The sequence below is a fragment of the Sorex araneus genome, chromosome 11 (assembly GCF_027595985.1).
Source record: "Sorex araneus isolate mSorAra2 chromosome 11, mSorAra2.pri, whole genome shotgun sequence".
Lineage (NCBI taxonomy): Eukaryota > Metazoa > Chordata > Mammalia > Eulipotyphla > Soricidae > Sorex > Sorex araneus.
This window is the reverse complement of record NC_073312.1, coordinates 7,876,165-8,018,861: the sequence shown is the minus strand read 5'-3', so window position 1 is coordinate 8,018,861 and position 142,697 is coordinate 7,876,165. Positions and strand designations below refer to the sequence as shown.

Here is a 142,697-nt window from a genome sequence, read left to right as displayed (position 1 = left end):
GTCCCGCACGTTGGCTCTCTGGGCACCGGAAGTAGGACTCCGCCCGTAGTCCTGTTCCCTCGTGGGTCCCACAGACTCCTGTGTGCCGTGCCTCTCATTCCCCAGACCCTGAACAAGGACGATCGCGACAGTCCACCTGTGGTGCCCATCTCAGCGTCAGCTGCAGAACAGGAAGTTGGACAGGTGTACGGGTCTCCCTGTTCTTCCCTCTGGAGAGAGTCTTCTCTCCGTCCAGGGAACAGGAGGCTTGTTCAGAGCCGGCCCCTGCGCTTCCGAAGACAGTTCCTCTAACGACAAACGCTGTCGCCAGCACTGGGGATGGGGAAGTGCACATTTTGTCATGGATAAGACACAAAGTGTTATAAATAGATTCTGTGGGACAATGAGTTTCAGGTTGGAGGATCGTGACTCTTGGAGTCAGGGAGAAAGTTCTAGAGAGCTTATGTAGAATGAGATCCTGAGCTGTTTGCTTCGAGAGTCAAGATTTTCGGTGATTTTGGGCGAATTTACCATAGGGTAGCAATGCACAGTTCTGTGGGTTGGTTGCTTGGTTGGTTTTAGGCCACATCCAGTGCTTAGTCCTGGCTCTGCACTCAGGGATAATCCTGACGGGCTCACGGGTCAGCTGTGTGCAAATCAAGCCCACCCTCTGTACTACCTCTCCAGCCTCTACGCTGCTCTGTGATTTTTCGGAGTTTTGGGGGGTTGATGGGTGGGAGAGATGCACCCAACCGTAGGACCATGCAGTGCCTGGGGTTGAACCCACGACATGCACTCGGCCCTCTAAGCGATGCCCCCAGCCCAGCCATACTCTGTTCTTCAACTGACTGTTGGGGCCGAATTGTTTCCCCCTCAAAGGTATGTTCAAGTCCTCACCCCTGGCGCCTGCAAATGTGACCCTATTTGGAAACGGGCTCTTTGCAGATGTAACGGGGCAGAGGGCACGTTGGAGCCTCATCCACCAGCTGGTGCCTTTCTAAGAAGAGGGGAAATTGGGCGCAGAGCCGCGACTCGCAGGCTGGCGGGAGAACACTGTGAGATGGAACGAGGTCGGCGCGATACCTCTGCCAGCCCAGGAACGCCGAGGGTCACTGGCAACCGCCACGGGGGAGGGTTTCCCTCTAGAAACTTCCTTCCGAGGGAGCCAGCCCTGCTGACATCTGCCTTTGGACTTCAAGCCTTGAGAACAGTGAGGCAATAAAGTGTGTGTGTGCGTGTCTGTGTGCGTGTCTGTGTCTGTGTGCGTGTCTGTGTGCGTGTCTGTGTCTGTGTGCGTGTGTGTGTGCGTGTCTGTGTCTGTGTGCGTGTGTGTGTGCGTGTCTGTGTCTGTGTGCGTGTGTGTGTGCGTGTCTGTGTCTGTGTGCGTGTGTGTGTGCGTGTCTGTGTCTGTGTGCGTGTGTGTGCGTGTGTGTCTGTGTGCGTGTGTGTCTGTGTGTGCATGTGTGTGTCTGTGTGTGCGTGTGTGTGTCTGTGTGCGTGTGTGTGTGCGCATGCGTGTCTATGTGTGTGTGTCTGTGTGTGCATGTGTGTGTCTGTGTGCGTGTGTGTGCGCATGCGTGTCTATGTGTGTGTGTGTCTGTGTGTGCATGTGTGTGTCTGTGTGTGCGTGTCTGTGTCTGTGTGCGTGTGTGTGTGCGCATGCGTGTCTATGTGTGTGTGTGTCTGTGTGTGCATGTGTGTGTTTGTGTGTGCGTGTCTGTGTCTGTGTGCGTGTGTGTGTGCGCGTGCGTGTCTATGTGTGTGCGTGTGTGTGTCTGTTTGTGTGCGTGTGTGTCTGTGTGCGTGTGTGTGTCTGTGTGTGTGTCTGTGTGTGTCTCTGTGTGTGCGTGTGTGTGTGTGTGTGTGTGTGTGTGTGTGTGTGTGTGTTCCCCTCAGTGCCCTCTGCCTTTAAAGAATTTATTTTTTATATATTTTGGGCCATAGCTGGCTGTGCTCATATCTGGTTGGACCACAGCTGGCTTACTCCTGGCTTTGTGCTCAGACATCACCTCCTGACAGGGCTCGGGGGACCATATGGAGTGCTGGACATCGAACCCAGTTTGGCCATGTGCAAGGCCAGCGCCCAGCCCTCTGTCCTAGCTCTCCAGCCCCGTAAATCTCCTCGATGTTGCAGTGAGTGACCAGGGGTCAAACAGAACTTGACTGGGGTGCTTGCAGGCAGACACACGCTAGGTTTGGGGCTTGCCTACTCTTAGTTGTGCGATTCCAGGGCATCATTCACTTTGTCACGGCACGGGGGGTGGGGTGGGGATCCCGAACAGCAGCGCCACCAGGATCAAGCTTGGCACAGGGAGGGATCCTACTCGAAGCCTCGTGACTGCACGAAGCCTTCCCCAAGCAGCTCAGCCCCTCAGAACTCTCATTGGAAGCCCCCCGAGGGGTCATTTGTCACACTCACACACGTCCAGTGATCCCCACTCTCTGTCACCTTTTTTTTTTTTTTTGGGTCACATACGGCTATGCTCAGAGGTCACTCCTGGCTCTGTACTCAGGAATTACTCCTGGCGGTGCTCAGGGGACCATATGGGATGCTGGGAATCGAACCCGGGTCAGCCGCGTGCAAGGCAAACGCCCTCCCCACTGTGCTATTGCTCCAGCCCCTCTGTCACCTCTCTTAATTTGTAGAATAACACTAGTCATTCTGGCGCAGGGGCTTTGAAAGTTTCAACTCAAACTTCTCTTACGTCGGATTTTCTCCCCTCCTTTGCCCTTGGCGGTTGCTCTTGCACTGGCCTGGCTTGTGGCAGGGTCCCGCATGCTGTGGGCAGCGTCGGGGTCAAGCTCAGCAATGGTGGCCTGTGCTGGACAGTGAACGTGGTCTCTCATGCAGAGCAGGTGCTCCACCACGGAGCCATATCCTGAGGCCCCAGGACGTAACATCTTCAATTAAAATAATACATATGTGCTTATGGTTTGGGGGGAGGCTCACCCAACAGTGCTCAGGGGCTACTCCCAACTCTGGGATCTGGGGTTGTACAGTACTGGGGATGAAACTCAGCACGCCCACTTGCAGAGCCCATGTTCCATCCCATTGATCTGTTTCTCTAGCCCCCAACATGATGTACTTTTTTTGGTTTGTTTTTCTTTGTTTGTTTTTTGGGGGGTCACACCCAGCGATGCACAGGGGTTACTCCTGGCTCATGCATTCAGGAATCACTCCTGGCAGTGCTCGGGGGACCATATGGGATGCTGGGAATTGAACCGGGGTCGGCCACGTGGGGAAGCCACGTGGGGAAGCAAACGCCCTCCCCACTGTGCTATCACTCCAGCCCCCCAACACACGTACTTTTTTTTTTTTTTTTTTTTTTTGCTTTTTGGGTCACAGCCAGTGATGCACAGGGTTTACTCCCGGCTCATGCATTCAGGAATCACTCCTGGCTGTGCTTGGGGAACCATATAGGATGCTGGGAATCGAATCGAGGTCGGCCGCGTGCAAGGCAAACGCCCTACCCGCTGTGCTATCGCTCCAGCCCCATGATGTCCTTTTTTTTTTTGGGGGGGGTCACACCCAGCGATGCTTAGAGGTTACTCCTGGCTCTACACTCAGGAATTACTCCTGGCAGTGCTTGGGGGACCATATGGGATGCCGGGGATCGAACCCGGGTCGGCCGCGTGCAAGGCAAACGCCCTACTCGCTGTGCTATCACTCCAGCCCCATGACGTACTTTTGACTGGGAAAACTTTCTGACGCTGACCCGAAGAGTCTCTAGGAAAATAGCTCCTTATCCTCGAGTCCTGTGCCAGTGGCCCTCACCCAGGGCTGAGCGGCCAGGGAGACTGAGGCTCGGCCAGCGCGGCCTGTGCACACTGACAGTGACTTCCCTGCCTCGTGCGGCAGCACGGAGACCCCTCGTTGCAGCGCGCTGAGATTGCTGAAGGCTGCTGTGAAAATCAGAGGCGGCGTTGTTATTTTCTTTCTTCCTTCTCCGCAACCGGCATTGTCTTCTCGGATCTGGCTGTGCGTGACCTTTTTCTCCAGCCCGTTTTTGCTGCACCGGGCAATCCGTTCTGCCCTGACGTCACCCGTGATCCCACACGGGCAAAGGTGCCTCTTCCCACTTTCACAAGGACAGAGCTTGTTTATTTCAATCCATTCATGGGATATTTTGGTGGAACATATTCCCTTGTGAGGTTGTGAAGATAAGTGCAAATGGAATGCGTCCCTGGCACCGTGTCGTTTTTGTTCAATGTGTGAAATTGATACAGACCCCCCCACTGACCTCATCCATTTTTATATCTCTCACGACAACAGTGAGTCACACAGACCCTGGAACTGACACTGAGCCGATGACCCGGGAAAGGATCCCGGCCTAATTACAGCATCATTAGCGATAAGCTCTCTGCTCTCAGCTCTGCCGTCTCCAAAAAAGGGTTTGTTTTGCTTGTTGAGAGAGAGAGGAATCCTTTGCCCTGATGCTAGGGATATTTTTGTGTTTTCTCTCTGCCTTTTGACCTTCCCTTAGCATATTGCCAATATTCCTGTTCCTGGCATCCTAAAGAAAAACAGGAACAGGGGTTGGAGCTATAGTACAGTGGTTAGGGCACTTGCCTTATACACAGCAGCCAACCTGGGTTTGATCCCCAGGGTCCCATATGGTTCCCTGCCAGGAGTCAACCCTGAGCACGGAGCCAGGAGTAAGCCCTGGGCACAGTCAAGTGTGATTCCAAAAATAAACAAACCAAACCAAAAACCAGAAACAGGTATTTAGTCATTAAGAAACAAACAAACAAACAAAAAACCCCATACAGCCCATTGGTTCCCATCCTGTCAAAAATGTACGTATTTTTGTTACCACCTTTTATGTGCTTTAAGAAGAGTTGCAGGGGGCTGGAATAGAGTAAGTAGGGCATTTGCCTTGCACGCGACCGACCTGGGTTTGATTCCCAGCATCCCATATGGTCCTCTGACCACCGCCAGGGGTGATTCCTGAGTGCAGAGCCAGGAGTAACCCCTGTGCATTGCCAGGTGTGACCCAAAAATTAAAAAAATAAAAAAAAAAGAAGAGTTGCAGGCCTGGAAAGGTAGCACAGGACTTAAGCTGATTGCTTTGTAGGCAACCAAGCCTGCTCTGTCCCCTGAGGACGTCCAGGAGTGACCCCCAGGAGTGACCCCAAGTGCAGAATCAGAAGCAACCCTTAAACATTGCTGGGTATGGTCCCAAAGCCCACCTCCCCCCCGCACCCCTCCCCCCACCCAAAATACAGAAGGCTGCATTATGTGTTGGTAACGATGGAAGTTTTTAAGATTTAAAAATAAATCAAACCCATGATTATTCCAGTCCTCTTGCTCACCCAGACACCTGGGGCTATTTTTAGCTCTCAGCAAACCTGTTGTTTTAGGTTAGATTAATAATGAAACAGAATTTCTCATCTCGGTGTTTTTCCACTTTCTGTTTACAAATTATTTGCAGCGTTTCTGAGATGGTCGTTTTCAGCCACTGCCAGGCACTCGAGAACTCCGCAGTCTATCAATCAGGGGCGACCGTGACAAGCGTTTGGCTTATCTGTGTGCATACTATCCCTATACTCGGAATTGTACAGAGAGAGGAGGTTCTGATCTTAGGCGCAGGCTGGATGCACCCCAAAGACGGGAAGAAGAGAAAAGAGTAGGGAAGGGGCTGGAGCAATAGCACAGCGGGTAGGGCCTTTGCCTTGCATGCGGCTGACCCGGGTTCGATTCCCAGCATCCCATATGCCCCCCTGAGCAACACCAGGGGTGATTCCTGAGTGCAGAGCCAGGAGTAACCCCGGTATATCGCCAAGTGTGACCCAAAAAGAAAAATAAAAAAGAGTAGGGAAGCTTCCCCTGAGATCTCGGACTGCTATTGAAGGCCGAGTGATGGGTGGAGAGATAGTACAGTGGGTAGGGCATGTGCCTTGCAGGCGGTTGACCTGAGTTCAGTTCCCAGCACCTTCTGCAGTCCTCTGAGCCCCGAGGGGAGTGGTCCCTAAGCTCAGAGCACAGCTGGGCATGGCCCCTCAAAACAAACAAAGGCTGAGTTGTGTTCCCCTACCCCAAATGTCCTTGTGGGGGGAGCCCGCCCAGCAATGCAGGGGCCACTCTGCAGGCCACCGTGCAGTGCTGGTGCTGGGGACCAAACTCGGGGTCTCCTGTGTGCAAACCACACTCGCACATCCTTCGTGCTGTCTCCTCAGCTGCCCCATTCACCCTCCCCCCACCCTAACGCTTTATGTGGAATCCCAACCTCCGGCACCCCAGTCCATCACTGTGTTTGGAGAAAGGCTGGTAGGGAGGTGATGTGGGGCCCGGTGACAGCTCGGTGGCCGAAAGTGCCTGCCCTGCACGCACGGGACCTGTGTGAGATCCTCGGGGCCACCTCACCCCGTGACTCCGCTGACTGAGACCCCCAGTTCTGCAATGCTGTGGGCTGTCTCTGGAGCACCGGAGCTGAGGTGTGTGAGCACCTCAGCCAGGGGTGCACCCCCTGCTGAGTGTCGCAGCTGGAAAGACCCACAAGTCCCCGGCCAGAAAGGTGACCCCGGGTGGGCACGACAACCTGAAGGTTTGCGAGCCTGACCAGGCGGAGCGCAAGCCCAGTGAATAAGCATGCGGCTCTGCCGCTCAGGGTGCAGCCCAGCACCACAGCACGCGTGGCCCCCACCCCACCCCAGCACCACAGCATGCATGGCCCCACCCCACCCCAGCACAACAACGAGTGTGAAAGCACCATAAGCCAACACGTGTGACCCTCAGGCCATCAACACAGTAACAAAAGAAGGAGAAAAAAGGGGTAAGAGAATGAGAGGGGGAGAGGGGAGGGAGAGAGAGAGAGAGAGAGAGAGAGAGAGAGAGAGAGAGAAAGAGAGAGAGAGAGAGAAAGAAAGAGGGGGAGAGAGAGAAAGAGAGAGAAAGAGGGGAAGAGAGAGAGAAAGAGAGGGAGAGAGAGAAAGAGAGGGAGAGAGAAAGAGAGGGAGGGGAGAGAGAGAAAGGGAGAGAGGGAGAGAGAGAGAAAGAGAGGGGGAGAGAGAGAGAAAGGAGAGGGAGAGAGAGAAAGAGAGAGAGAAAGAGAGGGAGAGAGAGAAAGAGAGGGAGAGAGAGAGAAAGAGAGGGAGAGAGAGAGAAAGGGAGAGAGAGAGGGAGAGAGGGAGAGAGGGAGAGACGGAGAGAGGGAGAGAGAGAGAGGGAGAGAGAGAGGGAGGGAGAGAGAGAGAGAGGGAGAGAGAGAGAGAGAGGGAGAGAGAGAGGGAGGGAGAGAGAGAGAGAGAGGGAGAGGGAGAGGGAGAGAGAGGGCCAGAGCCACAGTACGGTGATAAGGTGTTTACCTTTCACAAGGTTGACCTGGGTTCCATCCCTGAAACCCCATATGGTCCCTCAACCCTGCCAGGAGTGAGCACAGACTCGGGAGTAAGCCCTGCACACCCCTGGGTGTGGCGTCCCACCAATTGGAAAGAGAGGTCCCATGGGCTGATGTCTCGGCAGGAGGGCCTTGGGGGCTGGAGAGATCATCCCGGGGCTAGGGCGCTTGCCTCGTGTGCAACTGACCCCGTGATCCTCAGGCACCTCCAGGAGCACCTGGGAGCACAGAGCTGAGAGGACCCCAAACACTGCCAGGTTTTGGCCCAACTACCCCCCCCCCAAAAAAAAAAAACTACCCGACAGAGAAGACTTTAGGAGTCCCAGGTAAACCAACGAGACAGCGTGCGGGAAGAGCACGAGATGGCCACCCGCGGCCCGCCAAGGAGAGAGGCTTCCAAGGAATCACGCCCGCGGCAGCCCCGCGAGGAACCCTGTGGGTGTTGGAGTCAGCTGATCGGTGACACTTGGCTCCCGCCAGCGCATCTCCACAAGCCCTGCGCCGCAGAGCAGCCCTGGAGGCTGAGGCCGGGAGGGACAGGCTGGCAGGGCCACCAGTCTGGAGACCTACTCAGCGCACTTGTGGGATCAAACAGGGGCTGCGGGCAGAGCAGGAAGTCTTCCTGAGGGAAGGGGCGTGCTGGGTCAGCACTGGCCCACACTCGCCTCCTGAAGTGGCCTTTGCTTCACCCTGAAGGCTCTGAAGAGGGAGGGAAACAGTCAAGTTGTACAGACTTCCAGAATTCCTACATGTTTTTTCTTTTTTTTCCCCCTTTGGTAGAGACCGGGGAACCGATATATTGAAAGAACACCAAGCCTTCTTCCCATCCCATCCTGAGGTGATTAAGTCAGGAAGCGACAGACAATGCCCGGATTTTCACTCAGAGGTGGAATATGAATAGCTCAGCAGGCAGCAACAAAACAGAGTCTCAGACAGAGTGAAAATGAGGGCCCCCCCCCCCCCCCCCGGGGTGGGGGGGACTGGGGTGGGAGAAACAAAGACAGGGTGTTTCTCGAGAGGGGAGTGGTGATAATTACACGCAGAGCCGAGACCCGCCAACCGCCTGCAATTCTAGACCACTGGGAACCAGTGATAAGAAAGTGGAAAGAGAAGAAGAAAACCAAGCCACCCGAAGAAAAGTCCAGAAGCTGGGCCAAAGGATTGGAGTGCAGGATTTGCATGTCGGAGGCCCTGGCTTGATCTCCGGCACCACGTAGGCTCCTGAGTACTGCAAGGTACATGCCTGCACCCCTGCATGCCCCCCGCCCCACCTACACACACACACACACACACACACACACACACACACACACACACACACGGAAAAGACTCCTATAGGTATTTCTTGGGTTTTTTTTTTTGCTTTTTGGGTCACACCCGGTGATGCACAGGGGTCACTCCTGGCTCTGCACTCAGGAATTACTCCTGGCGGTGCTCAGGGGACCATATGGGATGCTGGGAATCGAACCCGGGTTGGCCACGTGCAAGGCAAACGTACTATTGCTCCAGCCCCACTATAGGTATTTCTTGGACAAGTGTGTTTGGTCGAATAGTGTCTGCTGTCAAAACTTTATGTACACAGAGAACCTGTGAATGTGTCCTTATATGGAAATACAATTGTGTGTGTGTGTGTGTGTGTGTGTGTGTGTGTGTGTGTGTGTGTGTCAGACTTGGCAGTGCTTGGGGTCTATTCCCAGTGCATTGCTCAGAGCATCACTCCTGGCAGTGCTCAGGGGACCGTGCAGTGCTGGGGGCTCAAGCCCGACCTCCTCCATCCAAAGCGTGTGGTCCATCCCTTTGAACTCTTGCCGTGGCCCTGCAAACAGGGCTTTCTGCAGACGTACATAGTCGTTAGTTTCGTGTCATACTGGAATGGAGTGAGCCCTAAATCCAGTACGGCTGGAGACCTAATAAAGGGAAGTGAACTCAGACACACAGACGGGGTGGGGTGGGGGCCGGGGGGGGGGAACACGTGGCCATTGAGGCAGATTGGAGGGAGCAGCTGCAAGCCCAGAAATACCAAGGATTGCAGGGAAGGGATGAGCATGGAAGGCCTCCCCGTCTGAGTGGACAGGCCCGGCCAAACTCCTGAGTGCAGACTCAGCGTCCAGAATCGTGAGAAAATGTATTTACGGGACATTAAGCTACCTAGTCGGCAGGACCTGCTTCCAGCCGTCCCAGGAAACGGATACAGGAAGGCAGCAGGACAGGAAGAAACCCAGAGCTTTGCACTGTGTGATAGCTTCTAGAAGCATCTGGTAGCTTCAGGGCCTGTTGAGTTGTGGGGTGTGTAACCTATAAGCAGTCAGGATTTCTGTCACACGCACCGCATGGCAAATAGACATATCTCAGGAGACCCAGCACAGAGATGTCTACGGTTTCCGTTGTCTCAAATGAGAGAACAGCTGTCCTGTGCTTCGGAACCAGAGGCCGCCTCCGGATTAGGGTCTGGTCACCGGCCCTGCAGGGCAAGGAGTCCTCTACCCTCCGGGGCATCTGAGCCGCTGTCCGGGCTAGGCCCTGAGCAAGACTTTGTGCCAGCACCCTGGCCTTGTGATTTTGGCATCCAGAAAGTGAACATCCATTTCTGCTTTAACTTTTGCATGTGTGTGGGGTTTTTTTCTTTTTTTTTGATGGGGGTCTCCCAAACAGTACTTAGGGGGCCTGGGGGCTACTTCTGGAGATCCTTGCTAACAGGCTGATGGGTTCCATGAGAGGGCCCAGGGATATGATGCAGCCCAGGCCCTGTAGTGCTAGGGACCACCGGGTAGTGTCCAAGGGACTCCTGGGATTAACCCTGTGATGCTTGGACAGGGGGTGGGGTAGAGGTGGGGACATGGAATCCTGGAGATCAAACTGGTTTCATGTACCCCTGACCCCTACACTGTCTTCCTTGCCCTAATGCCTGTTGGTTTAAGTCACTGAGTTTGTGGCACTTTGTATGGTGGCCCCAGGAAACAAAGCCAGTCCCTTGGGGCTCGGAAGAGCCCAGGACCCTAGTAACCAGTCAGCCTCCGTCTCTACCTCTGGTGAGCAGACGCTCCGGCTGCCCTTCCAGGCCAGACCCAGCATGGTCAAATGCAGATGGGGGTTGTGTTAGTGCCCCTCAGGGCCTTACAATGACACACATTTTGTTCTCTCTGAAGCTAAGAGGTGCAAACGAGAGTCGTGAGATCCAAGCCAAGGTGTCAGCGGAGGCAGCTCTCTGCAGAGACTGGGGCAAAACCAGGCCCTTCGCATCTGGCTCTGGGCCCGGCTACTGTGATCTGAACCCACATGTCCTGCTCCAAAACCAATGAATTACTCAACAGACACGAGCTAGTAGGAAAAAAGTAAAGGTCATTTACTTGCTAGCAACCTGAGAAGATGTTGGCCCTGTTGCCCCCCAAATCCTGACTATTTCTAGGTTTTTGGGTGCTGGTTGTTTTGTTTGGTTGGTTGTTTAGGGGAAACTCAGTTCTGTTGCCAGAGTCCCAGGGTTTGTTTTCACTGTCCATCTCCCTTCCTTCCTTCCTTCCTTCCTTCCTTCCTTCCTTCCTTCCTTCCTTCCTTCCTTCCTTCCTTCCTTCCTTCCTTCCTTCCTCCCTCCCTTCCTTCCTTCCTTCCTCCCTCCCTCTCTTCCTTCCTCCCACCCTCCCTCTCCTCCCTCCCTCCCCCTCCCTCCCTCCCTCCATCCGTCCCTCCGTTCCTTCTTTTCTTCCTCTCTTCCTTCCTCTCTTCCTTCCTTCCTTCCTTCCTTCCTTCCTTCCTTCCTTCCTTCCTTCCTTCCTTCCTTCCTTCCTTCCTTCCTTCCTCTCTTCCTTCCTTCCTTCCTTCCTTCCTTCCTTCCTTCCTTCCTTCCTTCCTTCCTTCCTTCCTTCCTTCCTCCTTCCTTCCTCTCTCTCTCTCTCTCTCTCTCTCTCTCTCTCTCTCTCTAATCCTACAATTGAGACCATCCAACATTTGCCTTCTCCATCTGACACCCTACTATAGCTCCACCCAAGATTCCTTCTCCTTGAATAGCTGAGTCGGTGTCTAGAGACCACCGCTTCTTTATCTACTCACCTGTCATTGTCCATTTGGGTTGTTTCCAGATCTTAGCTATAACAAAACACCTGCAGATTCATCTCTGTGCCTTGCCAGGTATGACCAAAATAAAGCTATAAAGAACATGAGTGTACGTATGTTTTCTCCAATTAATGATTTTGTGTTCTTGGCAGACACCAAGAAGAGGAATCACTGGGTCATACAAAGGAGCTCTCATCTTAATTTTTTGAGCTATGGCCATACTGTTTCCATAGAGATTGAGCCAGGCCATCCGTGGATGAGTATTCCTTATTTATCATAACCTGCCAACACTGTTCTTTCTGGTCTTTTTGTGTGGGTCGTTCTCACTGGTGTAAGGCGGGATCTCATTGCTCTTTTGATCTGCATCTACCTGATAATCAGAGATGTTAAATATCTTTTTTCATATGTCTGTTAAACATTCGTACGACGTGTTCTTTGAAAAAAGTCATTTCCGCTCTCAAGTCTCTGATACAGCTGTTGGTTATAGTTGTTGACTTTTGTGAGTGTTTTGCTCTCTTAGGTGTTAGCTGTTTGTCAGATGTACGATGCACAAACATTTGCTCCTCTCCAGTAGGTGCCTTTTAATTTTGGCCGACTTTTTTTTCACAGTGCAGACAGAGTTCTTACTTTGGTGTAGTCCCATCTGTTTGTTTTCTCTTCTGTTTTCATTGCCAATGGCTTAGACTCATGGAAGACTCCTCAGAGAAGATTGTGAATATCTCAATTCTATCTCATCCATTTTTTTCCATGACTCCTGCCCTCCCGTAATCCCTCTTCAATTCTCTTCCCTGTATGATATCCCTCAACCTCTACCTTGAAAATTCCAGCTCTCCTTACCAGCTAGACTTGCTCTTTAGCTCCCCAAGTATTTACCACCTCAGGCTTTTATCTGGGGTACCTGAGGCCTCTGTTGACTCTGGAGGAAGAAGAGGGAGGCAGGGAGAACTTTGGGGTTCCTGTGAACTGGGGAAGAACTGTGGTACCTGGCTTACTTCCAGGGACTTTTTGACCAGGAATGGCTTTGGAAAGGTTCCTTCTGAATTAGCCAGGCACACTTCACCTCAGTGAGTGGTCCATTTCTCTCTAAGACAACCTCTTCTGATATAATGAAACATGATGAGAAGACTTGGCTCCTATTAATAGCACTTCTGAATCCATGCCTGGAAAATCTATAACCCTAGCATTAGGAAAGCAAAGAATTCTTTGTAGCTCAATTTTCACTATAAGGCTCCGCTGTGACTGGGAATAGCTCTCTCTGAGTCATTTGGGATGAATGGTGCTATCCTTGAACACGCTGCTTCCGATCTCTAAATTTATCTCTAGATGGAAGCACGCACGTGTGTGTGTGTGTGTGTGTGTGTGTGTGTGTGTGTGTGTGTGTTCACCCAGCTGCAAGTCTTTAGGGATTAGGGAGAGTCACAGTTGGTAAGCACTTCTGCTAGCTAGGGCTAGGTTCAGGGGCTTCATTCCAACCATCTGCTCCCCCCCCCCCCCCCATACACACATTCACACTTCAAAGTGTTTGGATCCAAGTGGGAGGGTAGAACAGTGAGCACTCCAGTAGGCCCGGTTAGCCTGCTCTGGGCTGGGCCTTCAGATCCAGAACTTGTCTCCCTTGGCAGGTGGACCCCTATCCTGAAGCTTGTTGTCCAGTTCTGGGCCAGACATGGCAGTTCCCATGATAAGATGTCAAGCAAGAAAAGTCCAGATAACTCAGCCCCTCCAAAAAATGTGGGGAAAAGGGGCTGGAGCGATAGCACAGCAGGTAGGGCATTTGCTTAGCACGCGGCCGACCCGGGTTCGATTCTCAGCATCCCATATGCTCCCCCAAGCACCACCAGGAGTAATTCCTGAGTGCAGAGCCAGGAATAACCCCTGTGCATTGCCGGGTGTGACCCAAAAAGCAATAAATAAATAAATAAATAAATAAATAAAAGGGAAAAAAGATGATTGGCAGGCCCCAGTGATCCCAGTGTGAAAGAAAGTTCACTTTTTGGGGCCATAGATGTTTTGTCAGCTTGAGAACTATAATAAAGGGAATCCTTTGCTTTGTGCAGGGAAGAGTCCAGTCTGCTCCCTGACCCCAGTGCCCAGCTGTCCTGGGGGCAGCGGGGGGGGGGGGGGGGCTGCCAGAGCAGCTGCAGAGCCTGTCCCGTCCCGCGGGACTTGTTCAACGTGGGTAACCGGGAGAGGGTGCGAGAGTGAAAAGGAGACAGACGCAAGGAGAAAGAGACACAGACAGACACAAGAATGGGAGCAAGCTCCAACTTTATTCCTCCTAAGCTAGTCTTTTATAGTTGATTATCTGAGGAAGTGGGCAGAATGGGAGAGTAGCAAAGAATGCAAACGTTTAACGGAACTGGATGTGGGCCCCGATGGCAGTTTCCCTGGGCATTGTTCTGCAGCCTTTCCCGAGAAGCGGTTGTTCCTAGTTACAGGTCAGTTTGTACTGACATATTGGTGCCCAGGCAAGGTTTCTGGCCGTTCCCAGGCATGGGTTTCTGGCCGTCCTAGGCATTGGTTCTCGGCAAGAGCCAAGTCCCATTCAGAAACCAACTTCTTAGGATGGATTTGTTGCCTTCTAATATGCATGTCTTCACACCTAGAATAGAAAATAACAAAGTGTTTGTCAGCAACAAATGCTATGTTATTTTAATGAAAGTAATTTTCTCCACTTGCAGGTAGCTTGGCACCTGGCAGCAGCGGACGGGAACTCTCTCTGGGTTAGTTGTGTTCCTCTGGGCCGCCCTCAGTTTTTTAAATTGTTGTTGTTGTTGTTGTTGTTTCTTTCTGGCTCACACCTAGTGATGCTCAGGGATTGCTCCTGGCTCTGCGCTCAGGAATCACTCCTGGTGGTTCCCAGGGGTGGTTGAGGGGGAGGGAGGGGAATGACCACAGGAGATGCCGGAGATCACACCCGGGTCAGCCGTGTGCGAGGCAAACGCCTTCCCTGCGGTCCTCTTGCTCCAGCCCTGCTGCTCTCAGTCCTAACTGGGACAGTTAAATTCTTCTTTTCCTCCTTCCAGTGGTGATTATTTTTCTTCGCTCAACAAAAATGGCACGAGTCTGACTCCCCAGAGAGAAGTGGCTTCTGAAGCAAGGGGCTGGCTTGACTGCTGTTCCCCTGGCCCCCCTCTGGGGCCTGCTCCCAGCCGGGTCTCCTGCCAGAGCTTCTCTCTCCCCCCCTCCTGGAGGGCCAGGCCCCCCGCTGGGGAAAGAGCCACGTGGTCTGGCCCCCCTTCACAGCAAAGAGCAGGGAGGAGAGAGAGAGAGAGCACTGCAAAGAGAGCCTCCTGGGGGTTCCAGGAGGTGCTGGGCTGGACAAGGTCGGCGTGAGAGGAAATCCAGAAACCAGATCCAAACTAAACCAATGGCGACGGCGGGGCCATGGGGGGGCGGGGGGTGACTCACGGCCTGAGCAATAGCACGGTAGGTAGGGCACTTGCCTTACATACGGCTGACCCAGGGTATCCCCAGCATCCTGTCTGGTGGCCTCCTAACAAAGCCAGGAGTAGTTCTCAATTGCTGATTCTCCACTGACTTTTTTTTTTTTTTTGCTTTTTGGGTCACACTCAGCAATGCTCAGGGGTCACTCCTGGCTCTGCACTCAGAAATTACCCCTGGCAGTGCTCAAGGGACCATATGGGATGCTGGGAATCGAACCCGGGTCGGCCGCGTGCAAGGCAAACGCCCTACCCGCTGTGCTATCACTCCAGCCCCTCCACTGACTTTTTTTGTTTGTTTTGGAGCTAAACAAAGTCCTAGAGGTGCTCAGGGTTTACTCCCGGCTCTGTGCTCAGGGCTTATTCCTGGCTCTGTGTTCAGGGCTTACTCCTGCCTCTGTGCTCAGGGCTTACTCCTGGCTCTGTGCTCAGGGCTTACTCCTGGCTCTGTGCTCAGAGCTTACTCCTGGCTCTGTGCTCAGGGCTTACTCCTGGCTCTGTGCTCAGGGCTTACTCCTGGCTCTGTGCTCAGGGCTTACTCCTGGCTCTGTGCTCAGGGCTTACTCCTGACTCTGTGCTCAGGGCTTACTCCTGGCTCTGTGCTCAGGGCTTACTCCTGGCTCTGTGCTCAGGGCTTACTACTCCTGGCTCTGTGCTCAAGGCTTACTCCTGTTGGGACTCAGGGGACCATAGGGACTACCAGGGTCAGCCACATTGCAAGGCAAGTGCCTTACCTGCTGTCCTATCACTCCAGCCCACTGTGGAGCGATTTTCCATGGGGTGGGAGAGCTTGCTTTGGAACTTCAGTGCTGCCTAGATTCACCGATGACAGCAGTCGAGGACTGTGGCTTTGTAAGCATCACCCCTACACTTAGAAACCCTAGTTGATGAAATTGGAGAACAGCAGAGAAAAATCTACTAGAATACCATACTGCAACTTCAACATTAGAGTCTCACTGAAATTGAGCTACGGCGGCACACTAATCCTGAAATCCAAGTGTGGGCCAATTTTTGAGAACATATTTGCCACATTTGCCGCTGGCAATGTGGTTACCCATTCATCAGAGCCCTCCTTCCAGAGTGATGGTACAGCGGGGAGGGCGTTCGCCTTGCATACGGCCGACTTGGGTTTGATCCCTGGCATCCCATATGGTCCCTCGAGAAACGCCGGGAGTAATTCCTGAGTGCAGAGCCAGGAGTTAGCCCTGAGCATCGCAGGGTGTGACCCAAAAAGGAAAAGAAAAAAACCCAAAGAACCAAAAACATCATCTGGGAGACTCAGCAAGACCTACTCTGCTCCATATACCCAGACCCCCCCACCCTCCCATAGCCCCTCAGGCAGGGACAGGCCAAATGTTTCCTCACTCCCCAGCCACCACCACCCCCACCCCCCCAAGCTTTCACTGGATTGCTTCGGGCTCAAAACATTGTGATCTAATCAAGGTGACTGGAAGACACGGTCTTAGGAAAGCCCAAGCCCTCTCCTTGCTTGTCCCAAAGTGCACCTCCTGAGATGCTACAGCAATGTGAGGCGCTATTATTTTTCTGTGACCAGGAGAAGCAAATAGGTCCAAAATTCACCGGGCATCTTTCCCAAGGATACTTACAAAACCAGTTTCTACAGGAATAATCCCATTGCCCACTGTTGCCTGCTTTCTTCCCAAAAACCTCTAACTTGATTATCTAGCATGAGACTCTTTTCTGCCAAGGACCATTTGGCTTTTTATAACATATTTCACAGACCTTAACAACACAGGCAGAATGGCCACAGGTAGCCTCACACATGTGTCTATCTTGTCATGTACCAGGGCCAGACCCCGTAAGTGTGTGGACCTTATATGACCCACCAGTTGGACATTCCTTATTCCTGATCTAACAGTATGTTTTGATAATTGGTATTGACTGACAACAATACAGGCCCTGGTGGGCCTCAGTTTTAGAATTACAAATCAGCAGGACGAATAAGTTACAGGACTCCAGCAAAGATGCTTAAGAGAGGGGCTGGAGCGATAGCACAGTAGGTAGGGCATTTGCCTTATATGCGGCCATTCTGGACTTTGATCCCCGATGTCCCAGGTGGTCCTCCAAGCACCACCAGAAGTAATTCCTGAGTGCAGAGTCAGAAGTAACTGCTGAGCATCTCTGGATATGGTCTAAAAGCCAAAAAAATATTTTTTTTTAATGCTTAAGAAAAAAACTTCTACTCCATTTAGAAGAGTACCCACTTCCAAAATGGGGCTTATATACTTAGCTAGACTTTGTTTTGACAGAATTTTGGGTATTAGGAAGAGAGGTCAAATATATGAGTAGTGTATAGAGAATAAATAAAGTCTGCCTTAGGGGCTGGAACTATAGCACAGCGGGTAGGGCGTTTGCCTTGCACGTGGCTGACCTGGGTTCGATTCCCAGCATCCCATATGGTCCCTTGAGCACTGCCAGGAGTAATTTCGGAGTGCAAAGCCAGGAGTAACCACTGTGCATCGCTGGGTGTGACCCAAAAAGCAAAAAATAAAACTAAAAAAATGTCTGCCGTAGCCTCCAGCTTGTCAAAGTGGAAATTCATAAAATATCTACACAGGTTTTCTGTGCCTGGGGTGGAGAAATTCGTTGTATACACATAATCATATTTGACTAGTGTTTTATTATAAATCGAAAGCATGAAAAACACATAGTTAAAAAAAATCTGCAAGGATACAAAATGAGAAGGAAAAATTTCTCCCTTCTTTCACAACTGACCCTTGCCATTTTTATTACCCAGAAGTAAACACACTTTATTTTAATGTTCTGTTTCACAGATGTTCTAGGCTTATTAACACAACATTTCTCCTTAAAAAATTTCTTTTGAGGATGTTCTGGGGATCAAATTCAGGACCTCACACATGCAAGGCATCTGCCACACCGCTGAGTTCCATTCCTGGCTTCCATTTTTCCCCTTTACAAACCTAAGGGGGGGCGGTGGGGAGACAGAGAGATAGTACAGCAGGTAAGGCGCTGCTTGCCTTGCATGTGACCAACCTCGGTTCTATCCCTGGCATCCCATATGGTCCCCTAAGAACCCCCAGGAATAATTCCCAAGTGCAGAAGTAAGCCCTAAGAATCCCCAAAAGAATTACATAAGGGGCAGGGGAGGAGGGGAGAGAGTCTAGTGGGTAGAGTGCTTGCTGAGACTCAACTGATCCAAGTTCAGTCCATGGCATCCCATATGGTCCCCCAAGCTCCACCAGGAATAATCCGTGGGCACAGAGCTCTGAGCACTGCCAGATGGGGCCTAAAACCCAAAAAATAAAATCAAAATAATAAAAACCAATGAAGTACCTTAAAATACTATTCTGCTACTTGGACTTTTTTTATTTAATGATACACCTTGGACATATTTTTTATTATTAGCTGATAACATAGCGGGTAGGGTGTTTGCCTTGCACGCGGCTGGCCTGGGTTTGATTCCTCCGTCCCTCTCGGAGAGCCCGTCAAGCTACCGGGAGTATCCCGCCCGCACGGCAGAGCCTGGCAAGCTACCCATGGCGTATTCGAGATGCCAAAAATAGCAACAAGTCTGGGGCTGGAGAGATAGCACAGCGGGTAGGGCGTTTGCCTTGCACGCGGCCGACCCAGGTTCAAATCCCAGCGTCCCGTATGGTCCCCTGAGCACGGCCAGGGGTAATTCCTGAGTGCAGAGCCAGGAGTAACCCCTGTGCATCGCCAGGCGTGACCCAAAAAGCAAAAAAAAAAAAAAAATTAGCAACAAGTCTCACAATGGAGACGTTACTGGTGCCTGCTTGAGCAAATCGATGAGCAACGGGATGACAGTGATACAGTGACAGCTGATTCAGAATGAGTTAATTATTAATAACTATCTCTTTTAGGTGGCAGGGCTTTGCTGGGGATATGATGGTGGGGATCTGACTGGGAATGCCCACGGCAAAACATGAGCTCCAGCCTTTCAGCTATTTTCCAGACCTCATAGCTATCTTTTTTTTTTTTTCAAATAGAAAAGTAAATGTGTAACAGAAAGGAAGTGAGAGATAGTTGGTTTTGACAAATAGGAAATGATCACTGTAAAAGGCTGACTAGACTCTCTAGAAGGAGAAAAATTAGAAACAGAAAAACAAATTTCACTCTCTAACACACACACTCCTACACACGCACAAAGTAACTATTCCTGTGGCTTTCAACAATAACTTGAATTTCTGACAATTTTATCCATCCATACAATTACAAAGCTACCCCTTACAACCCCCCTGCCTTCAAAGCACAGATGTAAAGAGCACAGGATTTTCTCTGGTGAACAAAATGCCCTTTGTCTTTGAGACCAATGCGACAGCCTCAAGAGGGATGGTCCCCTTTTTTGTCCTATGTTACTTCTCAAGTGAACAATTTTTCATCCATGCAATAAAATAGTCATTACAAAATCCAGCTGTCTGTGGGTGAAGGGTGTGTGTTGGAAGCAGAGACTCACTGCAGATAAACCCAGGAGAAAATGGTTGATGGATGATTCAATCAGACACACTGGCAAGTGACTAGGATCTTTAACCCAGAGCTTGACCATTTGACTGCTCATCTGATAAATTAATTAGTAACTTTCTGGCAGGTGAAATATACTTTTTATTTATTTATTTTTGGTTTTTGGGTCACACCCGGCGATGCACAGGGGTTACTCCTGGCTCTGCACTCAGGAGTCACCCCGGGGGCGGTGCTCAGGGGACCATATGGGATGCTGGGAATTGAACCCGGGTCGGCCACGTGCAAGGCAAACGCCCTACCCCGCTGTGCTATTGCTCCAGCCCCTATACTTTAAAAAACAACAACAAAAAAAACTCGCCTTTGGGAGATTTCTCATATGCAAACAAGAATAAAGAAGTTCTCATAGACTAACAATAAATAAGATATGAACAAGTAAGTAGGGGACCACTCTGTCATTCTGCTTCCCCAGACCCCCTACTTAGGATCTAATCAGAAACCCCCAATATCAGCTTGACATTGAAGGTCAAATCGATAGTCAGCTACTTAGAAGATGACAGCCTTTTTTTTTCTTTTTCAAGCAGGTTTCACTATGTGGACACAGTTCCTCACAGTCATTGCTTTGGTGACTGTGGGTTTTAATAAGGAAATAAGGGGAGGTTGAATTGCTTGAAATCAGACAGAACTGGCTGGAACTGAACTTCCTGGTGTAGACAAATACTTGTAAAAGAAGATCTGTAACTACCTGAGGGCCATCAGTGTTTTGAAAACAGAAGCCCTGAGGCCAGAAAGATAGTAGAACCTATAAGGCATTTGCCTTGCGTGAGACTCACTGGGGTTTCATCCTTGTCACCCCCAGAACCTGCAAGGAGTGATCACAGAGCCAGGAGTAAGCTCTGAGCACAGCTAGGTACAACCCCAAACAAAACGACAACAGAAGAGCTTCAGATCAACTTTTCACCACGTGACTCCTTTAGGGGCAGGAGGAAACTGACAGAAAGTGAGGAGCTTGACAGGTACCCCTAGGCTAAAGATAGGGAGCCCAGCCGCGGAGCAAAGAACTTTGCCTCTGGCAAGCAGGGGCGAAGGTTCAGGAAATCACAGAGGAGCCTGGCAGGGCAACCGCAGCAGCAGACTGGGAACTGGATGGGTTCCAGGGATGAGGAACTGACTCTTCACTCATTTGGTTGAGCCGGATCAGAAGCTCTCCGGACACCAAAGCCAGCCAGGCATTTATGTAGCTAGAGGGAGGGAGAGTGTCCATCTGGGTCAGACAAACACCAGGAACATCTTCCCTATGGGGTTTCTCTTTCCTAAAGACTCTGCTCACTGACCCGGGATTTTGAGGTTACCAGCCGGCATAACAGCACTAGTTAATGACTGACAGCTATCCCCTGCTAAACTGCCACTGGGCAGATTCTTCTAATTTTATTTAAAACAGTAGGACTCAACTCTGATGGCTTAGCGAATTCCTCTGGGGTCGAGGGGAGGGTTAGAAAACACTTGATGCCAATTCCCCCCCCCCCCATTAAATTCTGGCTTGATGGGTCTTAAGTCCATGCGTGGATATGGTTAAAAACTTCCCTTGAGGATTTGAAGAGTCAGCCAGAGATGGAATCATTCATAGGAAATAAGACCTTGATAGAAATGGATAGAAAATAATAGAAGAGGGTCTGGAGCAATAGCACAGCCGGGTAGGGCATTTGCCTTGCACGCAGCCGACCCGGGATTCCCAGCATCCCATATGGTCCCCTGAGCACTGCCAGGAGTAATTCCTGGGTGCAGAACCAGGAGTAACCCCTGTGCATCGCCAGGTGTGACCCAAAAAGAAAAAAAAATAATAGAAGGGGAGATCTTCAATTGCCTAGGTTACAGTGATAGCATTTATTTTTCACATCTGGCAGTGTCATTAAAAAATAATGAAATAGGGGCTGGAGCAATAGCACAGTGGGTAGGGCGTTTGCCTTGCACGCGGCCGACCCGGGTTCGATTCCCAGCATCCCATATGGTCCCCTAGCATCGCCAGGAGTAATTCCTGAGTGCAGAGCCAGGAGTAACCCCTGTGCATTGCTGGGTGTGACCCAAAAAGAAAAAAAAAATAGAAATAATTTGCATAACATACTGTCTTTGTCAAACTTTCTTATTACTGATTCATTCTTGCTAAGAAAAGTCAATATACAGCTAAATCCAACAGTAAATTGGAAACTGATGTCTTTTCATTTTTAAATCTCCATTTTCTTCTTTATCCAAGTCACACCCAACAATTACTATTGGAGGCTAAGAAGATGGATCAAGCAGTAGAGCACTGGTTGGAAATGGCCTTTATAAAAATTTCCATTATAGGGTAGGGGGCTGGAGCCGTAGTACAGTGGGTAGGGCGTTTGTCTTGCATGCGGCCGACCTGGGTTTGATTCCCACCATCCCAAATGGTCCCCTGAGCACCACCAGGAGTAATTCCTGAGTGCAAAGCCAGGAGTAACCCCTGTGCATCACCAGGTGTGACTCCCCCAAAATTTTCCATTATAGGGGCCAGAGAGATAGTACAGTGGGTAGGGTGCTTGCCTTGCACACGGCTGACATGGATTTGAATCCCGGCATTCCACGTGGTCCCATGAGCACCACAGGAATTCCTCAGCTCAGAGTCAGGAGTAACTACTCAGCATTGCAGGTGTGGCCACAAAACAAAACAAATTACCATTATAATAATTTCTCTTTACCCTTATGTTTTGGGGATACATCTGGTGGTGCTCAGGGATCACTCCTGGCAGTATACAGGGAACCATATGCATGCTACGCTGGGGATCGAACACAGGTCTCTGGGTGCAAGGTAAGTGCCTTCCCTGCCTGCTGTTCTCTCCAGTTCCTTCCTAGACCTTTATGTTGAAATGTCTGGGTGGCCCAGAAGGCAGGTCTCTTTGCCAGGCACGCCAGGACATTCTGTCATTATGAAGTTTCTGTGCTTTGGAAATCCAGAAGAAACATCTGTGTGGGCTGGAATCTTAACTCCTTCCTTCTTCTTAGCCCTTTTCACTTTGATCTAAACAGGAGACTGAAAGTATTGCTTGCTTTCCGTATTGCCTACCTCTTGTCTTTTTCCTTCTTCCCTTTGGTGTTAGAGATGAGTAGAAAGACTCACTGATTTAGGAAACTACCGAGTGTAATGGAAGTTCATTAACTTCAGTTATCATCTGAGCCATCATGCCCGACACGGAGGACCTGCTTCCAAGCACCATCCTGTTCAAGATATGTATGGGCCCAAGCAGACCCCTTCTACTTCATTAAAACCAACTTTTTTTTTTTTGTGGGGGGGAGCACACTTCACAATACTCAGGATTTACTCCTGGCTCTGTGCTTAAGAGACATGGGGTCGAACCTGAATCTGCTGCATGCAAGGCAATGCCCTACCCGCTGTGCTATTGCTCTGGCCCCCAAACTGACTTCTTTTGTAATGTCTCTTGAGGCTCATGATGCTGAACTGGGAACATCAAAGCCTCTGAACTTTGCTCCCATCTCCACAGTGCTAGGGCTAGAGGATGGTCAACCGGTGTTTTCAGTGGTCACAACACAGGCACTTCTTATGCACATACACACACGCACAGAGCTGCGTATTTTTGACTGTTGTATGTACCTGGTTGACATACACATACACCCAGCTGTGTATTTTCCATTGTTACAGGCAGCTAGTTGAGGTACACACCCACACCCACACACACACCCACACACACGATCCACCAGCAGTATACACACACACACACGCACGCACGCACGCACACGCACAGAGGCCTGGGTGGCACTTCCTTTTCTCAAGGCGGTGAAAAATGCAAAGAATGGTAATGCCCGGCATGGGAGGGGAGGCCCCAGGAGTGTTTCGACGGCCCCCTGCCAAGGGAAGGAGGCCAGGCTGACTCAGCCCTGCCCGGGTCTCGCCGAGGTCACCACGGCCCGGAAAGGAGGGCCGGCGGGGCGGGGGAGGAGCCAGGGGCTGAGCGAGGAGGAGGAGGAGGAGGAGGAAGGGGAGGAGGAGGAGCAGGTGGAGGGAGGAGGAGGAGGAGGAGGGAGCTGGCGGAGGGGCGGAGAACAGGAGGAGCCGGGAGAAGGCGGCGGGAAAGGGCGGGAAGGGGCAGGGATGGGAGGGCGGAGGGGAGGAGCCAGGGAAGGGGCGGGACCGAGAGGGCGGGGCCCTGCGGGGGCGTGGCCGGCGCCGGGGGCGGAGTCGGGCCCGGGGCGGCGCCGGGCGCGGGCGGGGGAGGCCTCGGAGGCCGCCGCCGCCGCCTCAGCGCCTGCCGCCGCCGCCGCCGCCGCGCTCGGGCCGCCCGGCGCTCCCTCGGGGCCGCCCTCCCGCCCCGTTCCGGCGCTGCTGAGGCGCGCGGGCCCCGGCGGGCTCCGGCGGGCGCGGCGCGGCGCGGGGCCGGCATGGAGCTCTTCCAAGCCAAGGACCACTACATCCTGCAGCGGGGCGAGCGCGCGCTGTGGTGCAGCCGGCGCGACGGCGGCCTGCAGCTGCGGCCGGGTGAGGCGCGGCGGGGCGGCGCGGGCGCGCTGACAGGGCCCGCGCGGGCTCCGGGGCTGGCGACCCCGCGCGGGCTCGGGGCGGGGCCTGGGCTGGGGGGCGAGCGCGCGGGCCGGGCCGGGGCGGGGCCCCCCGCTGGACACTCGGGCGTCCCCCCTCGGTCCCCCTGCGGCCGGCGCGCCCGGAGTCGGGACCCCCGCGGCGCCCCCCGGGGGCAGCCTCGAGTCCGGCCGGACTGTGGAGGCTCCGACTCGCCGGCGCGGGCGCGGGCGCGGGACGGAGGGGCCCTGCGGGCCGTCCCGGGGGCGCGGCGGGGCCCGCGGGGGCCACGAGGCGGCGGGCGCTGCCCGGGTGGGTGGGTCGGTGGGTGGGGGGCTCGGGACCCGCCCTCCCCCCTCCCCTCTCCCCCTCCCCCCCGAGACCGGTTCCGGACCGCGCGGGGCGGCGGGGCGGGGCGGGGTGGTCGCGCCGTGCCCCCCTTGGTCCCGAGCCCCCCCCCCGCTGTCGTCGGCGCGAGGCCGGGTGCGGGTCCAAGGCGCGGCCCCTCGCCCGGGTCAGGGCGCGGGGGTGGAGGGCGGGGGGCAGCCCAGCCGCCGGCGCTCTCGGGCAGGTGCACGTCCCCGCGCGGGCCGGGAAACTTTGTCGCTCAGGCTCCGGCCGCGTTGCTCGCGCCTCCGCCGCCTCTTTCCCAGCGAGGTCGAGTGCGGTGTAGACGAATCAACTTCGGGAGGTGTCAGAGTTGGGGCCCGAGCCACAGCTGGGCAGGGAGGGAGTGCGGCTGCCGGGCACGGACCCGGGTTCGATCCCCACCCCCCCCCCCAGGAGTAACCCCTGAGCGTCGCTGGGTGTGGCCCCCAAAGCAAAAGCAAACGATAATGGTAATAAAGAAATGCGGTGGGAGAGTTCAGAGGGCGGGGGCCGAGGGGGCGCCCCCGGGTCGGGACGGGCTCCTGCGGCTCGGGTTCGAGACCTTCATCCTCGGGGGGAGATGCCCGCGTGGACGGAGCTGCCCCGCCGTCGGGCCCAGACGTTGTGACTCCAGCCCGCTCCTCTCCCAGCTCCTCCTGGCCCCCCGCGCCCCTCCCGGCCGCCTCCCCGTTTGGGTCAGGCCTGGGTCCCCTGCTTGGGAGTCTGCAGGCCGGGACTCGAGACCCCCCTCCAGCTCAGCAGCCCCCTCGGTGGGGAGGACCCGGCTTTCCAGCGCTTGCACACGCTTTTGAACGCGCGCTGGTCTGCCCTGCGTCTTCCGTCTCTGGTCCAGAAGACGAGGATCGCCCCGTTTGGAAGGGAGGTCGAGTCTGGTGGGCAGTGCCGGGGGGCAGGTGTCAGTCATGTGGACCCAGCCTTTCCCAGGGCTCTCTCTGAGGGGCCCGGGACGGACAGGGACCCCCGGTGGGTCGAGGCCCTGGCGGGGGTCTGGGTGCCTTGCCTGCCGGCCTTGGGGGTCTGTGTCTGTGTCCCGTGCACAAGGGGGTTCTCCTGTTCTTGTGGCCGAGTTTTCCCTCCAGGCGGAGGGAAAACCAAAAATACTTTATTGGGGGCTAGGAGTAGAGCACTTGGGGCTGAGCCCAGGGTTCAGTCCTGCCCTGGGAAGCAGCGGGCGACTGAGCTTTCAGGGGAAAGGCCTTCCTGGCCGCTCCGAGGTTTGTGCCTCTAAGCAGTGCTCACGCAGTGACCGAGGCCTCGGTTTGGGACTAACCAGCGGGTTTGCATGACTGCTTATATGCCCGAGTACCATATCCGAAGGCAAAGTTTCGTGTTTTTGTTTTGTTTTGTTTTTTTTGCTTTTTGGGTCACACCCGGCGATGCACAGGGGTTACTCCTGGCTCTGCACTCAGGGGACCATATGGGGTGCTGGGAATCGAACCCAGGTCAGCCTCGTGCAAGGCAAACGCCCTCCCGGCTGTGCTATTGCTCCAGCCCCAAGTCTACAATGAGGTTTACCTCACTTGTTAGAATATAGCAGACCACGGACTGAAGTAGACCAAACATCTAGAGGAACGAAGAAACACTATGTTTCAGAAGTTACGGACTGTTTTGATCTTCGAGGGTTTAGGGATAGGCAGTAAATAAATAAATAATGCACTTGACTTTCCACAAATAGTTGATCCTATTCAGGCTCAAGATCCTTTCTGAAGAGTGGTAGCAGCATTTTAAGTGCTTTTCAGAACTTTCTATGTATGGAATCATTTAACATTCTCTTAATACAGCCTGGGAACTCTGAATTCATACATTTATTGGATGTTTTCCCTCTGGTTTCATGACCAATTTTGTTATTGTTTATATAATTTAAAATATTTAAAATGATTTAAAATTGCAACATTTTAAATATTTTAATTTTAAATAAAATTTTAAATATTTTAATTTTTTTCTTTTTGGGTCACACCCAGCGATGCACAGGATTACTCCTGGCTATACACTCAGGAATTACTCCTGGTGGTACTCAGGGGACCATATGGGATGCTGGGACTCAAACCCGGGATGGCCACGTGCAAGGCAAATGCCCTATCTGCTGTGCTACTGCTCCAGCCCCATAAATATTTAAAATATTTTATGGAAATAAAATAAAATATTTTATGGGGGGTGCCTGGAGAGATTAATTATAGTATGTAGGCCGCTCTTCTCGCTCCTGGGTTTTATCTCTACTACCGCATATGGTTCCCCAAGTCTGCCAGGAGTATTCCCTGAACATGGAGTCAGGGGTAAGCCCTGAGCACCACTTGGTGTGGACAAAAAAACCCAAAAAGCAAAAAGCATAAAATATACTTTATTGGGGGCTAGGAGTAGAGCACATGGCGCTGAGCTCAGGGTTCAGTCCTGCCCCCTGTAGTTCCTCACTGCAGTTATTTTCTAAAGGGCAGTACTATAAGTCTTTGGGTGGTGTTGTTTTTCTGGTTTTGACAGAAGAAAAAGATAGTATAATAATAGCGTTAAAAATGATCAATCTCTTAAGCTGGAATATTCGATACTGTTTGTCTCTTTTCCTGCCTAGTTTATTCTGTTAATAAATACTCTGTTATTCTGGCACCAGCTAGGGAGCCATCCCCCCTCTACACTCTAGCCTCTGGGGCAGAATCACTGGCCACACCTCTTGTTTCTAGGTGTTGTGTCCTTTCAGCGTATTCTGTGAGTATCATGGAATCAAGAGTTTGCTTTCTTCTCCCCTGGACAGTGACCGCGATCGCCAGGGCCAGGACCATGTTTCACTCATGTGGGTGCTCCCGGGCATCCCAGTGCTTAAGATGCAGCACATGACTTTTTAACCAAAATTAGCCTTTCAACTCACACCAGAATTGAGTTGCGTCATATGTCTCACGTTTTCTCTCAGTAACAGAACTATAAAAAAAAAATGGGATGTTGTGTTATGCTTATTACTCAGCTTGTGCCTTGTTTTGAATATCTTTCTAACTGGGGCAAGAGAGCTCTGTTGAGCTGGATGGAGAGATAAATATGGGGAAAGGTGCATTTCCACTTGTGTTTTCTTTTTTTAGTCTAGCATCACACTTTTCCCAAATCTTTATAGGAATGTTCCTTATTTTCTTCAGTACTTCATTTTATATATATATATATAAATATGTATAAAAGTATATTTTTAGCTCAGCGGTTGGATATTGTTTTGTTGTTGTTATTTCCCTTTTGTCCCAAGGAGACCGAGAGCTCTGTATGTCTACATAGTACTGCTTTGTGGTGGGTGCGGATGTCTATTTCAAGGTAATGACCAGAGTTTCATTTTACGGTCTACCAGGGAGTGATTAAACTTTGTGTAAATGTCTGGTGGTCTCTTATGTGGCTCATTCTACCAGCTGAGAATAAGAATCATAATTTAAAAGACTTAACAAGGGATGTAGCCCACTTCACTTTTGGTGAGTGGTGATAGAATCTTTATCTCTTAATTTTTTAAGTTATTTCCTTCATGAGGCAGGGGAGATAGCACAGAACACTGGAGTTCATGTCTTATAGGCGCAGTGCCCACACTCTATGCCTGGTACCCCTGATTTTGCCCTTAACACTGTTGGGATGGCTCCGGTGACCCCCCACTCTGCTAAGCCAGAGCAGCACCACTTAGCAGGCTCGAGCACTGGATAGTCCAGCTCAGCTGGGCGTCCCAGGAGTGCTCCCTCCATCCCACCAAAGGGAAAAAAAAATTCCTTCCACTAATCTTTGTGGCTCTATGACATAATGATGTTACATAATTCACCTTCATTCTATTTGAGTGACGACAAAAAGAATGTGTCCTACATATATAACATTCATAGGCCTATAAAAGTGACTATAGAGTTGGTTTTTTTTTTTCTTTTTTGGTCACACCCAGTGATGCTCAGGGGTCACTCCTGGCTCTGCACTCAGGAATTACCCCTGGCCATGCTCAGGAGACCATATGGGATACTGGGAATCGAACCTGGGTCGGCCGTGTGCAAGGCAAAAGCCCTCCCCGCTGTGCTATCACTCCAGCCCCCTTAAATTTTTTTTTTAAATAAAATTATTTTTAGTATGTCATATGAGAAAGTTTAGTTACGAAATTAAAGTCCATATAGAATTTATATCTTTTGGGGAATAATATTTGTCACTGTATTCAGTTATTTAGAGTTTGGTGTCACTTGCTATGTGCTCTGCAAAGAGTCTGAATTTTATCTCTCTAAGATTAATAGCAACTGATAGCGATAGCTTTTATTTGGACATTTTTCTGAACTACACACTGTTCTACATCCTGTCTACGCGTTAGTTTAGTTCCTTCTCACAATAAACCTTAGGAGGGGGGATTTACTCTTTTTCATCCCTTCCCTTTTGCTGTAGTTATTGCAGTGACCAAGGTTCATGCACACTCAGCTGAGGGCTTGCTGGGGGGGAGGGCAGGATTGGGGTGTTGTCACACATCTTTTATGCTTTTTTTTTTTGGGGGGGTCACACCTGGCGGTGCACAGGGGTTACTCCTGGCTCTGCACTCAGGAATCACTCCCTGGCGGTGCTCAGGGGACCATATGGGATGCTGGGAATCGAACCCGGGTCGGCCGCGTGCAAGGCAAACGCCCTACCCGCTGTGCTATCGCTCCAGCCCCCACACATCTTTTAATTGTGAGACTTGCATATACACTCCAGTGGGTCGGGGGAGTTTTATTTCTTTTTTTTTTTTGCTTTTTTGGGTCACACCCAGCATTGCTCAGGGGTCACTCCTGGCTCTGCACTCAGGAATTACTCCTGGCAGTGCTCGGGGGACCATACGGGATGCTGGGAATCGAACCCGGGTCAGCCGTGTGCAAGGCAAACGCCCTACCTATTGTGCTATCACACCAGCCCCAGGGGGAGTTTTATTTCTATCCTTATTTCCAGTCAGGGAAACTGGAGCACTTGAGAATTCGTCAAAGATTACAGAGGAAGAGAGCAAGCCTGTGTGTGACTCCAGATCCAGGCTTGCCTCACTACTGACAAAAGTGTCACTAGTAGTCTGGATCAAAATGCCAGTAATGGGATTATTTGTTCTTTGCTCCTACACTGGCCCTCACTACTTCCTTAAGAAACTATTCAGTTAGGGGAAATGTTTTCTACCATTGGCTAGTGGTTTTTCCAGTTAGTTTATCAGGTTTCTCTTCTTAAGTTTTTATACCATCTTCAGTTTGGAAGGAATAGATATAGGGGAGATCTTTGAACAGGAACACTGATATGGACTGGATGAGAACTATTTCAGTCACTGATGAGCAACCTGAATCCTTTCCAGTCTAGTTTTGCCAGAGTTCTAGATCCGATTTCACAGATACCTTCTCAGAGCACACAGGTTGGGGGGTGGGGGGAGGGTATCGGGGGATGGAGGAGAGAAGAATCTTTCTTGGAAGGCGGGGCCGTACCCGGCAGTATTCAGCGCTGACTCTAGACACTGCACTCAGGGATCACTTCTGGTGTGCTCTGGGGACCTTACGGGGTTTGAATCCGTGTTGGTCACAAGTAAAGCAAGTGCTGTACCTGCCGCACTATCACTCTGGTCCTGAGAAAAGAGTCTGTAGGGAAATCGTCCTCAAAAACGGGGTGAGGCTGGAGAGATAGTAGTAGGGTTAGGATTTTGCCATGCATGCAGCTGAGCTCGGTTCAGTCCCCAGCACCGTATATATTTCCCCCCCCCCCCAGCCCCACCAGGAGTAGCTCTTGAGCACCGCTAGATGTGACCCTCAAAGCCAAACAAACAAAAAAGAGGTATTAGAGTCACTGGTTACTAGATACTGTTGTTCTGACTGGGCCATGGCTAGCAGAAGCCAGGACCGGCCAAAACTGATTGGAGAGAAAAGACAGAATCAAGGCTTCGAGGTTAGAAACGGGGCTGCTCAGTGTCTGGGTCATTGGGGAGCCTGATTGCATTGTGCTGCTGCAGGCATCCCCCGTCCTATCTGCCCAGCTTGCAGATTCAGTGCACAACACATGGCCGCAACGGGACAAGTTCCGTTGATGAATGGAGGTAATTCTAGCCTAGGGAGGTGGCAGAGAGGGCTGGAGTTATGCTTTAAAATTTTTTTTAATTAAATTTTTGTTTTGTTTCTTGGGCCACACCTGGCTGTGCTCAGGGCTTGGCTTACTCCTGGCTCTGCGCTCAGGGATCTCTCCTGATGGGGCTCGGAGGACCATAAGGGGTACTGGAGTGCCAGGGATTGAAATCAGGTTGGCCATGTGCAAGGCAAACACCCTTCCCGCTGTACTGTGACTCTGGTCCCTGGAGTGATACTTTTCACGCAAGAACCCGGGGTTCCATCCCTGGCAGCACATGCTCAGTCCCCTGAGTACTGCACTAGGAGTGCACTTCAAGTGTGGCCAATAATAGCTCCAAATAATAATAGCAATAGTAACTTTAATCTTTGGTCAACTCTGCCTTGAGCAGCCACAGGTTTGTTGAATTAATTGGAGATCTTTAGAATTAAAGATTAAGTTGCCTCTCTGCAGCGAAAAAGTAATAATTCATTTCTCACAGTCAGTTTTTCAGGTAAGGTGGAAATCTTTTTGGTATGTGGGATCAATAAGTTTGTTCTCTTTTTGAATAAAAATAAACGGCACCCACAGATATTTCCCCACTCCCACCCAGCTGGACCTTCTTTTGTGGGGGGTGAACCGCACCAGCGATATTCAGGGCTTACTCCTGGATCTGTGTTCAGGAATTATCTGTATTCAGGGATCATATGGATGCTGTGGATAGAATCTGGGTCGGCCACGTGCAAGGCAAGTGCCTGATGCCCTATCTGCTGGCTTCAACATCTCCAACTGGTCCTCCTCCTTTTTTTTTTGTTTTGTTTTGTTTTGGGCCACATCTGGAGATGCCCAGGAATCACTCCTGGAAGTGCTCAGTGGACCACACGTGATGTCAGTGATCAAAGCTGGGTTGGCCCAGTTCAAGGCAAGAGCCTTACCTGCTGTACTATCTCTCAGGCCACACCATCTGGTCCTCCTGCAAATAATGACAGGTTGCTTGTTGCTGACTTCATTGTCTGATTTATTACAAAATCAATGAATGTATTTGCACGTAGATATTAGAAAGTGAAACTAGATTGACGACTATCGACTTAATCCATTCTTTTAAAAAATATGATTTTTTTAGTTACTGTCAAATTATAAAGTTATTTATGGTTGTTTCAGGAATGTAATTTTACAACACTGACCCCTTCACCAGTGTTCACTTCCCTTGACAGTGCCCCACCCCCACTCTATTCGCCTCCCTCCCATTTTGCCTTCCTCCCACCAGTCTTCGAGGCTAGATATGTTTTTTGTGCAAAAACATATACGTACATATGTATATAATGTATATACACACACACACATTTGCACTGTTACTGATAGGGTTTCAGACAAAGCTTTACCATCTTTCAGCACTACTTCCTCCTTCTAGTCTAATGCTCCCCTCCCTGTCCTGTCCCTCAGCCCCCCCCCCGCCCAAGAGGCATGTTTCCTCCTGAATACCAGTTCTCATGTCTTTGTTTTCGTTGTCTTTGGGTATTTGTTATTCCAGCATTATGTTCCTTTACATTCCGCATATGAGAGAGATTATTCTGTGTCCCTCTCTCTCTCCCTCTGACTAACTTCACTAAGCAAGATACTCTCTAGGCCTTCCATGTGGCAGCAAATTTCATAATTTTTTTATGGCCGAGTAATATTTCATTATGTATATGTACCATAATTTCTTTATCCAGTCATCCATTCTTAAAACCATATTCTATTTGTATGTGTATATTTCAATTTAAGCATTAGATTTTTACAAGTTGGTTTTTTTTTTGAGATGTTTGTACGAGACTTTTTGCCATTTCTGTGTATCTTTGTAAATTATTATTTTGTTCCTGTTAACATTTGTTGTAAAAGCAGCCGTTAAAAGTATAGCCTTGCAAACTGAAGTCTGAGAACAATGTCACAGAACCTCTAGCAAATAAGTACTTGTTAATTAGTCTAAGTTATAATCATGTGTGAACTAATGGTGGTCTAAGTTATGTGTAAACTAACAATGATTGATTGGACTAAGGATATTGGTATTGGAATGTGTTTAGCAAAATAAGGAAGCAGCACACTTTCATAGGCTCATACCTTTCAGTGCTTGGGGGTGCCCAGGCCCGGGGTGACCAGGCCTAGCGGTGCACCAAACATTCTTCTGGGGGCCGTGCAGTGCCAGGGATCAAATTCCAGGCCTCACATGTTAAGCATATGTTCCAGTGCTTCTGCTTCTCCTGGCCCCCACGGTTTCCTTTTATTATACAGTGGCTAATACATTAAGAAATCATGTATGAGGAGTATTTTTATTTTTTATTTATAGTTTTTGGGTTTTGGGGGGCCATATTCAGTGATGCCCAGGGGTTTCTCCTGGCTCTGCACTCAGGGATCACTCCTGGTGGTGCTTGGGTGACCATATGGGGTGCTGGGAATCGAACCCAGGTCAGCTGTGCAAGGCAAACACCCTCCCCGTTATACTGTCTCTCCAGCCCCTGAATAGTATTTTTAAAGTGAGGGTAAATACTGAACAACGCATGTTGGTAGTACCTTAATTAAGCCCTCGTACTATTAGGATGACTCATATTTGGGTTGCTGTGAGCCCCTTGAGGGAACTGGGCTCATTCACAGAACAGCCTGCTCGAATGCTCGCTTTCTTCCACAGGGCTAGTTGAGTGAAATGCAGGTTGATTTTAGGTCACATTCCTTCATTTTCCTTTATTATTTTTTACCTTAATTTTAGGTCCTTTTTTTGGCGTGTGGTGGGGCTTCTGCTGGCTTGGTGCTTGGGGAACTGCTTTTGGCCCTGCTTCGGGGACTGTATGGTGCTGGCACCTGGCCCACCTGTAAGGCCTCAGAGCTGCCTCCCTGGCCCCAAATGTTCCTTCATTTTAACTTCAGGTTCTTTCACATTTAACCCTGCATTTGTGAAAAAAACTTAATAGTGGGGTTTTCATAAGGGCGTTTACTTTCTTTTTGATCCTTATTTGAAGCAGCTTTTCACTTAAACTCAAACTAGAGATTTCATAGTAATATCTAAGTATCTACGGAATCTTATACATGCCGTAATGCTTTTAAGTGTAGTTGTTTGCGCATGCAGTATCAGTGCTGCTTCACAATGTCAGACACAGATGTTCCCCCCTTTCAGCGTCCTATCTCAGTCCCCGCCAGGAACAGCTGTGGTGGGCAGAGCAGAGTTTCAGAGTAACAGTAGTTGGCTAGTTTCACTCGCTTCGGGTTACTTGGACTTTGGACTTCGGGGCTTTGGTTTTTAATACCCCTCAGCCTTTCTCAGAAGCAGCCTGTCTCCCTTCTAGCCTAATGTTACACAGTTTCCCCTCCAAATTATATTAAGTCTAAAATTCCAGCCAGTGTTTACTGAAGGCCTATCTGCTGGGCATTTAAAGAAAGAGTAGGTGCTTCTCTTCTAGTAGGTGGAGAGGAGAAACATTCCAGAAGCACAGACTCGCAGATTTGCAGCCAGAAGCTTGAGAGTCCTTTGAGATAGTTCCGGGCGCAGGGATGAGGCTCAGTGGTAAAGCCGCGTGTGAAACCTTGGGTCTGATCCCTGGCACCACAAGGGAACAAGACACTTCTGTGGGAGATTTGAACTGGGTCTTGAAGTCTGAAGTCTGGTTTGTTTCCTCCCCAGCCTGGTGAAAATCCACTTTTCTAATTTGAAAAAAAAAAAAAATGGGAAGAAAGGTGCTCTTGTATTTGATTGTACGAAAATCTTCCAACTGTAGATGTTTCTGTCATTGTGGGAAGCCCAGAAAGAAATTTATCAACTAGTGGGCTTTTTTTTTTTTTGTATCAACAGATATGTATTACATGACAATAACATGTACTAGTGGACTTCTATGGGCGGAGACGGGGGTTGTTCCTGGTGCAGTCCAGCTGCCACCAGTGCTACACGTGGTGGTGCTCTGAGCACCTTACTGGAAATCAGACTCAGGCTTCAAGCATGCCACATGTGTGCATTACCACCTGAACTTTTGTCCTGACCCCTGGACCTGATTTTGTCTTAGAAATAACTCTGAAATTTTATTTCTGTCTTATTTCTAAGGAGAAATCTTATTTCTAAGGAGAAATAACTCCTTAGAAAGAAAAAGAACTCTTTGGGTGCATGAAGACTTTGTTTATAATTGGAACAAATAGTGCCTCTGACCAGACTGAAGTAGTCTGCATTGCCTTGTCACCTGTGGCCAAGGGACAGAGGACTGATGTTTGGTCTGGAAGCGGATTTTCACTGGAAGCCAATTAAAATGGCAAATTACCTAGACCTGTGGGTAGATTTGAAGGCAGAACTTTCTGGTGGCAGAACGGCTATCGAATATTCCTAGATGGGGACAGTACAAAAGTTTTGAACAGTTTCCAGGGGATTATTTCAATACCAGCTGGAAGAAGGGTTGCACTGTTCAACAGTGCTAATTTTATGCATCCCTGTTAAGAGACCTAAAAAAGACAAATGTTAGCTTACCTGTGCTTTGATATGGCCCTCAGTATGCCCTTTCTGAAAGTTATATCGAAAGGCAGTTTGGGGGAAAGCAGAAGGAAGGGTATATCCTAGCACATTGGTAAGTTTCTTGAAGGATCTATTAGGAACTTATTAGCCAAGGGTTTATTCAGTCCTTGTTTGAACTGGTTATATTTTTAGCTGCTTCTGTGTTTGGAAAGTTGTAATTTAAACTGGTCTATGTATATTTATTCACAACCCATGTCTTTCTAGTGCACCTTTCCTGCTAGTATACTGAATTTACTGTAAAATTCACAGCTCTTAGCTTCATACATTTCCATAAGGTCCTCTCAGGACCTAATTCTGTTGTCTGAACTCTCAGCTAAGTCTTTCTCCTTAACTGCCCTCTTCTGGGAGTTGCACTGGATATTCCTCCAGACGTGACAGGACTTTACAGTTCAGAGCGAGAATCCTAGCGGTCTTTAGTTTGGATATTGTGGGGATTTTTAAGTCATGAGCATGAAATATATTAGAAATTGCTTGCGGTGTGTAATGTCACATCTGGCAGTACTTGGGATCACACTGGTCATGAGGGGTGGTGCGGGAAATCCAACTGTCAGCCTCATGTATGCAAGCTGCAATCCTAGGGTCGATTATTTTTTTCTTTTTGGGTCACACCCAGCGTTGCACAGGGGTTACTCCTGGCTCATGCACTCAGGAATTACTCCTGGCAGTGCTCAGGGGACCGTATGGGACACTGGGAATCGAACTCGGGTTGGCCGCGTGCAAAGCAAATGCCCTACCCGCTGTGCTATCGCTCCAGCTCCCCCCCGTCGATTTTTAACATACGTCTCTTTAACTAACTTAGACTAGTTTTATGCCAGCCCACTATGAGACCTTTTTGGTACTTTAGAGTTTCAAGTTGTACGCAGCTCAGCACGTTGTCTGAATCAGACTGCGAAACTATAATGAAGTTGCGTATGCAGGTCTCACCCATAACCTATAATCACCGAGTCCCATAATTCTCAGCCTGGCTGAACACCAGAGTCATCTGGGAGACATTTTCAGAATAGCTGTGCTAGGACCCCACCCTAATTGAGTCACACTCTGAGGTGTAGGGCCCAGTCCTGGTATTTTATAAAGCTCTCGTGTGCTGAAAATAAGCACTGATTGAGTTGGTGTTGCCCCTGGGAAACCACCTACTGCTAGCACTTCTACATTATATTAGCTCTTTTTTTTCCCTTTTTGGTTTTTGGTCCAGTGCCTGGGGGCTTCTCCCAGCAGAACTTGGGGTTGGGGGGGGAAAGAGTTTGGGATACGATACTTGTGCCAGGGATTGAATGGGAGGCACTAGCTTGCAAATTATGCAGCCCTGCCTTTTGAACTATCTCCCTGCCCCTATATTAGCTCTTCAATTTTCAGATCCTGGAAAATAATTACCTTTAGAGAGTTTTCAAAGTGAAGTATATCGAAATATATCTTTGCAATTCCAAGATCACACCCTGTAAATCAAATTATTTTGTTTTCTCTTTTTCTGGCCTAATTAAAGTTTGAATGGGAGCTAGATAAGCTAATACCCAAAACTTTTTCTCATTTTATAACCCCCTCCTCATCTGTTTGACCTTGATGCTGGTCTTTCAGAACAATGATATCCTTCGCTTTTAGCAAGAAATGAAACATGGGTCCAATTATGTGTGCATACCCTGGCACAGCTTTTTAAATTCTTTCCAGGACATAAGTCAAACTACCTTTAAACTTAGGAAGTTGTGCAAAACCCAGGCTGCTTCTTGGGCTGAGGGAGTGCCATCACTCGGAGCCTTGGAATGAATGACTCATGCTCTTCGCACACGCAGTACTTAATCGCTTGTTTTCGTGTACCAGGAAGGGAGGGCTTATGAAAATAGAAGCCGCACACTGCCAAATGGATCTGAAATCATAGTGTTTACCTACTGGGCTAAACAACTGGGCTCCTGACAAAATACTTCTGCTTTTGTATGTGTGTTAATTTGATTACCTCATTTGTGGTGGCATTTCTAAAATGCTACATATCCTTTTGTAATTCATTATCAGATTTTTTTTTTTATGAAGTGGCTTTTAGGGTCTTAAACTTTTAAAACATACTTGCAAATCTTTAAAACTTCTCTTTGAATTTGTTTGCTCTATTGGCATAAGCCTTTTGAATAAAGGATTAGAAAGCAGTACATGTGTTGCAAATAAATTACATGGCTGTTCCTTCTGGAAGGATGCTAAAAAGCTCTCTGGCCGTTTTCTCTGTCATCGCCCTGCCTGTCTGCCTCCAGGGAGCCATTAATACAGTGTCAGTGTCTAGTTCATTGCTACATGCGCTGAGGCCTTCCAGTGGCATCTGTGCATGTCCTCTACGGTAGGGACTCTCGGAGTTGTTATTTCCCCCTTTCTGGTTTTTTTTTTTTTTTTTGGCGGGGGTGCTACTCCTGGCTGAGTGCATGAGAATCGGTCTCAGGGGTGCTAGGGGGACCTTGTGGTGTGGCGTCAAACCCAGGTCTCCAGCACGCCGAGTGTGCGTCCAGCCCTTTGAGCTGTCTCCCCAGAGAGTGGGGTGTCGCTGGTGTCGCTGGTCCCCAGCTCTGAGGATTCTGAAAGCAAAGGATGCCAGCCTGGACTCTGCACACACGGCCGCTCATTTCAACACCGATGAATTCCTTCATGAAAAGTAATGGGTTAAAAATTAGACGCAACATTTAAAAGTGTTTCACGTGTACCAGACTGCACAGGCAGCAACGTCAGCAGTTTGTAAAGCCACAGAGGCCTCCCCCCACCCCCCGCCTGTGCCAGTGACATCACCTGCTTTGCTTCAGGGAGTGCCTGCTGCCCGCCTTCCTCTGCCACCTGTCCTTCGTTTCCTTGCTTTGCCACTTTCACTGGAGAAGCCCAGGCCATTTGCTACAGGTTTCAAGCTAACTTAGTTTCCCAGAATTGTCCTTGTCTTTCATTGTGAGGAGTCACCTCTTCACCCTTTATTTTGTCATGGGTAGATGAGATGCTTTTATTACTCAAAGTGCCACTACAGGCGCTGGAGGGAGAATGCAGGGGTTAAGGCTCTTACTGGTCTTGCTGTGGCTCACCTGCTGGGTGTATGGTGCCAGGGGTCACTCCTGAGCACCACAGGGTGTGACCAAACCACCCTTCTCCCTCCCTGCCATAAAAAAATAAAGTGCCAAATAGCAAAGGCTGGTATTTGGAGATTTTTTTTTTTTTTTTTTTTTGCTTTTTGGGTCACACCCAGCGATGCTCAGAGGCTACTCCTGGCTTTTCACTCAGGAATTACTCCTGGCGGTGCTCAGGGGACCATATGGGATGCCCGGAATCGAACACCGGGTCGGCCGCGTGCAAGGCAAACGCCCTACCCGCTGTGCTATCGCTCTGGCCCCTGGAGATTTCTTTTTAAAACACAAAAAATTTAAGATGTTAGGTTTACTAAAAGTAAGTGAAAATAAACAAAAGGCAAAATACATTTTTCCAACTCACTTCTTTAATGCTCACTTTCACTTTGTTTGTTTTTGGCTCCAGGAAGCTATGCTGAAAAAATAAGAGTTTGAGGGCTTGAGAGTTAGCATAGTGGGCAGGGCACTTGCCTTGCATGAGGCTGATCCAGGTTGGATCCTGAACACCCTATAGTTCCCCTGAGCCCACCAGGAGTTATTTCAGAATGCAGACCCAAGAGTAAGTCCTGAGTGTCAGGTGTGGCCCCAAAACAAACCAAAAACATAGAGGAAAGGTTGAGATTTTACTAGTCTTCCTTTTAATTGGTTAGTTGAAACTTTGCATTTATTGTATTATTAGGAGTTATTATTTCTGTCTTCCATTTGTGCTTCTATTTATTGTGATTCCCACTCCTCATCTTTCATTGAATATTTAGAAGGTTTTTTAAATTAGTTTTGGTTAGGCGTCTTTCTAATTAAAAATCAACACATTTATATTCTATAAATTCTCAAAAAGTGGGATGTAGTTTGTATTTTCTCGAATGTAACTAAAATCTACTGATATAATCTGTGTTTTAAACCCCAAACCCCAGCATATTTTTCATCTCCCTGTAGGATTGACCTCTTTTAGATTTCCCTCTCTCCTGTGTTGGGGACTGAGGGCTGGGGAGGAAGCTGGCAGTCATGCTTGGTTTGCCATTTGGACCTGAACGAGGCTCCTGGAACAGACTAGTGCATCATGTTGATCTACAGATATGTTTATATGTTTCCTGAGGAAACAGAATTCTTGGGGCATAGCTAGGCATTGAGTTATTTTTATGAGATATTTATTAATCTGACAATATACTCAGGAAACAAGATCCTGCAATAGATTTAATAAGTAAAAAGCATACTGAAATTGTTCTTTTTTTTTTTTTCTTTTTATTCTTTCTGGGTCACATCCAGCGATGCACAGGGGTTACTCCTGGCTCATGCACTCAGGAATTACTCCTGGCAGTACTCGGGGGACCATTTGGGATGCTGGGAATTGAACCCGGATCGGCAAATGCCCTACCCGCTGTGCTATTGCTCCAGCCCCAAAATTGTTCTTTTTTTAATCTTCTATTTTATTTAGTAAATTAAAATTTAGTGCTAGCACAGTGGATAGGATGTTTGTCTTGCACATGGCCAATCTGGATTTAATCCCCAGCATCATATATGGTCCCCCAAGCACCCCCCAGGAATGGTCCCTGAGCACTACTGGGTGGAATCCCAAAATTAAAACAAAACTTTTGGGGGGGTTTGTTTGGGAGGGTTTTGGGCCACACTTGGCAGTGCTCAGGCTACTACTGTCCCCGCCCCCACCCCATTTATTGACCTACCTTTGGTTTACAGAACTGTGTGAGTTTCAAGTCACAGTTTAAGCTCTGCATTTGTGTCTGTGCTTCACCTCCTCTGCTGCAAGGGTTCTAGAATCACCTCTCACCATATGAGTCTTCCAGTTCCTCCCACCCACCTTTCTCTGTCCCTCTGGTAACCACAATATTTTTTCAGCCTGAGTTATTTTTGTTTTGCCAGTTTGCTTTATTTATATCCCACATATGAGTGAAATCATCTGGTAATTGTCTTTTAAGCTTCTGACTCCTTTGACTTTATATAATCACCTCAAGTTCCATCCCTGTTGTCAGAAAAAGCCGGGCTTGACCTTTTTGAATGGCTGAATAGTACTCCATGGAGTATATATTCCTCACCACTTCTTTCTCCATCGTTTCTAGATGGACTCTTAGGTGATTCTTTGCTTAGGCAGTTGTGCATAATGCTTTTCCAAACAGAGAAGTGCAAATATGCTTTCAGATTAGTGTTTCCATATTTTTCAGATAAGTGCTGGGAGTGGTATTTCTGGATCACATGGATTTCTGTTTTAAATTTTTTGATATGTATTTTTTTAAAGCTGAATGTAGATCCTTAAGATTTAAAAAGTGGTGGAGAAATTTCTTAAGTGGTTGGACCCTGGAATTTAAAATGCATATACATTTCCTAACTTGAACTAAAAGTTGTCGAATATTTCCATGTTGTGCTAGGTGCTTTCACATTCTGCCTTGTAATTTGGATGGAATCCCATTAAGAGAAGAGGAAATTGAAGAGGGGCTTAGAGACCAATGAGTGAGGTAACTGTGTTCACTTGGGATGTGATTGTCAGGCCGGGGCAACATCCGCCCTTGCTCCTCAGCAACATCCAGCTTTCCAGACCCAGAGGCAGCCCTGGGCCTCCCTGTACACACATGTGTCTCTTGGATCCCTGCCTCTGGACTGCCTCTCGTGTCCATCCTCCATACACGCACCTTAAGGTTAAGCTCAAATTCTGTCATATATGTTCTGGAGAAAATGGCTTCTGGATTTGTTGTCTCCTGAGTTTCGTTCCAAAGATTTTCTTCACATCTCTCTCACAATTCCCTGCCTTTTGTCTTAAGGACCTGCAGTTTCAACCTGTCTGGCATTCTCATTGCATTCAATAAATATTTGAGTGCCTGTTATGTGCTAAGTGGCCACTATATATGGGATAGACAAGCATTTTTACAAATAGTCCAGAGGGTCAGGAATGTAGCTCAAGTGGTGGAGCATTTGCCGTGTGTGTGTGTGTGTGTGTGTGTGTGTGTGTGTGTGTGTGTGTGTGTGTGTGTGGCCCTGGGCCTCAAACACTGGAAAATAAATAGAAAATAGAAATCCAGGTGGAAAAGGTATTTATGGAGATGGAAAGAAACGAAACATTTGTCAGACACTGAGGAGATGGAATCAGTAGGACTTCTTTGTGGTCAGTACACGTTTTGGCCGTCTCCTAATATCTGGCATGTATAGCTGCAGTGGAGGCCATGAGCTGAAAGCCCCATGCAAATCTGTTCTATTTATTTATTTACTTATAGTTTGGGGACCATACTCAGCAATGCTCAGGGCTTACTCCTGTCTCTGCACTCAGGAATCACTCCTGGCAGTGCTCAGGGAACCATATGGGATGCCTGGGACCAAACCCAGGTCAGCCTTGCTCAAGGCAAGCATCCTACCCACTGTACTGTCTCTCTGTCCCCAAGCCCCCTGCAGATATAAAATAAGTTATATCTGAGAACATTTGCAAGAGAAATGCGTGCAGTTCCAGGCATGTTAGAGCCCCAGACTGAGAGTGGAAAAGTGATGTGGGTTTTAAGAGGCTGTGTAAGATGGGGTAATCGTGTGACCGTAGCCCATCCTCAAGCCTGTATCTGAAATGGACCAGATGGTTGCACCTTTGCTGATGTATGTGGTGAACCCTTCAAAGATGATTCAGTGCAGTTACCTGACTTCCACTTCCATCCTGTGACATAGGCTCCTCATCCATTTAGCTCTTAATGTTTTTGTGCTACATCTGTCGGTGCTAGGGGTTACTCCTGGCTCTGTTACTCTGCAGGTTTGCTCTGGGAGGGGACCTTTCGATGCTGATGATTGAGCCCAAGCCTGGTATGCCTGCACGCTGCTTGTTGAGCACTTTCTCCTGACTCTTTGTTAGACCTTGGCATCTAATCTTGGCATTAGACCAGCCGTGCCCCACGGTTACAAAACTAAATGAGACTAGGTTTCCGTGAGCTTTCTGTTTGGTCAGGGAAACAGACAGTCGAGCCAGAGAAAGGTGTCATGCCAGAAATAGGAGCTGGGACCAGGGGACCCTGAACCTGATGGGTTCTGGTGGGCGGGTGTGGGGGGAATGTGCTGGGGAGCACCAGTGACCTTTGTTCCGAGTCAGGAATGAAGAGCGGGCAGCAGTGGGCGGGGAGCAGCATTTCAGGCCCGTCCTGCACACTCTGGCAGGACTGAAGGGACCCGGATGCGGGGGACGGGAGTCAGGAAGGTAGAACAACCAGCCCAGGGGCCGGCAACCTTTACATGAAATTTGCTCTTTGCTCCCACAGTTGTGGAGGGCAGGAGAAATCCTGTTGGATTAGCGTTGTTCAATTTTGTCTTGCTTTATGCCAGATATATTTCTATTAGATAGTAGAAATATTATAAACTGTACTTCAGGGCTAAGAATATTACCATGAGGAATAACCCCCGAGCAACCCAGATGTGACCCCAAAACGAAAGAACATTATTTGAAATAAAGATAGTTATTACATCTGATCACCAAGAAGATATAAAATTCCACATCTTAGGGGCTGAAGAGAACACAGAGGTTCGGGTTCTTGCCTTGCATACAACCTGCCCAGGTTCGATCCCCAACATCCCATCTGGTCCCCCAAGCCTGCTAGGATGATCTCTGAGTGCGGAGCCAGGAGTAAGCCCTGAGCACCACTGGGTGTGTCCCCAAAACCAAATAAATGAATGAATAAAATAAAAATCATAATCAGGGGGCCAAGAGATAGCATTGTGAGGTACAGTCCTGGAAGTCCCCTGGCACTGCCAAGGTGGCCTGGGTATCCCTGGCACTGCAGTGCCCAAACAGCATCCTTGAGCCCTTCTGAGGAACAGTGGCCAGAGTTGAGAGTTGCTGGTTGTTCTGATCGCCCTTTGGGAGGCCCCCCACCAAAAAATCATGAGTAGGGACACACACATGCAAGTTAATGGTGACTCATACAAATTATTTCATGCTTCAAAAATGGACTAACACCCTTTGTCTGGGAAACACAGAGCTAATACATATATATATATATATACATATATATATATGCTTTTCAATCATATATGCAACTTCTACAGATTGGTTTTCTGGATTTTTCTCACTGTACCTGACTTCTGCTACTCCTCTTTTCTTCCTGCTAAAGCAAAAATGGTTGCCTTCCCTCTTTTGAAAGAGGTTTGGGTTTCTGGAACCTAACACCAGCAGTTTTGGGGCTGCTCCTGGCTTAGTGCTTGGGGGACTGTGCAGTAGTAGGAGCAGAACTCGAGGCTCTGGCATGCAGAGCATTTGCACTAGCCCTTTGAGCTAACTCCTTGGTCCTTGACTCCCACTTTTATTTACTTTTGGGTTGTTTTTTTTTGGGGGGGGGTCACACTTAGCAGCACTCAGGACTTACTCCTTGCTCTGCACTCAGGATCACTCCTGGTGGGGCTTGGGGACTACATGGGGTTCCACATCAAATCTGGGTCTGCCATGTACAAAGCTAGTACCCTGCCCGCTGTCCTATCTCTCCAGCCCCACATGGCCCACTTTTTTTTTTAATTTTAATTTTTATTTATTTAATTTTTTTTGCTTTTTGGGTCACACCCAGCAATGCTCAGGGGTTACTCCTGGCTCTGAACTCAGAAATTACTCGTAGTGGTGCTCAGGGGACCATATGGGATGCTGGAAATCGAACCCGGGTCAGCCGTGTGCAAGACAAAATGCCCTACCCGCTATGCTATCACTCCAGCCCCAACATGTCCCACTTTTAAAAGAGTCAAGGCCATCTGATTCTTTCTTCTCCGTGTCATACTTCACCATTCATCTTTGCCTCCAGACTTAGAAAAAAGAGTGATGTCCTTACTTTCAATCCTATATGTGGAAACTGTATCCTTCCTTTTATGCCTATATTTAAATTTTTTATTTGTTTTTAGCAAAACAAAATAGTCCTTTTTTTTTCTTCTTTTCTTTTTGGGTCACATCTGGCAATGCTCAGGGGTTACTCCTTGCTCTGCACTCAGGAATCACCCCTGGCAGTGCTTGGGGGACCATATGGGATGCTGGGAATCGAACCTGGGTTGGCCGCGTGCAAGGCAAATGCCCTACCCGCTGTGCTATTGCTCCAGCCCCGCAAAACAGTCTTTTAATTGAACAAAACTTACTTGGAAAGTTCTGAGGGGAGAGAGGAAGTATGTATTCAAGAGAGAACACAGGCTTGAAGAGAGAGAGCCTGATTTCATCTATTTTAATATTTCTATGTTTTCATGCTAGATATTTCTCCTTAATAATCCCATCATGAACTCAGTCTTAATCGGTTTAATGCTTCTTTCTCTGCAACTCCAAAGTTATTATCAGTGGGTATTATTTTTAGTCCTTAGACCGCAAAACCTGGTCATTTTTGTAGTTTTCCTTAGTTTTCTTTTTCTTGGCATTAACGATTTATTCTCCTGACTGGCTGCTGTAATTACATGGTTCTAAATGCCAAAAGCATAAAAGGATATTGTTAGGAAATTCTGCCTATGCTTTCCTCGCTGCTGTTCTGCCCCGTTCTCTCTGCCTTGCTCCTTATTCCTGTCCACGTCATTATCCTGTGCCCCTCAGGAGAAGGATGTTTCCACGCCAGCCTGAAGAATCTCCCGATGTCCTCTGCAGCGCCTCCCAGAGGTGTTTCCCTGTGCCTGCGTCTGACTCGAGCCAGCCCTCTCACAGGAGCCTTGGAGACCCTTCCCTCCTCTCTCCCTCCCCCGCTCCCCCAAGGGTGTCAGCTCACCTGGGGCAGCAGTCTTGTTTTATGTGTGTCATTACCTGCCTGCCTTGGAAGTCCAGGCTCATTAGCCTTTTAGTCACGTCTCCACCGCGGCATCAGTTTACTCTTTCCATGCTTATCAGTTCAGATCCCCAGCGAACCATTGATCTGTTGAGAACTTTTCCCCTCCTTTATGTTTCTGGCTCTTTGAGTGGGACATGGTGCCTGGCGAGTACTCGTTGAGTGTGTCTTCAGTCAAGGGGGCAATTGCAACTCAAACCTCGTGCTTTCTTTCCTCGGCATTATTTCCCTTACTGCTGCTCCCCATCTGCTTGGAGTCCCGCGTCTGTGTCACTGTCCCTGGTCGCTGTAGCTCTCACGCTTTCTCCTTCCTCCTCCTTATTTCTATTGTGCCTTTGGTTCTCAAGGTGGGTAGTCTTTTTAGACTCTAAAAGAGGAAGATGAGAGGACAGGGGCCATACCTGGCAGTGCTCAGGGATTCTCCTGGCAGTGTTCAAGGGATTGAATCAGGGTCAGCCCCATGCCGAGCAAGCACCTCAACCCTGTGTTATCTCTCTGGCTCTTTAATGAAAGAATCATAGAACTCTGGGTTCTGTCCTCCTCAGGTAAAGGTGGGAGAGTTCTGGGAGCTGTCTCCTTTGCAGCAGCCTCATATATAAATGTGAAGTATTTGAAAGATAATATAGGTAGGGCTGGAGTGATAGCATAGCGGGTAGGGCATTTGCCTTGCATGCAGCCAACCTGGGTTTGATTCCTCCGTCCCTCTCGGAGAGCCCTGCAAGCTACCGAGAGTATCCTGCCCGCACAGCAGAGCCTGGCAAGCTCCCCGTGGCATATTCAATATGCCAAAAACAGTAACAACAAGTCTAAAAATGGAGACATTACTGGTGCCTGCTCGAGCAAATCGATGAGCAGTGAGATGACAGTGATACAGTGATACTGATGAAAATTTAACCCCCCCCCCCCAATTAAGAACCAAGGACATTTGCAACTAATGTCAATTAGTATCCTTACTATAAGAACTCGGTCAACAAGGAATATAAATACCCAATAGGAGATGTGAAGAAGAAATGATAGAAAAAGAAAGCAGCCAGTCTGATCACTGTTTCTTACCAGAATGAGAAGAAAATAAGCAGAATGTTGGGTAAGGAAGACCATCAAGTTAGGAAACATAAAGAAATCCCAGGAGCCCGTGCTGTGACTCGGGGGTGGAGCGCCATGCGTGTGGTGCCGCTGTGCTAGGGTGGTCCTCGGCACCGCAGCCAGTGCTCGGCCTGGCACGCTGCAGGCCTGTGTGTGCAAGCACTGCCCCCAGCCAGCAGGCCGAGAGGATAGGCCTCCTCCTCCCGTCCCGGCCGCAGCAGCATCGGGAAGGGGAAGGAAAGGGAAAGGCGTTCTGAATGCTGGCGGGCGCACTCTCAGGGCTTTCACGCGCCCTGGTGGAAGTCAGCTTGGTTTATAGCCTTCGTAGAAAGCGGCTGGCGGTGATAGAGCCAGGTGCTTGCCTTGCATGCAGACAACCTAGTTTCAGTCCCCGCATAGCGTAGAGCCCCCCAAAGCCTGCCTGGAGTGATCCCTGAGCACCACGGAGTGGGGCCTGCAAACAAATAGGGCGCACCTGGGGAGAGGTGGTGGGTGTGGGACAGCTCAGAGGCAAAAACATGTATTGTAAAGGAATAACGGGAAACACTTGTGAAAGGGGTGCCTTGATAACTCTTGACCCCAGTGTTTAGAAGGAGAAGGAAAGAAGGGGGGAAGAAGAGGATGGGAAGTAATGGGCGAGCAGGCATCAGGGCTATGGGTGCGTGGGATCGCCAGATACCCCAAACACAGCCTCAGCAGCACTGAAAACAGATCTGAGCGGCAGCCACTGGAACTTCGTAATGTGCCTGTCAAGGTGACAGACAGGGATGGGATGGGGGTGAGGAGGGAAAAAAGGAACAGTAGTTGAGGGAAGTTGACGCTGGCGGTGGGATTGCTGTTGAAATACTACATGCTTGAAACACAACTGTCAGTAACTTTGTAAATCCCAGTTATTTAATTTAAAAAAATCCAAAAGGTATTCAGCTGAAGAAAGCAGACAAAAGAGTGCTGTATAAAATTGGAAAATTTTTGCAAGTGTGCAACTGGGCACTTGATCGCGAGGCGACTCCCGTGCAGCAGGCCTGAGCCCAGCGGCCCTGCTGTCCCGGCTCCCGGCTGCACCAAGAGTGCGCGGTGTGTGGTGCGCAGCCTCAGCTAAGGGGTGGGAGCCCTGGCAGGCACCGCAAGGACGAGGGGCCAGCACAGGAGCTGGGAGTGCGAGCCCACAGAACCCCTGGGGGGCACTCACCATAGAGCAAGTAGGGCCCCAGCCGAGTCCGACCCCAGCAGGCACAGACTGTAAGTGTGCGAGCTTGACCAGCACTGCAGTGGAGTGTGCAACCCCTGCCGTCCCACACCAGCAAAGGGCGGGGCGGGAGGCGCGACTCAAAGGATTCTTTTTCTTCCTCTCACTGGGCTCCCAGACCACAAGGCTGTTGGGGCTTTCTCCATGTAGGCACCGGGGTTTCTCACGGCCTTACATCGGCCCTGCGCCCTTTGAGGCCACCCAGAAATCTCCCGGGCCCTGTCTCTCAGAGGGTTCGAGCAGCTCTGCTCCCTTCCCTCCTGCGGCTGGACAGCACCAGCCTTTGAACTTGCAGCCTGGCCCTTGCTGGACCAGCGCTTCCAACCACTGAGTCATCTCCCAGGGCCCCGATTTGGTAATGGTTGCAGGCTTGAAATACATCTTCGCTTGCTGATTTCATTCCTAGGACTTAGTCTGAAAGCTATTACTAATCAGGGAGGCAAATAAAATACCTCAGATGTTTGCGCAGTGCTCATCGTTTTTCTTAGTACTTTTTTATACTGGGGAAACCAGAAGTCATAAATAACCAAGAGCTAGGAAATGCTTCCTTGGTGGAAACCCGTAAAGTTCATTTTGAAGACTATCTTCCTAAAAACTGTATTTTATTCATAAGATGGAATCCAGCAGTAATGGGGGGGCCATTGTGTTACACCCAGCCGTGCTTGGGGGCTCTTTCTGGCTCTGTCAGTGTAGGATAACATGGGGTTTGTCCTTTTAGCCTTGCCTTAGGGAACATAGTTTACCTTAAAGCATGTCCTTTCTGTATGGACACAGGAAGACAATATTGTGCTTGTAACTTGGGAGTTGATTGACTCCAATAATATTTACTCCTGGGCATCTGCTTTCTTAACTCAAGTTGCTCTCAGTTCCTAGCACCCCAAAAGCAGGATCCCGATGAGGGACAGGACGGATCCAGGGCAAGTGGTGAGTTATATGCTACCCTGGCATCGAGATAGGCCAGGCCAAAGTGCCACAATACTCAACTATAAGTTGAGAGCATGATCATGGACAATGCTGTCATGATCCAAAAGTAACGATGAGATTAGGATCCTGCTGAGGTTAGGAAGATTAACCTGGCCTGAGGACTGTGGTCTGGAGATGCCCTCAGGAAAAACCAAACTTTATATCGCTTACTGTGCTCGTACAGAATGACATTGCTAGAAATATTAGAAGTAGATTTACTATAACTATTTAAGTAGATTACTACCTCACACTCTGACACATCCTTGCTTGGACCCCCACCCTTGAGTGGATCTCCTTAGATGAGATTTTGTTAATCTCCTCAAGAAATGGTCTTACCCTTCTTTGTTGATTTGTTGATGTTAAACCCACCTTTGTGTCACCACCCTATGTAATTTGCTATATAAACTAAGACTGTGGGGCACTGAGGGGAGATAGAAGAGACGGGGATAGGAGAAAGAAGACAAGAGAGACAGAAGAAGAAGGAGACAGAAAAGGGAGACAGAGAAAGAAGACACAAGACACAGAGAGACAGGCGCAGAGAGATAGGCGCAGAGAGACAGGCACAGAGAGACAGACGCAGAGAGACAGACGCAGAGAGACAAGCATAGAGGAAGATGCAGAGAGAGATTGAGAACCGGGAGTTAAGCAGAGAGAGAGAATGAAATAAACTGATCGAGCAACCAGTTTGGCCTTCTTCCTTCCTTCACCTGCCTCATCATCACCATCAGCCTCCCCGGGGTGGGGGAAGTGGCTGGAGACTACCGAACGCCTGCAGCGGGAGAGATAGAGCCCCGCTGGGCCCCCTCTTCCCCTTTGTGTTTTTACACAGTCAGTCCTGGCGTGGGTTTGGGGGACCGTGTGGTGCTCGAGACCAACCAGGGACCAGCCACCTTAGCTCCTGTACTAGCTCTCGATCCCTAAATTTTAAAGAGTATCTTAGAGGCCTGAGAAAACGCTAATGTTAGAAGAGGCAACCAGCATTTATATTTGTCTCACTGTCACTTGGTATGCACATAGGACCTGAAGTGTAGCAGAATAATGAGTTATCTCAGTGGTGGGCTGAGAGTGATAATTTTTCAATTTTATGCTGTATAACTTTAGAATACATGATTAAAATGTAAATATCGGGAGCCCACATAGATAGCATAGCGGGTAGGGAGCTTGCCTTGCACGCACCCGATCCAGTGCCATGTTTGGCCCCCTGAGCATCTTGCCGGTTAATTGCAGAGGGAGGCTCTCTGCTTGCTGGTTTGGAGCGCGGGCCCCAAATCACGGCCTGGCTTTGGGGAGCGTTACTCTCAGCCTTGCTCTGAGTAACTGTCCTAGCATTCTTGTTGTTGTTTTGGGGTCTCACCCCAAGATGCTCAAGAGTTACTCCTGGCTCTTCAGGGATCAAACCTGTGCTGGGTGTGTGCAGGGCCAGCTTGCCTTAACTGCTATACACCTTAACTCCAGTCCCTCCTAAAGTTCTTTTTCCTTATCTTTAACAGGTTCCTCATTTCTCACTCATTTGTCATGATTGGAAATGGTCATGTGTAAAAATTCAGAGTTTAAAAATTCCTTTTTTTTTACTTTAATTCTTGCAATAAAAACAAAGTCGACTTTTTAAATGTTTTAAACCTCCCATTGACTATGCTATTAACACAGACATTCAGGATGTAATAGTACAGACTTAAACAGACTCGGAGCCCACGATTACCCTGTGAATTACAGATTGATCATGAATTTCACTAAATTTAAATGGCAATAATTAAAATATAATTTTGACTTCCAAAATAAATGGTTTTGCTCTTGCTAATCTTTCTAGTTATTGAACCCCAGTGCATCTATCTCCACTGATGTGGAGCCTGGGTTCCAAAAGATACTTCAGGTTTCATTTCTTCAGGTGTGGCTAGTGTTACGAGTTAATTGTCCTCCTGTGTGTCTAGAGTAGCACCAGGTATATACGTGCCGCCCTGAAGAGAATTAAGGAAACAGCCTCCTAGATTATTGTTCTGCGATTCAGATGAGGAACCCAATATAAACAGCCTGGTTTTTTGCTGGGGAAATCACGGGAAAGAATAGTAGCCTTCCGAATCGCTTAGCTTGGTGTAACTTCCCTTGAGAAATGGTGTTTTCCAGAGTGCCCACTGCCCCGTGGCCCTCTCTGCAGCCGAACAGGGCCAGCGCATGCCCCCTCTTGGGATGTAGTAGCCTCTTCTCTCCACTGCAGGGCGCCAGAGTACTGCCTCCCAACTGAGCACCTCAAATATCACTTGTCACTTCATTACTGTTCTGTATCAGACGACTTATGTAGGCGTTCCTGCTTTTTCAAGTTACTTCTTTTTAAAAATATATTTTTTAATCGAATCACTGTGAGATACAGTACAAAGCTTTCATGATTGAGTTTCAGTCATACAATGTTCGAACACTCATCTCTCCACCAGTGTACATTTTTCCACCACCAATGTCCCCCGTATTCCTCCTGCCACCCCTCCCCACTCTCTGCCTCTATGGCAGGCACTTTCCTTCTTACTCTCTCTCTACTTTTGGGCATTATGGTTTATAATACAGATACTGAGAGGCCATCACGCTTGGTCCTTTGTCTTCCAGCACGCCTCTCCCATCCCGAGCGACTCCTCCAACCACCACTGACTTAGTGACCCCTTCTGCATCCCAGCTGCCTTCTGCCCCGCTCATGAGGCAGTTTCCCAACTTCACGTATCTTCTACTGATATATTCAGCTCTGGGCATTTATAACTGCTTTTGGTGGGGGGGGGTACAAATCATTTTAAAATAGACTGTAAAGATATTTTACTATGTTTCCTAATGTATATTTTCTCATGCAATGCTTCTTTCTTTCTTTTAGCTACGGATCTGCTTCTTGCCTGGAATCCCATTTGCTTGGGGTTGGTGGAAGGTGTTATTGGGAAAATTCAGCTTCACTCAGGTATGTTTTTAGTCTTTAAAATTGTCAAGTTTACTATGGTGTTCTTTGACTTTCTTCCTTTAAGGATAAGTGTAGATTCTGTCATGACTTTGATTCCTCTGTTTTAATTTTGTTTTTATTTTGCCTGCCCAATGTGGGTGTATTTTCATGTAAGTATGAGAAGTGAAAATAAAACTTCAGGGTGGGAGGTAGGTCACATGACAGCACCTGTCTGGCCTGTGCGGGGCCCTGACTTGGATCTCTGGTACTACCAGACCCCCTGGGTACCATTAGGTTGTGGCCTCTGTGAAAGACAAAGCTGTGAAGAAAAAGAGGCAGATGTTACCATCCTTTCTTCCTCCTTCAAAAAGAAGGAAAATGAGACTGCGCAGGACAGGCGAGGTGACAGTGGGGACACGTGGCTTCACCCCATCTGAACAGTGCTCAGAGACGAGGAAAACTAAACTTGCCAAGGTCAGACTTGTGGGAGGTCAGGAGAGAGGCTTTGGGGGTCAGTAGAGTCTGGGGTCTTTGGGGATGCTGGTTGCTTGGTACACGGGGGCTTACTCTGTAGCAACTGCATAACGTGTATATGCAGCGTATACATTCTTCTTGGCATTTATTTCACACAAAAGAGTCTGAAGAGCACTGTTTATGAGTTTTAAATTTATGCAGCATAAATCATATATTGATCTTGGAGCCAGAGCGATAGAACAGTGGATAGGGTGTTTGCCTTGTATATGGCCAACGCGGGTTCAATCTCCAGCATCCCATATGGTCCCCCAAACATCGCCAGGAGTAACCCCTGAGCATTGCCTGGTGTGACTCAAAAAGCAAAAAAAAAAAAGTAATAAATAAATAAATCATATATGTATATATATATATTTTTTTAAATGAAAGAGAACAAAACTTCCCACATTGTGAACACATAACAGTTTCTGTGTGTTGGGAATAGCTGGGCAGTGAGTGTGAACTGGCCCATTACTGCCCTCACGGAGCTTACAGAGAGACCAGTGAGTCACCACTGCCCGTAGGTGTGCATGTATGTGATCACTGGAGGATGTGCTCCACGGGCGGCGGGCAGTGATTGCAGGGCAGAGGGTTGTAACAAGGCAGGCCACAGGCCAGGACCCGCTGCTCTGGGTCAGCTGGCTGTTCCTGATGCATTTGACACTGGCCTGGGGGAGGGAGGGTGTCTCTGAGCGTGCAGGTACCTTCTTGGAGCCCTGTCCACAACAGCCAGTGATTGGTAAGTAAGGGCCGTTCACCAGACCCTTGCTTGGAAGGGTCAGCACCTGTGTATTGTTTCTTTATGGGCAGGACCAAGTTTCTGCCCTCCCATGAACCCGCAAACCAGCCCGTCCCTTTCAGTCCCTCCAGCCACTGAGGGAGAGCCACCCTTTAGGGACTGAGCCTGAGTCTGTCGGCTGTGGGGGAGCCTGGCCCAGGGTTGTCCCATTCCCAGAGATTAGACAGCTCCCAGGGGCCGCCCTAGAGAGGGGCCTTCCGAGCAGGAGGGCTGGCGGAGGACCAGTCCCTTTCTCTAAGCAGAGGGTTAGTGGCATTACTGGGCTGGTCTGTGGGGCAGAGAGGAGTCCCCAAGAGGTGACAGAGGTGTGGCCGGCTCCTTGACCAGCCCCCGCTTACATGCACAGCTCCACCCTTTCTTTGTAGTCCAGAGCCTAGCGGTTGGTTAGGGGAGGTGTTTCGGGAATATTTTGGAAAGGGAGAGGTAGGGAATAGCACGAACTGGAGGAAGAAAATAGCGAAAGAGAAGCAGGACAGGAGAAGGCTTTGCTCCCCCTCCTCATCTTGTCCCTTCTTCCCTGTCACATCACTTCCAAGGTTTGGCTCTTCAGAGAGGGCGTGGGAGGACACAAAGGAACGTCTTTGCTGCCCCCCACTGTTCTTCCTGTCCCCCTGGGAGAGCGGCAGCCCCACCCGCTGCCAGTCAGTCCCCCCAAGCCGCCTCTGAGCACCAGCCCCCCTCCTCTCCCCTGCTCACCCGAGCCTGCCGCAGCCCTGCCCCCTTGCCTGGCTGATGTACTCCTGGCACCTCTCAGCACGGAGAGACGCTTGGGGTGCGCTTTGCCATGGGAACGCCTTACCTCTGGCGGGCAGAGATTGAGGGGAATCAAATGTCTGCTCTTCACCGCTTTCTCACTCCGATTTCCCCTCCTACTTCTCTACATACTAATGCGTGAAGATTGCTCTTGCCTGGTGAGGCAGGAACAGAAATTCGCTGGAGCACATTTGTCACTGAGTGTGAATGCCCGTGGGGGCGGCAAGCTGCTGCTCCACCTGGCGCTGCCCGCTGGGCTCCCTCCATGGTGTGGGGGCCAGTTCCTTGCGCTTTGCAATGTCCCATATTTTTTTTCTTTTTCTCCCTTTTTTTAATTTTGTTTTTGTCTTGGGGCCACACCCAGCAGTGCTCAGGGATGGCTCCTAGTTCTGAGCTCAGGGATCAGTCCTGGCGGGCTCAGGGGACCTTTTGGGTTGCTGGGGATCAAATCCAAGTCGTCTGTGTGCAAGGCCAGCACCCTACCCACTGTACTGTCGCTCATCGTCTCAAATTTTTCTTTAGAAGTTCAAGTCATCACACTCTGTCACTGGGTCATTAACATCTAACCCTGGGGTTTGATTCTCAGCTCCTGAAAGCTTTGAGATCTCTCTGCCCCACAGGCCCCGACACTGAGTCTGCGCCCTGTAAACAATGGTGGATAAGTATTTCCTCACGGGGGCTGGGTGACAGTGCAGCAGGGAGGGTGCGAGAAAAGATTGTCCCACGCTAAAGACTTGAATTGATCACAGAAGTTCCTTAAAGTCAGGTCTGTTTTGAAGTTTGAGAGAATAAACTCAGGAGAAGAAGTAGTCGAAAAGGCAAGAGCATTTAGTTCACAACATGTGCAGAAGTAGTTGGAGGAGGAACTTGTCAGGGATCTTGTTTGATTTGTCAATAGAGGCTCCTGCTTTCACAATTGAGTCGATTCCTCATAATGTTGAATAGCGCCAGAATGCAGTTCACTCCAGCACTCATTCATTAAAATAGTATCGCCATCTGTCGTTTCTTCACTTCTCAAGGGCTGAAGATGTTTCAGTCATTGAAATAGTAAAATCTATTATGTGTGTGAAATTCTTTTTTTTTTTTTTTCAGTTTGGGGTCACGCTTGGCTCAGTGCTTGGGAGCTATTTCTGGCTTATTGCTCGGGGTCACTGCTGAGCAGTAATGTTCAGGGTACCCCGCAGTTCTGGGGAGTAAACCCAGGGCTCCTGCATGCAAAGCCTGTCCTCCAGACCACTGGGCTATCACCCTGGTCCTGGATACGATTTGTTTTGTTTTGCTTTTAGGCCATACCCGGCAATGCTCAAGGGTTACTCCTGGCTCTGTGCTCAGGGATCACTCCTGGTGGTACTCAGGGGACCACATGGGGTGGTGAAGATTGAACCCGGGCAAGCCGTGCTCAGCTAAGTCGTTGGGGTGAGGGGTCACTCCTGATGGTGCTTAAGGTACCAGGTGGTGCTGGGAATCGAATATGGGTCTCTTGTAAGCAAAGGATGGGATCAGCCCATTGAACTCTCTCACCCTCAGGCTCCTGAGAGATAGTTTTTAAGACTCATAGATACAAAGTACCTTATGTTTTTCATGGAGCATAATAGATAATTTCATTTCACAATTAAGGGTTTTTCATTTTTCCTGTGCTGGGGATTGAACCCAGGTCTCATGCCTGCAAGGCAAGGCAGGCGCTTGACTGTTGACCCACGTCCCCAGCCCATTAAAATTTTAAATTCATCCTAAGATCCATAGACTAAACTGAAAATGACTCTAATTGCTCCATCTGCTACTTTTGAAACGGAGCATATTAAAAGTGCCTCTTGCCCTAGATGTTCTTATGAGTCATTGTCAATTTCTATAAACCCTGATGAGCAAACTTCAGTAGACAGCAGAGCAGCCCGTCGAGACCACTGGAGGATGAATAGGTTAATCATCAGCTCTTTGGTCACTGAGAACCTGGAAATGACGGTGCTTTCAGACACCAGGTGCCTGACACTGAAACACACAGCCGTGTTTTCGCTGCCACTGCTATGCCGATAGTATTACTTGTAATTTTGCTTATTTGATGTATGATGTTCCCTGGATATACTCAGGGGTATGTTATACTCTGTTTACATCGGGGCTCGGGGAGAAGCACTTCTCTTAGTGTGTCCCGCATGCAGTGAGCACAGGGAGGCAGCTCTGCGGTGGCCGTCCAGGGCACTTTCAAGCACTGTCCCACTACACCGCTCAGGTTAAAACGCCTGGCAAGCACTGCAGCCATGACTTGTGTCCATCAGAGTGTGCACCCCGAAACCAAAGGCATGGAGACCTCAGCACTGCAACTTACCATGTGACCCCGGGCGAGCATCACAGATGAAATCATGTGCATACGCCTGGCCTTTGCACACTGTGAATCATCATGGCAGCATCAACAACAGTAAAGGAAAGTGGAGGGAGGGGTCGATAGAAGAGAAGAGGAGGAAAGACGGTACATTTGATTAAGTCCATTCCGTAAAGTATCTGGGTGGTGGGAGTTTGAGCCGAGTCCAGCTGTGTTCAGAGGACACTCCTGGCCGTGCTGGGAGATCATATGCGGTACCAGAAACTGAACCAGTGTTGGCCAAGTGCAAGGTCTGTGCCTTAGTGCTGTGCTATCTCTCTGGTCCCTGCTGTAATTTATTAAATTATAAACCCTAGAGCTATTCTAAAATGAACCCCAAGTAAACTGGCAGGTACAAATGAACTAGGAAGGGGGCTTCCTAATGTTAGCTTCTCTGCCAAGCTGCAGTTCTCTAAATTGTTCAGTCTGAGGTAGAAATAATTCCTAGGAGCTTAGGAGACCTATAAGAAGAGGCCAGAGTGATAGTACAAATAATAGGGAGCTTGCCTTGCAAGAGGCAGACCCAGGTTCCATCCTGGGCACGACATATGGTCCCCTGAGCGTGCCAGAAATCATCCCTGAGCACAGAGCCAGGAGTAAGCTCTGAGTACCACTGGGTGTGATCCAAAATAACAACAGAAAGAGACTTGTAGTAAGGATTTCTTTTTACTTAGCAAAGTGAATTGATATTAACAGTTCATTGTGTGTTATGTGCTTTATTTATCATGCATTGGGTTTATTATGTGTTCAGTGCTGTCAACCGTGACCCATGCGTGACATATCTTTCATCACATGGTAGATCCTTGCTTAATGATTAATGATGATGATGAAGAGTGAAGTGGCCAGTAAAAGCCCGGAAAATTTGGAGTAAAATTCCACTCCTACTTTATGCAAAAAACTCTGAAAGCCTTAAAACCGTTTTCATTTATGACTTATAAAACATCTTCAAAACAATATTTCTTTACTGAGAATTGACTGATTTCTGCAGGAAAGCAAATACTATGCATCTCTTTTTAAAAAATGTTATTAATTAAAAAAAATTGAATCACAGTGAGATATACAGTTACAAAGTTGTTCATGATTGGATTTCAGTTTCCATCCTTAACCCCTTCCACCTCCATCTCGAGACCTTCCCCCTGCCTCTCTCTCTCTCTCTCTCTCTCTCTCTCTCTCTCTCTCTCTCTCTCTCTCTCCTCCCCGTCTCTCACTCCCCCCCTCACCCCTTTTGGGGATTATGGTTTGCAATACAGATACTGAAAGGTTATCATGTATATCCCTTTACCTACTTCCAACACTCAGTTCTTGTCCATAGTGATTATTTCCAAGTATTATTGTCATACTGGTTCCTTTTCTATCCTAACTGCTCTCCGCTCTACACATACACACTTCTGGTAGCTTCCAGCCATTCTTTTCTCCTATTTTCCCTGGCCTTGGATATTAGTCTCATGCTATCTTTTTTATATCCCACAAATGAATGCAATCATTCTATGTATGTCTGTCCTTCTCCTGACTCATTTCACTCAGCATGGTACTCTCCATGTTCATCCATTTATAAGCAAATTTCATTACTTCATTTTTCCTAACAGCTACACGTCTCTTTTAAAAATAATTTTTCTTGACTGGAGTGATAGTGCAACAGGTAGGCACTTGCCTTGCCCATGGTAGACCTGGGTTCATCCCTTGGCTTCCCCTATGGTCCCCAGAGAGAACTCAACAGGCTAATTAATTGGTTGCTCTGCATATAAGAGGTCTAGGTTCCATCCTTGGCACTGCATCGTCTCCTGGGCACACAACCACCACTAGGTATAATTTCAAACTTGAAATATATAATTTTTCTTGTCAAGGCCAAGGAGATAGCTTAGCAGGTTGAAATGATGGCTTTGTGTGCAGGTATCCTGACTTCAGTCCCCGGAACCCCATGGTTCCCCGAGCACCACTGGAGCTTCAACAGTGCCTTATATGGCCCCAAAATACAAACAGATTTTTCAGGGGTGGGGAGAGGACTCAGAGCACTGCAGCTCAGGCTTTGCATACAGGAGACTCAGTCTGGGCACTGCGTGGCCTCCCTGGCACTGCCGGGAGTAGCTCTCGCGCACAGCACACCTGACTAGTTGTGGCACAAGAACAAAATAAAACATTTTTCATATGAGGTAGATAAATACTTTTTTTAAAATTCCATTATTTTAAACACTTTTTATATAATGAGGAATTCCTAAAACAGTTTCAGTCATTTAAATTTTGATGCTTAAGTTTTAATGATATGAACTTAAACTGAAAAGTTGCTTTGCATGCTGCCTTTCCTGGATAGATATTCTCTCTCTCTCTCTCTCTCTCTCTCTCTCAGGGTAAGGGGGTGCACACCATATGATTCTCAGGGCTTACTCTTGACTGCACTCAGGGATCACTCCCAGCGGGGTTCAGGGAACCATATGGGATGCTGGGGATTGAACCTGGGTAGGCCACATGGTCGTGAGCAAGCACCCTACCTACCTACTATACCATCCATCGCTCCAGCTTCTCATTTAAGTAAAAATCTTTTGAAAGAAGGAGAAATTAGGGGCCGGAGCCCAAATACAGCAGGTAGGGAGTTTGCCTTGACTGTAGCCAACCTGAATTCAATCCCAGGCTTCCAGCATGGCATTCCCTGAGACTGCCAGGAGTGATTCCTGAGTACTGAGTGAGGAATAACCCCTGAGCACCGCCGGGTAAGGCCCAAAAACCAAAAAAAGAAAAAAAAAGGATCTGAAAGATAACTGGAGCTTCTGGTGTTTTCTTTTCTTCTTTCTCTTGTATAAAGACTTCTTTCATAGGTCTTACCATTCCCTCTTACCCAGTTCTCATATATTTACTTATTTGCTCAGTCCCTGTGTACACATAAAATAGGATTTTAATTGCTAACGAATACTCTAAAGAACAAACATGCTAACAAAGTAAAATATTGTCAGTAGTTTGGTTTTTCCCTTTCCATACAAAATAGTGTTTCTCAGAGTTACTACCTTTTCCCTTCAGCATGCTAACGGAGCAGACTGTGGTTTGAATTTATATTGGCATTTTATTTTGGGTTACCCCCAAATTCTGGTTGATATAGGTATTTTTAACTTTGAACAAATTTCTGTTACATGAAAGTACTCACATAAGGGGAGATTTCTCTACTTTGTGCACAATTATTCTTAGTCTCTAAAGAAAAGCACCTTTGAACTGGTGCTGGCAAGCACCAAAATTCTTGTTTGAATGGAATAATGAAATGTCTCAGCAAGTTAAGTGTAAAGCAGTATGTGGTCCCTTGCTCTCAAACACTCAACAGACTTGTCCTGTTTGATGATTTTCTTAAACATCAGCCAGGTTTCCCTTCAGTCATTTCCCTCAACTCCTCTGATGTTACATGAGGTGGGTGTTTGAGATTTGAACCATTTCCGTGGCTTACAAAACTTAGAGCTGGCACATCTTTCTCATCTCTTTATCCCGTTTTTTCCCCTTTTCTTTCATTCCATTTCCATCTGTACTTGTAGAGTACTCGTCTCAATAATTTATTTTTTTGCTTTTTTTTGGGGGGGGTCACACCCGGCGATGCACAGGGGTCACTCCTGGCTCTGCACTCAGGAATTACCCCTGGCGGTGCTCAGGGAACCATATGGGATGCTGGGAATCGAACCCGGGTTGGACACGTGCGAGGCAAACGCCCTACCCACTGTACTATTGCTCCAGCCCCTGGTCTCAATAATATTACATTGATCTTTTACTTCCGTGCAGATGAGCATATAGAACTGCATTGTTTAGTAACATATCCATCAACCATGGACCAAGTATGGCGTAGGTGTGTAGTAGGTCATACCATCCTACCATCTGGTATAATTTAACTGTGACATTCAAACAAAGCAGAATCACAATGCATTATTCATCATTAGGTAACATACGATTGCATGAATTTTCTCTTGTCTTTCACATAAAGGTAATGTGCTTTTGCTATTCTTGTGCTTTGATTGAAATACAAATACATATTATAACTATTATATATTAACAGTAAAAGCTTATCACTTAATATGTTGCAAAATAACTATTCATCCATTTATAAAACACTTATAATTTTTTTAAATGAGTGTATCATACTTTATCCGTAAACTCTTCTCTGTCATTTCCAGTGATTTATAATTTACAAATAACTGACTGCAGTTATAGTTTGGGGTTTTATTTCATCTTTTGTCTTGGGACCACATCCAGAAGTTCTGGGCCCCTTCAGGACAGATTGCTTGGGGGACCTTGCGCCATGGACTGACCCCGGGCGGAGCACGCATGGGCACTCATGCTTGAGCTTCTCTTCACCTGCTACAGGCCATTTTCATATCTTTGCTGTTTATCTTCCCTGGAAGGCACATAATAGTTATCTGGTGGGTCGGGGTGACTCCTCGTGGTGCTCGGGGGCTGTTCCTGGCTCTCTGCTCAGGAGGGACCCTCTCAGTGGCCAGGGTACTCTGTTGGGTGTCAGGGATCAAACTGGGATTAGCCGTGTGCGAAGCAAGCAGAAGGCTCATCTTTCATGCGCATCTCGGTAGCCATCTGAGATCGCACATGTGCAGCTTGTCAGGACAGTAGCACTTTCTTTCTTTTTCAGATCTTCCATGGTGGCTTATTTTAATCCGGCAGAAAGCACTGGTGGGCAAACTTCCAGGGGACCATGAGGTCTGTAAAGTTACCAAGATTGCCGTGTTATCCCTCTCTGAAATGGAACCTCAGGATCTTGAGCTAGAGGTAAGTGAAGGTCCAGGAGATACTATGGGCAGTTGATCTAAATATCACTGCGAATAGGAGAATTCAGTTTAATAGGCCAGAATCATGCATTTTCAGTGCCAAGCAGTGTCTTCAGAGTACATTTCTTTCATGGTGTTCCGGCTCCTTAGAGCAGTGGAACCTTTGCACAGTGCCTGTGAATCCCACGTATAAAGCACAGGAAAGCAGAGCGGCTTTGATTGAGGGGGTTGTGGGGCAGAAGACCCTTCAGGCCCTGCCCACCTGGCCTCTGCTAGAAACCTCCTCTGTTCCCCCAGAATCCTGGGGCTCTGCAAACAACAGTTTGAAAAAGTTCCAGGGGGAGACAAGATTTAGCTTTAGCACCAGGCCGGGGCCAGACTTGCCATCTGATCCTGGATCACTCTGCTGAGCCGTCTCCCTGTCACCTGAACTGCAGCTAGCAGCTGACGTAGTAGCTACCACCCACTAACTCCATACATGTGTTTCCTATGCCATGTTTTTAGGCAGGGAGAAAAAGCTCCGGGACAAGATTACATAGTTTGAAAATCAAATCGTTTTCACTTGGCAGCCGTGCTCAGGAAGTATGAGGCCCTGCCCAGCTGTTCCTGGCCAGCTGGGCCAGCAGTCCAGTGCGGGGGCCTGAGGGTGGGGTGTTGCTTGGGCCCTGCAGTGCTAGGGATTGCAGCCACTGCTCAGGGCCACGCAGGGTTGGGGTTGGACTGGGGTTGAGCCGGAGTTCGCTGCATGCACGGTGTCTGCCTGAGCCCTGTTCTCTCTCCGGTCCCCAAACAGTGATTCTGATGCCACACATTTTATGGCAAGTTTACCAATCTAGTTTGAAGAAACCAACATTAAGACACATTTGAGAGGTCAGGGAGACCGCTCAAGTGGTAGGACGCTGCTGGCGTGAGTTGGTGGTCCCCAGCACCACCAGGTGTGACTCCGAGCACTGCTGCCCTTTAAGACTGAGCTTTGCCGAGAATGATCCCTACAAAAAGAAAAACTTGAAAAATTAAAAATTCTTTGTTACAGAAATTAAAAAAACAAAACAGATTAGGAGAGAGAAAGGAGAGAGAGATTGAGAAAAAAAGAGAGGGAGGGAGGGAGGGAGTAGGGGGAGGTACAGTGAGTGAGACATTTGCTTTCCCTGTGTCTGATTCAGTTTGATCCCCAATATCCGATATGGTCCCCTGAGCATTGTCAGGAGTCAGCTCTCCCCCTCCCCCCAACCAAAACCCTCAACCCTGAACAAAACAAAATGGATCAGAATACTTTTTACTCTGCTTTTCATCAGTACCAATGCAAGTACCTTATTCACTGTTCTTGACCCAGAAACAAAGAACATAAGTGGCCATCAGACCTATTAAAGCAGGCCTTTGCAGTTTTTGTTTGTGTTTTATCTTAGCTAGAGCGGCCAGGCTAGCAAAAATTGTATTGGTCCGCCCAGCCAGTGAGTTGGTCTATAGCGCCTTCTGCATGGCTGTGCTGACAGCGTGAAGGTTGCTGGCGCTCCCTCTCCTGCTGGCTCTTCAGGTTGGAACAGAAAGGCTGGGCCAGCAGCGGGATTTAGGGCTAGTTTACCTGGCACTCTCACTGCAGTTGGCAGGTTGCAAGGCAGCACCCCCATTCCAGGGGAGACGGGAGAGTAGACTGGGGAGCGCTACAGGGTGCAGCCCTGGGGGTTTCCTTCACAACAGACACATTGAGTTGCTGACTCATTTCTGTTCTTTTAGAATTGTACAGTCCTTTTAAATGAGGAGAATAAACATCTCACCACTTACAAATACCATTGTCAGGGAATTGAGGGAGTGAGGGAGAGAGGGGGGAGAGAGAGAGACAGAGAGAAAGAGAAAGATAGAGGAGAAAGAGAGCAGGAGGCTGACCCAGCTTCAATCCCCGTCACTCCATATGGTCCCCTGAGCCTTGCCAGGAGTGACTCCTGAGCACAGAGCCAGGAGGAAGCCCTGAGGGGCCAGAGAGGTAATGCAGCAGGTAGGGTGCTGGCCTTGCAGGAAGCTCACCCAGGCTTGATCCCTAGCACCCCATTTGGCTCCCCGTTCCCCCAAGAGTGATCCCTCAGTGCAGAGCTAGGAGGAAGCCCTGGAAACTACGAGGTGTAGCCCCCAAAACAAAAAGAAAGAGTCATGGTGGCTAAAATAGAATTTTAAAAAGAAGGAAAGGAGAAAAAAGGAAGATATTGCAAGATCAAAAGAGAAATATCTTCATGGACCATGACTGCAGCATTAGGTCTGATCGAGGCAGGAATCTTCTAGGTCCTAGATCCAGAAGCAGAGTGTCAACAAGGGAATAAAAAGAGCTCGTGGGAGATCCTGGAGTCAGGCTTCATATCTGAAGGACTTCTCTTCTGCCTGGCGAAAGAAGGGTGGTAGGTTGTTCCAGGTGGGATAACTGCACGTAAAGAATTTGCCTGTCTGAGAAGCTGTAGCATTCCTCCTGGATAAACACGGATCTGAGCAAAAGCTCAGTCTGGACTGACACAGTAGTAATCAGTGTGAAGAAGTTGGGGTTAATCGGAGAGACTTAAGGGGGTGAATCAGGGACACAGACTCCGGGATACCCTAAGTAGTCCAATGGGTGGTGTTCACTGCAGAGGCATATTGAAGAAGAGAGAAAGACGCTGGATTTTAGAGAGTAGAGTACTAATAGGAAGATGTTACATTTTCATTCTTGAGTAGTACAAAAGAGAAAAATGGAGTTCAAATGTGAAGTTAAACATAATATGAGTTAATGAGGAGAGGACAGTTTTCTCAACAAAGCTTGAAGAAGGAGAAGTAACCCAAGGACCGAACTTGGGAACCACCATTTTTCCTCTTCTGTGTTCTTCTATATTCTATATCCTCTTTTCAGCCTTCCACTGAAGCTTCCTAACCTTTAGAACCAGCCTTTTTTAATATCAGTTGTCTGCTTGATCATGTTTACTTTTATCTGCAGTGAGTAGCGGTCACTTCAGTTCTCATAGTTGAACATTCAACAAGCAAATATTAATAGTGAATTCTCTTCCTCTTCTTAATTATCTAGCTTTGTAAGAAGCATCATTTTGGAATTAACAAACCTGAAAAAATTATACCATCTCCTGATGACTCCAAGTTTTTGCTGAAGACCTTGACAAATATTAAATCCAACGTCTCTGCTCCAAATAAAAAGAAAGTAAGAGTTTAACTACGTTGGCTTGGGGTTCATCTTTGAGTTATTTTCCATCAAGAGTCATTTTCCTGCCTTTCATGTTAAAGTGTTGTCACCGCTTCCTTCACGATATTATTCTCTCTCTCTCTCTCTCTCTCTCTCTCTCTCTCTCTCTCTCTCTCTCTCTCTCTCTCTCTCTCTCTCCCCCTCCCTCTCTCCCTCCCTCTCTCCCTCTCCCTCTCCCTCTCCCTCCCCTTTCCCAGGACCTCGTCTTTACATTTACTTCCTGCAGTAATAGATTCATTTCTTGCAGGTTAAAGAAAGTAAAGAAAAGGAGAGGTTGGAGAAGAGATTGCTTGAGGAGTTGCTAAAGATGTTCATGGACTCAGAATCCTTTTTTTACAGTTTGACCTATGACCTGACCAATTCAGTGCAGAGGCAGAGCACTGGGGAGGAGGATCCCCGCCCCCTCTGGCAGAAGGTATCACTCTCTCTCAATTCAGAACAGGGCTCCCTTGAGAACAGAAATTTGCCCTTAAATTTATGGACAGATTTGACTTCTGGAAGAAGCAACATGTTTCTGAACTACTGATTCTTTCCTTTGTCCAGGTTGATGACCGATTTTTCTGGAATAAATACATGATACAAGATCTGACTGAGATTGGTGTGAGTAGTTGTTTCTAAGATATTCCAAGGTGGTTATAGTGATTAGCAAATGTTTTTAAGCAAACTAAAATAAAATTTTAATTTGATGTAATATGTGTATGTTCCCCGCATCCCCACGGCACCCCCAGTAACAGGAAGATAATCCAGCTCAGGCCAACCCAGACTGGTTTTATTTATTTATTTTTTTGCTTTTTTTTTGGGGGTCACACCCAGCAATGCACAGGGGTTACTCCTGGCTCTGCACTCAGGAATTACTCCTGGCGGTGCTCAGGGGACCATATGGGATGCTGGGAATCGAACCCGGGTCAGCCACATGCAAGGCAAATGCCCTGCCCGCTGTGCTATCGCTCCAACCTCATAACCCAGACTGTTTGAAGGCAGGTCCCGATTGCTCTGCAGTGTCATGGGCCTGTCTATTTTACAGGTCCCCAAACGACAGTAATAATTTAAGGCCGTGGAACTAGTGTCCACAGAATTCCTGTGAAGGAGGGGCCTTGCTTACCTGATTACTCTTTCATGATACTGAGTCACTTAACCTTCCTGTTTCCTCAGCAGGGAATTGCTGGTCTCCAGGCTGCCGGTCTCTGAGTCAGAGAGAGGGAATCTGAGGTTATTGCATGCGGCTCCTTCCTGATGGTCAATTAGTTCCCCCTTTCCTGTGTAGGAGAAGTGTGACTGACTGTCCAGGGACAATTTGTTCACTTTGTCCACAAATGAACTACGGAAAGCCTGCTGTGTGCTGGCTGTTGTTTGGACACAAAGTGTGCAAAAAGCTGTATTTGGGTCATATACTGCCCCTGTCAACAGTTTCAGGCAACTTAAGCCTGTTTTCTTTTTTTTTCCACTGGCTAGTGGTTAATATAAGTGATTTTGATTTCATGTAAATTAAATTCATCCAGTGTCTGCCTCTGCTGAGGATGAGGCATGGGAATGATCTTGCCTCTCTCTTTTTTTTTTTTTTTTTTTTGCTTTTTGGGTCACATCTGGCGATGCACAGAGGTTACTCCTGGCTCTGCACTCAGGAATTACTCCTGGCGGTGCTCAGGGGACCATATAGGATGCTGGGAATTGAACCCGGGTCGGCCGCGTGCAAAGCAAACGCCCTACCCGCTGTGCTATTGCTCCAGCACCCCCCCTTTTTTTTTTTTGCTGATCTTGTGATGCTAATCAGTGATCCCCAAAACTCGGTGGACATTTGTCCTGTTCGATGACATAGAGTTCAAATATATTTAGAGGTGTTTTTTCCACCCCAGATGTTTTGCATTACCATTTAGTAATGGCTGAGGACTTGTCACTTGGCACATATATTTCTTTGTTTTTTTCAAGAGTTTTGCATTTAAAAAATGCAGGTAGATGCTTCATTTCACTTTTCTAGCTCCAGTCACTCCCAAGATCCTATCTTAAGCTTTCTAGGACAAAATGAACTGGGGCCTGGGAGGTATCTCAGCGGTCAGGGTCAGTTGCCTTGTGCAGGGATTGGAGTTTGAACCCTGGCTCAACTCACCCCTTGCCCTAGCACTGCTGTCACCCTGGAGACCCCCCAGGCCTTTCCGCCTGGGCCTTAGCACTGAACCTTCAGGCATAGGTGGCTAAGAATTGCTGGACGTGTCCCCTGTACCTCCTCAAAGCTGTTTGTGGAGCACCTCCCCCATTCTCAAAGATAAAGAAAACGAGGCCAGAGTAATAGTGCAAGTAGGGTACCTGCCCGGGCTTGATCCCTAGTACCCCATATGAACCCTGTCAGGAGTGACCCCTGAGTGCTCAGCCAAAGGTACCTTGGGTACTTGAGTGTGGCCCAGAAAAATCCAAAAAAAGGGAAAGAATTAAATTTTTAAAAAGGATTAGAGTATGTGGTTATGGAAGGAAATGTAGACTAAAAATTTATTCTGAGCTATTCTGAGAGAAAAAGAAAAAGACTTTTTATTTAGGTCATTTAACTACTTGGATTTTAGTTTGGTGAAGCATTTTTTTTTTTCTCCAAAGTGGAAAACAGTAAATCTCTTATTTCATAGTAAAGTGATCAGAGTTGGTTGTTTTTACATTAAAAGATGGATACAGTTTGGAGTTAAAAATCAACCCTTTAGTTTTTTCCCTTCAGGTACAGACATATCATAAAAGTTATATGTGTAAGAAGGCTAGACACTTTCTTCATTTTTACTCATTTATCCTTCAGGGAATCTTATATGGTAGTAGTTTTCCTTGTACCATGAAATGAAAGATGAGATTTTTTTTTTTCTTTTTGGGTCACACCCGGCAATGCACAGGGGTTACTCCTGGCTCTGCACTCAGGAATTACTCCTGGCGGTGCTCAGGGAACCATATGGGATACTGGGAATCGAACCCAGGTCGGCTGCATGCAAAGCAAACGTCCTATCCACTGTGCTATCGCTCCAGCCCCAGAAAGATGAGATTTTGAGATTCAGAGATTGACTTGCACGAGTTCATCAGTGATAGCATTTGGGTGTTGTGTGGACAGTTTGGCTCCTGCTTCGATGCTGTGGTTCTAAGCACACAGCTCTTATCTGAATGCTCTCCATAGAGAAAGGAAGGCCCTTCCTTTTTGTATTCCACCCCTCATTCTTTGGTGTTCTCCAAAAGGCAGCAAATACGGCTGAATAATGTGTGCTTCTAATAAACTAATAGAGCTAGCTCTTTGGGTTTAAGAAAGAAGCACTGTTAGGGCTGGAGAGATAGTGCAGAGGGAGAGTGTCTGCTTGCCTTGCAGATAACCAACCCATCTTCCATCCCCAAAACCCCAAACCCTTGCATTCTACCAGGAGTGATTCCTGAGTGAAGAGCCAGGAGTAAGCCCTGAGCACTGCCCTAGTATGTTCACTCCCCCTCTACTCCCCAGAAAGGAAGGAAGGAAGGAAGGATGGGAAAGAATTAACTGGATGCTCATATTGTTTCAGACTCCAGATGTGAACTTTTGGATCATCCCAATTATCCAAGGCTTTGTGCAGATTGAAGAACTTGTGGTTAATTATAATGAATCATCTGATGATGAGAAAAGCAGCCCTGAGACCCCGCCTCAGGATTCCTCATGTGTAGATGATGTTCACCCGAGATTTCTAGTTGCTCTCATTTCACGCCGAAGTAGGCACAGAGCAGGTAAGTAGAAATAACCGTGTATAAATCAGATTTAGGTGAAAATACAAAACACATGAGTTGACATGTTGATGACAGTAATAGATTTGGAAACTCAGACTTATGAGTGATGCAGTTAGGGGTTGATTTTTGGAGATAAGTAAACAGGAACAAGTTGGCAAAAGAAGAAAGAGAAAGTGTATATGTAGGAAGAAGAGAAGAAAATCACTTGGGAAGTATGTCACAATGCCAGCATTTAGTCTGACAGCCTGTATCACAGTAACTCTTTCCTGAATATGTTCATCTTTGGGAAAGCTGGTCTTTCTCCATAGGAACTTAATCTTAGTTTTCAATTTTGATGCACAAAGTTATGATTCATCCAGTGAAGATTTTAGACAAGTTGAAACTGTTTTGCCTGACTGTTGCACATTATATACCCAGTCTCTCCTGAAAGATGTAGATTTAATCAGGAATCACTTGCCTTGTCACCCACTGGATTTGATCCCTCATCTGGTCCTCAGCATCACCAGGTGTGATCCCTGAGCACAGAACCAGGAGTAAGCCCTGAGCACAGTCAGGGAAGAAATCATAATTTAGTCAGGCTACAGAATTTTTAAAATTATTGTTGATGTCTTCTGTTTTAATTTTCTTTTAGGAATGCGCTATAAACGGAGAGGAGTAGATAAAAATGGAAATGTTGCAAATTATGTGGAGACTGAGCAATTAATTCATGTCCACAATCATACCTTATCATTTATTCAGACACGAGGCTCAGTACCTGTCTTTTGGAGCCAAGTTGGGTATCGATATAATCCACGACCTCGGCTGGATAAAAGTGAGCATCTGTTTCATTTATTGGTTTGCAAATGACTTAAGAGAATTGTCTTTAAATCATAAGCTACTTTAGAGGTTTAGATTTGCTTTACCCACTACTTCATTAAGAATAGCAACTCACGTGATGAAATGGAATGGAAAGTAACGTAGTGGTAATAATAGTTATTGACAGTTTAAGTAATTTAACAATAGGAAAACTCCTCAACAATATAGCAATGCATAGTTTATTTCACTGTCACTGTCATCCCGTTGCTCATCGATTTGTTCGAGCGGGCACCAGTAACGTCTCTCATTGAGAGACTTATTGTTACTGTTTTTGGCATATCCAATACGCATGGGTAGCTTGCCAGGCTCTGCCGTGCGGGCTCGATACTCTCGGTAGCTTGCCGGGCTCTCCGAGAGGAGCGGAGGAATTGAACTCGGGTTGGCTGCATGAAAGGCGAACACCCAACTGCTGTGCTATTGCTCCAGCCCTTATTTCACATATTTTTAAAAATAGTTGTTTCTTTAAGGAACACTTTACTGGATGAACATTTTTGTAAAAAAGGTAAATATGTCTAATATTTGTAGAAGTGGGAAATAACATGGCATCTGCAACAGATAAATTTCTTTACTCAAGTGTTTTGCTGTGAAAGGTTTGTTTCTATAAATACTGTGATTCTTCCAGTATTTTGATTGTGATATTGTCATAATCAAAGTCATGTTAATCCAACTAGATTACTATAGGAGACTGACTTTTAAAAAATTGTTTATAGCATATTTTTCTGAAATTTTATTTGTGAGAATTAAGTTAAACATCAGTTTTTTAATATTCTTATTTTAGATGGGTTTTTAGTCTTTTATTATAAATTACACAGTCCCTTTCTGAGAAGTGAGCGGGATGTATAAATAATGTCATTTCACGATTTGTACTTTCAGTATGTTTCAATTAAGTCTAATTGGGAAAAGAACTAGACCCTTGTCCTAGCATATCATTCCTAAACTCTGGTTTTATACAATCTTAGTTGCATTTAGACTGTCAATAAATTATTTAGAAGTAAGATTACAGGTGGACTAGACACTAATTTCTGTCTTAAACATGGGAAGGAAAAATAGATTTTGTATCACTTCTTTGTAGGTGAAAAGGAAACTGTTGCCTATTTCTGTGCCCATTTCGAAGAACAACTGAAAATTTACAAAAAACAGGTGGGCTTTGATCTGTAGTAATAAAATGTTTCTACTTATTTAGAAGTAGATGTGTATCTGTTTCTTTAAATTTCTTGAAAAAGTAACTGCATAATTAACTGCATAAGTTATAAGCAAAATGGTTTTTGTAATGAAGTGAAAGAATAAGTATAAACTAAGTATTTGGGGGCAGGAAGGGGGTTTGGGCCAAGCCAGGTGGTGCTCAGTTCCGCTTAGGGGTCGCCCCAGGTGGTATGCGGGGGACCGTGCAGTACTGGGGATGGAACTCAGGCCCACGTGCAAAGCAGGAGCACAGTCCTATGGACTGTCTTTCCAGTCCTCTTAATATTCTTCAGGAACTGTACCTTAGACTGTTTTGGGGAGAGGGGTAAGTCTAGTGTCAGCTGCTACAGTCGAAGTCTTTAAAGGAAAAAAGGAGGGGGCTAGAGTGATAGCATAGCGGGTAGGGCGTTTGCCTTGCATGCGGTCGACCCGGGTTTGATTCCCAGCGTCCCATATGGCCCCCTGAGCAGCGAGTCCCACCTCCTGGACACATCCCATTTGGTGTTTCTTTGAGTGGTTTTTTTCTTTGTTCACTTTTTACATGCATTCATGCACTCAGAAAAGAGGAATGTGGGGGCCGGAGCGATAGCACAGCGGGTAGGGCGTTTGCCTTGCACGCGACCGACCCGGGTTCGATCCCCGGCATCCCATATGGTCCCCCAAGCACTGCCAGGAGTAATTCCTGAGTGCAAAGCCAAGAGTAACCCCTGAGCATCGCTGGGTGTGACCCAAAAAGCAAAAAAAAAAAAAGATTGATGTTGGAGCACTGTACATCTGAAACTTCATTTCAAATATCTTTCTAACTTTGCAATTCACCATGACTCAATAATAAATAAATATTTAAAAAAAAAGAAAAGAAGAGGAATGTGATCATATAAACCAAAATACTATGGAATTTGTATGTGACATAAAAATTCAATAAATTGATGACCAAATTTCACATCTAAACGTTTCAAAAATATAAGCCTATGACTTTGTTTGTTTTTTGGGTCATAACTGGAAGTGCCCAAGAATTGCTCCTGGCTCTGCAGTTGGGGTAACACATGAGGTGCTGGGGTTTGAACCAGCGTTGGCTGCGTGCAAAGCAGTGCCTTCCCCACCACACCGGCCCAGAAGTTTATAATGCTTATTTATCAGGAGTGAGTTTTCTGAACCATGCAATCCATTTTTCTAACAAGAACCAAAATAAAATTAGAAAAAAACCTGAAATTGAATAAACTTACACAAAAGATATCATGAATGTAGATGAGATTAATAGTTTCTCATGTACATGAAAGAAAACTTGAATAATTGGTGAGAAAATGCTATGTGTCTGGAAGGAAAGATTCATTATTGAATATGTTTCATTTCTTACAAAAACATGCAATAACTCAAAGTTCTAGTAGAGAAATACAAAGCAAACCTCTGAATGAGAAAGCTTTAAACGTTTAAGAGATAAAGGCATGTATTAGGGGAATTAGAACTCTTCCAGTTGGTACAGGTAGCATAAATTGGTAGGAGCATTCTGAGTGGTATTGTCAATCAAAATAAAATATGCCAAGATTAACCCAGTAATTTTGCTTTTTGACATCTACCTATCATACACAAAAATTAGTTCCAGATGGATGTAAAGTGATAAGTTCATATAGAATAAATACGAAAAGCTAATGAAGATTTTAGAGTAAAATAGAGAACATCTTTTTTATACTGTGTCTTTAAAATAGAGCTCAAAAAGCACTAACCAGAGCCAGAGAGATAGAACAGAGGGTAGAAAGTACAGCAACCTTGCATGCGACTTACCTGGGTTTGACACCCAGCATCTTATACGGCCCCCCGAGCCAGCCAGGAAGAAGCCCTGAGCACTGCTGGATGTGGTTCCAAAACAAAGCCTATAAACAAAATTATAAATCTATTTAAACAAACAAAAAAAAGGACTGAAGAGATTGTACAAGCATTAAAGTACTTGCCTTGCATGCAGCTGATGCGTGGTGACTTCAGTTCAAATTTCTGACCCCACAGATGGTCCCCTGAGCAGTGCCAGAGGTGACCTCTGAGCAGAGAGCCAAGGGTAGCCCCTGAGCGCTGCCAGGTGTGGCCCAGAAAACAAAAACAAAAAGCAAGGGGGGAAAAATGGCCAAAGATGTGAGCAACATGATTAGGAAAGATATCCAGCAAATCTATAAACATATGAAATGGTGTCTAAAATTCAAACTTAGAGTCCCAATTCCAAAAACACCCAAATAGGGTCTGAAGCAGGTAGGGTATCGGCCTTTCACAAAGCCGAGCCGGGTTCGATCCCCAGCATCCCATATGGTCCCTCAAGCACTGCCAGGAGTAACCCCTGAGCACTGCCAGATGTGGCCCAAAAAATAAAAAATGTAAAAAAATTAAAAGCACACAAGGGGCCAAGAATAGCGCTAAGGGCTGGAGCACATGTGTTGCATGTGCTAGACCCCGTTCCTTCCCTGGCTCGGCATGACCCCCTGAGCACTGTCTGGTGTAACCCTGTTGGCCCCCAGCACTGCTCGGTGCAAACAGTACCACAGCACTGTGCATGAGTGGGGGGAAGGAGAAGCAGAAACCCCCAGAACAAAACCATGGCATTCGTGTGTACGTGATTCTCTTCCAGCTGAGTGTGCTCCGACATGTATGTGGCATGCGTTTGTAGGAGTTTATTTGGTGGGCTGCCAGGGCCCACCGCAGATGCAGAGTAGGAGTCACCTCGCGGAAGTCTGTTTGGTCAGGATCGACCTTTAGCTGGCCTTGGATTCCTGGCAGGAATGAATTGCTGACAGGAATAAATTCATGTATTAGCCGTATGTGTTGTAACTTGCCTTGCAGAGAAGAAACCACAATTTAATCACCTTAAAAACTGAAATAACACAGCGGTGTCCAAGGGAGTAGGTGTAAATGAACCTGAGCCCCTCCACGCCAACCCCCCGTTGATTTTAGGGCCTGTCTGTACATGCTTAGAGCCGTCTGCGTGGGCCGGCACATTCTCATTCCTCACAGCAGCCCCGCAGTGTTCCGCCCGCCCGCCCCCTCTCCCGGATGGCTGCTCTCGGAGGAGAGGTGACCCTCTGCAGTCTGAATCAAGGGTGGTGACACCACCAGTGTTCTTGCCAGTGATTGGTCGAAGCGTGGGGCTGCGGGTGCTCATTGGCAACCTGGCCAGTGGTGTGTGATGTGGGGGCTCGTCGGCCGGGGGGCCTGCGGGTGAGTCTCCTGCTGTCAGACAGATAAGGCCGCAGCCGTCTCTATGGTGGTTGCACCCAGATTGGATGTGGTACCGCAGGGCCCTGCCTGAACGAGCCTGAGGATTATGTATCACGGGTGGCGGGTCAGAAAGATGGAAAGACCCGGTATCTGGCACCGTGCAGGCCTCCAGACTTCTTCTGAGATTTGCGATACTCTGTCAGCAGCAAAAACATCTTGAGGGGCTAGAGCAGCGGTGCTCTCTCTCTCTCCCGCCGCCCACGGTCGGTAGTCTCATGCCACTTCCCCCACCCTGGGGAGGCTGATGGCGATGGGCAGGCAAAGGAAGGAACGAGGGCCAGGCTGGTTGGTCTCAGTTGCAGTTTATTCCATTCCCATCTCCATTCTCTGATTCTCCTCCTGCTTCTTCCTCCCCCGTGCTGCTTCATTCTCCTTCTCCTCTGGAACTGGATCTGGATCCCCCCCAGCCCACTCTTACAGCCTAGTTAAGTCCCAAAGCATGAGGGGTTGGGCTTACACATAGGTGTGGTCACAATCAATAAGGGTAAAGTTCTTTCTCTCAGGGGATGCTGCTTCTAGGACAGATTCTCTTTCAGCAGGACGACCCACCCAAGGGCGAATCCCATGGGTGTATTTCTCCTCTCCTTGTCCAATTAACATATAAGCATTCATAATATTAATCATTTTGTATGGACACAGTAAGAGATACATTAAGCTTATAGAATTGCTCTCCTGGGGTCATCTCTATCTCAGACTACAGTGCTCAGGCCAGATTAGTCTTTCCTATCCTTAGCAGGGTCCTGGTCTTGTCGTTGCTTTTGGATCATGACAGCGTTTGTCCATGATCAAGCTCTTAACTTATAGTTAAGAATCGTGGCGCTTTGGCCTGGCCCATATCAATGCCAGGGTAACTCACAGCTTATCCTGGGTCCCTTCAGTCCTTTGTTAGGACTCTGCTTTTGGGAGGCTAGGAACTAAGGGCAACTGAGGCTAAAAGTCTATATTAACTTACAATACACGTTCAGTGTCCTAGAAAGATCTGACCTTACAAATTAGCAGAGTCTGATTAGGGGGAAAAGCTAATTAACTGGTTGGGGAAGAGAGCATAGAGAAGCGGTTACAGATAAACAAGGGAATGGGAGTGACTCATGAGCTCTGTGATGGGTATAACCCGATAAACCTAAGCTCCTTGTAGCAAGGGCAAAAGGACAAACCAATGATATCCTACAGGGCTGAAGCAATAGCACAGCGGGGAGGGCGTTTGCCTTGCACACAGCCTACCCTGGTTCAATTCCCAGCATCCCACATGGTCCCCTAAGCACCACCAGGGGTAATTCCTGAGTGCAAAGCTAGGAGTAACCCTTGTGCATCACTGGGTGTGACCCAAAAAGCAAAAAAAAAGTTAAAAAAAAAAGAATTACTCCTGGGGCTGAAACAATAGTACAGCGGGTAGGGTGTTTGCCTTGCACGTGGCCAACCTGGGTTCGATCCCCGACATCCCATATGGTCCCCTGAGCACCACCAGGAGTAATTCTTGAGTGCACCAGGAGTAATTCCTGGGGGCAAAGCCAGGAGTAACCCCTGTGCATCGCCGGGTGTGACCCAATAAGCCCCCCCCAAAAAAAACATCACTCCTGACATGGGATGCCAGGGATGGAACCTGGGTTACCTGTGTGCAAGGCAGTCACCCTACCTGCTGTGCTATCGCTCTGGCCCCAGGATATAGGTTTTTTTTTTGAGGGAAAAGGAAACTTGACTTTGTTTTACAAAGCCAGGGGGGCTGGAGTGATAGTACAGTGGGAGGGCACTTGCCTTGCAGGCGCCTGGCCCAGGTTCCATCCCCAGCATCCCGTTTGTTCCTCCAAGCACAGGCCCAGCCTATATTATCATTTGAGTAGTAAGTTAATAAAGAGGCAAGGTTCTTTTTTTTTTTTTTTCTTTTTGGGTCACACCTGGCGATGCACAGGAGTTACTCCTGGCTTTACACTCAGGAATCACCCTTGGCGGTGCTCAGGAAACCATTTGGGATGCTGGGAATCTAACCCGGGTCGGCCGTGTGCAGGGCAAATGCTCTACCCGCTGTGCTATAACTCCAGCCCCAAAGAAGCAAGGTTCTTAGCGGAATGCTAAGGTGTCAGCGCTGAGATAGCAGCGCACGGGCTCTGGGCAAAAGTGGTATTTGAGATTAGGGTGTTGCCCCACCTTTTCACTGCCACACTACAGTTCTGCTATTGTTCATTTATTTTCTAGGGCTAGGGAGACCTCTCAGAGGAGTGGGGCACATGTTTCATATTGCTGGAGCCCCAGATTTGATCTCTGGCACTGCACGGTCTCCTGAGCACTAAGCAGGGAGTAACCTCTGAGCAACGCCTTGTTTCCCACCCCCCCTAAAACCAAATTATTTAAAAAAGATTTCTAGGAAACATTTTATGTATTGTCTGTTTTAGTGCTTTTTTAGACTACACCTCTCGAAGCGAAATGGCCAGGTCATACAACACACATATTCGAAGCTGGTTTCTATCAGTCTTTTGCCCCCCAAATGGTCCCCAGTGCTCGCAGAATCATCACACCATTTTCCACTCGCATCAGTGGGACCCTGTACCCATTTCCATGACTGTTCACCAGTGTGCTCCACAGTCTTCCATTCTTGCCTGTGTATAGGCACAACCTATTTTTATTTTAAAACTTGCTTTGATTATTAACAACCCTTGTATCTTTATGACTATTGACTTTTTTGTATGTATTCTCAGTTATCTTATTCTTTACTCATTTTTCCCCTGAGTTTATACCACTCTATAATATTTATCACAAGACCAATATATTAAAATAATAAAACCCCCAAATATTATGCTATATGATTGCTTTTCACAGTGCAAAGGGCTAATCTCCTATGGATTTCACAGTGCACAGGGCTAATCTCGCTTATGGATTTTATTTGTTCATTTGCTTGTTAGGGGTCTATCCCTGGCTCTCTGATCAGGGACCACTCCTGGTGGTGCACAGGGGACTGATGCTATTTACGGAATCATCCAGATTCCTCTCAGAATGAGACTATCATATCTTCACACGCAGGTCTGTCTCTAGGCCATCTCTCTTGTCCTATTGAATCTTTGACCTGTAATAGTGCCACAGTTTCAGTCACTTATATTCAGAGTTTGACATCTTGACAATTTTGAGGGGCCGTAGAGATAGGATAGAGGTTAAGCCACGTGCTTTGCATGCAGCTCACTCGGTTTCACTCCTGGCACTGCATGGTCTCCTGAATACAGTTCTGGCCCCCCCACCTCTGTTCCACGCAACCACCACCAGGTGTGACCCAAAGCATAGCCAGGGTAATCCCAGCACTGCAGGGCTGAGCATTAAGCCACCAGCCCTGTTGGTTAAGAATTGCCAGGAGAACCTTCCCCCAGCCCCAACCAATAAATAGTCACCTAGTATCATCTGGTACCTGGTTTGTCTCCATTTACTCAAGTTTTCTTTATGTATAGCAGCAAATTTTTGTGATGTCCAGGGTATAGGTGTTAAGCACAAGATGAATTAGAACATTGTCCTAGGTAATTTAAATGCTTGCTGTCATACAGGACCTTGCTTTAATTATGTATTCTCATTGACTACTGCAACGGTATCATGCCCAAATAAGCAATTAGTGCCACTGCTATAAGCAGGTCTCGTCAACCGAAATGTAACAAATAAAAATCTAATTTTGTAGGATGCAAAAAAGTTAGTCTTTGGATGCTTGAGTAGATTAATTTCCTAGTGTAACTCTAAAATAGTTCTAAAATGTAATTCCAGCACCTTTAACTGTGTGTGTGTGTGTGTGTGTGTGTGTGTGTGTGTGTCTGTGCGTCTGTGCGTGTGTGCATCATTTGAATCCCCCTGCAATTCTAACATCTGATCTGAGTGAACTTTTCCCCGTTTCTTTACTCTCACAGGTTATTATTAACCTGGTGGACCAGGCAGGAAGAGAGAAGATCATCGGCGACGCCTACCTGAAGCAGGTGCTGCTCTTCAACAACCCACAGCTCACTTACGTGTCCTTCGACTTCCATGAGCACTGGTAAGAGAGCTTCCTGAGACGGGATGGGGTCGGTCCCGGTGTTTGTGGTTTCTCTGCTCTTTTTTGAGAAGGAAAATGTTCTTTTTCTTGTTGCTAGAAAGGGAAGGAGTTAAACTGGAGAGATAGTACAGCAAGTAAAGGCATTTACATTGCAAGCAGCTCAGGTGACCAGGGTTTGATCCACGGCACTGTGTATGGTTGCCCACTGTCAGGAGTGATCCTGAGCACTGTCAGATGTTATTATTCCTCTGCACCCACCCTACCCCCCCATCACTAAAAAGGGAAGGAGTATCCTTTGTTTACTTAGTTTTATTTTTGTGGTGCTGAGAACCCAGCCCAGGCCTCCCATATACAAGGCATGCACTCTACCCCTGGGCCACATCCCTAGCCCACTTACTGAGTTTAAAATGTTTATGTAGTTGAATAAAAAAAACATGCAACAGGTATTTGTTGTATTTAAAAAAAAAATAAGCTAAAACATTGTATATTAGGTAGCAATATGAGTTAATTTTTCCAGAAATATTTTCTCTTCCTGTTCCAAAATGACCAGGAGAGAAAGAGTTCTGTTTTTCTCTTTAAACGGTTACTTAAGAGCTGGAGATTTTCTTTCTGCTTGAGTAACAGTGTGGCAGAGGTTTTGAATCCATTTAATTCTCAGCCTGTTGACGAATTTTCATATTTATATTCCTGTTGCTGTTTCACTAAATTTTATTTTCTTTTTGGGCCACACTGAGAGAGATGCTTAGGGGTTACTCCTGGCTGTGCACTCAGAAATTACTTCTGGCTGTGCTTGGGGAACCATATGGTATACTGGGGATCAAACCTGGGTTGGCCACATACAACGCAAAACCCCTACCTACTATACTATTGCTCCAACCCCCCCTAAATTTTGTTTTTGAAAAACAGCAATTTTAATTTGTGTGTACATCTGGGAGAAATTTTTGTTGGCTTTTTTTGTTTGTTTCTGGCCCTGCTCAGTGATGCTTAAGGAACTTTGTGGTGCCAGAGATTGAACTTGGGGCTCCCGGAAGCAAAGCGTTTAAGCCCTTTGAGCCCTCTCCCTGGTCCAACACAGAACAAAACAAAGTACAAGAGAACTTTTGTGTAATTACCTGTATGATTTTCAGTGGTAATCACCTCATGTATTTGTGGAATTTTTCTTTTAATTTTTTCAGTCTTAAATATATCAAAAACATCATTGAAGCATTTTTTCTTCTTTTGAAACTTATTTTAGCCGAGGAATGAAGTTTGAGAATGTTCAAACGCTGACAGATGCGATTCATGACATTATTCTTGACATGAAGTGGTGTTGGTAAGTATTTCATAAGAAGTCAGTGTGACAGATTCCTTGTCTGTGCAATCGCCTGAATTTATTTAGTACCATTAAGAGCTTAAAACGGTGCAGTAAGCTGAGAATTATTTCCTTGCTTTGCTTCTTGTTTCCACGTCTCCTTTTTGAGTAGGTGGTAGTCTTTAGGCTGTGCTCACTTAGAACAGGTGAAAGGCGTCAGCTGGCATGAAGTTGAGTGAAGTGCTCGGGGGTTTCTCCTTGATTCCTTTTGACGCTACAGAGCCGACACTCCTCTCTCACTCTCTTATTGTGCCTAATGTGGAAAGAAAGGCTATAGAGGCGCTTGGTTTTAAGTTTTCAGGTATTTCTAAATTGTTAGAGAAGGAAGATAGTTTCCAGCTTAAAGAAAGAAGCAGGAAGAAGTTGCTGTGAAGAGTGGGAGAGAACAATAGTTGGTTCAGTATTAAGACGGAATGGCCAGGGCCGGAGAATAGTACAGTAGGTAGGGCATTTGCCTTGCATGCGTGACTGGCCAGATTCAATCCCCGGCATCCCATATTGTCCTCCAAGCACCACCAGGAATAATTCCTGAGTGTAGAACCACAAATGAACATCACTGAGTGTGACCCAGAAACCAAAAAAGAAAGAAGGAAGGGAGGGAAGGAGGAGGAAAGGCAATGGATGGCCAGAGACAAAGTAGATGATAAGGCATGCACATGACTACCTTCGGGGTACTAATGTGAATTGTTTAATTCAAACTGGTTTCTACGTGAAGTCGCAGAGGAGGGACTGAATGATGTCTGGTTCCAAAGAGCATCACTGGGGCTGGAGAGACAGTACAGCGGGTAGGGCATTTGCTTTGCACACAGCCAACCCAGGTATGATCCCGGCATCCAATATAGTTCTCTGAGCCCCTCCAGGAGTACCCCTTAGCACAGCTGGGTGTAGACCCCAAAGGAAACAGAAAACAGAAAAGCATCACTTAGCAGTATATCAGCTCTACTTGGTACTGTGTGACTTGGGACAAGTCTTTTTCACTTTTTGTTTTTGTTTTATTTGTGTCTAAATGGGCATCACAGTATGTTGGTTGTCAGTATTGCTGTTATGTCCATCAACAGTATTTTCTGCTGCAAACTCAGTAATGCCTGCCACATAGTAATATTTGACACAGATTGATTACCAGTGCTGTTATTATACTTCAGTTCAAGAGTTTCATACTGTAAGATGATCCTGTACTGTCTTTGAAAAGGGTTGATCCGGCAGGGGTAATATGTAAGCAAGAAGGGATTTTTCGAGTGAATTGCATGGACTGTCTGGACCGCACCAACGTGGTCCAAGCTGCCATCGCACGGGTGGTCATGGAGCAGCAGGTAATTTGGAATCTTCTTGTTGTTGTTTTAATCTTTGAAACTACTTACACCACAGTGATATGTAAAGTGCTTCCTAATACAGTTCCTAAGTTCCTAAGTCAGTGTGGCACATTCCTTGTCTGTGAAATTGTATGAATGTGTCTAGTACTGCCAAGTGCTTAAAACAGTGCTGTGAGCCGGGAAACAATTATTTCCGGAAATAAAAACAAATAGTTTCTGTGCCTCCTTTTCAAATAGGTGTTCCTCTTCAGGCAGTGCTCAGTGCTCCAGCACAGTCCCACCACAACTGTGACCTTCCCTCCACCAATGTCCCCAGTTTTCCACCCTCTGCCAAATGGCTTCCTTAGCAGGCACAGAATAATTACTTTACGTTGCATATTATAACATATATCTCACAGTGGTGTTACCAAAGTCCTTGTCTTCGGGGTTACTGAGCTGGTTGGTGCTAGTTGAGCCTTCTGTGTTACTGTTTTTGCTCATTGAATTTAGTGGGCTTCTATGCCACGTTCCCATCTGATTGGTTGTGTTTCAAGCATAGAAGAGTGCTGGAGCAAAAGTACAGTGGGGAGGGCATTTGCCTTGCATATGGCTGACCCGGGTTCGACCCTCAGCATCCCATATAGTTCCCCAAGCCTCCAGGAATAACCTCTGTGTGCAGAGCCAGGAGTAAGCCCTGAGCACTGCCAGGTGTGGCCCCCAAACAACCAAAAAATGAATCTTCCATGCTCCTACTGGGTTGTCAGTACTGTGAAATCCAGCTAACCTGAGGATTGACCCCAGGTTGACCAGGTTCTAGGCAAACGCCCTCTCTGCTGTACTATTGCTCTGACCCCCTGCTATGATTTTTTTTTTTATCATTAGTTTCACTCGAACAGCAAATCTAAATTAACACATATTCCAGTATGAGCCTCCACTTTGAGAGTCAGACCAAAGCAGCCTCGGTGGTTCATTCTGCTGATAATTGAGCTGTAGCAATCCATAGCCTGTCTGTCAGGTGCTTTATTTTGAAAAAACCTGCAAACATTTCATTTCTTTTAAGGATCTTAAATTATACATGAGCATGCATCCTTTCTCTTTGTATACCTTGTATGCTATGGTGTCCTGACTTACATGTTATTAACCCACTAATGTGTTCATTTTAGCTAAAAAAATTAGGTGTGCTGCCCCCAGAGCAGCCACTGCCAGTGAAATGCAATCGCATCTACCAGATAATGTGGGCCAACAACGGGGACGCCATCAGCAGACAGTACGCGGGGACAGCCGCTCTGAAGGTGAGGTTGGCCGTTGACTGTGAAAGCAGGGTTTGCAAAGGAGGGTATGTGGGCTCCAGGCGGGAGGGGTATGTGTGTATGTAACTGCTTTCTGGAGTTTAACAATAGATGAACGGCTAAAGAAAATGTAGAGGGGCTGGAGCAATAGCACAGCGGGTAGGGCATTTGCCTTGCACTCGACCGACCCGGGTTCGATTCCCAGCATCCCATATGGTCCCCTGAGCACCACCAGGAGCGATTCCTGAGCACAGGAGCCAGGAGTAACCCCTGTGCATCGCCAGGTGAGACCCAAAAAGCAAAAAAAAAAAAAAAAGAAAATGTAGAGTGTATCATGGAATGTTACTAAGCCATAAAAAAGAAAATTTTGGTATTTGCAGCAAACATGACTAAATGTTGAGGGCTTTATAGAAAGTGAAACATGCCAAGTGGAGAAAGACACCCACAGCATCATTTCCCTTATGTGAGGAATCTAAGCGTCAAGCTCAGGAGTCAAGTAGGGGCTCCCAGGAGGTGGGAAAACAGGGTGCTGCTGGCCAAAGGCTGCAGGGTCCGAGTTAGGAGATGAGTAAGTCCTGGGAGTTCATTGCACAGCCTGGCGTCATAGGTGACATTCTATATCGTAGGCTTGAAATCGGTGCGAGAGTATCTTTGTTGTTTTGGGGCCACGGCTGGTGGTGCTCAGAGTTTACTCCTGGCTCTGTGCTCACGGTCAGTCCTAGCAGTACTGGGGGGGTCTAATGGGACTGGCTGCCTGTAAGGCAAGTGCCTGACCCCGTACTATCTCCAGCCCTGAGAGAGGATCCTTTTTCTTTTGGGCTAGTGAGTTTGGGTTGGTTTTCTTCCCCCCCAAAAAAAAGAAAAGAAATTTATTTTATTTAAGGACATTGATTTACAAACCTGTCCGAGATAGAGCTTCAGGCATACAGTATTCCAACCAGTGTAGCTTCTCTCTACAGTTGCTCCCAGGTTCCCCCAGACGCCAGCCTGCCTCCTTAGCAGGCACATCTTAATCGTGTTTTGGGACCCGTGCTTGTAGTATTCATGGCTCTGTAGTTTAGATAGATACCAAAACGCTTATCTGTATATCTAAATATAATCTATGTGTATACCTCCTTCACCCCTATCCTATAGTGTGTTGTAGGCCCCTGACCCTTGCCCATTACCTTCTGCCCACCTCTTCTTCCCCCCACACCTCCAGCCCCCTTATTCTTCTACTCCCCTTGGATGTTTTATTTCTATAACCTAGGGTCAAGGGTTTGTTCACTTTTGTTATCTTGTATTCCCTTGTCATGTTATTCTTTATACCACAGTAAGTGACGTCATCTGGTATTTAAACTTATTCTGACTTACTTTATTTAATGTGAGGTCTGCTAGTTCCATTCAAGTCGCAGCAGACTGTATGATTTTTTTTTCTACTTGCAGAAGCTGCATAATATTCCTAGTTGATCTCTTCCAAGATTTATTTATGAGTCTCTGAACAAGGCCAGTAGATGAGTTTACGTGGCCGTGGTGGTGAAATGTAGGGGTGGCTGCCGGGGCCTCTGGAAGTACAGAGATGTGGGGGGAGGTCACCCATCTCTACTCCAAGAAGGCCGGAGTTCTCAGCCCTCACCCCAGTAGACCTGAGATGTTCCGCAGGCTAGCCTCTGTGTGGAGCTCAGTCCTGAGAGAGTAGAGGTGGACTGGCTGCAAGTTTGGCCGCCAGGGGGTTGTTAGGCAGGGACTGTCCCTCCCACTCCCCAGATCACCCTGACAGTCCCAGCTGGAATGGTTACCTATTACATTTTTGCAGCTAGTTTATCTCTTCTGAGATTTATTTATCTCTTGCATAGCATTCCCAAGAGATCTTAAATGTTCTCATTATGCACTTACAAAAGGAAATTATGTGATGGGAAGGATGTGTTAAAGAACTTTAATAAAATCATTTCACAACAAGCACGTATGTTGTATTATGAATTCACCAGAATTCACAGTTTTTTGTTTTTTTACTTTTTGGGTCACACCCGGCGATGCACAGGGGTTGCTCCTGGCTCTGCACTCAGGAATTACCCCTGGCGGTGCTCAGGGGACCATATGGGACGCTGGGAATCGAACCCGGGTCGGCCGCGTGCAAGGCAAACGCCCTACCCGCTGTGCTATTGCTCCAGCCCCAATTCACAGTTTTTTGAGGTCAGCCATACATCAAAGCTAGGAGAAAAACTCTGATAGTGAATTTTTTTGAACTCAGCATCCTTGTTGCTTTTTTTCACTATATTAATAATTTCCTCTCAAAGATCTCACTACTTGGTGGTGTTTTTTCCCTAGATTGTCCGTTCTGTGAGTAGGCCTGTTTGTCAGATTGCTTTGGATAGAATGCTAGGGATGGGAGACTATGTTTTGCTTGTCTTCAATTTATTACTGGGGCTGGAGAGATGATACAGTTGGTAGGGCACTTTTTCTTGCAGCATCTCACCCAGAGTTCCATCCCTGGCATCACATATATCCCCTGAGCACCCCCAGGAATGCTCCCTGAGCACAGAGCCAGGACATAAGCCCTGAACACCACTGGGTGCAACTTCGAACCAAAAATTTAGTCACTGTTTCTCTAGGAAATTATGGTCTTGCTCTGACATTTTGTTGTGAAAAGCAAGGGAAGTCAAAGAATTTTAATCTTCACTGGCTCATTCTAGAATGATTTAAAATATAGACTGTAACGTTCTGTGAAATATGGAAACCTCCCTCTCTAGGCTTGGTATAGATCCATCACAGATGTTAAGTTCCATTATAGTTAAATCAAATGGGACTGTCTTGCTTTTTTGTTTTCTGATTTTGTTTTGGAGCAGGTGGTGCTCAGGGGCGACTCCTGGCTCTGCACTCAGGGATCACTCCTGGCGGGGCTCGGGGCACATATGGCTGAGGGGCAAACTAGGTTGGCCATGTGTGAGGCAAAGGCCTTACATACTGGACTATCTCTCTAGCCCCTGTCTGCTTTTTCTTAAGTCAGAAATTTATGGATTTTGAGAATATTTTTGTTATAAAATGTTTTGGCCTTGTAAATGTTAGAAACTCCACAGGTTTCCAAGAACCATCAGTTGTGAGGACTTAATGCCACAGGCAGCACATTTAATTGTTTGACCTGGTTGGATCAGTGAAATTCTAGATGTTTTAATTTAGCTTCCCTGTTTAGGCATTTTTATTTTCATTTAATTTATTTATTTATTTGCGTTTTGGGTCACACCTGGCGATGCACAGGGGTTCCTCCTGGCTCTGCACTTAGGAGTTACTCCTGGTGGTGCTCGGGGGACCATATGGGATGCTGGGAATCGAATCTGGGTTGGCTGCATGCAAGGCAAATGCTCTACCCTCCAGCCCCTATTTTTTATTATTTTATTTCTTAATTTTTTGCTTTTTCGGTCACATCCAGTGATGCATAGGGTTACTCCTGGCTTTGCACTCAGAATTACTACTTGCGGTGCTCAGGGGACCATATGGAACGCTGGGAATTGAACCTGGGTCAACCGCATGCAAGGCAAACATCCTATCCGTTGTACTATCACTCTAGCCCCAGTTTAGGCATTTTCAAATTGTATAGAATTCCAGTCTTGAATGGAAAGCCCACATGGGCTTTGGAAACTTTCTTGTGTCTGAATAAATTGTCCAATTGTCTGTTTCCTTGACTTCCCAAGGGCGACTTCACAAGGACTGGAGAAAGGAAGTTGGTGGGCGTGATGAAGGATGGTGTGAACTCGGCCAACAGGTATTACCTGAACCGGTTTAAGGATGCTTACAGGCAAGCAGTCATAGGTAAGAAACACAAAGGTCTTTCTGTGGCTGACATTTTATAGAAGTTAACTTGATTAACTTAGCTTCTGTGTTTTATTATATCCTTGTTTCTGTTACCAAACATGGTACCTAAAAATCAGATTCAGGCTATTGCAAGATTAGCATTTGACAGCTATTTTGGTATGCTGCAAGAGAAGGAACCACTGTTTCCTTAACTGTCAGTTTGCTATTGATGTCACAGGAGCCTTCTGGGGCCTGAAATAAGGCACCCTAAAACTTCAACAACTGGGGCCGGAGAGATAGTACAGCAGGCAGGGCACTTGTCTTGTCTGTGGCCGTCCTGGGTTGATCCACCACACTTGATATAGTCCCCAGAGCCCCACCAGGAGTGATCCCTGATCTCAAAGCCACGAGTAAGCCCTTAGTACAGCCAGCTGTGGGCCCACCCCCCAAAGAAAACCCCAAAATGCATCTACTGAAAACTTCACATTCCCTTTGCTTTTCTGTTAGTCAAACTGATAAGTATAATTCTTTCCCCTTATTACACTAATCATATCTTCTGCTGTGGGTAAATACACCGAACTTTCCCTATGAGTCTGATTTAATAGGGTAGGATTAGAGTATCAGATTTAGAGATTATCCTAACTACTCTTATTATTGAGTAGAGGAAGTAGGGGTTATAAATATGGCAACCTAAACACTATATATTATATATACATATATATATACATATACACACCTTGGCATTTTTTTTCATTTACTATTAATGAAAATATTACCTTAGAGAATTAAAGCAAATGTAGAATGTTTTGGATCGGGCCAGATGTAAGAAGAACTCGTTCTGAGCTTCTCTCTATTGCTGAAACAGTTTACCTTGCAGCCTAACAGTTATATACTCCTTCACACATGAAACTTATGAAGACTTGAGTCACAGACTGCTTAGGAGTTTGGGAAATTTGGTGTAATGAAGTTATTTGCCACAGATAGAATGTCCTGAGTGGAAAATTGTTTCCTACCAGTTTGAGGAAAGTTAAGATGCTTTTTTCTGGTTGATATAGCCACACAATTATGTCTTGAGAACCCTGGCTCTTGTTCACCATCTGTAACATCAGCTCAGCCCGGCCTGACTGAGGGGGAAAGGCCAGAAGCATTGGATTTGCTGCCCCCCTCTCAGGCGGTGTTCTTGAACACTCCTCTAAGCTGAGTGCTCCATTCAGATAGCCACAGGGAGTCAGATGAGAGGGCTTTATTCAAGTGTGAGCCCCGGGCCAGACCAGGAAGAAGGCGCTTGCCTGTGCTGTTCCTTTGCCCGCTTATTGACGGAATTATTTACCTTGTCATGGCTTAGTTGTTCTCACAACCTTACCAGGTAGGAACTTGTTTCCAAAAGGTAGCCTCTCCCATTTGAAGCAAAAATTTCTCAAATTCTGTTGATGTCTGGTCTGCGTTTTGTTATTATTTCTTTGTAATTTGGGTGTCGCATTTTGTTATTGCCTAATCCTAGGTCACGACTGTTTATGCCTGTGTTTTCTTATAAGAGTTGTAGGGGCCGCAGTGTTAGTGCAGCAGGTAGGGTATCCCTGCATGTGGTTGATCCCTGTCATTTCATTTGGCCCCCTGAGCACCACCAGGAGTGATCCCTGAGCGCAGAGCCAGGAGTCAGCCCTGAGCATTGCTGAACTTAGCTCAAAACTCCCCCAAAAAGGCGGGGTGGTGTTTGGGGCTGGACAGAATGGGTTGAGGACCTTGCCTTGCATACGGCTGCCCCAGTTTGGTCACATTACATCTAGCCAGCAGCACATAGGGCCTGAGCTCTGCCAGGAGCGATCTTTGAGCACTGTTGGGTATTGCACAAGTACCCCCCCCAAAAAAAAAAAAATAAGGCTTTCAAATAAAAATTGTGGCGGGAAAGGTAGTCCAAGCAGTAAGGCATGCTTGCTTTTCATGCAGCTCACCCAGGGTCGGGTTCTTATATGGTCCCCTGCGCACTGCCAGGAGTAAGTCCTGAGCACAGCTGAATGTGGGCCAAACACAAGACAAAGCAAAACAAAAAGCTTCATTGTTTCAGGTCTTACATTCTTTTTGTTTGTAAAAATGTGTGAGGGGACAGGAATGTGGCTCGGAGGTAGAGCACTGCCTTGCATGTGTGCAGCCCTGGGCTCGGTTCCTGGTACCGCACAAGCCAAGAGAAGTAAAACGTTTGTCCTCATAAATGAAGGTGACGATAGATGTGACACTTTCCACTCCAGATTTGATGCAAGGCATCCCAGTGACAGAAGATCTTTATTCCATATTTACCAAGGAGAAAGAGCACGAGGCTTTGCACAAGGACACTCAGAGGAGCCACCAGGAACTCATCAGTCAGCTCTTGCAGAGCTACATGAGGCTGCTGCTGCCTGATGACGAAACATTCCATGGGGGCTGGGCCCTCATTGACTGTGACCCCAGGTGAGTCGGGGGGCCGGGGGGGTCTGGTGACTGACGAGCACACCGAGTCCTTGCGGTAAACCCTGGCAGGATTCCTGGAGCTGCGGGCTGAGACGTCAGCGTGGCAGCTTTCAGTTATACGCTGGTGGCCGGATGTGACAGGGCACCGCTGGGGTGCAGAGATTAGGAAGGCATTGAAAGCTCAGTAAGGAAGAAGCTTCTTAATGCAATATCTGCGCTTCTAAACCGAAGAGCTGTAGTTTAGAGGTGGCTCTGTGGGCCTCTGCCCTGGCCCCAAACCTGGGTTTGCGTGAATGCGCGTGTGGAGCACAACACGGAGCCAGAGACCTGGTGGGTCGTAAAGGCTTCCTGGCATCTCGTGAGAGAAATGGGCCGATGTGTGCCTGAAACATTTCTATAAACGAGACCCACCAGTGGGGCCGAGCGCGGGCTGCTTGTTGGCTGCTGGTGTCCATGGTGCCCCCAAGCACCGCACACTGAGAGAAGGCTCTGGGCCCTGCCCCCCCACCCCCGCCCCCATCCCCAAATTCAACAAGCCTTCAAATGGTTCTTCAGAATGTCAGTGGCAAGATCTGAGCTTATCCACCAGAGTGCCTTCAGGTGGGAGCCTCAAAGTCATCATCTTCACGTTATGAAGCCGTTCTCTTTGCGCGCTGTGCTGGGCAGCTGCTGTCCGTCAGAGTGGCCGCCCGAATAGGTCTCACCCTTTGCAGCTTTGCCAAGATTTCTTGACAATTGCATCTCTCTCCACTTCTTAATTCGCAATGCTCGAAGAGTTTCCCAGTGGTGGGTAGTCTTCCCCTTTCCGAAACCTCGCTAGTAACTGAGCTCAGGCTGTGGACCAGGGCGGATGGCCGAGGTGTGGCAGGGAGGCTGCCCTGGGAAGGACTGCAAAGGCGGGCTGTGGGGGGCGGAGGGGCTTGAACCATCCGCTCTTGGATTCTGCGGGACTTTTAAAAGGTTATTGTTTGTTTGGGGCTGTGCCTGGTGGGGCCCAGGGCTTATTCCTGGCTCTCCACTCTGGGATCAGTCGTGGTGGGGCTCAAGGACTGTGTGTGGCATTCAGGAGAGGATCTGGGCTTATTCCTGCAAGGGAAGCAGTTGCTGTTTTTTTTTTTTCTTCCTTCTTTTGGGTTTTGTGTGATTTTTTTTTAAAATACCTTTATGGAGACAGAATTTATACCATGCTTTGGGTCCAGAGAGCACAGCTTGCCTTACTCCCAGCCACCAGGGTTTGATCTCTGCACCACATATATTCCCCTGAGCCCCACCAGGAGTGGTTTCCTGCGCTCTGCTGAGTGTAGCCGCAAGGAAAAAAAAAAGGAAAACGCAGAAAAAAATCCACACCAAACAAGTATCCTGATGGGGCTGGAGCGGTCGGCTAGAGGATAAAACAAGGGTATTTGCCTTCGGTGCAGAGCAGCACCCCTCCAGGGGGCCCCTTTGCCCTCCCAGTCCCCGCCAGAAATTGTCCCTGAGCACAGAGTCAGGTGTAAGCCCGGGATACTGCCGGGTATAGCCCAGAAACAAAAACAAAAAGAAAAATATATATACGTGTGTGTATATATACGTAGTTTTGGTGGCCGGGCTCTTTGGCAGAGGGATGTTGTGCCAAGCGGCCATTGCAGAAACGCCAATGCGGCTGTTGCGGCGCCCCCTTCTCCCCGACTGCGCCCACCCCCGCCCCTGCAGGTTGTGCAGCCCCGCCCGAGCTTCCGGCCCTGCAGTGGTCCGTGATCTCCTCGGCGCGGGCCGGGCGGGCGTGCGCGGCTCCCTGCCCGCGGGGGGCACTGGTCAGCCCGCACCACCCGAGTGCCGCAGAGGCACCGGTGCTTGTGCCCCCGGAGTGCCGCAGAGACCCCCGTACCCGCGGCCCACCGAAGTGCCGCAGGGGCGCCGGTGCTCATCCACCTGGGGCACCGTGGAGAGCTCTGGTGCCCGCGCCCCCGGGGTGTCCCCCCAGAGTGTCGTGGAGAGCTCTGGTGCCCGCGCCCCCGGAGTGCCCCTCCGGAGTGCCGCAGAGACCCTGGCATCCATGTCCCCCCAGAGTGCCGCAGGGGCACCAGTGCTCATGCACCTAGAGTGTCATGGAGACCTCTGGTGCCCGCGCCCCCGGAGTGTCCCCCCGGAGTGTCCCCCCGGAGTACCGCAGAGACCCTGGTATCCGCGTCCTCACGGAGTGCTGCAGGGGCACCAGTGCTCATCCACCCGGAGTGTCGTGGAGAGCTCTGGTGCCCGCGCCCCCGGAGTGTCCCCCCGAAGTGCCGCAGAGACCCTGGTATCCGCGTCCCCACGGAGTGCTGCAGGGGAACTGTTGCTCATCCACCTGGAGTGTCGTGGAGAGCTTTGGTGCCCGCGCCCCCGGAGAGTCCCCCCGCAATGTCGTGGAGAGCTTTGGTGCCCGCGCCCCCGGAGGGTCCCCCCGCATTGTTGTGGAGAGCTCTGGTGCCCGCGCCCCCGGAGGGTCCCCCCGCATTGTTGTGGAGAGCTCTGGTACCCGCGCCCCCGGAGGGTCCCCCCGCATTGTTGTGGAGAGCTCTGGTGCCCGCGCCCCCGGAGGGTCCCCCCGCATTGTTGTGGAGAGCTCTGGTGCCCGCGCCCCCGGAGGGTCCCCCCGCAATGTTGTGGAGAACGCTGGTGCCCGCGCCCCCAGAGTGTCCCCCCACAATGTTGTGGAGAGCTCTAGTGCCCGCGACCCCCTAGTGTCCCCCCGGAGTGCCGCAAAGGCACCAGTGCCCGCGCCCCTAGAGTGCCGCAGGGGCGCCGGTGCTCGTGCACCCCGGAGTGCCGCAGAGTACCCCTGCCCCGGGAGTGAGCACCGGTGCCCGCGCCCGCGCCCCCGCGCAGCCCGGCGCGCCCGCGCCTGCCGCAGTGCCCCGCCCGCGTCCTGGCGCAGAGGGGCGGGCTGCGCCTGCGCCCTGGCGTGCCGCGGTGCGGCGGGCAGAGGGTGACGCGCCGAGAGCCGCAGTTGCTGCGTCGGTCTCGGTGCAGCCGGTCGGTGCTCGCTGAGCTCCCCAGAAGGAAGGACGCGCCGAGCCCCAGCCGAGCCCGCCGCCACGATGCCCCGCTCCCACCGGCGAGTGCGCAGCGTCCAGCGGCCCGCGGCTGCCCGCGCGGCCGCCCGCGCCCCGGAGCCCATCCCGGACGGCCCCAGCCTGGCCTCTGCCTTCAAAATGGTCCTCCTCTTCGCCGGACTCCTGATGAAAGTGCCCGTGGGCCTCTATTTCCCCGCCAAGCTGCTCCTTTTCCAGGGCCTCCTGCACATGTCGCCCGACGATAGCGGCTTCTACGCCACCATCGTGGCCGTGGCGGGGCTGCACATGGTGCTGGCCGTGTTCGTGTTCGTGGCGTGGAAGGAGAGCCAGCTCGGGTGGCCCGACAGCAAGGACGACTAGCGCGGGCCGGGGCGGCGCGTCCCCCGGGCAGTGCGGGGTCCCCGGGCAGCAGCGTTTCCCGCACTGCGTCGTGTCGTATCGTGTTGTGTCGTGTCGTGTCTTGTTGTGTATCTCTGTGCTAGGGGGGGCGGGGGGGAGGGTCTTCTGTGTCCTGCAGCCGAGGCAGGGCGGGGGGGCGGGGGGGGGCGGGGGGCTTTTTTTCCGTCGCGGCCGAGCGCTCTTCGTTGAGGACCAAGTGTCGGGCCGCGGCGCCGCGGCCGCTGTCAATAGTCTGTGCCCGGAGCGGGGCGCCTGGCGAGACCTGCAGACCTGCGCGCGCTGTGGCTCCGGGGCCCCGAGTCCGTGTAAGTGACCGCGGGGGCGCCCCCCCCCCCCACCCCGACCACCAGGGCAGAGCGCGGCGTTTAGCGTCTTGGAAAATTGGATCTGACAGAGAGATGCGTATTTGTGTTCATGAGGAAGAATGCGCGCGCTTGTGTGTGTGTGTGTGCGTGCGTGCGTGTGTGTGTGTGTGTGCGCGTGTGCAGGATATTTCTTCGTTTCAGTGTAGTAGCAGTGCGGGCTGCAGAGATAGTATGGGGGGTCGGGCATTGTTTGCCCCCATGTTCCTGCCCGGGCCCCACATGGGGTGCCCCCAGCTGTGCCGGGAATGAGCGGTCTTTGTGGCCAAAAACCAAACAAAAGATGCGGAGAAAGGAAATGCACCTTGTTCCTTAAAAGCCAAGTAAATAAATCTGTATTGAATGGGGGGGGGGGCAAAAAAAAAAAAAAGAAACATAGCCTGGGCTGGGATCCGTTTTTGTGTGTTTCTACGTGTTTTCGGGTAATCGATAGCGTAAAATGATTTCAGATGCGCAGGTTTGTCTTGGAAAACGGTCGTGCCCCCTTCTCAGCCTGTTGTCCTTTATGCCAGATCCTTTATGTTGCGGTCCTCCCACCCCCACCCCGCGCTCCTCGGCCTCCTCTCTCCGGGGAGGGGTGCTTGGCCCCAGACCCCTCCACCTCACCCCTCACCTGCCGAGTCATGGTGTTGTTTTCTTAACAGATGGAATGCATTGAATTTCAGAGTAGGGCTCATTACCTCATCTCACTGTCCTCCCCCCGCCCCCCTTAAGGGGGGTCCGCGGTAGAAACGCGCTTGCAGAAATGCAGATGCAGACAGGAGTGTCTAATGCGGTGTCCCCTTTGCGCAGCCTCACGGACGCCACTCACCGAGACGTCGACGTGCTGCTGCTGCTTTCCAATTGCGCCTACTACGTGGCCTAGTGAGTGGCTCCGGGCGGGAGGGGGCGAGTGGACGCAGACGGGGGTGGACGCCTGCTTTTAGGGTCTCCGAGTCGAACACAGTAAAATGGTCTCGCCACGGAAATGCCTAACGCTCCATCGAGCCCCTTTACCCCCGCCCCCCGTTACATGGCAGATTCTCTTGTCACCACTCTGAAACGTGATGCGAATCATAACCGGCGTTTTGAGTTGTTTTATTTCCCATCTGTCGGGGGACACGTCTCTGACACACGTCACTGTTCTGGCGGCTGCCCGGCAGTTCCATGTCTCGCCGCCAGGAGGCAGCCAGGGTCGTGGCTGGCCAGGATGATGCAGCAGTCCGCGCGCACTGCGCACTGCGCACTGCGTCCCCCTTCCTAGGGGCGGGTGAATGCGGCACGTGCCGTCGGTGCTGCATTGCCGGGCTGAAGTCCGGAGAGATACCGCATACCAGCGCCACACGCCAGAACGCAAATTCTCTTTCCTCCTAACCTTTCCAGCACTGATGTTTAATTCCCTAAGTCAGCAGCCGCTCTCCTGAGCCGCGTGACGGTCATTTTTCTGGTCCCTGGCCCAGGTGCCTACTGACATCCGTTGTAAGGAGCTTTGGTCCTCTCGACTTTGGATGTCAGATTTATTTGCCTTATTCCCAGTTTCACTGTACGTCTTTTTGCCATTCTCCCAGGTTTTGGTTTTCTAATTTTTTATTAAATTATTTTTGATTTTCAATGTGTTTTTTTTTAGTGTATGGTCAGTAAACTGGCTTTCTTGTTGGCTGTTAAAACTACTGCATTAAATTTATGTCATCTAGTTTTTAAAATGATTTTCTTCACCCTTGAATGTTTTGTGCCATGGAAGATTTTAACTGCATAGCTTATATTTGGTATTTTATCTCAGTTCTCAAGTCTGTTGGCTTTTGATTCAATCCACTTATAACGAACCTCTCTTCCTTTAGTTATGATGATGAAGTTGATAAAGTAAACCAGTATCAACGGCTAAGTCTGGAAGATCTGGAGAAAATAGAAATAGGTAAGTTTTGATCTGATCAGGTAGGAAGCAAGTACTGGTTCTTTTAAGCGTGGATCAAGAGTACCCTTTGTAAGAGCCACAAAGGGCTACTTTATTCTTTAAAAACGCCAGAGACCAGTGATTAATAGAGCCTAATTGTATCACTTTTGATCATCTAACAAAGGTCAATTTAGTGATGGGTAAGTCCTTGGTTTTTGGGCCACACCCAGCTGTGCTCAAGGTTTTTCCCTGCTCTGTGCCGCACTCCTGTCGTACTCTCTAGCCACTACATACCTGATAGCAAGGCTGAAGTTTTTATTTATAGCTTTAGCAAACCAGATGATCATAAGCTGTGTGAGGTCCTTTAGATTATAAAAAATAAGTGTCCAATGGATGGGTGTCATTTGAAGTAACTGAATGAATGACTGAAGGAATGTTTCAGGCCTGAGATTGTACAGCGGACGAAGCCCTTGCCTTGCAGTCCCAGGTTTGATCCCAGGCACCCCATGTGGTCCCTGAGCACAGAGCAGCCAGGAGTAAGACCTGAGCACAGCTGGATGTGACCCAACTTTCCCAGCCCTCCAAAACACACACACACACACACACACACACACACACACACACACACACACACACACAAGCGCCTCCTCCAGAAACAAGATTGAATTTGACTCCTGTCTGTATCTTTAGGTCCAGAACCCACTCTTTTTGGCAAGCCAAAGTTCTCCTGCATGCGACTGCATTACAGACACAAGGAAGCAGGTGGCTATTTCCACACGCTGAGAGCTGTCATGCGCAATCCAGAAGAGGATGGGAAAGGTAATGAAGCAAGAGAAAAACAGTGACTTTCTGTCCGCTCTTACAAGCCCACGTGAACTTGGTGCCTACGTACCATTAGCCACTGAATCCCTTAGGAAGCAGTTTGGCGATTTGGTATCTTGTAGCCACTTGACGCCCACTGGTGCAGGGCCTGAACTGATGATAAAGTTTGGGCTGAGGGAATCTCCTGGGAATTTTGTTGGGCTTGCTGAGTGGAAGCGTTTCTGACCACACAGACCTCTCACAACACACATAAAGAATTGGGTCTTTTTCTCCACTTTGTTATAGAACTTTTTGTGTTTTGTTTGGGCCACAACCCAACAGTGCTTAAGGCTGACTCCTGGCTCTGCGCTCAGGAACCAAGCCTGGGGGTGCTGGCGTTGGGGTACTAGGGATCAAACCTAGGTTGGCACAGGTGAGGGAAGCTGCCTACCCACTATACTATCTCTCCATCCATTTGAAAACATACGAAACATCTAAGCTAGGAAGCAGTAATGAACACGCAGCAGCTTTCCCTAAATAAAACAAATAAATCTGAAGACCACAGATTGCTTTTGGGCTCCCCCGTGAGAAGTGCTTTCGCCAGCAGGCAGCTCTGTTTGCCTTTCAGATACCCTGCAGTGCATCGCAGAGATGCTGCGCATCACCAAGCAAGCAATGGGGTCAGATGTACCAATAATGGAGAAAAAACTCGAGAGGCAAGTATCCTTCGGCTTTTCTCTCAAGAATAAAGAAGCATTACGCAGCCTTTCTCTAGATGCACACGGGAGGGATCACATCATGTGACAGGTGGATCATGAGAGCAAAGCATCACTTTGCTGTTGATAAAAGAAGCAATACTTTTTGATTTTTCATTTTTGGACCACACCTGGCAGTGCTCAGCACACGAGGGCGGCGGGGACGGGAGGGGGACAGGGAGGTTGGGATTTTGGCGCGCGCGCACACACACACACACACACACACACACACACACACGGGAGGGGGCAGGGAGGTAGGGCTTTTGGCCACACCCAGTGACTTATTCAAGGCTCACTCCTCTGCACTGAGGAATCACTTGGCTCAGGGGACCCTAGGATGCCAAGGATCGAACCCAAGTCAGCTGTGTGCAAGGCAAGCACTCTGCCCATTGTTCTTTCTCTAGCCCCAACTGATGTATTTTTTTTAAAGGCAAAAAAAACGTGGATTTTTTTTTGTCTGAGTCATATTTATAAAAAACTGAGGAAGGATAAAGTATATATATATATATATATATATATATATATATAATATGTATGTGTGTGTGCTTTAACAGATACGGCTTTATAAAACTGTAAAAGGAGTCCCTGTCATAAACTCTTACATTAAAAATTTGTAATTTTTAATGTAGGATCTGGGTTGGGGTGTGGCCTAGCAGCGAAGCACTCACTGTCTTACATCTGTCAGGGCCTGAATTCATTCCCTGAACATTCGAGAAAGGCAGAGCTAGGGGGTGGCTCAGCAGGGCAGGGGTAGCTCTGCATGTCGGGGAGGCCTGGTCCCTGGCACCTAGCACCGAGCTGGGGACGCTTCCAACACACTGCTGAGTGTGGCCCCCCAGACAGGGGGAGATGGGTTCACACTCGTCTAGGTGGAAGGCACAGGTGTAGCTCAGAGGCGAGCACTTTGCCTCATGCTTCTTGAGCCCTTTGGGTTTAATCCCCAGCACTATATAAAAACATACATGTTCCACAAGAGAGCCATTTGCTCTCCAGAGCAAAACAGTTCAGTCCTTAGTAAGTAGAAAGCGTCTAGGACCAGGCACATGCCCCTGGACTGTTTCTCCAGCCCCTGATAATGTCCAGATACACTGTGATGGCCAGTGGCCCACCTAAGTTAGGTCGAGAGCAACCCTAAGATAGTCATGGTAGATGGAATTCTTCCCTGACACCTGAGTCAGCCCGCTGGGAATGGGAGTGTTGGCATTTTGTGAAGATGCTATTGATTCCTATCATAAATACTGTTGCCTTTGCAGTTGTTCTTTTTTGTATATGTAGGGTGAAAATTACTGTTCAAGTTTAATTACTGTTCAAGTTTAATTTTGCATTTCTTTAATATGGCTGGCTCCTAGCAAACTTAGCTCTTCTTTGGATAAGGTAAGTTCTAGCAGAAACTCCAGGGGGTTAATTGTTTAATAGCAGCACAGTTTTCAGGAGAGCTGGGCCCAACTTAAATAAGCATATTATTCACTTATAGACTTGATAGGGAATTAAAACTTTTTTCCCACCTCAATTTTTAGAAAGAGCAGTAAACCACATGAAGACATCATTGGCATTCGGTCTCAAAACCAAGGCTCTCTGGCCCAAGGAAAAAAATTTTTAATGAGCAAGTTTTCATCTCTTAATCAAAAAGTGAAACAGACAAAATCCAATGTCAGCATTGGCAATCTACGAAAACTAGGCAACTTTACAAAACCTGAAATGAAAGTTAACTTTCTTAAACCAAACTTAAAAGTCAATCTTTGGAAATCAGACAGTAGCCTTGAGACCATGGAAAACGCAGGTGTGGTGGATAGTAAGATCCAGGAGGAGTCGGACGGGGAAGCATCTTCCGAGAACGACTCCTACCACTCCGATGAATTCCTTACCAATTCCAGGTCTGATGAAGACCGGCAGTTGGCTAGCTCTTTAGAGAATGTAGGTCCGGTAGACTATGTTCTTCCCAGCTGTGGGATTATTGCGTCGGCACCGCGATTAGGCAGTCGATCCCAGTCCGTCAGCAGCACTGAGGGCAGCATTCATGGCAGTGGGCTGGGGAAAGGCCACACGTCTCCTTTGAAGAAAAGTCCTTCTGCCGACCACATCCACAGACTGACTGGTTGTGCCAAGCCAATGGAGATATACTGCCACAGGTTTGTACAAGACGCACAGAACAAAATGATCCAGCGAGCGGAGTCCAGGTCTGTTTCTCAGCAGGCTGGCGAGGAAGGAAACCCCTCGACCAATCAGGTTTCTCACGAAGAAACCCGATCGGAATCGATGGGACAGACACCTTCCCGTCCGTCGCAGTTAGATGTGTCGTCTTCTGCAGCAGGCCCACAGCTCCTGTCCGTTGAGCCCGCACATGCGGTGGTATCTCAAAAGACCCCAGGTTCTGGATCCAGCCTGCTCGAACTCGAGACAGGCCTTCACCTAACTCCTTCTCCTTCAGAAAGCAGTAGCAGCAGAGCCGTCTCCCCCTTTGCCAAGATCCGGAGCTCCATGGTCCAGGTCGCTAGTATTACCCAAGCAGGACTCACCCAGGGCATCAACTTTGCAGTGGCGAAGGTCCAGAAGAGCCCCGCAGAACCCGAAATGATCAATGAAGTCCAACAAAACGAACTTAAAAACATGTTTACACAATGCCAGACACGAATAATCCAGATTTGATTTCGTACCCGAGAGAATCCTGTGGCTTTTAGTCAGTAGGAAAAGACTTCCCAGCTGGAGAGAGTGCAGGGGTTAAGGCATGTAGCTTGCATCTGGCCGACCCTGGTGCAGTCCGTGGCACAAGGTCCTCCGAGCAGAGGCAGGAAAAGCCCCTGAGCACGGCTGGGGGTGGCCCAAACACCACCATCCCTCCCCGAAAAAGACTTCACATAGTAGGCTATTTTAACCTGTACTGTGTCTTTGAGTCTAGGGATAACAAAATTCTAATTATGTCTATTGGGGAAATGTTCTAAGAGGAGCCTGAACTGGAGCGGATTTCCCGATTTGGGAGTGAGAATAACAGAAGCGTGTCATCCTAGACTGTATAGGCCAGAGCAGTTTGTTTTCCTTTGAAAAGAATTCAGGACTGGTTTATCTGGGGATGTAAAAGCTAAGAATCTTTTTTTGGTGGAATAGGTAAAGTGTATCCAGTAGTATGAAAAAAGTATCTGAATATAAAACTCTAAAGTCTTAATAATTTAACCAATCTCTGATAGTTGATTTTGGCACTGCAGTCAAAAAATATGCCCATTCCCAATATTCTGCTTAAGCAAGTTAAAAGTACGATGTCACCTTGCACTCCCTAAAGTCTTGAGTATATTTTTCCAGTCATACAAAACTTGATACATCAGATGTCAATAACAGCCCTGCTTGTTTTTCAGGAATTTAACTAAATTTGTTGGCAACTGATCATTCTTAAAGTCTTCAAATTGTAATTCTTTCTAGAGGCATTCCTTAGCATTTTACATAAATAAACTACACAACTATTTTAGTCCTAAGCACAGCTGTGCTGAATTGATTATACTCTAATCCTGGCCACATGGAACTAGGACCTCTCCTACTAGCCCACAGAGAGAAAGGGTGCACATATTCCAAACAAGTATTGGTTTGTCTGGTATCTTTAGAGTTGTTGAAATAATTCTCGGCTAAACATTATGTCTGTTGTAACTTTGATGAAGTATTCCCACTTATGTTATTTATTAGTGGTATCTTTTTTTTTTTGAAGTGTCAAATGTTGTGACTATTTAAAATAAAGTACCATTATAATTTACAGTGTGTGATGTGTATTGAGAATTCCTTGAATAAGTAAGTAATACTTAAGGTTGGTTTTAAAGTCGGATTAAACTTTACAAAAGCGGGTGACACATTAAAAATGGTTTCATGACTGCAACAACTTCATCGCAAGGGGTGGGCGATGCAGCAGTTAGAGTGCCTGCTGCCCAGGTTTCTTCCCCTCTCCCCAGCACCGTAGGGCCAGAGAGTAAATTATTACATCTTTACATCACATTCTTGGGCCCCTGTGCTGAACCCATAGACTGGTTGGCCGAGACTTGCCTGTGGAGCCCCAGAACCTCCCGAGAACCACGTGGAAGGGACCCATCCCCACCCATGGTGTATGGTTCAGGCATCTGCTGCTGTGGCCTGCAGCTCTGACCCTGGTTCAAATCCCCGGCATCATGTGTGGTCCTCTGCGCACCAGAGTGTAGCCCAACCCCCAGGCTCCCCCGTGCCCAAGTTTCCATAGGAACTAGTTCCAAACACTTTTGAAACTAAGGGGCTGTGTAGTTCTAATCAGTCAGAGTACTAGATGTCTGCTCAGTTTCCTGATAAGATCAGATTCAACAAACAAATGTCCCGTGTGGCAGCGAGGGAGAAAGGGCTTCTGCAGCCCTCCAGACTCTCCCCCTAGAGGTGGGGCTCAACAGGACACCATGAAGCACCACCACCCACAGATCTCCCACCGAGAATGATCTTTCCCCCCCAATACAAGGTCACCTGGGATGTCTTACATAATTCATGAGAAACAGCTCCAAGTACTAGTAATTTCGGAAGTATTATTTATTTTGAAGGAGGGTTTTCCTTTCAGGGGAACTTTTCTGCAAGACCAAGCAAAGACGTATTCATCTTTGGTAAATTACAATTCACATTGGCACAATAAGCACATGGTAACTATCTACTTAGTTCTAGGCCAATTAGAGAAAGTCTCATTCTCATAAATTCAGTTGAGTCTTCATTTTACTTCTAAAACCTTAAGGAAGGTCTAGTCTAGCAGTTATAAAAATGAAAACCAGTTAGAATTCTAAGTATAAACAGATTATTTACATTAGTTTATAAAAATAGATTTGCATTTAGGAAAAGTTCAATGTTAAACAACTAATTTCCATTTCCGTTCATTAGGCATAATAAATTCCTTGATTTTCACGGCTCACCCTGTTTCCTTGGTTATTAGCAAGGCCAAATGGAGCCCTATGGAGTGGGTGTGAAGAAGGAAGGAGTCATTTAGTGATCACTCATTTCAAGCAGGTATTTTTTCAGCATAAAGAAAATATATATAACCACCAGTAGCTTGAAACAAAGCTCTCGCCTTCCCAGAGATCTGATACCAGAACTGCACTACAGTCGTCTGCTTCCTAGCTGGGAGTAAGGATATTTTTGTTCCTTTCAAGTCTGCTATTTTTATACTTGGGCAAAACAACTTCATAGAGAAATACTCCTTTAAGCTCCATAAAAATGGTTCCAACTACACTGCTAAGTGTGTAAAATAAAGACGCTGCCATGGCGCTGGGGTTACTGTTACTAAAAAGCTACATTTATTTAAAGTATCCTTTTCCTAAGATTGTCCTTTTATAGGAAAAAAACAGTAAGTCGGGCAGCCCTGACCCCCAAATTTTTGGAAATAGTACTGATATGTTCAATCCAAAATCCTGGGAACTACTACCATCTAAAAGACTCACTTTGCAAACTCTTAACTATCCAAAGGGATAAAAAGCTTTGTGATGAACTGCTGGGAAACACCTCAGAATTGGGCATGGCCCCTGCACTACCCCACGCACACCCCATGAGCCACACCTGCGCCCGCCTCCGGCCCCACTGCTCACTGGCGGGAGGGGGGTATCTGGAGGGAAAGAATGGCCTGGCCTGGAACTGCCCTTTGCTCCGAGTGGGGTGGACATAAGCATTTCAACAGTGTCTGGCCTCTGACTTAGCTGAAGCTAAGGAAATGGTATAATCAGCAACATTATCAATATTAAACTTTTTAATATCAAATACATTTTTGTACATTGTTACTAATTTATATAATTACAAAACAAACTCCAAAACTCCATAAAACCAGTAAGGTAAAAGCCCTTACTGAATATTATATAAACTTCAGATGTTACCAGGCTTGATTTCAGGAAAAGTCATTTGTTTCTGGTACAAATTATCTACAAAATAATGTGGTATAAACGATAACTGAATTTTGCAATACTGTGGCGACAGTGTGCCTCGCACTGCCGGCCGGATCTCTAGAGTTCGTTTCCGTTGACACACTTCTGCTGCTGCAGCCTGGTTCTCCGCACAGACTCGAGCTGCTTCGCTCTGAGCCAGCGCTCTCGCGACAGTGTTGTCTGGCCCGCGCTGAGGGACAGGAACCTGGTGGGGACGGACAGAGTGAGATCCAGACCGAACGGAACAGCCGCTTCCTAGACGAGCCGAGGAACCCGGGCGAGGGGAGCCCACCCAGGCAGGGTCAGCTGCCAGGAGGCGAGTGTGGGCAGTGACGGGCTTGCTCGGGAAGCCTCGGGCCCCTCTACCGTGGCCCTCACCGCCACGCCCAGGCCTGCCGCTGCCAGAGATTTCACTCGGGCCACACGCGTCTCCCTCAAGGAGATGCTTCACCAGATGGTTGATAGGACAGTTTGCATCCAGGGTTTAAAGTCCGTCTCGGGGGACGGAGAGATAGCACAGCGGGTAGAGCGTTTGCCTTGCGCATGGCTGGCCCGGGTTCGATCCCTGGCATCCCATAAAGTCCCCCCAAGCACCGCCAAGAGTAATTCCTGAGAGCAGAACCAGGAGTAAAATCTGAGCATCGCTGGGTGTGGCCCAAAAAGCCAAAAAAAAAAAAAAAAAAAAAAGTCTGTCTCGGTCATTCTAAAGTAAACCAGAGATACGCATGTATTGACAGCGCCCGCTGACAAAGCCACGCCAGGTGTGCCTCTTACCGGGCCACAATGAGCAACTGGTGGAGATCGTCAGCAGTGATGCTCTGAGGATCGTTCTTGCGCATTTCCACAAAGTCGTCCTCCACTGCCTGCATCAAAGAGAAATAAATAGTCAGGCTCTCTGGGCCACAGCTGGCAGCGCGAGGGGGGCTACCCTCAGCTCCGCTTGAAGACCATGTGGTACCAGGAATAGAACCTGCAGCAATGAGCCCACCTGAGCGGACAGTGTTGAAAGGACACAAGTCAGTAACCCTGCCTCTCAGATAAGTGAGACCACCCGGGTCCAAGAATGACGACCCCAACTACCAGTGTACAGGTACATACAAGTTATTTTGCTAAGATAACTGAAGTACTTTTCTTGGGAGAGGAGCGGATGTGGGCCATACCCTGGGATAAACGCACATCTTTGGTGGCAGGGATCAGAGCAGAGTTGGTCTGCAGTGATCACTTACAAGCCGAGTGTTGGGCCGAGGACAAGCACAGGGGCAGGGCGGTTGCCTTCCCTCCTGCACTATCCCTCAGGCCCAAGGAGAATCCTGAACAGAGTCACAGCTCAGGACATGAGATGTAAGTCAGCACTAGTGACAAAGGAAACAGTGTGCCTTGGAACATTTGAGTGATGTCAGCAAAAGTAGCAGCATTAGAACCACTGCACTCTGGGAATTCACAGGATTCTGGCAGCAGCGGAGGGGACCATTTGTTCAAGAGAAACAAGATGTAAGAATCAAGAAGTTGTGAGACACTTGAACTTGCCCTACCCCCAACCTGCCCCCACTCAGCAGCTCTGGAGAGAGCCGGCCCAGCAGCCAGTGCTGAGCTCACACGGTCCGTCAACAGGTGCCAAGAAGATCCATTTGCAAAAGTGTCCTTTCCTCCAACAGTCCTGGAGCCCGGCTAGTGGGGACACCCTCCTCCCCAGAATACTGGGCATTTACTGAACCAATTAAGAAGCCATTACTGATCACTCCTGCCCCAGACCCCAAACAGTAAGACAAACAGCACCTAACCCAAAGCCTCAGAAGTGGGTAGGAAATAAGACGGTGTTCACGGGGGCTCTGAAACCTTTTCTCCACCGACCTTCTGGGCCTTTAGGCCCCAGCACCGAGGGCTCTGTGGACACTAAAGAAGGCCAAGATGGCGGGAGGTGGGGGGGTGCACCATGAGGCCTGGCTGAGGCCTGGCCTGCCCCGGCTCAACCCCCCAGCTGCAAAGGAAGTTGAATCTCTGAGGATAAGCGACCGACTGAGGCAGGAGGCAGCTCGGCGCCCCTGTCTCCGCACAGCAGCCGCGACAAACCCGAGAAGAGGGCTGGAGGGCTGCAGGGCCACAGGGTGTCCCCAGAGCTCTGCTCCAACACGGAATCTCCGAGCCGTGCAGACAGCCAGCCTCTCCACTGGAGAAACAGAAACTGACCTTGCGGAAACAAAACTTCAAACCAACAAGCCCCAAGCTTGAAATCAACTGTCTGAAATCCAGGAAGTTCAAGAATAACCACGTCCCTCCAAGCAGAGCTTCCAATAAAGAGACGAAATCAACCGAGGAAGCAAACAGAGGGCCCTGGGGAAGTTCAGCCGCAGAGGGGGAGCCCCATCCAGGGCAGCCCCACAAAAACTAACAACAAAGGGAAAGGAAGAGGAATTTTTTTAGTTTAAAAAAAGCAGGGGGGCTGGAGCGATAGCACAGCGGGTAGGGCGTTTGCCTTGCACGCGGCCGACCCGGGTTCAAATCCCAGCATCCCATATGGTCCCCTGAGCACCGCCAGGGGTAATTCCTGAGTGCAGAGCCAGGAGTAACCCCTGTGCATCGCCAGGTGTGACCCAAAAAGCAAAAAAAAAAAAAAAAGCAGGCATGGGGTGGAACCAGCCCCTCTCCCCACCCTGACGAGACCCCGAGTTGCCACCCATGAGCAGCTCCGCCAGCTCCTGAACGGCCACGATCCCAGAGGCACACAAACCGATCTCAGAACCCAGCGGCTTTTGGCAGAAATCCCTCCGGACTTAATTATTAAAATACCAGAAATCCAAATCGCATGGCCACCACATCATAGGCTCTTCATTATCAGCAATAGAAAACAAACTATCTAATGATGCCTTTTCGGCAGGTCTGATTGTTGGGGAAAATTCCGAATAATAATGGTGGGTATTTTGTCGAAATATTGAATGTGATCAAAGTAGAGAGAGTAAAGTGGAAATCATCTGCCACATAGGCAGGGGGAGGAGTGGGATGGGGGTATACTGGGATATTGGGGTTCTTGGTGGTGGAACATGTGCACTGGTTAAGGGATGGGTGTTTGAGCATTGTATGACCGAGACTTAAACCGCAAAACTTTGTAACTGTTCTCACGGTGATTCAAAAAAAAAAAAAAAAAAGGCTCAAGTTGTGAAGTTGAGGACTAGAACTGGAATCAGGAACTCGAGGGGAAGCACCCACGGCAGACCAGAGTGAGGCTGAGTGGGCGAGTCCTGGCTGCAGCTGAGAGGCAGGGGAGGAAGTGAAAGGAGCAGCCTCCCAGCTGAGAGGCACCCAAGGGTGCGCAGGAGAGGGAAAGGGCGGGTAGAGGGGAGAGAGGAATCAAAACAATGATCAAAAACATACCCCACTTCTTGAAGAAAACTTCCCCCACATGTTATTATCTGCACATCAAAAACCTCAAAAAGCCTCAGTAGGAGAAATCCTGAGAAACTTCTACCCAACACGAGACAGTGAACTGTCAAAGCCAGAGGCCCTGAGAACAGAAGAGGATTCATCATGCTTCCAGAACCAGAATGAGGTGGGGTGGCTCAGTGGCAACAGGCCAGCTGGCCTAGGATCTGGTCCCCGGCATTCCAAGAGGAGACTTCTCTTTCTTATCTGCCTGAACTTCTAAGGGGAGCTCTCTGAGCAGTGCTCCCGACGGCTCCACACCCCCTTCCCTGGTCCAGCGGCATTTAGGTGGCACGTGTTTGCTGGCACACAACACAATCTGGATGGGAGGGAAGCAGGGAGAGGAGGTGCCCGTGTGCCCAGCATGCATGGTTCCACATGACCCCTGACTCCACCCACCAGGTGTGGCCCCGCTGGCCCTCAGCACCACATAGCTGGGCCGAACGTTAAACCCCCAGTACTGCTGAGTACACCTAGACCCCTTGAAAAGGGCCCCCCATATACACACCCCAAAAAGGCACCAAGGAGGGTGGGGAGCTGCTGGAAGGGCTGGAGCACATACTTTGCATGTGGGAGGCCTGGGGCTGATCCCCAAAAACAGAGGGTCCCCCGAGCAACGCCATGAGTGACCCAGGGCCTGAGTACAGAGAGCATCCCCAAAACAGCACAGAGGAAAGAAGGGATGAAATGAATACGGAGCAAACGTTCTGTAAACTACTGTATTTAAACTACAACATGAATCCCAAGTCCACAGCTAGAGCCTGGACAGAAACTGATGCGTGCAGGGAAACCACTAGAAGAAACACATCACAGAAGACGTGGAAATTAATATGGCCCCACAGAACCCGCTGGTTCAGATGAAAACAAAAAGAAACAAGACTTGGGGCTGGAACAATAGCACTGCAGGGAAAGCGTTTGCCTTGCACGCGGCCGACCCAGGTTCGAATCCCAGCATCCCATATGGTCCCCTGAGCACCGCCAGGAGTAATTCCTGAGTGTAGAGCCAGGAGTAACCCCTGTGCATCGCCGGGTGTGACCCAAAAAGCAAAAAAAAAAAAAGAAACAAGACATGAAAGAATATTAAGGAACAAAATCAGCTTATTAGTAATTACAGCAAGTGTAAATTTACTCGGCAAAGGAAGTGTCGCCTTGAACCACACCTACCTTGGTTATCTCGTCAGATATGCTGTAGTCCAGGAACCGCAGGAGCGTCAGGTAGATGCGGAACTTGTTCAGCACGGAGGGCAGCAGGGCCGCGAGCAGGCTGGACATGTACTCCTCCATGTTCGGGGGGCTGAGCTGCGGCTGCAGGTGGATCTGGCAGTCTGCCTGGAGAGACACAGCATTCCCCACTCCACACCGAACTTCCTACCAGCCTCCAAGGGAACTACAACACACGATCCATTTTTGACCTAAGTCACACACGCCCTAGGCTCTGACTCACTGTTTCTTCAACAGAGGGAGACGACTAAAGAGCAGCCGGGTTACGGGGAGACATTTCTGTGACCCAGAGCACACGGCGGACCCCGCTTGCCTAAGAAGCTGGCCAGCGGCTCCTCTCACCTTTACTCAAGTTTTCTCCAAGCCCAGAGGCTACAGGAACACTAGCTCTGAAACAATAGGGCTGAAGACTCAATAAAAAGTGCTCTCATCGGTCACATGACAGTTTACCCAACCTCTCACAAAGCTTAAAAATCCCCGCCAGGTGGGCTGGAACATTCAGAAGGGAGCAACTGCTCCAGCGCCCCCCTGGGTATCAGAACGGAGAGCGGCTGAGAGACGCACTCGCAGAGGCGGCTGCTGGCCAGCGGCTCACAGGCCTGCCAGTGCCCCTGGCCCCTGCCAGCAGCTTCCTTCTTTGGGGACCTGCTGCTCCTAAGCTTTTTCCCACCCCTTTTGGTATTTCGGGGCTCACTCCTTGCTCTGTGCTCTTTCCTGGTAGGCTCAGGGGTCCTCTGTGCCGCTGGGGATGGAAGTCAGGCCGATGCGTACAAGGCAAGCGCCTTCCCCGCACTCTCCCCAGCCCCCCGTTCTCGGGTTCTTTATATAGCGAGACGGCCGTCCAACGGCAGGAACAAAACAATCTGTTTCTGTTGTAGTAATTGGCAATCGCAGTGTGAAACAAATAGAACTATTTATAATCAGCAATACCAGGAAACAGAAAACACAATCGGCTCTTCCCAATGAATCTCACTCTTTAAAGCCGCTCCTCTTACCGGCAGAAGCGACCGCCCCTCCGAGGTAATGAAAACATTAATATTGCAGGGGAATTCCATTTGGTGGTAATTAAAATCGTAATCCACCTTCTGCCACGTTATTAGGTTGCTCAGAGCAGTCACATTGTGAACACCTAGCAAAGCAAAAACATCATTTTTCAGTCATTTTTAAATTGCACTGTTCCCAACATCCCCGGCCCTGGTCATGAATTTCAGTCATCTAAATAAATTCATTTTGCTGCGAAGGGCTACAAAAGACATGAGGTTTGTTCTACTTTTAAAAATATACAAGGGGGTACTGGAGTGATAGCACAGTGGGTAGGGCGTTTGCCTTGCACGTGGCCAACCCAGGTTCGATTCCCAGCATCCCTATGGTCCCCTGAGCACCACCAGGGGTAATTCCTGAGTGCAGAGCCAGGAGTCACCCCTGTGCATCACCAGGTGTGACCCCCCCCCAAAAAAAAAGGCCAGAGAAGTCATACAGTGACCCAAGTTCAATTCCTGGCACCCCATATAGTTCCCTGAGCCTGACACAAGTAAGCCACAAGCAACACCAGGTATGGCCCCAAAAAACAAAAAGTAGAATGAAGAAGGCTTATGAGGCAATATCTAGTTAAACTGTATCAGTGCTTCTTAACCTTTCTCTGCCTGCGGCCCTCTCCCCCCTGCTCGCCCACTCACAGGCGCCTTCCCTCTGACTACCCTGCACTATCACCCTTGGCTACTCCTAAGTGCCCCAGCTTCGAAGCACTGAACTGCGGGCTAACAGCTTTCACGAACAGAACTGCCTCGGAGACAAGGACATCCCCCAATCTCACACCTGGCATGTGGAGGGCAAGATGCCACAAGGATTCCCGCTCAGTCTGATTACATTCTACGGAATCATCCACCGAGCTAATACTACAGAACTTTGTATTCAGATTCAGGTTACTCAACAGTATTAATTTCACTGTCTCCTCTGCCTTAAACGCACCCGGCATGTGTGATGTTTCCCCTCTTCCCTTGCACTCTGCATGGTCTTTAATACACTAGAGTACCCACACCGTCACACTGCACACGGATCAAGCTTCTCGGTTCTCTAGCTGGTCTGTAACTGCAGTCAGTTCAGAACACCCAATTCTCCTGTGTCTGATTCTTTAAACAGGGGCCACACTCAGTGGTACTGGGGCGGACGTGCATATGCCAGGAGCAGTACCACATGAGATTGGGGACCAATTTGGGGCCGTGCACATGCCAGGAATGTGCTGCAGACATTCAGCCGTGTATATCCGTGGACACTTTTTCATAGATTTCTTGAAAATCCTTTAAACTTCACATATGGGAAATAGTTTTGACTTGATTAACTGTAAACTTCTCTTTTGAGGAATATATAAAAGGCAAAAACTCCTCCTTTACGTTTGTGTTTCTTTTTTTGGGGGGTAGGGGGCAGTTAGTTTTGACTTTTGGGCTACACCTGGCAGTTCTCAGGGCTTCCTCCTAGAGGGGCTTGGGGAGGCTTGTGTGGTGCCGGGGACTGAGCCTGGGTCGGCCATGTGCAAGGAAAGACACTTTACCTGCTGTGTTCAATATTAAAATACTTGCTAGCTACTTGTTTCACCACTGAATTATTTTTATAATTTAATGACAAAGTTTTGCACATCTGTTAGGTCTAACATACAACTTGGCCACATCAGAGCGGCATGGGACTGTGTTCACGGCAGCCCTCTCGTCACCCCTGGGCTGGGAAGCAGGCGGGAGCCAGATGGCACTGACCCGGGGTGTCGAGCTGGCCCTGCTCCAGGACGGTCTCGTCGATGACGAGGGAGGTGTTGCTGGGGAGCTGCAGGAGCCCGCTGACCAGGCGGTTGGCCACGTAGTCCTTGTGAGGGATGAATTTCAGATGGTTCATGTTCTCAATCGTCATCTGAAGGTGGAAAGACTGCAAAGAGCAACGTGCGAGTAAGCCACGGAACAAAGCCTGTCTTAAAGTATCTACCCAGCATACCCAATAGCCTTAGGGACTTCTAAGAGGGTAGTCTCATAATCCTTGTGGGTTTTATGTTGTTTTTTTTTTTTTTTAAGAATTTTGGGCCACACCCAGTGGTGCTCAGGGGTTTCTCCTGGCTCACACGCAGGAATCCCTTCTGGCAGTGCTCAGAGAACCATCTGGGATCCCGGGGATCGAACCCAGATTGGCCACGTGCAGGCAAACACCCTGCTTGTTGTACTACCACTGACCCTCCTTATGATTTCCTGCACTTTAAGATACAAGATTTATGTCCGAAGTTAAGAATTTTATAGACTATGTGACTGCTTCATTCTCAACTGCCTTGTTCTGCATTTTCATGAGTGAACTAGCAAGAAACATTCAACAGTGGACAAACATAATCAATTACCCAGAAATCTAGTGTCTGTAACTGCCATATGCTAACAAAACAGAAAACAAAACGTCCATTTCACTCAGAAGACAGGAGAAGACGCCCTTGAATTAAAATCACTCATCAGGGGGCTGGAGCGATAGCACAGCGGGTAGGGCATTTGTCTTGCATGAGGCCGACCCGGGTTCTAATCCCAGCATCCCATATGGTCCCCTGAGCACCGCCAGGGATGATTCCTGAGTGAAGAGCCAGGAGTAACCCCTGTGCATCGCCGGGTGTGACCCAAAAACAAAAACAAAAACAAACAAACGAAAAAATCACTCATCATCCGCGACTCTGGACTTCTGAAGACTGTCCAGGAATGCCGGAAGACGAAGCCCGGGCAGGTGCCAAAGCTCACACAGCCCACCTCACCAGGGCTGTCCCCGGAGCCGCACTGCACCCCCAGCCACTCTTCTGGGAAGACGTGTGGCGCAGACAGACCGGCTCATCGAGGGGAGAGACCACGTCAGAGATCGGAGAGCCCTGAGGCGACACAGCTCGACACAGGACACAGCGTCGCCCTCCCTCAGCCTCACCCCTCAGTCTGTGTGAACAGTAAACAAGTATCTGGCTGTGAGGGTGTGAGGGAGGGCGCCAGCCCGCAAGGTAAGCTCCCCATCTGCCGTACCACGGCTCTGGCTTCTCAGAGGCAGGCGTTAAGTGGCAAGCCCACAGGAACAGGGGGGAGGGCCTAGAGCACTCGAGCAACTCGCCCCAATGAGGGCCCCCGAGCCTCCCTCCCTCGACTCCGGGGGCCCAGCGCACCCAGCCCAGCAGCCCGCCCCAGCTGCCGCCTTTCTGCAAACTCAGGCCCAGGAAACGCTCCCTAAGCGGGCCTGTCACGGTGTGCCTTTAACTCCCACCCACCTGCCTCATCAGTGAGGGCCAAACTCTTCCTGAGGCTCACCCTACCACTTCCTCAGTCCCTGCCCCGCTTCTGCGACTCCCCTCAACTCACTTCACTCTTAGAAAATGATCAAAACTGGGGCTGGAGCGATAGCACAGCGGGGAGGGTGTTTGCCTTGCACATGGTCAACCCAGGTTCGATTCCCAGCATCCTGTATGGTCCCCCGAGCACCGCCAGGAGTAATTCCTGAGTGCAGAGCCAGGAGTAACCCCTGAACGTCACTGGGTGTGACACAAAATAAAGCAAAGAAAAAGATCAGAACTTAATGGGATATTGTTTATGTCAACTCTTACTAGCTAATTCTTCTAGAAATTAAAATATTTCTATACTAATACAACTATTTTCACAGACATAAAACTAGTGATAAGTGATTGCTTATCTGTTTGGTTTTCGGGTCACACCCAGCAGTGCTCAGGGCTCTACACTCGCTCTTGGGGGCTCAGAGAGCCAATGGGAGATGCCAGGGACTGAACCTCAGTCGGCTGCGTGCAAGGTAAGTACCTCATCTGTTGTACTGTCTCTTTCTTTGCTTTTTTTTTTTTTTTTTTGCTTTTTGGGTCACACCTGGCGATGCACAGGGGTTACTTCTGGCTCTGCACTCAGGAATTACCCCTGGCCGTGCTCAGGGGACCATATGGGATGCTGGGATTTGAACCCGGGTCGGCCGCGTGCAAGGCAAACGCCCTACCCGCTGTGCTATCTCTCCAGCCCCTCTTTCTTTGCTTTTTTTAAAAAAAAAGAGGGGCGAGGTAAACCCTGAACATCACTGGGTGTGGTCTAAAAACAAACAACAACAAAAACAAACAAACTAGGACTCCTGGTAAGCATGGATGCAAGCACCGTGCAACAAAATACACAGCCACTGGTGAGCACAGCAGGGTGTGTCGGATCTCAGATCTTAACAAGGAAAGAGAAGAGAAATAAACAACAGGACAAGGGAAATATCTGAGGGCAAGTACATTTTCAGCTTTGGAACTAGTGGCTATGTCTCCCTCCTTAATGAGAGCTCGAGGAGGTGGACAAGACGTCCACCTCTAAATGCAATTAGGCCTATAATCCGTATTTATGCTATGCTTACTGCAGGCACAAGATGTTGAATGATCCGATACAAGTGCTCTGTGAAGGAACTGTTTCGTGGGCAACCACTTAAGTTGACTGTAAATTTTCCTAGAGGAAGAACATCTCTTCTTGTATATCTAGAAAAAAATAAAAAAGACATCAATGAATGAGATATTCAGATTACTACCCAATTTTCAGCAAAACATAAAAAAATTACTCTGGTCAGTAGGAGCATTTTGTTTTGTTGGGGGCTACACCCGGCAATGCTCAGGGCTTTGCTCTGCAATGCTCTGCACTCGGGAATTACTGTTGGCGGGACTCGGGGGAACGGAACCTAGGCCGGCCACGTGCAAAGCAGGAGCCCTGCCCGTGTACTCTCTCTCCTGCCCACAGAAGCGGCACACTGAAGTTCTAGCTAGTATTTATTTATAAGGGCTGAATCTCAAAATTGCTCTGAATCTTGAATCCATTCGCTGTTCTACCTCACAACTCTTCACTTTACAGAAAGAAAGATGAGGCCCCACCAACTGTGACCCCAAGCACACGACCAGAAGTCCTGAGCACCACTGGGTGCCCCCTGCCCCCACCAAGATGTGACTCTAGTGGACTTAAGGGAGGGTGCACTCATGCCCCGGTGAGCGAGCGGCCAGTGCCAGGGACACACGTGCCTGTCCAAGACACAGAGATGGGGCGGGAGAGGAGAAATCAGAACATGGAGAATAATTTTTAAAAGCTCACTTTACTCATCAGTCAGGCAATCTAAATTCAATCTAAATTTATTCTTTATGTCTGGTGTTTGGGCCATACACAGTGGCGCGCAGGCTTACTCCTGGCAGGCTTGGGGGACCGTCTGGGGTGTCAGGGGTCAAGCCAGGTCAGCCGCAAGCACGGCACGCGCACTCACACTGTGGAGATGAGGTGCAGGATAAGGTACTCGGCGGCCAGGCTGTCCCCCAACAGGGCGTGAGTGAGGAACCCCAGCAGCTCCGCTCTGACTGGCGACAACTCCGACATGAAGCTGGAGACGACTGGAGAAGGAAGAGACAGAGCAGGGTCAGAGCACGGCCCCCCCACCCCTCCACCCCTGCCCTCCCGCAGATCCAAGCGAGAACTGCAGAAGCACCACAGGGCGGCATGCGCCCATTCTGGCCTCCACACTCCGGCCACTGCGGGTGCCCTTCGCCAGGGTGAGGCAGCTTAGCCCCTCTGAGGGGACGACTCGGAGCCGGGGTGCGTGTTGCGCGTGCAGGCTCCAGGCTCAATTCCCAGCACCACCCAGTTCCCAAGCACCGAGGGGTGGGGCCCCCAATTTAAAAAAGAAAAAGAAAAAAACCCAACACCTCATCCTAGGGAGAAGCATGAACAGAACGCTGCGGAGCCGAGAAGCGCGTGAGGCCCGCCTGGGCCCGCGCCCGGCGGCGGCACAGGCTACTTACAGGGTTTGCTCTCCTCTTTGTTAAGGCAAGCGGGCAGTAAGGGGTTGATGTGCTGCAGCTTCTGGGCTAAGACCACGTGGATTCTCGGCACCAAGGAGGCGGGAGGACTGTGCACTCTCTGCTCCTCCGCAGTGTCCGCGCACTCCATCGGGTCCAGAAGGGAAGAGGCATCCCTGCGGGGAGGGGACAGAGCTTCAGCAGAGGCCAGCGCGAAAGGTGAGAGGACCAGCCCGGAAAACGAAACGACGGCTCCACCCGCACACTTCCCAGAACAGGGCGCCCGCTCCGGTGCTTAAGGACAGACACGCGGGGTCCAGACAGACAGAAGAGCGGGGAGGGCACATGCCTTGCACACAGCCAGCCTGGGTTCAATCCCTGCATTCTACAGGGTGCCCTGAGCCACGCCAGGACTGGCCCCTGAGCGCAGAGCCAGGAGTAAGCACCGAGCACTTGGAGCACTGCCCAGGGTAGCCCCCCACCAAAAAAAAAAAGCAAAGCAAAGAAGAGCCAATAGACTCACCTTTCGTCACTGTTCAGGACACTCAGCACAGGGTCGACGGAGAGAATGCCGTACAGCTCAAGGACGTCGTTCACTTTGAAACAATCCCAGTCTTCATAAACCTAACAACAACAACAACAATACACAGAACCACGTTAGGTCCAAATAGCACCCAAATAAAACAGCAATCTTGATGTTTTAAGCTGTCACTGTCATGCAAGTGCGGGCCAGGCCGGAGCACAGCACAGCGCAGGAGGCTCACCAGGAACCCGGACGCCCGTCTGCTTCCCAGAACCCGCCAGGGGTGGTCCCAAAGTACTTGCCAGGAGTAAGCCCTGAGCACTGCTGGGTGTGCCAGAAAACAAATTAATAAAAATAAGTAAAATAAACAAGAAGTGTGGCTCAAGAAAAGCACCTTAAGCAACTGCTTCGTGTGAGACCAAAGGAGGTTGAGACAGGACTCCTGGCCGCCGAAACAGCATTTGTCTCCTTTATTCCATGTGCTTCAGAGAGAGGGTTGACACAAAAGGGTGACAGCCAACTAAAGACTAGAAATGTGGCTTCTTTTCCTTGTCTTTTTGGGTCACACCTGGCAGTGCTCGGGGCTTACTCCTGGCTCTGCACTCAGGAATCACCCCTGACGGTGCTCGGGGACCATATGGGGTGCCAGGGATTAAGACCCGGCTGCTATGCGCAAGGTAAATGCCCCCCTACTGCAGTATCGCTCTGGCCCGGAAATGTGGCTTATTCTCAAGCCTATTAACCACACTACGAGAAGGGGAGAAGCTAGGATGATTAATTCTGATTTTTTCACAAATTATACTATATCAATTATCATCACAATCAACAATTATCATCACAAAAACTAGGAGGATTATGGAGTGGGATTTTTGGCAATGAAAAAAAATTAGTGAACTTTAATGACCGTCAAAGTCTCCTAAAAACACAGCAGATAATGTAGTCATTTTAGCACCTGTGATAGGTAATTAACGTTACATAAGTGAAACCACAACAAGAAAGAATAGATATATTCAATGATCAGTTTGTTTTTAGGCCACAGCCTGTGATGCTCAGGGGTCACTCCTGGCTTTGCACTCTGGGATCACTCCCGACAGTGCTCAGAGAGACCTACGGGGTGCTGGAATTGAACTCAGGTTGGCCACGTGCAAGGCAGGTAGCCCGCTGTACTATCTCTCTGGCCCCTCGATGACACGTCTGAAGTTCACTAAACTTTTCCCCCTGTCAGGACTAAGAAACCAGAACAAGGGCACATCATGTCTCAATCATGGAGCACTTGCTAGGTCCACGTGAGAATCTGGTTTCAATTCCCAGCACAGCACAGGAACAGTGAAACAGTATTTTCCCCTCTAATTTTAGAGTAAATACAAGTGAGAAATGGATTTTGATAAGAAAAGGAAGAAGCAAATGAAGTGGGCGGTGAGAAGTGGTATTGGGAGGAAGGGGGCACTCATTTAAAAGCCCCCTCACCTATGTCCAACATACTCTTCAATTCTCAAGAACTGCTGCAGGAGGCGTTGGAGGGACAGAGAGGGGCGGGGGGGAGGAGCTGGTCCTGATGCGGCCCTATCAGGCCGATCCCCAGCCCAATATGGTTCCGGAAGCCCAGGAGTGATGCCTGAGTATAGCTTGGCATGACCCAAAACAAAACGCTATGAAGCAAAAAGTAGACAAGATAATGGGGTCTCCCCACCCACCTGCACACACCCCTCGTAATTCATGGTCTGGTCTATTTTAATGTGAATGGACCTGCACAAATGAACAACCCTGAACCCATGCAGTGGAGAAATTATTCTGGATCTGCACAGTGGGCCGGTCCTAGAGGACAGCTGACAGCTGCGGTCAAGAGCTCCGAGGCCAGAGGAAGGGGCTGGGTCAGGAATGCAGGCAGTCCCGGGAAGCTGACCCGGCCCAGCCACGCCTTCTCTCCCTGGTCTGAGGTGGGAGTGCAGACCTGCCCAGGGAGGGGCCAGGCAGGACTTCTGAGCAGAAGTCTGTAGGGTAATGCCTATCTGCTGTTTTAAACAGCCTGTAAGCTGGGCCAGATAGGACAGTGAGTAGGGCGCTTGCCTGGCACGGGGCAAGCCAGGTCAGACCAGGTTAGATCCCTGATTGCAGAGCCAGGAATAAAACCCTGAGCACAGAGGGGTACGGCGCAAAAACAAAGTGAATAAAAATTCACTAAGAGAGACTCATAACGCACACGTCTACGTCAACAGGCCTGTAAGCGGTCTTTACCTTGACGAGGCACGCGGGGCCCTTCTCTCCTGGGAGTGGGAAATTCAAGTCGAAAGGAGACGAGAGGTTCAGAGAGTTCAACTGCTGTCCAGTGGAGGCTTCAGTTTCTAAACGTTTGGGCTCTCCACACCACTGAAGACCACCAACACTCCCTAAACTCAAAGGATTCAAAGCATCACAGTTAGTCCTTTGTAAGACCACCTGGAAGGTGGGGGGGGGGCCCAACGACGGGGGATGGACACGGGACTTTGCTTTTCACAATTGAGATAATACATTCAAAGCCCGTGACCATACTAAAAAGCCCCAGAAAAGAAAGATAATCACAAAAATCTGACAGATTAAATAATTTTCTCCTTATAATAAAATGGCAACAAAAATCCTATACAAGTACTTTTAAAAATAAATAATTGATATAGTTACTCTGACATCTTAGAGCTAAGAAATCTTCTGAACTAATGTGCTCTGACAACAAAAATCTCCTTGGTAAAATCTCTTTCTTTTGTTTTTTACTCGTTAAACAGAAAAAAATCTTATAGCAACTAAGTAAGTCATTAACATTCACTCTGCATCTGGAACCAGACTAGCTGATGACAACTAATTAGAATAAAAACATAGGCTGCATACTACAGAACATTGCTCGGTAAAGAGAATTCGTTATAAGGCGCAGAGAGAGTACAGGGTATAAGTACAGCCGTGTACACAGCCTAGCTGGGTTCGCTCCACGGCAGCCCGTATGGTCTAAGGCGCACCACGAGTGAGCCCGAGGAGCAAGTGCAGCTCGGAGAGGGGAGGGGGGAGGGGGGAGGGGAGGAGAGGGAAGACATCAACTACAACACAACTCGGGCAGATTCAATTAAATTTTGCTCAACGAAAAAAATTAACCCGCAAACTTACCTGCTATGATTCCATTTATAACTTGTAAAATGACAAAATGAGCGCTAAGAACAGACTCGTGGTAGTGAGCACTGAAGGACGTGCGCAGGGAGCCAGGGGAGGAGCGGGAATGGCAGCAAACACAAGGAGGGTCAGGACTGGCCTCGACTGGGGATGTGGTACCATAAATCACACGTGATCAAGGGCAAAGAACCTAATATACACGAATAAGTTCCTGTAAAATGTGAATAATGCCCAGGGCCAGAGACAGCAGGTAGGGCGCTTGTCTTGTATGCAGTCAACCCGGGTCCAGTTTCCTGCACCACTCTGAGTCCCAAACACACAGCCCACAGAAGGCCTGAGCACTGACAGGGAGCCTGCCTCCCCCCGGGGGGGGGGGGAAGCAGCTAAAATATTCCTTTAGATTAAGGAAAACACTAATACAAACTCATAATGTAGAATATACAATCAAATTAATTCCATTAGTAGATCTTACTGATTGTTCTATTTGTCCTATCAATCCAGTCTTTTGGACACCAATTAACTGAGCTAATTTGCTTTATCTTCCCAATTAACTTGTCTCTGATTAAAGGTGCCAAAGAGAAGTAATGGCACATAAGAGGAGAAACAAAGACCAATCTATCCAACTGCCTCATAAAAAATTCACTGCTCATAAAAATTCTGACTTGTGAAATCAACGATGATACATAGCCATCTGAACTCCTTATGCTGTGAAGATTTTCAACTCCCAGTTGTCCTTTCTAATCAGAATCAGTTGCATTTTAAGTATGTTTTCGGAAATAAACCACTATTTAATTTTTTTAACTTAATAAACTTATTTAAACAAACAGAACTGTGAAAACCAAGGCTATCCATTTTTTTCTCTGATAATTATTTAACTAACGCACCATTATTTTACAAAGGGAGAAAGGGTGGTTTCAGACAGAAGTCACTCAAGAGCTGGAATGAAAACACATCAATCTGCTGGGGAAGCCAAAACAAGCAAGCAAATGTGCAGAAAGACAGGAGGCATTTTCAGCGCAGCCCGAGGCTCACCCGGACAGCAGGTAGAGCAGCCACTGTCACTCAGGGCTGCCGACCTGCCCGCTCCATTGTGACCAGGGAGCACTCACCAAGAGCACTATCTACTCCTGAGACCACCATTCTGACAAAGCTGGCAAGTAGTGCTAGCCCCTGAATCCAGCGCTACCACAGCAGCCAGCGTCGGTGCTGAGAGCCACTCAGGAGGTTAGAGGAGCCCCTCGGGCAACACTACCTGCTTGTCGGGCCCCCGCATGCTGGTCCTTCTGTTTACTGGGCTGAAGGTCCATGTCTTCATCATCCTCGTAGCTCCGCTTGTGGCGGCTGGGGGTGTAGGATGTCGAAGGGCTGACTCGAGCTTGGTTCGCGTTGACATAGGCGTGACAGAGAGTCAAGGAAAGACTCCGAGGAACTGAGGAACACCCTGTTCCGCGCGTCATGGAGCTCAAGATCTGTTTGGCAATTCACTCAAATTAAAAGCTTCTTTCTAGGGGCTGGAGCGATAGCACAGCGGGGAGGGCATTTGCCTTGCACGAGGCTGACCTGGGTTCGATTCCCAGCATCCCATGTGGTCCCCCGAGCACCGCTAGGGGTAATTCCTGAGTGCAGAGCCAGAAGTGACCCCTGTGCACTGCCAGGTGTGACCCCCCCCCCCCCAAAAAAAAAAAACCTTTCTAAAAGAAGGCTAAGCTTGGGTCTGAAAGACAGTACAGAAGGCAGGGTGCTGGCCTTGCATGCAACTGCATGGGCTCAACCCCTGGCAGAGCTCCACCAGAGTGATCCCTGAGCACTTCTGGAGGTGGCCCCAAAACAAATCAGATATAAAACTGATTTTTAGAAAGGGCTCAACTTCAAGTTTGGGTCATAAGAAACACAGGTCGACTAATGCCCCTACCACCCCTGTAAAGAACAAAAAGCCGGACCCGGAGAAACGCCACTCACCCCCTGCGCTTGCTGAGCACGGGAGACAAAGCAAAGGGTTCTGGACAATGAAAACAGTACCAGAGGAAGGAGGAGTTAAAAGCAGAAGCAGAAGGGGCTGGAGCGATAGCACAGCAGGTAGGGCGTTTGCCTTGCACGCGGCCAACCCAGGTTCGATTCCCAGCATCCCAGAGAGTAACAGCACCTCCAGGAGTAATTCCTGAGGGCACGAGCCAGGAGTAACCCCTGTGCATCACCGGGTGTGACCCAAAAGGCAACCAAAAAACCCAAAGACAAGCCCAGAAGGCTCCATCTGGGTGTCTGGCAACACAGTGGGGTGAGGCACAGCCAAGATTCCTGACTGCAGAAAGTGGCCGCTGACCTGGCGGAGAGCCAGGAGAATCCCCTGACCTCTGCCGGGGTGGCTCTCCTCACGCTCACCTACAAATTAATAAACACATCTGACCTTTAAGAAGGAAAGGAAGACATTCCGGGGCCGCAGTAACAGTACAATGGGCAAGGCGCTTGCCTTGCATGTGGCCAGCTGGGTTTGATCCCAAACACCCCTTTGGCCCTTTGGTCCCCTGAGCCTCTCCAGGAGGGATCCCCGAGTACAGAGTCAGGCATAAGCCCTGCGCAACACCCGGGATGGCCCCAAAACAGAACAAACAAATGAAAAACATTAAAGTAAGGGAGGGAGAGGGAGAGGGAGAGGGAGAGGGAGAGGGAGAGGGAGGAGAGGGAGAGGGAGGAGAGGGAGAGGGACTGAGCCTCGCACGAGGGAGACCTGAGTCCAATCCCTGGCATGATATGGTCCCCGGGCACTGCCAGGAATAATTCCCAAGCACAAAGTTAGAACTAGCCCCTGAGAACCAAGTGTGGCCAAAATAACAAATAAAAGAAAAATTAAAGAGAGCCCAACTCGAAAACTTTATTTTTACTTATGTGGTACCTTCTACTTAGTATATTTAAATCTACCTCTATTTAAAAAAAAAAAGTGTTTCAGGGGCAGAGCAATAATACAGCGAGTAGGGCACTTTCCTTGCATGCAGCCAACCTGTGCTTGGTTCCTGGCATCCCATGAGGTCCCTCAGGCACCTTCAGGAGTGATCCCTTAGCACAGAGCCAGGAGTAATCCTTGAGAATTGGAGAATTGCCAGGTGTGGCCCCAAAACACACAAAAATGGTATTTCATCAATTAACTTTAGTTATCTCTCAGTGACAAGACATTTAAAACTGCTTTATAAATTTTCTTTAGAATGAGTCACATTTTACTAAAATAAAGTTAAGTTCACTAAGTGTGATAATGCAGAAACTAACCTGTGGTCTTTCCAAAATAATAATCAGAAACCATTCAACACACAATAAAGGATATTTCTTTTACCCACGTAGATTCCCCAGGCACTGGTACACAATAGAAAGTTTGTCTTTCCAAAGTGGTTGTTCGCGGAGAGTTTAAGTCAACTTCTTGTTGAGGCTATTATGTATATGGAAAACAAACAAAAAATTTAATTCACAACCACGCTTTTATGTTAGTTAGAAAACCACAATAGGGCCACAGAAATCATACTGCGGGTAGCCTTGCACACCTGGGTTCAATCCCCAGCATTCCAGATGGCCCCCTGAGCCCCACTAGGAATGATCCCCCTGAGCACAGTCACGTGTGTCCAAAAACAAACCCAAAAAAGTTACATTAGGGTCAACAAGACAGCAGAGCAGGCAGGGCACAAGCCTTGTACATCGTCAACTAGGTTTGATATCCAGCATCGTGTACAGTCCCATAAGCACTGCTAAGAGTGATCCCTGAGCACAAAGCCAGGATTAAGTCCTGAGCACTGCCAGACATGGTCCAAAAATACAAAAATAACAAAAACACAGCCTCTATTTTAGATATACTTAGAAAATTTTTAAGTAGCTAATACCTAAGAGATGCCAAAAACAGTAACAGCAAGTCTCACAATGGAGACATTACTGGTGCCCGCTCGAGCAAATCGATGAGCAAATGGATGACAGTGATGACAGTGACAGTGATAATACTTAAGAGGTAACACTGAAATCTAATAAACATAAAAATCACTTGTATCACTTGTAGATGAGCAAACATAAAAATAAACAATTAAAATTTCACTTTGTAGAGAGAAAGAAAACCTCCAAGTATCACTCACACCCGATCCAAGATAATACATAATACCAAGGCTTCTTGGTTTGCCCGGGACCAAAGTCCTCTTTGCCATCCACGGCCCTTACTCACAGCACCAGTGACGGTGCACAGCCTGCAGCAACTGTGAGCTACGAACCTCAGTGCTTCCGTCATTCTATTTCCCAGCGCTTCTGTGAGACGCAGTGACACTGCATTATTATATGCTAGAGAAAAATGACGAACCACTACTGTATGAGTCTGGTATGACTACAGAGTTCCCTAAACAAGGGACCCAGTAAGCACTTACAAAGTTGGGTCATCAGCCTTGGCTCGTTCTACCTTCAGGAAACACTCTTACAAGGCACTGGAAGGTTGTCAGGTGTAAAAGTAAACAAATCCACTTTCCATGAGTCTACTATTCTAAATTCCATTCTTTAGTTAATATAATCTTTTCTGCAATCTCCTAAATTGGTGTTCGTTTGTCTAGATCACCCTACTGAATTTTATTCAATCAGCAACAACTTCTCTGATCTGCTTAGGGAAGAAACTGACCAAACTGAGGTTTCCCACCCTAGACTCACCCTCCCTCCAAACCACCCAGTCTCCACCTGCTACCTCATTTCCTTTCCTACTCTGCCATCTCTGTGCCATAACACACAGCACTGATGGGTGTGGCCTTGGAGGCTCCCAGCACACACAATAATTACAAACAGACCAGAGACACTCAAGTAAAAGTAAAAGATGCTCCACACAAAGTAAATAAGATCACCCAAAGGAGGCCCGAAACAGAACCGAACCCAAAATAAATAAATAAAAGAAACCAACCAAAGTTAAAAAAAAAAATTTCTTATTAAAAAAAAAGTCTGAAGGCTCACAGAAATCGCCCAACTGTCGAAGAGAATGTTTTGCATGCGGGAGGCTAGTTTTCAATCCTCTGAACCAAACAGAGCCCAGAGGATGTCAGGGGTGACCCTTGAACATCAAATGGAAGGAAGGGAGCACCTGGCCACCAGCAGTAACTCCCCCCAGAGAAAAGTGTGCGAGATCTTGGAGATACATACCCCACACTCTGCAACATCTCTATACTTTCCAAAATGAAGAACCTATGGCCGAAAACAAAGAATAGCAGTATTTTATCAGCACATCATCATCAAAAATACCATGAACAATTCCTGAACAAAATCACCAGAGACTGTCAAGTTTCATACATACCCGTGCTTTTGTATTTCGATTAACTGTTTCATAGACTCCCATGTAAAACTCAGGGTCAAACATATCCTGAATCATGCAACGAAACTTCACAAAGCTGTTAGGTTTCAAATAATGGAGTGGAACTTCATTTAATGATGGCACCTTAAAGGGAAATAATAAAGTTAACAGTCTATCCATAAGACACGAGCATTATAGATAGATTACCTAAGAAGCCTACATATTCAGGCTCAAACTGCAACACATACACACACACACACACACACACACACACACACACACACACACACACACACACACACACACACACACACACACACACACACACACACACACACACACACACACACACACAGCAAAGCCATCAGGGAGCCAAATGAACTCAATTGTTAACAAAATTGCTGGATGGGCTGCATAGATAGTACAGGGTCCATCACTTGCTTGCCTGGCCCAGGGTAGATTCAGGCTCAATCCCGAGTACCACATACGCTACCCTGAGCACCACCAGGATGATCCCTGAACAGAGTCAGGAGTAAGCCCCAAACGATGGTGCATATGTCCTCTCCATGGACCTCAAAAATTGCTGGATAAGAGAACTATTTCTTGTTCTGTTTTGGGGGTCATACCCCACAACGCTCAGGAGTTACTCTTGGCTCTGCACTTGGGAATGAATCACCCTGGCAGTGCTTAGGGGGACGCTATGGGATGCTGGGGATCTAACCTAGCTGGCTGTGTGTACAGGGCAAGTGTCCTACTTGCTGTACTATGTCTCCGACCTCAAGGACTGAGTTAATTCTTCCAAATGTGCATGACAGTTTTTGACTAATGTGAAAAGGATGCTTCTCACTGAAAAAAAAAAAGTTCGATTTGCAGAAAGAGTCGATTCACTGACTAGTACGTGCTGGAGCAGTAGTATAGCAGGTAGGGCATTTGCCTCGCATGTAGCCAATCCGGGTTCCGTCCCCAGCACCCCATATGGTCCCTATGAGCCCAATAGGAGTGATCCTTGAGCGCTGAACCAGGAGCACACCCTGAGTACCGCTGAGTGTGGGAAAAAAATAAGTATACATTAATCTTTTAAATCAAGGTAAAAAAGATAATCAGAGCTCTCATCACTACCAATCTCTTTACTAAGGAAGAAACAGTCTATCACTGCCACCTAGAGGTACTGTTATGGAAGCACTTAGTGGCTTGAACTTACAGGTAGGTGAAGATCTTTGTGGGTGTGCATGCACAGAAATTCTCTGAACCATGCCCAGTAGCCCACGGTCACTGGTCCCAGCAGAACTTGGGAACCACGCAGTGCTGGGAATCCAACTGGGGTGTCCCACGAGCAGAGCAGAGCCTGCACTCAGCCTGTCGAGCTACCTCTCTGGACCTGGCCCCAAAGACTTCAAATCTTGCGGCTTAGGATGGGACCTGAGAGCTACAGCAGGTAGGCCACCTGCCTGGCATGCGGCTGACCCAGATTTTTTTATTTTTATTTTTTTTTTTGCTTTTTGGGTCACACCCGGCGATGCACAGGGGTTACTCCTGACTCTGCATTCAGGAATTACCCCTATTACCCCTGGCGGTGCTCAGGGGACCATATGGGATGCTGGGAATCGAGCCTGGGTCGGCCACATGCAAGGCAAACACCCTACCCATTGTGCTATCGCTCCAGCCCCTGACCCAGATTTAATCTGCTGCCAGCATCCCATCTGGTCACCTGACCATCACCAGGAGTGACTCCTGAGTGCAGAGTCAGGAGTAAAACCCTAAGCTTCACTGAAGTGGACCAAAAATAAAAACAAACAAAAGAAACATCTGTAACCCCCCCCCCAACCCGGTGTGTGTTGGGGGAGTGCTAGGCCACACCCAGCTGTGCTCAGGTTTTACTACTAGCTTTGTGCTTCCGGACCCCTTCTGGGCACTATATATGGGCCAGGAATCAAGCCCAGGTCGGCTGCATACAAGGCAAGTACCTTGCCTGTAGTACTACCTTTCTCAGGCCCCCTCAGCTTAAAATCTTTTGAAAGATAAAAGTCTTAAAATTTTTAAAGACAGGGGCTGGAGCGATAGCACAGTGGGTAGGGCGTTTGCCTTGCACGCGGCCGACCCGGGTTCAAATCCCAGCATCCCATATGGTCCCCTGAGCACGGCCAGGGGTGATTCCTGAGTGCATGAGCCAGGAGTGACCCTTGTGCATTGCTGGGTGTGACCCAAAAAGAAAAAAAAAATTTTAAAGACAGAAAGTGGCACATCAACTTATCTATGTTAAGTTCATATGTCGATGACCACCCTGAGAAAACCTATGTCAGCCCCACTGCTTACTAACCCAGATGCAAACTTACCCATTTTGGAGCATTATTTTCCTTCAGCTTTTCCTTAAAATAGTCAATTACTTTCTTCTCCCAGTCAGGAGTAACTCCATTTTGGGCTGAGAGGGGAAAAAAAAAAGTGTAATAGATTATGTTAATAGAATTACACATCAGTTGAGTTTGATAAAATCTTCAAGGCACTCCAGAAGTGAGGCGGCGGGGGGAGAAGGGTATTTATTACCAAGCATGATCTTGCCCACCTCCGGCAACCTGAGACGCTAATGTCGCGTGCCAGACTGAGAGTGTGAGATGAGGCTGGCTAGAAAAGCATGAAAGCATCTGAGGGGCCGGAGCGATAGCACAGCGGGTAGGGCGTTTGCCTCGCACAGGCTGACCTGGGTTTGATCCCAGGCATCCCACATGGTCCCCCAAGCACCGCCAAGAGTGATTCCTGAGTGCAGAGCCAGGAGTAACCCCTGAGCATCGCTGGGTGTGACCCAAAATATTTCAAAAGAGCAAAGACGGAAGAACAAACCCCAAACTAACATATCTTCCATACTTCAATCTCAGCTTCTGTCTGCCGTGCAGTGTGCAGGATAGAACTGGTCCCACACGCACAGCACCGAGCCTGGGGAGTTACGGCTCAGCCCCTCAACGCTAACGGGGGTTGGGGTAGAGCCACGCTTGGCAGTGCCAGGGGTGGAACCAAGCAAGCAACTCCCCTCCCTGTGCTCCTTTCAGCCCTTTATGCTAGTCCTTGTTGCACTTTCCCCCTTGGGCGCGTGGCCTGGCCTGGGATCACACACTGCATTACCGTATTATGTATGGGTCTGCAAATTCCTTTGGTCCTGAGCAGCCCCCAGCCTGCATCCTCTTCTGGGGGCGGGGGTGGGGAGGGATGTGGGGCACACACCTACAGGATGTGTGGAATCTGGGCCTCTAGCACGCAAAGCACCTGCTCAGGCACACTGACCCCCAGTCCTCTGGACAGTCAGAGCCCTCTGGCTGATGACAGCTCCCCCTTGGTTTGCGCCACACGGGCGCTCAGGGTAGGCTCCTGGCTCTGCCCTCAGGGGTCACTGCAGGCAGTGCTGGCGACCATGTGAAAGGCCAGGTGTGCTGGCACCCTGCCCGCCCTGCCCATCCTACTATGGCTCTGGTCCCCCCAACAGGCCCTTTAAAGACAGCGGAAGTTCTCCACTGTGGGTCTGTGAGGTTTCCCCAAGCCCAGCCTGCAGCTCCACACGCCAGCCAGGCAGGGAATTCCACTCAAGGGCTGGCTCTGGGCTAAGATATCATCTAGCTCCAGCTTCTTAAATTGTGAGTCATGACCCCAGATGGGGCTGTGAGAAGTCGGGCAACTGTGAAAGGTGCCGGAACACGCAATGACAAAACGGAATTCTTCAAACTCAAGCAGCACGTTTGCCCATGTTGAATTTCTCAGAAAAAAAAAACTCAAGACACCCTGAACGAGGTAAGGAGCCCTGTCCATCTGCACCTCGCCGTTGCTGACTCTGACCACCCAGCAACACTGAGAGCCAGCTGGCCAGCGCGTAGCTGCCTGTCCTGCTGCTGCTGCAGGGCCGAAGAGGCCACTCGGGGCCCCAAACAACGTGCTGCGCCACTTCAACCACATCCTCAAACCCTAGTTCACTTCTTTTCATTGCGGGAGGTAGGGGGCAACCCGTGTTCAGGGGCCCTAAGCAAGCACAGTAGCAGCTGGGCCATGATGGGTTCTCATCCGAGGGTCCGGCCACTATGGCTACCCAAGCAATGCAGTGGTACCTAGACTCACAGCTGGCCCCGTGTGAACGCAGGCGTGTGGCCCTAGCCCTGAGCTATCTCTCTGCTCCTTACAGTTCATTCTTTTCTCCCCTCCCGATTATTAAGAAATCTAGGAGACATTACAAAAAATTGTCATGAAGCTTGTCCCCACCCCGCCTGGGATTGAATATTCACTGAGGATTCCTGGGGTGGCAAGTCTCCCGAGCACTCCTGGCTCATTCGGACAGAGAGTTAAGTTAGTGGCAAGGCCCAAAGACGAGGTGGTGCCAGGGATCACCAACCCAGCCATGCTCAGCAGAACACGCCAAGACGGAACCTGGGCTGGCCATGTGCAAGGCAACCCCCCCCCCCCCCCCGCTGCAGTACTGCTCGGCCCGAGCACAGTTACTGCTAAGGAATGGACGGGCGCGGCGGCGCCATGGCACGGGGCTTGGTTGTGTGGCAGGCAAGGGCACTCGCCTTGTGCACAAGCAACTGGGTTCAACCCACAGCACCCCATGTTGCCCCCAGCCCCATCAGGAGTGAGCACTGAACTCAAAACTAGAAGTAAGTCCTGAGCACAGCACCCCCCCCCAAAACAAAACAAAATAAAACAAAAACCCCTTTACCTCACTGCCTGAGTCACAAAGATCTATTTGCTTTGAGAAGTTTGAGAGACTGAAGAATTCTAGTAGATGTAATAACCCACTATGAGTTAGTTATTGTATAGGGTAAAAGATTTAAATTGGAAATCATAATTTTGTATACAGATGAATTGTTCCAACAGCATTGCTAAAAATATATCCTTTTTCTGTTAATTGCCTTTCGAAACTGTCAAAAAACAATTAGGGTAACAGGAATGAAACTTTGAAACACTAAGAAAAATAAGCCAGTTACAAAAGAATGGTATCATTTCACTTAGGGGACACCTAAAATAGGTATATGCAGGGGCAATAGGTATAACAGACGCTCTTGGGGACAGGAGTAAGGTGGAACTCCAGTGTAGAAAATCCATTTCAGACCGGCTAAATTGGAGCATTAAGCAACTGTGACAGGCAGAATAATAGCCCATCTCACCCAAAGAGGTCTACACTGGAAATCCTAAAACCTGTGATATTACACACACAACAGAAGATATTTATCCATCTATACTGATGCCAGAATCAAGTCTAGAGCCCTCACACATACAAAACATGCACTAGTGTATGGGTGGGGGGTTGGGAGATCAGATGGCCCCCCCATATTCCACGGGGGACACAGGTGAAAAACCACATAAATGGGGGGAGGGTGGGCAAGGGGCAGCAACTGCCAGAACAGCAGGCCACAGGAATCAGTCAGACTGGAAAGGGCCCGTGCCTGGACAGGGCTGAAAGCACCGTACTCTATCACAGAACCACATCCTCAGCAAGAGAGAGTTTAGGTAGAAGATGGGACTCAAGTTGATAGTCAGCTGACTTTCAACAGCAGGACCGAGGCTGAAGAGACAGTCCAGTGGGTTAGGGGCGTGCTCTGCACACCACTAAACCTGGTAGATCCTGGCACCTGGCACCCTGAGCACTGTAGGAGCAAGCCCTGAGCACATGAGAGGTGGCTCGAAAAATAAAATTTAAAACAGGGACATTATTTAAATGGATCCACAGTAAACCAAGTAAACTGGAAGAAGGCAGCAAAAGAAGTCAGAAGATGGGGCTGGAGCAATAGCACAGCGGGTAGGGTGTTTGCCTTGCACGCGGCCGACCCGGGTTCGAATCCCAGCATCCCATAGGGTCCCCTAAGCACTGCCAGGACTAATTCCTGAATGCAGAGCCAGGAGTAACCCCTGTGCATCGCTGGGTGTGACCGCAAAAGCGAAAGAAAGAAAGAAAGAAAGAAAGAAAGAAAGAAAGAAAGAAAGAAAGAAAGAAAGAAAGAAAGAAAGAAAGAAAGAAAGAAAGAAAGAAAGAAAGAAAGAAAGGAAGGAAGGAAGGAAGGAAGGAAGGAAGAAAGAAAGAAAGAAAGAAAGAAAGAAAGAAAGAAAGAAAGAAAGAAAGAAAGAAAGAAAGAAAGAAAGGAAGGAAGGAAGGAAGGAAGAAAGAAAGAAAGAAAGAAGTCAGAAGATGTGTGAGGAGAACTAAACCTGCGGCCCGCAGGCGGCCGTGGCTTTGCCTGGAGGGATCCCCAGCCAAGGAATGCTGGCAAGCCCTGGGGCCAGGGGAAGATAGGAAAAGGATTCTCCACAAGTCTCGGGAAAGGGACAGTCCCGGGGATCATTTGAGTTCATCCAAGCTATTTGATCTGCAATCTAACTCCCAGAACTGTAACAAAATTGTTATTATTAGAGCCAGTAAGTTTATAGCTATTTGTTACAACAGAAATAGTTAACTAATGCTGTAGTTTCTTCTTTTCTTTCTTTTCTTTTTTTATTTTGGGGGGGGGGAGGGGGGGTGCGGCGCGGGCGGGCCAGGCACACAACATGAGCAGGGGCTACTCCAGGCGTTGCTTGGGATGCTAGAGATTGAACCTGCCCTACCAGCTGTACTATGGTCCTGGGCCCCCATTTTTTTAAACTTAGGTTTTGGGGCCATATCCTGCGGATGTGCTTGCTCCAGGCTTACTTCCATCTCTGTACTCAGGGATCACTCCTGGCAGGGTTTGAAGGACAATCCGAGGTGCTAGGGGTTGAACTCAGGTCGGCCACATGCAATCAATTTACTCCGTATTCTTTCTCTAGCCTCTGTTCCTTCTTTGTAATTTGCCAGTCTGGCCAGAGGCTTATGAGAGTTTTACTCTTCTGTTGTTTTGGTAAAAACAAACAAAACTATCCTCAAAAAAAAATTTTTGTATTTCACTGACTTCCTGTTTTGCCTGTTTTCAATTTTAAATTCATTTCTGCTCTATATTACTTCCTTGGTTCTGTTATGACTGAGTTTATTTTGTCCTTCAATCTAGTATCATAAAGTAGAAGTTTAAATTATTGATTATATTAAGTGCTTAGTGTCACTTAGCTCATCTTTGGCGATATCCCACAGATTTGTTCTGTTTTGCCACAAATGTGATGTTTTCATTTCAGTTAGTTCAAGAAGCCAGAAAGATCTTACAGCAGATAAGGCATTTCCTTGCACATAGCTGACCCAGGTTCAATCTCTCGCATCACTTAAGGTCTCTGAGCCCTGCCGGGAGTGAGCCCTGACAAACAGGATTAAGTCCTGAGCATCACCAGGTGTGACCCTCCCACCCACCCACACCCACGATTTTGGTTTTAATTTCCTTTGAAATTTTTTGTAGTCCATGGAACTAGTAGTGACATTTGCAGAGCTGAATTCCTCACTATCTTTCTACAACTAGTTTTTATTCTAATTTAGTCTTTTCAATTCTTTTGCTTGTTAATATTGGGCGGGTCACATCAAACAGAGGTCATTCCGGGCTCTGTACTCTGGAGTGACCACTGGTCTCTCAGGGACCAGCAGTGTGCCTGTGACTAAACCAGGTCTGGCCTTTGTGCAAGGTAGCACCTCATTTCCTGTACTATTTCTCTGGCCCCTTAGGTTATTTTTTCATAACCTGGATGTGGTTTTATCTCAGTGACCATTCCATTTGTACTTAGAAAGAATGTATGTATTCTATCATTGTAGGTGGGCTATTTTATAACTGCCAATTACAGCCACTGGGATGACAATATCCCACTAATTCTGTCTACTTCTAAAGTTGGGCGTCAAATCTGAAACTGAGTTTTGCCTACTTATTTCAGTCCTGTCCAGCCCTGCTTCACGTACTCACTGCTGTTATATGGTACACTTACATTTATACCTTCTTGGAAAACTGAACCTATATAGTGTGACTCGGTTCTTTTCTCAATACAATTACTTTAAAAAGAAAAATCTCGTATAAAACTAATCTTACAGGGGCCGGAGCGATAGCACAGCGGGTAGGGGGTTTGCCTTGCACGCGACCTACCCGGGTTCGATCCCCGGCATCCCATATGGTCCCCCAAGCACTGCCAGGAGTAATTCTTGAGTGCAAAGCCAGGAGTAGCCCCTGAGCATCGCTGGGTGTGACCCAAAAAGCAAAAAAAACCAAAAAAACAAAAAAACACTAATCTTACAGCCGAGTCGTCCCAGGTAGCCCTGATCTCCAGGCTGAGGGCTCTGGAGCCTTCTCAGGATGCCAGGGGGCCCAGTGCCCCACCCGCACAGACTCCCTCAGAGACACCAGCTGCTGAGTCAGCCCAGCAGGAGCACAGCCCTCAGACGGGGAAGTTGTGAGAAGCCCACTTGACAGTGAGAACAGCAACAAGGCAGGTTCAACCAGCACCTCAAGGCTTATTAAACCCTCGACAATGACTTTAGTGGCAGCACTGCGAGGTACGCTACAACAAGCAATGAAGAGTAAACTATTTTGTGCCTGTTAACAGGTAGGGGGATAGATGGAAAACTGGGGAAGGTTACAGTGGTGGCGGGATTGGTGTTGAACTGTGAATTACTCAAACAACTGTATTACAAGCAACTCAACACAGATTTCAAGGAGACCTAGGTTCCAACTGTCACTGTATGATCCCCAAGCACCACTAGAAGTGACCCCAGGGCACTAAGCTAGGAGCAGCACCTGAGCACCACCACGTGTGGCCCAGAAATCTTTAAGTATGAAAGTAAAAGTCAAAGCGGTGGGCAGGAGAGACTGTATAGAGGTTAAGGCACTGGCCTTGGGTGTGCCAAAACTCCACCACTGCACACGGTCCCCCACTCCTAGTACTGCCAGGTCTGGCCCCAGGCAGTGTCCTGTATACTCCCCACTCACACGAGTTTTAAAATAATAAAGAGGCATGGGGGGGCTGGACAGAGTACTGAGATTAAGGCACTAGCCTTGCATGTGACTGACCCAGGTTTGATCCCAGTCACTCACAGTTCCCTGATCCCTATCAGAAGGACCCCCCTGGGCAAAGAGCCCCAGCAGCACCGGGGGGTGACCCAGCCTTTCCTCCAAGAGGCTACAAATGGGGCCGGAGCCATAGCACAAGGGGATGGGCTTCTGCCTTGCACGTGGCCAATCCAGTTCGATCCCCAGCATCTCATATGGTTCCCTCCCCACCAGCACAGCGTGGAGTAATTCCTGAGTGCAGAGCCAGGAATCATCCCTGAGCTGGGTGTGACCCAAAAAGGGAAAAAGGGCTAGGGACAGAACTGAAAGGAAAAAATTACAGCAACAGGAAAACTTTTTAAAGGGAAATAGTATAACAAAATACTAAGAACTACATAAATATCAACTATAAATTCATAAATTGGAAAATTCAGATAAAACAAATTTCTGGGAAAAATATAATTTGCCAAATGGGCACAAGATTAGCAGTTAAAAGAGTTTTTATTTTTATCACAATTTGGTCAAAGAACATTGTATGACCAATATGAAAGAAACAAAAGAAACAGTAGCCAATTGTTCCTTTCAAATCCAGGAAATGCCCAAATCCAGAAAACGCTGCAGTTTCTGACAAATTCCAGAAGATAAAGCAGCAAAAATCCAATTTGGGAAGAGGAGCTGAAAAGGAAAATGGATTTTCATATGCCTCACAAGACAAAAAGTTTGGGGAAACTGAATGAAAACCCTGTATCACTGTTAGTTAACTGAATCCAATGGACTTTTTCTTTCTGGTGAAGCAAGAAAGGTTTTATTGAAACAATTTAGAAAGATGTGAGGGGAGAGAGAGAGAGAAGTACACGGTCCAGAGAGAACAGAGTGGAAATAAGCAAGCAAAGAAACAGGGAGACTAGAAGGGAGAGTGTTCAAGGGAGAGTAAGTGTTCAAGGGAGAACAAGCCCCCAAAGGACCCTTCTGTTGGTTTGGGTTCTGGGGCCACACCCAGCGATGCTCAGGGGTTACTTACGGTCACTCCTGGCCACGCTTGGGGAACATATGGGATGCTGTGTGCAAGGCAAGCACCTTACCTCTCTGACCCCACTCCAATGAACTGTTCAAAAACAAGTAACATTCAAGCAACACTTACAAGAATAATTACTAGAAAATCGAGTGAAAGCTACCACATTAGCAGGCTGCAGAGAGAGATAGTGGCGCAGGTAAGGTGCCTGCTTGCCTTGCATGTGGCCAACCAGGTTTCAATCACCCACATCCCACACGGCCTCCCAGAGCCTGCCAGGGGTGATTCCCAAGTGCAGATTACTTCTCTAAGGACATATAACTAGGCACTTGATAAAGCCAAAAGAAGCGTTGTATTATGAACGTTATAAATGATGGTTTGATAGTAAATCTTAGAGTAAGAAAACCCATTTGACCTTTGCCCTTGAAACACTCTAATAGCAAAAAATAACTGATCGCTAAGATAATATTTCTTTCTTTACTGGTCCAAACACCCAAGTAGGTACTGCAAAAAAAAGTTATGCAATCATAACAATGTAGCTGCTATTCACTGACCTTTAACCTTTATAATAGGGACAAAGCTCAGATTGAATTCACAGAATGTAAACATTACAAACTCTGGCAATGCAGATAACTGGCAAACTGGACAGCCCACTGGCAGAAATTAACAACCACTAACTGCCTCTCAGTAGAAGACCTGAAACAGCAAAATAAACAGAAAAGAAATAATACTGATGGGAAAATCAGACTGTCTTTGCTGGCAGATGATATCACTCTCCATATAGAAAATCCAAACATGCTGGAACATTGTATGCCTGGAATTCTATCATGAGTAACTGTAAAATCACAGTACCTAAAAAAAAAAAAAAAAAAAAAAACCTTAAAAAAAAATTTATTCCAGAGAATCCAAAAGAAAGCTCCCTGAACTAGTGATAACAGACTGGCAGAAGGTTTCTTGGCTTTTGGGCCACACTGTGGTGCTCAGGGGGTAAGTCCTGGCTCTGCACTCAAGGAGCCGAAGCAGTAACAGAGCATGTGGGGTGTCTGCCTTACATACAGCTGACCCAGGTTCAACCCCACACACCACATGGTCCCCCGAGCACCACCACGAGTAATTTCTGCGTGCAAAGTCAGAAATAACCCCTGAGCATTGCCAAATATGGCCCCCCAAACAAACAGAGCCTCACAAATGAATCTCAGAAGCGAGCAGCTCGCTGCAGAGATGACTCCAGATCCCAATTATTTAAAATTTTAAAATTCCAGGGAGGTCATGCAACATCTCACACTACTTCTTTTTTTAACTTTTTTGTTGAATCACTGAGATAGACCCTGACAGACATCTCATATTATTCATAACAAGCAATACAAAATAAATTATCTAGCATCTGCCTGTGGGGCAGGCTTGCGCGGTGGTGGGAGACTTCAAAATAATGGCGGTGGAAGGTGTAACTGGTGGTGGAATTGGAGTTGAAATATTGAATATAATCAGTTATTGTGAACAACTTTATGAAAATAAAATTTGAAACAAAATACTATTCCTGGCAGTGCTGGGGGGAGGGAGACCATGGACCACATGGGATGCTCGGGGGTGTCAAACCCGACTGGTGGGTCACATGCAAGGCAAGCAGCCTCCCGGCTGTACTATCTCTCCGGCCCATGGCTGAGGTCTGAAGGTCAATATGTAAAAGTTGATTGCTTACTTTCTTAATATTACGAAGGAAGATGGGGAACTGGAAATCAAAAATACAGCACCCATGGTCAAGAGTAAGTCCTGAGCATAGATATCTGGGTCTGACCAGGAAACAAAGTATTTTAAATTAAAAAATGCAGCACTATTTATATTAAGAACCCCCCAAATTAAGCACTTAGACAAAATATGTACAAGTTCTGGGGCTGGAGAGATAGTACAAAGGGTAGGGCGTTTGGCTTGCACGTGGCCAACCCGGGTTCAATTCCCAGCATCCCATATGGTCCCCTGAGCACCGCCAGGAGTAATGAGTAATTACTGAATGCAGAGCCAGGAGTAACTCCTGGTGTGACCCAAAAAGCAAAAAAAAAAAAAAAAAGTACAAGTTCTACATGAGGAAACGACACAATTCTGGTCTTCAAAAAATGAGTAAATATTACATCTCAACAGATACTCATTCTTGTCAAAATTTCAGTTCTTCCCCAATTAATCTCCAGTTTCATTGTGAGGAGGGGCCAGAGCGATCCATCATACAGCGGGTGGGGCGCTCGCGGGTAGGGCACGCCTGCTTGCGGGTAGGGCGCTTGCAGGTGATCCAAGGTCACTCCCCAGTACCACCCATGGTCCCTAAGTCTACCAGGAGGGACCCCTGAGGGCAGAGCCAGAAGTAAGCCCTGAGCACAGCCAGGTGTGGCAGAGACGCCAAAAGAGTCAACATGCTATTCTAGGTGTCCACTGAGGCTGTTACCCGCCCCCACCCCACCCTGCCCGTCCTGGTCTGTGAAGTTTTAGGTTCACGCAAACCTGGATGCCCAGTACAGTAGGTCCTCACTTAACACCATCACACAGTAGGCACTTTATCTTTTGAGCAACATGACGTCTACCAGAAACAACTGCTGCAGGATAACCAACATAAACAAATGTTAAGTTCCAGTGTCACAGTTCTGGTCACAGAGCACCACGGAGGGCTCAAAGAGGGACTAAAACAACCACTTCTGCTTGGCCGGCGGGAGACCTAGATTTGATCAGGCACCAGCACCGCATGGTCCTCCAACTGTGGCTGGGAGACGTCCCGAAGCAATGCTGTGGTGTGCCCACCACCACCACCAAACCCACTAAACTCCTGAAGACCCCAAACAGGCTAACCCTAGACACTGTCTTCACGCATTTCCTTCCCTCACTCACCCGCTCTTCCAGCTCCCTGGCTAGCATGACTCCTGGCATCTCCGGGCAAAAGGCAAAAACCGTCCCGGCCAGGACGCCCTTCCCACACCCACACTCACCCTGACTCAGACAATTAAAAAAAGAACAAAATCAGGGAGAGTTTCAAGTGATGAGCTCAGTGTCAATATAGAAAATATACATGTTTGGTACCAATGTTTTTTAAGCCATGGCACTGCGTTAATAACCAGCCATTTCCCAGATGCAAATGTGTGCCTGTCCCACAGCTGCCCGGTCCACGCCCCTCCTCGGAAACTGCCTCCCTGGCTGGCCTCACTCCTCCTGCCTGGGGCTGGCCAGTGACGAGATCGTGAGTGGACTCCACGTAGATCGACCAGACCCTATAGCCAGGGGTCAGATTCGAACGAAGACCCTAGGCGGGTAAGTGGACAGAGAACAAGAAAACCTGGAAGCTGTGGAGTGAAGGGAGATACAGGGGTGGCAGGGGTGAGTAAGGGCTAAGGGAGCGGCCCGCACTCCCGGCACTGCAGTCCCAGACCCCACGCAGTGGGCTCCGGGATACCAAATCACCCACCTACACCTTTCACACATTACTCTGCTTTTATGTTGGCAAGGGAGGCCACATCCAGTGGCACTCAGGCTTACTCCTCCATCGTACTCAGGGGTCAGTCCTGGTGGGCTTGGCTGACCGATCTGGGGTCGTTCGCAGATCCAGGTCAGCCACATGCAAGACAAGCACCCTAACCACTCCACTATCCATCTGGCCACAAGATACTTTTTTTTAAGTGACCTACCAACGCAGAATAATCGGTGAGAGTCAAAGTTGGGAACTGCATTTCAAATCAAGGTAATAATTTTTAAAAAGCAGAGTGTTTTTTGATTTTATTATTGCTTTAAATTTCGTAAAAACGCAAGCAATATGGCAGAGCTTACCTTGCTCCCAGGCAACCACAGTTTGAACCCCCACCAGCACAGAGATGCCTGAGCAACACCAGGCGTCACTCCTGGGCAGAGCCAGAACTGCCCCTGAGCACCAGCAGGTGAGATCCAAACCACTCCCCCCCAAAAGACACTAAATAAAAATGCACATAATAAATTATTCTGGGGGCCAGAGTGATAGGACAGCAGATAGGGAGTTTGCCTTGCACACAGGTGACCCAGGTTCAATCCCCAGCAACCAAGCACCTCCAGCAGTGATTCCTGAGTACAGAGCCAGGAGTAACCCCTGAGCATCACTGGGTAGCACTGTAGCACTGTCATATCGTTGTCCATTGGTTTGCTCGAGTGGGCGCCAGTAACGTCTCCATTGTGAGACTTGTTACTGTTTTTGGCATATCAAATAGGTTGCCTGATATAGCAAAGAAAACAATCTTGCTTCACACACATTAAAGAAAACTATTACAGGAGTTAAGGCATTCGTGTTGAATCCAGCTAATCCCAGTTCTATACTCAGTATCACACACGGTCCTCTGAGTACCCCCAGAGTGACCCCTGAGCACAGAGCCAAGAACAGTCCTTGAGAATTGCTGGGTATGCCTCCTCACCAAAAGACGAAAAAAGAACATTTCCTTTTCGAATTTAGAAGTGTACGGAGTCAGACAGTCCCACAGGTGGGGGGTCTGCCTGCCTGCGACTGACCCGCACTGGACCGCTGGCACTCACACCCCAACAGGGGCGCCCCCAAGCACCACCAAGCATGGCCCTTCAGGAGTGATCCCTGAGCAGAGTCGGGAGCAGGCCCTGAGCACCGCTGGGTAGCGAAAGGAGAGAGGATCTGTATGGGAAAGAAACTCACGCCTGGCACGACGCTCTCCGAGCACAATCACAGGGCACACCACAACCGTCCTAAGCCTAAGGTCCGTGGTCAGAGCAGCCACCCAACACACACCCTCTCTGACTGAGGCTCTTCATGCTCAGACGACACCTGACCTCCGTGGCGCGTCAGGTCTGGTGGTGACCAGGGGTTCCTACTACAGGCTCCCCAAGACCGTGAGTTAGCCAGGACCAGGGAAGTGGGCAGAAAAGCCGGACAGTCCAGGAAAACAGCCGAGGGGAAAGGCTGAGTGAAAACCGAACTGTGGAAAGAAGGGGCTCCCGACGCTCTGGGGGGGGGGGAGGTGTCCCGCGGAGCAGGAGCGAAACCAGAGGGCTCAGAAACCCCCGCAGGTCTGTCACTTTTCTGTCTGCGGGATAAAACACGTCGAGACTGAACCCAAGTCTACAAATGTAACCACCTCACTGCCACAACAAACAGGCCTATAAGACTATTATTATAAAAGTCTCCAGGAAAAAGAAAATCACAGGCATAGGAAAACGCAGCTACCAAGCCTCAGGTCAACTGCCTCCTCCAGGAGACACGCCTAGAACAGGACGGCCTCGTGATGGGGAAATCAAGCGAAAGTCTCCTGCCCACAATTGCACTGTCGCCCCGTTGTTCATATTTGCTCGAGTGGGCACCAGTAACGTCTCCATTGTGAGACTTGCTGTTACTGTTTTTGGCATATAGAATACGCCACGGAGAGCTTGCCAGGCTCTCCGAGAGGGACGGAGGAATCGAACCCGGGTCTGCCGCGTGCAAGGTAAATGCCCTACCCGCTGTGCTATCGCTCCAGTCCATGCAACAAAAATTAAGAGCTGTTAAAAATCCCTGTTCTCTAGGGCTGGAACAATAGCACCAGCGGGTAGGGCATTTGCCTCGCATGAGGCCGACCTGGGTTCGATTCCCAGCATCCCATATGGTCCCCCGAGCACTGCCAGGAGTAATTCCTGAGTGCAGAGCCAGGAGTAACCCCTGAGCATCGCTGGGTGTGACCCAAAAAGAAAAAAAAAATCCCTGTTCTTTCCAAAGTGCTCAGAGAACTAAGAATGACACTATGACACTCAGAACCGGCTTAGAGGGTCTCCGAGGGGTCCCCTGGCCCATCAACAGGCTGAGGGCAAGTCCTGCCGACACCTTCCTTGGCCCGCCCTGAGCCTCCGCCGCCCGGACCAGGGCCGGCCTGTGCAACACTGGATTCCTTCGGGCTGGGCTGCTTTCCGACTCAGCTGGCCTAGTGTTGCCGAAAGCACCCACAGTGGGGACCCCCGGGCCCAGACTGTCCCCCCGAATCCACCAGGCGCCCTGCACACCGCGCAGCTGCCACACAGCGAGCTCGCCCCTGACGCGCCCAAGGGCCGCCCAGCGCGAGGCAGCAGTCTCCTTTGGTCTCCTCTCTCCTCTCCCCCCCCTCCCCCCCTCCTCTCCTCCCTTCCCTCTCCTCTCCTCTCCCTCCTCTCCTCTCTTCTCTCTCTCCTCACCTCACCTCACTTCTCCCTTCCCTCTCCTCTCCTTCCTCTCCTCCCCTCTCCCCTCTCCTCTCCTCACCTCTCCTCCCCTCTCTTCTCTCTCTCCTCTCCTCTCTTCTTCTCTCTCTCCTCTCCTCACCTCTCCTCCCCTCTCTCCCCTTCTCTCCTCTCTTCACCTCTTCTCTCCTCCCCTCTCTGCTCTCTTCTCTCTCCTCCCCTCCCTCTCCTCTCTCCTCTCCTTTCTCTCCCTCTCCTCTCCTCTCCTCTCCTCTCCTCTCCTCTCTCTCCTCTCCTCTCCTCTCCTCTCTCCCCTCTCCTCCCCTCTCCTCTCCTCTCTCCCCTCTCCTCACCTCTCCCCTCCTCTCTCCCCTCTCCCCTCTCCTCTCCCCTCTCCCCTCTCCCCTCCCAGGCTGGGGCCGGACCGTCTGTACCAGGGGCCGAAGGCGGCGGCGCGCAGGACGGGCCCTCTCTTTCTCCTTTCCCCAGGCCCGCGGCCGCGCGCTCTCCCCGACCCTCCCTGCAGAGCCGCCGCCTGGAACTTCGCTCGCGCCAGCCCCAGAACGCAGCGCGCCCGACTCCCGAGAGGCGCTGCCCGCCGGACCCCCGCCCCGCCGCCTCGGGGCCGGCCCGGCCCGCCGGACGACGCGCGCACACTTTTACTTCCTCTTCATCAAGCTGCTCGGACCCGCGCCGCCCCCCACCCCCTGCCCCGCGCCGGCCGGGGAAACTCGGGAACTCCGCGGGCCGGGGCGACCCGGGGGACTCGAACAAAGCGTCTCGGAGGCCGAGCCCGGGAGCGGCGCCCCGGAGCCCGCGGGCGGGGGCGGCGGGGCCAGGCCGGGCCCGGCGGGGGCGACCCCACCCCCGCGCCCCGCGCCCCCCGCTACCTGCGGCTCGGGCCGGGCGGGCGCGCACGCGGGGCGCCGGGGCGGCGGGACCCGCGGCGCCGGGGGACGGGCGCGACCCGGCGTCTCCGTCCCGCTCCCGGCTCCCGCGGGGCGGCCGCGGGGACGGGCCCCCCGGAGAGGGGCCGCGGGGCGGCCCGCGCCGACTTGCAGCAACTTCGGGGCGGCGGCGGCGCCGAGCGCTGCCCCGACACACCGGAAGTTTGGAAATACCCCGCGGCCGGCCCGCCGCGCCCCGGCCCGCCCCGCCGCCGCCCCCCGCCGCCCCCCGCCAGGTGCCGGCACCTGCGGCCCGGCCCCGCCGCCCGCGAGCCTCCGAGCGCGGGGGTCCCGGGCGGGGCGGCGCGGCCGCGCGAGCCCCCGAGGTGGCCCGGCGCGAGGGGCCGCGCGGCGGCGGCGGCGGCGGCGGCCGGGCCCGGGGCGCGGCGCTCGGGGCCGCCCGGCCGGCCCGCCCCCCGCCGCACTCACCGAAGAAGCCCTGCACGATGCCCAGCGGGTGGCTGAGCCAGTCCTCCCCGCACGGCATCTCGCCCGCGGCCCGCGGCCGGCGCGGCCCGGCGTCCAGCTCCGCGGCTCCTGCTCGGGGGCTCGGCCGCGCGGCGCCCGCGCCCTCCCCCGCAGCGCGAGCCGCGCCTCCCCCTCGGCCCCCGGGAGCGGCGGCGGCGGCGACGGGCGGGCGGCGCGGGCGGCCCCCAGCCTCCACTTCGCACAATGGCGGGAAACAGGCGCCGCCGACCGCGCTGCCGGCGACCTGGGTGGAGCTCGCGCGGGGAGGGGCGGCGGGAGCGCGCGCGGCGCGGCCCCGCGGCGGGAGGCGGGGCGGGCCGGCTCCCGCGGGGGCGGGCCGGGGGCGGGGCCTCGGCGCGCCGACGGGCCCGACGCCATCTTGGAGACGGGCAAGAGAAAGGGCATGCGCGGCCTCGGGGCGGCCGGGCCGGGCCGGGCGCCACCGGGCGGCGGCGGGCGGCGTGTCGGTGCCTCTGGCCGGGCGTGCGGCCGAGAGCCTGGCTCGGGTTCTTCGCTCTCGGCCGGGCCAGCGCCCTCGGCGTCCTCTTGGGACAGAAAGAGCAGGGAAGGCTGTTTCAGGGGCCCGCCCACCTCCTCTTCTCGTGCTCCCTTGCAGGGCATCCGGCCCCAAGCCCTACAGTCACCTTCCCTCTTGCTTTGGCCATGCTCTGGGCTTACTCCTGACTCTGATCTCAGGATCACTCCTGGCGGTGCTCGGGGGACCACACAGGATGCCGGGGATGGAACCTGGGCGGGCTTGTGCAAGGCAAGCCTCCTTCCTACCCGCCGTACTATCACCCTACAGTCACCTATACTCATCCGACCCTGCTGGGGCAAGCTGACATCTAGATTGGGGGCCATTTAAAGCTCCCAGGGACACTCAGCCTTTCATAGGGGGAGAGGTTTGGGCCGCCCCAGACAATGTTCCAGTCCAGGCTCTTTGCCTAGGGGTCTCCCCGGGGCAGGACAGGAGCCCGTGCTTCCTCCATGCGAAGCCCATTGAGCCATCTCCCGGCCGCACCCCAGGGCGCAGCAATGTAAGGCGGGCAGTAACTCTGCAGACGAGCCCTCGGCCTCTGCTTGCGAAACCTACCTGGGCGCCTCGCCGTGAAGCCAGACAGCAGCACAAGGGAGCCCGGGTGAGCTTCCTGCACACAGCCAAGGCAGGGTACCCGGATAAAAGCTTTTGACACGCACAAAAGCTCCGAGCCAGGGCAGCCTTTTACTGAGGACCTTTAGGAAGTGGTCACCAGACATGGCCCTAGGAAATGCCCGAGTTCAGTGATGACATCACTTCTCCCTGGCTGGAAGGTGCCAGAGAAAATTCCATCTCAGGCTGCAGCTCTTGTTTCACATGCAAGAGGGCAGGTTCTGACTCTGGTATGACATGACCCCCAGAGCAGGGCCCAGAGCAGAGCCCAGAGAAGCCCAGAGCACCTCTGGGAGTGGCCCAAATATCAAGAAAAGAAAAGAAAACCCCATGGTCCAGAACCATAGTACAGAGGGTAGGGCATTTGCCTAGTACTCGGCCTACGTGGGTTTGATCCCCAGCATTTCATATGGCCCCCTGAGCCCTGCCAGGAGTGATTCCTGAGTGCAGAGTCAGGACTGTATCCTGAGAACCGCTGGGTGTGACTCAAAAACAAAATTGAAAAAAAAATTACAGGGCTGGAGCGATAGCACAGCAGGTAGGGCATTTGCCTTGCACAAGGCTGACCCAGGTTCTATCCCCGGCATCTCTTACAGTCCCCCAAGCACTGCTAGAAGTAATTCCCGAGTGCAGAGCCAGAAGTAACCCCTGAGCATCACTGGGTGTTACTCAAAAATAAAACAAAACAAAAGGGGCTAGAGAGATAGCACAGCGGGTAGGGCATTTGCCTTGCACGCGGCCGACCCGGGTTCAAATCCCAGCATCCCATATGGTCCCCTGAGCACGGCCAGGGGTGATTCCTGAGTGCAGAGCCAGGAGTGACCCCTGTGCATCGCCAGGTGTGACCCAAAAGGCAAACATACATACATACATAAATAAATAAATAAATAAATAAATAAATAAAATAAAACAAAACAAAAATTACAGAAAAATGTTAAAGAGGCCAAGCAGAGATCTGGGGTAAGGCTGACATATGCCAGGTATGCCGAAGAGCCCACGCCTGAACCTCTCTGTGGTATGGCACAGCATCGCCCTCGAGGGCCCTAGACAAGTCCAGATGTAGTCCTGATAGTCCCCGGGCCCCAGATGAGTCACTGAGTCATCCATTTTATTTTTAAGCTTTCATCTAAACACTGGCTTACAAAGCGGTTCATAATACAAGTTGTTACGGACATTCGATGTGGCAATACCAACCCCATGACCAGAGTGACCTCTCCACCATTGTCCCCATTCTCCCAACCACCCCTGCTAAAACCCCCTGAGCAGGCACAAAATAATTTATTTTATACCGCTCATTACCACTGCATACCACATAAAATGGCTAATGGAATTATAAAAAAAGAAATATTTCAGTAAAAAAAAAATTGTGAAAGTTGTCATTTCACCCCACAGGGTCGTTAAGTCCTTGTCTGAGGGTTTCCCAAGCTGTTTGTTGCTAGCTGAGCCTCCTGTGTTATTGTTTTTGTTTATTGCGCTTAGTTGGCTTCTCTGTTGCTTTCCATCTACTCTGGTGTGCTCCTCCTGCCATGTCAGTACTGTGGCATTTGGAGGTGTCACATGGAGATGTTTGGGGTTTGGGCACCAGTAACATCTCCATTGTGAGACTTCTTGCATGCCTGCTCCATAAACTCCAGAATCTGTAGAACCGGACCAGAGGATTTACATGATAGCTGCTGTGCGATGTGGGTGTGGCTGCCAGAACATCTGAAATATGGGGGTGAGGGGAGGCTGTCCACCACCACTTCGAGAAGACCCCCGAGTTCTCAGCCTGAAAACTCACCTGGAATTTCCGCTGGTTTGGTGTCTCTGCAGAGCTGAGCCGTAAAGCCGTGGAGTTGGGCGTTGGCGTGGCGGTTGCTGTAGGGTGTCGGTGCAGCTACTAAAGAGCCATTATTTTTTATTGTTCTGTTTTTTGGGGGGCCACACCTGGCTCTGCGCAGGGATCATTCCTCTAGGGGTTGGGAGACCGCATGGGGTGCCATGGATTGAACCCAGGTGAGCCCAAAGCAAGGCAAGCAGCTGACCCCCTGCACTGTCTCTCCAGCTCCTGAACCGTCCTCTGAGTTGGTCTCCAGCACGGCTTAGAGTCGCCACTGCGGCACCCCTGGGCGATGCTGGGGAGACACACACGGCCCGCGCCAGCCACTGGTCTAGGAAGCTGGCGACTGGGGCTCGAGAGACCGTCTCGGGATGCAGCCATGATCGGGTTTGATCCTTGCTACCCACTCATCCCCGGAGCATGGCAAGTGCCCTTCCTGCTGCACTGTGCTTCCGGCCCAGGACGGGGCTGACTGGTTTTCCACTGGCTGGTCCTTACATGTCAGCCCCAGGCCAGGCACAGGGGGCGTCTCTTTCTAGCAGCTCAAGACACAGGTGGCCTAATGGTCAGAGCAGCACCAAGCGATTCAGTCAAGCATGAAGGAAAATGATGCTTTCACGAGACAGGGCAAATTGGAGATAAAGGAGGCTAGAGTGAAAAAATGCTGTGATGGGGCCGGAGAGAGAGTACACTGCATGAGGCTGACCAGGGTTCAATTCTGGGCACTCCTTAGGGTCTCCGGAGCACCACTAGGACGGCTGCTGGATGTGGTCCCCAAACCAACCAAACAGACAAAGCTGCCATGATGACAGAGCTCTGACCCCCCCCCCCAATAAGAATCCTGGGACCATCACTATTTAAGCAGCTTCTTGTTTTTTTTTGGGGGGGAGGGGCTGGTTTTTTGGCTTTTTTTTTTCCTTTTTGGGTCACACCCAGTGATACTCAGATGTTACTCCTGGCTCTGCGCTCAGGAATTACTCCTGGTGGTGCTTGGGGGACCATATGGGATGCTGGGGATTGAACCCAGGTTGGCCGTGTGCAGGGCAAACGCCGTACCCACTGTACTGTCGCTCTGCCCCCCTCCCACCAGCAGCTTCTGGTTGACAAAAACATTCCGCGTGAATTATGATTCTATTCAGGTGGAGGAATATCACAGAAGACATAAATATAGTCTATTTTGGGATAGCACCGTGGGTAGGATGTTTGCCTTGCACGCGGCAGACCTGGGTTCGATTCCTCCATCCCTCTTGGAGAGCCTGGCAAGCTACCGAGAGTATCCCGCCTGCACGGCAGAGCCTGGCAAGCTCCCTGTGGCATATTTGATATGCCAAACACAGTAACAGCAAGTCTCACAATGGAGACGTTACTGGTGCCCGCTCCAGCAAATCGATGAGCAACGGGATGACAGTGACAGTGATACAGTGATTTTGGTATGTGGGGCATTGGGCCCACACCCAGCTGTGCTCAGGGCTTATTCCTGACGCTGTGCTCAGGGATCACTCCTAGTGGGCTCAGAGGGACTAGATGGTGCCGGAGATTGAACCTGGGTTGGCTGCGGGCAAGGCAAGTGGCACCCACCCGCTGTACTAGCTCCTTTTCTTGCATTGATGTGATCTGAAAGTGTCCAGAAGGCTAAAGAGACTGCAGAGAGGGAAGGCACTTGCCTGCCATGCAGCTGGGCCTGGCTGGGTCTGTGGTATCACTTATATTTCCCTGAGAACTGTTGGGGGGACTCCTAAGTATGGAGCCCAGAGCAAACCTTGAGTACTGCCAGATGTGGCCAAAAAATTTAGAACAAAACGTTTTTAGTGTCATAGTAAGAAAGAAATAGGGCCAGAGCGATAGTATAGTGGGTAGGGCGTTTGCCTTGCACGTGGCCAACCCGGGTTCAATCCCTGGCACCCCATATGATTCCCAAGTGCCACCAGGAGTAATTCCTGAGCACAGAGCCAGGACTAACCCCTGAGCATCGATGGGTTAAAAAAAAAAAAAAGCAAGCAAGAGAGATTGGGGCCAGGAGACAGTTAGCAGTTAGGAGGGCACATGCCTAGCGTACGCTTGACCTGGCTTTAATTCCTGGTCCCTGACCATTGCCAGGGGCACTCCTGAACACTGAACCAGGAGTTGCTTCTGAGTACTGCTGAATGTGACCCAAGGGGGCTGGAGCGATAGCACAGCGGGTAGGGCCTGACGCTGTGCTCAGGGATCACTCCTAGTGGGCTCAGAGGGTAGGGCGTTTGCCTTGCACGCAGCCAACCCGGGTTCGATTCCCAGCATCCCATATGGTCCCCTGAGCACTGCCAGGAGTAATTCCTGAGTGCAGAGCCAGGAGTAACCCCTGTGCATCGCTGAGTGTCCCCTGTGCATCGCCCAGTGTAACCCAAAATAAGCAATAAATAAATAAATAAATAAACAAACAAATAAATAAATGTGACCCAAGCTCCCTGCCAGCCCCACCGCCCCCAAAAAACCCCAAACAAACAAAA

The 142,697-nt window shown here is 49.1% G+C and overlaps 2 protein-coding genes across 2 annotated transcripts; one reads left to right on the top strand and one right to left on the bottom strand.

The window, feature by feature from the left end:
• The first annotated feature begins 23,627 nt into the window (after positions 1-23,627).
• INPP5F (inositol polyphosphate-5-phosphatase F) lies at positions 23,628-97,242 on the top strand. The gene is made up of 20 exons (XM_055118844.1): positions 23,628-23,774; positions 50,707-50,787; positions 59,791-59,927; positions 62,967-63,095; positions 63,385-63,552; positions 63,681-63,737; positions 66,650-66,848; positions 67,480-67,659; positions 68,776-68,843; positions 76,013-76,137; positions 77,372-77,449; positions 78,678-78,798; positions 79,941-80,069; positions 83,735-83,852; positions 86,081-86,279; positions 90,868-90,939; positions 91,893-91,966; positions 92,636-92,764; positions 93,375-93,462; positions 95,019-97,242. Exons 1-20 carry the CDS (start codon positions 23,678-23,680, stop codon positions 96,145-96,147), a joined length of 3,378 nt encoding a protein of 1,125 aa, XP_054974819.1. The 5' UTR covers positions 23,628-23,677; the 3' UTR covers positions 96,148-97,242.
• A 759-nt stretch (positions 97,243-98,001) lies between these two features.
• MCMBP (minichromosome maintenance complex binding protein) lies at positions 98,002-137,378 on the bottom strand. Its single transcript, XM_055119483.1, has 16 exons — positions 137,204-137,378; positions 122,102-122,187; positions 119,772-119,912; positions 119,621-119,662; positions 117,795-117,896; positions 115,734-115,878; positions 113,585-113,736; positions 111,350-111,450; positions 110,830-111,002; positions 110,298-110,421; positions 109,413-109,530; positions 106,781-106,946; positions 105,029-105,162; positions 103,977-104,141; positions 100,170-100,258; positions 98,002-99,600 (listed from the first exon to the last, which is right to left on the bottom strand). Exons 1-16 carry the CDS (start codon positions 137,259-137,261, stop codon positions 99,474-99,476), a joined length of 1,923 nt encoding a protein of 640 aa, XP_054975458.1. The 5' UTR covers positions 137,262-137,378; the 3' UTR covers positions 98,002-99,473.
• Between the last annotated feature and the right edge of the window lie 5,319 nt (positions 137,379-142,697).

Bases quoted from the DNA above. Each gene is read 5' to 3' on its own strand.
- INPP5F (XM_055118844.1), top strand. From the start codon at position 23,678: ATGGAGCTCTTCCAAGCCAAGGACCACTACATCCTGCAGCGGGGCGAG. The intron at 66,849-67,479 runs GTAAGTAGAAAT...ATTTTCTTTTAG, and splicing joins CCGAAGTAGGCACAGAGCAG to GAATGCGCTATAAACGGAGA. The intron at 68,844-76,012 runs GTGGGCTTTGAT...TTACTCTCACAG, and splicing joins TGAAAATTTACAAAAAACAG to GTTATTATTAACCTGGTGGA.
- MCMBP (XM_055119483.1), bottom strand. From the start codon at position 137,261: ATGCCGTGCGGGGAGGACTGGCTCAGCCACCCGCTGGGCATCGTGCAG. The intron at 113,737-115,733 runs GTAGTGTTGCCC...CTTTGAGTTTAG, and splicing joins TGCGGGGGCCCGACAAGCAG to GGAGTGTTGGTGGTCTTCAG. The intron at 99,601-100,169 runs GTAAGAGGCACA...CGTCCCCACCAG, and splicing joins CAGTTGCTCATTGTGGCCCG to GTTCCTGTCCCTCAGCGCGG.